The sequence below is a fragment of the Oryctolagus cuniculus genome, chromosome 1, assembly GCF_051225735.1.
Source record: "Oryctolagus cuniculus isolate XC-2025 breed Fujian yellow rabbit chromosome 1, ASM5122573v1, whole genome shotgun sequence".
NCBI classification, from domain to species: Eukaryota; Metazoa; Chordata; class Mammalia; order Lagomorpha; family Leporidae; genus Oryctolagus; species Oryctolagus cuniculus.
Genome location: NC_142867.1, coordinates 21,220,393 through 21,360,324, shown reverse-complemented (window position 1 = coordinate 21,360,324; position 139,932 = coordinate 21,220,393). Strand labels below are relative to the sequence as shown.

Here is a 139,932-nt window from a genome sequence, read left to right as displayed (position 1 = left end):
CTCGTGAATCGGTGGGAGGAACAGCTTTGACAGCCACCGCCAGTGAACAGCGCACTGCGTTCCTATCAGAGATCTGGCCCCACAACCACGGGGCGTGACTTGTTTTTCCTCACGCTATACTGAAAGGCCGCAAGGTTAGATAGTTTGCCTAACATCACAGAGCCCGTAAGGGGAAGAGTTGAGACTTCAATCCAAGTTTCGCTGCCACTGTGCTGTCCTCCCCAAGATCTGACACTGGGTGCAGTAGTCAGTGACCACCGAGCCTCCCGAGTAGCACTTGGAGCCATCCTTGTATTGTGTGCCCGTAACTAAATTCTCTCAGGGCTGCCATTGGTGCTGTACGGTCTTTGTAAAGTTGTTTTTGGCATTACTAGTATCTTTTTTTAAAAAGATTTATTTATTTATTTGAAAGTCTGAGTTACACAGTGAGAGAAAGAGGGGCAGAGAGAGGTCTTCCATCTGCTGCAGCTGCGCCGATCTGAAGCCAAGAGCCAGGAGCTTCTTCCAGGTCTCCCACGTGGGTGCAGGGGCCCAAGGACTTGGGCCATCTTCTACTGCTTTCCCAGGCCACAGCAGAGAGCTGGATAGGAAGTGGAGCGGCTGGGTCTCGAATTGCTGCCCAGATGGGAGGCCGGCACTGCAGGTGGTGGCTTTACCCACTATGCCACAGTGCCGGCCTCACATTCTAGTATCTTAATTATTCCAGTCACAGTTCTGTTATGACATGTGAAAGAGACTGCTGCTTTTGCTAGTTAGGAGGGACTTTTCTCTCCTGCAGAGGGCACTTAGTTTGGCATTAATCCAGAAGAGCAGAAGATGATGGTTCCCTGAATTCCTGCTTTTTTTAAAAAAAAATTTATTTTATTTATTTGAAAGACGGAGTTACAGAGAGAGGTAGAGACAGAGAGAGAGAGATCTTCCTTCTGCTGGTTCACTCCCCAAATGGCCACCATGACCAGAGGTGAGTCTGTCCGATGCCGGGAGCCAGGAGCTTCTTTCGGGTCTCCCACATGGATGCAGGGGCCCAAGAATGTGGACCATCCTCTGCTGTTTTCCCTGGTGCATTAGCAGGGAGCTGGATCAGAAGCGGAGCAACCGGAACTCAAACCACTGCCCATATGGGATGCTGGTGCTGCAGGCCTGGGCTTTAACCCACTGTGCCACAGCGCCAGCCACCTGAAATCCTGTTTCTATGCCAATGCCCAGGTTTACAGGAATTGGGAGCAGACTTAAACTGATTGAATAAGTGAATTAATTAGTTAATAAAAATATACATTTCAGGGGAGTTATGTTGGAACCTAGATCTGCTTTTTTGTGGCTTTTATCATAGTCTGTTGGGATTATATCTATATTGTTCACTCCTGTCGTCCTTTGACACTCAGCTCGGTGTTGCCATATCAGAGAAGTTTCTGAAAGTTCCATCTAGTACAGTCAGAGCATTCGGTACCTTTGTGCAGTCAAATCATTGATTATGAGTTATGTTATTTAGTATCTTCTCTTTCTTATAGAATGTGATCACCATAGGGCAGAAACCCTGGCTGGCTTCTTCGTTGGTATCTGAGCCTCACCCAGTTCATTACATTCAACAGTTACTGAGTAATATTTGATGAGTGAATAATCTCCACCGTGGACATGCACAGGGAAGATGTGAAACAGATCATGGTGGCCTGCATGCCCTTCCACTTTGCTGTGATAAGCAATCTGGGCACAACCATGTTGAAAGGTTTGGAGTTTAAAATGTTAAACATGTATCTACCATTTGAGCCAGCCATTCTTCCTGTGGGCGTTTACCCTAGAGGAATAAAAACGTAACGGCTACACAAACACTTATACGCTGATATTTTTAACAGTTCTTGTTTTAATGGCCAAAAACTGGAGGGAAAACAATGCCTATCAACGCGTCCATGAATGAACAGTTGTGGTACATCCATGCAGCTGTAGAACACAACTCTGCGATGAATGAAAATGAGCTGTTGGTCCATGCAGGACTGCGCATGTTTCTCAGACTCACTATGCTAACTTAATGAAGCAAGATGAAAAGAACACGCTTTGTGATTCCATGTACATAGGACATTTTATCCCCTAGTGATGGAAGGGCCAGTGGTTGCCTGGAGAAGAGGTGCAAAGGGTTGGACTACGAAGGGCAGCCAGGAAGAATAACAGGGGGGCTCGGAAAGGCTTTAGGGGAAATGGGTACATTTATCCTCTTACTTATCCTCTTATTTGAGGTGATGGCTTTACTGATGTACACAGATGTCAAAGTGCATTAAACTTACACACTTTAAATAGGGTCGGTTTTATCGTTTATCAGCTGTATTTCAAAAAAACATAAAAGTAATATTTTTGCAGTAGCATAAAAATGAAATACTTGAAAATTTTAACAAAATGTTAAATTACTTTCGGTGGAACCTACACATTGCTGAGGGAAATTGAAGTACAACATCAAACTTGGAAAGACGTGCTATGCCTATGGACTTACCGTGGTTAACGTGTGAATTCTCTCCTGATCGTTCTGTAGACTCAAAGCAATCGCAGTTGCAATCCCAGAAGACTTTTTTGTTGTTGGGACTGACAAGCTAGTTCTAAATTTGTAATAGGAATACAACAGATCTGAAAAAAATCCAAAGCAATTTTGAAAAAGAACAAAGTTACAGAATTTACACTATCTAAAGTCTTCCTGTAAAGCTACCCTAATCAGGATATGTGGTATTTGGGTAAACTTAAGCACATAGGTCAAGGATAAAGAAAAAAGGGTCCATAAGTAGGCCACACCTGGACGAGGGAGCTTTAAAAAGTTAATAGAAAATGGAATTAAAAGGTAAGGCAGGGGGCTGGCGCTGTGGCATAGCGGGTAAAGCTGCTGCCTGCAATGTCAGCATCCTATATGCCTGCTGGTTCGAGTCCCAGCTGCTCCACTTCCAATCCAGCTCTCTGCTGTGGCCTGAGAAAGCAGTGGAAAATGTCCTATGTCTTGGGCCCCTGCACCCACGTGGGAGACCCAGAAGATGCTCCTGGTTTCAGATCAGCGCAGCTCCAGCCATTGCAGCCATCTGGGGAGTGAACCAGCAGATGGAAGACTTCTCTCTCTCTCTCTCTGCCTCTGCCTTTCTGTAACTCTGACTTTCAGATAAATAAATAAATCTTTTTTAAAAAAGATAAAGCAGGAGCACTGGGGAGTGTCTGCAATGACTGGGTTCCTGGCTCGGCTGGGGCTGCGAGCCAGGAATTCATTCCAGGTCTCCCTTGTGGGTGGCAGAGACCAAAATACTTAAACCATGATCTACGGCCTCCTAGGATCTGCATTTGCAGAAACCTGAAATTGACAGCACAGCTTGGACCTGAACCCAGGCATCTGACAAGGGATGCAAGCATCCCAAGGAGTGCCTTAGGTGCTTCACTGAACATTCCCCCTAACCAGGAACTCTCCAAAACTCTTTTGTAGGGTTAGTTAATTTTCAACCAAGGAGGCAGCCCAGTCAGTTCAATGTAGACAAAACAAACAGCGTTTTCACTGAACAGTGCTGGAACAAACTGATAGCCATATGTTAAATATATATATTATCTATTATCTATTATATGTATGACCCTACCTCATAATGTATAGAAAATTTAACTCAAAATGGATCCTAGTCCTGAATGTAAGAACTAAAAGTATAAAACTTCTTGAAGAAAGCCTTTATGTCCTTGGGCTAGACAGTATTTCTTAATTAGGTCTCAAATTGTATGACTTATAAAAGAAAAAAAAATAGATCAGTTGGTCTTCATCAAAATTAGCAACACTTGGAAAAAAAGACACTTCTAAGAAAATGAAAAAACAAGTCATAGACTGGGAAAAGTATTCTCAAAGCATGTATATGATAAAATCTTATGTATCAGCTCTTTGTTACTACAGCAAAATGCCTGAGATAAGCTACTTATGAGTAATGAGGTTCAAAGCCAAGATGAAGTGTTCCCATTGATTTGGCATCTGATGAAGGTGGCAGATTGCAGTGTGGAGCACATGTGGAGGCAGGGGTCACATAGTGAGTCAGGAAGCAGAGAGGCTAAGCCCAACTTGGCTTTTATAACCAACCCTCTACCTATACCATCTTCTGATCACATGTCCCTGTGACCTGAGGACCTCCCACTAGGCTCACCTGCTAGACACCATATTTCGAGGAAGTTGCCATGCTCTTAGTACTATTGAATTATGACTTGCGTGTGTTCAGGAGCCAAATCATGTTCAAACCCTAGCATCTGGTATACAGAATATATAAAGAGATGTCATAACTCAGTGATGAGAAAATAAGCCAAGAAGAAATCGTCAAAACGTTTTAGCAGCTACTTCATGAAGGAAGATGTAGAACAACAAAAGCAAAAATAGGCCAGTTAGGATTGCATCCAACACAGTCAGTGAAACACCAGAGTGGAAAGACGGCCCACAGATGGAGAGAAAGTATTTGCAAAATCTTACATCGGGAGATGAGCTCATACCCAACTTGTATCTGAACTACTTGCTGTGGTTTGGATGTGGTTTGAATGTGAACCCCAACTATTGGTGTGTTGGGAACTTGATCCTGGGTGTGTCAGTGTGGGAAGAGGTGGGGCCTGGTAGGAGGTCTTCAGACCATTGAGGGAGCTGTCACAGGACCCCTGAGCTCTTGGGAGAGTGGTTACAAGAGTGAGCCAAGTCCTGAATCGTTTTTCGGCTTCCTGTTTCGAGATGTGGCCTTTTCCTTCCACGTGTACTCTTGCCATTGTGGTGATGACCACCGAAGGGTCCTCACCAGAGCAAAGTACCGTCAGTGCCTCACCTTGGTGGCACAAACCTCTTTTCTTTAGGAAGTTACCCCAGTTATAGCAACAGAAAGGGACTAATACTCTACACAATAAAAGAAAATAGCACAATTAAAAATTGTTATTAAAAATTAAAAATAAAATATTTTTTTTTTTTTTTTTTTTTTTTTTTTGTGTGCAAAGGACCTGAGTAGACATCTCTCAAAAGAAGACATACAGGTGGCCAACAGATGCACTGAGGCCAGCATTGTGGCCCAGTGGGTTAAGCCATCACTTTCGACATTGACATCCTTATTGGAGTGATAGTTTGTGTCCCAGCTGCTCTGCTTCTGATCCAGCTCCTTGCTAATGCATCCAGGAAAGCAGCAGAGGATGGCCCAAGTATTTGGGTCCCTGCCACCCACAAAGGAGACCCAGATGGAGTTCCAGGCTCCTGGCTTTGGCCTGGCCCAGCCAGGAATAAATTAGCAGGTAGAAGATCGATCTCTCTCTCTCTCTTTATGTCACCTCCCTCCTTCTCTCTCTCTGTCACTCTGCCATTCAAATAAATAAATAAATCTTAAAATGTTCAACATCACTCATTAGAAAAATGTAAATTAAAGCCAGAATGAGCGATTGCCTCCCACCTGTTAGGATGGTTGGTAACAAAGAGATAAAATATAAGCGGATGAGGATGCGGAGAAAAAGGAACCCTTGTACGCTTGGGAATGTACAAATTAATATAGCCATCTTGGAAAACAGAATTCTAAAAGCAGAATTACCATATGGCCCAGCATTTCTAGGTACATACCCAAGAGAATTGAAATGAGTATTTTGAAGAGGTGACTGCACTCCTGTGTTTATTGTAGCATTAGTCACAATAGCCAAGATATGTAATCAACCTAAGTGTCCACTGGCATGAATGGGTGAAGAAAATGTGCTACATATGCAATGGAATACTGTTGAGCCTTTAAAAAGAAAAATTCTGGGGCCGGCGCTGTGGCACAGTAGGTTAATCCTCTATCTGTGGTGCCATCATCCCATATGGGTGCTGGTTCTAGTCCCAGCTGCTCCTCTTCCAATCCTGCTTTCTGCTGTGGCCCGGGAGGGCAGTGGAAGATGGCCCAAATCCTTGGGCTCCTGCATCCACGCAGGAGACCGGGAGGAAGCACCTGGCTCCTGGCTTCAGATTGGCGCAGCTCCAGCTGTTGTGGCCATTTGGGGAGTGAACCAACGGAAGGAAGACCTCTCTCTGTCTCTCTCTCTCACTATCTGTAACTCTACCTGTCAAATAAATAAATAAAATCTTTAATAAATAAGTAAATAAAAGAACAATTCTGTCACTTGCAACCCATACGTGAATCTTAAGTGAAATAAACCAGGCACAGAAAGACAAATACTGCATGAGCTCTCTCACAGGGACTCCAAACCTTTCAGCCCCGTAGAAACAGGTAGTGAAATGGAGGTTGTCAGAGACTGGGGGCCAGGATGGGGAAAGGAGAGAGGTTGGCCAGAGATAAAAAGTTTTAGTTGGACAAGAGGCATAAGTTCAGGTGATCTGTGACACAGCAAGATGACTGTAGGCAATTATAATGTATATAATTAAATTTAACTGTTCCGACCACAGAAAAGTAAATATGACAGGTAATAGGTATATCAGTTAACCTGATTTGCTCTTCCACAATGTGTATTTGGGTCAAAGCATCACAAATACACAGTTAACTTTTTTTTTAGGATTTATTATTTATTTGAAATGCAGAGTTACAGAGAGAAGGAGGAAGAGAGAGAATCTTTTATCTGCTGCTTCACTCCCCAGATGGCTTCTATAGCCAGTGTTGGGCCAGGTCAAAGCCAGGAGCCAGGAGATTCCTTGGAGTCTCCCATGTGGGTACAGAGGCCAAGGACTTAGGCCGTCTTCCATTACTTTCCCAGGCACAATAGCAGGGAGCTGGATCAGAAGTGGAGCAACTGGGACTCAAACCCATGCCCAAATGGGATGCCGGCACTGCAGGCCATGGCTTCAACCCACTATGCCACAGAATTGGCCCCTACAGTTATTAATTGTCAGTAAAAATAAAACTTTTGAAAGCTGAAAAAAGAAAGGATTGAATAGAGGGAAAAAGAATATACTGAGTAAAAGTCATTGCATGAAACATTTAAAAAATATAGAGATGCAAAAGAACATGAAAAAATTCTGGACATCATGATCGCTGGAACAATCCTAAAATAAAAGCACCGTGGGCTACCACCATATACCCTGCAGAACGACTAACTGAAATGAGCAAGTGTGACCACACTGAGCACTGGTGAAGCCCTGGAGCCTCACTGGTGGAAACGTGGACTGGTGCCACCTATTTGGCAAACAGTTTGGCAAGTGGTTTTAAAGCTAAATATACACCTCTGCTATGAGGCAGCTTCCAAAAGAAATGAATGTGTATGTCTGCACAAAGACTTGCACTCAAGTGTGCAACACCTTACTCATAAGATCCCTGAACTAAGAACTGGTAAATGGGAAACCAGAGTGAACCACTGCCCCAGAGAACCATCGGCAATGAAAGAAACTAGGGGCCGGTGCCGTGGCTAAATAGGCTAATCCTCCGCCTTACGGCGCCAGTACCCCAGGTTCTAGTCCCGGTCCGGGCACCAGATTCTGTCCCGGTTGCTCCTCTTCCAGGTCAGCTCTCTGCTGTGGCCCGGGAGTGCAGTGGAGGATGGCCCAAGTGCTTGGGCCCTGCACCCGCATGGGAGACCAGGAGAAGTACCTGGCTCCTGCCTTCAGATCAGCACGGTGCGCCGGCCCCAGCGGCCATTGGAGGGTGAACCAACGGCAAAAGGAAGACCTTTCTCTCTGTCTCTCTCTCTCACTGACCACTCTGCCTGTCAAAAAAAAAAAAAAAAAAAAATAGGAATGCGCACGGCAGCCTGTGCAAGTTCCAGAAGTGTTGTGCTAAGGGAACAAAGATGCGGAAGACTCCTCACTACAGGGTTCCAAGAATGTGAATTCTAGAGTAGAAGAAGCCACATTGCCAGGGCCAGGGGGATGGCACTGACAGCACAACAGCAAGAAGGAGCCTTTCAGGGGATGGAACCATTCCAGGCGATCGCGGTGCAGCTTGTATGAGAGCTTCAGGCAGTCGTAGACAGATGGAATTAAAAGAACAGTTGACTTTGGTGTAGAAAACTTTTGAGATCTGTGCAGTTTTCCACTAATACTCACTTTTCGTGAGCTTTTTGAAGACCCCTCATATAACTGTCTGCACTTGTCACAGCTCATGCACTCGCACACCTGAGATTAATGATTGTGAATTTAAGTAAACTGTATTCCAACACTGAAAATGTTGGTGGGAGACAACTCCGAGTGGTGCTTCAGGGGGATCTGTAGCATCAGATGTTCCTGTTAGAAAAAGAATGGTCTAAAAACAATGGCCAAAATGTTCATTGCATTTGAGAAAACTAGAAAATGAAGAGCAAATTAAAGCAAGTAAAAGGAAGGAAATACAGAAAGGCAAGTGCTAAAATCAGTGAAGTTGAAAAACAGACAAATAACATATCTAAAAGCTGGCTTTTTGTAAAGATCAACAAACTTGATAATTGCTAGGTATGTGTCTGTGTGTGTGAGAGAGAGAGGTTATCAGGAATGAAAAGAAATTCTGGAAGGGTTGTCTTACAGGCAGGTCTTAAAAACGTGGAAGAGAATATGATGAAAATTTATATGAAATGGAAGAAAATTGTGATTTACACAAATTGTACAAATATGAGGGAAACACTCTATTAAAGAAATTATAATATTATAAAAGTCTTCCCACATAGAAAACTCCAGGCCCAGGTGGTTTTACTGGTGATTTCTTAAAGAAAAACTGATAGTTTCAAGTTGGAAAGAAACTTGGAGATGGTCAGCTTGCTCACACGTGCATAAGGCCCATTCAGGCCTCAGCTGGATGAGGTGGATAAGTGACGTGCCCGGTGGCACCAATGGGCAGTGACCCCTGTTAGTGCTGCTTGCACATGTCATCCCTCCCAGATGGACGTCACTGAGTCAGTCATTCTTGATGTTTGCCTCTATGCCATTCAAACCCATTTGTTAAAATTTCTCTTGGTGAAGAAAAGCAACGAGGCTTTTTTCAAATTCAAGTAAGAATCTGTATCAGGAAAATGGAATCCTCTTCAGTATTTTCAGGAGGATGAATTTTTTTTTTAATCTTTTATTTAATGAATATAAATTTCCAAAGTACGACTCATGGGTTACAATGGCTTCCCCCCCCATACTGTCCCCAGGAGGATGAATTTTAAGATGGGAAATTCTATAATGCACAAGGATCAGAGAGTGGAAAATGAGAAAGGAGAAGGCTTTTTTTTTTTTTTATGCACAAGGAGATAGTAAATAACTCCTGGAACCACCTGCCACCCCTAAGAGGGGAGGAGCAAAGGAAATCAGGGTGGGTAGGGGGTAGGGGTGCTTAGAACCTAGCAGCTTGCAGGAGGGTCCCCCACTGGTGGGCTTAGGAGGGCTGAAGGGGGAGCCACTGATTGGCCATCGCTCTGAGGCTGATCGCCTGCTGCAGCTGGGGTTAGATGCCACCCAGGCTGGCAAAGGGAGTAATACCTCTCCACTTCCTGGTCTCCAGTCTCTTCTTAGGCCCCCTCTTGACAGAGCCCAGCAGGAAGCCACTGGCGGGGTTCAGGCGGGGACACGGAGGGGGATCCTGGCGCCGGCTGCGAAGCTACTGCTATCCTTTATGCACACACAGATCCTTCACTCTCTCCCCAGAAAGGTCTTCATGCTCATAGTATCAACCTCTAGACAACTGGAACTCCGACTTTAATTTAGCCCCAATTCTTCTTGAATATTTCTGTAACTTAAATTCCCATTCTGGGTAAGATTGAGTAAACACATTCCACCCTGTTCGTGCTAACTATAGCTAGAAGTCCTGGAGAAAGTACTGACTGATGGAAGATTCTGGGTGGCTGGTGTTGGGGCACAGTGGGTTAAGCCACTGCTTGGATGCCTGCCTTCCATATCAGAGTGCCTGTTCAGGTCCTGGTTCTGCTTCTGACTCCTGATTCAGCTTTCTGCTCTCACGCCAGGGAAGGCAGCGGATGCTGCTCCTGCCACCCACATGGGAGACCCAGATGAGGCTCCTGGCTTCAGCCTAGCCCGGCCCTGGCTGTTGCAGCCATTTGAAGAGTGAGCCAGTGGATGGAAGATCACTCCCTTCATCTCCTCCTCTCTCTCTGCCACTCTGCCTTTCACATAAATAAATAAATCTTTAGAAAAGAGGAAGGAAAGGAAAGGAAGAAGGAAGGAAAGAACTTAGAAGATGCTGATGATGATTCCGAAAGGTAGAAAAAGAAGACAGACTGGGGATCTCGAACTTGAGGGGACCCAGCGATGAAGTCCCTTTGTGTTATTTTTCTTTTAGTTCTTCATTTTCCTTCCCCCCCACCCCTTGTATATCCCAGCTTCAGTGCTGGAGAAGACTTTAACCTTAATAGGCAAGATTTAGAGAAGAAGAGTGCCGGCGCCGCGGCTCACTAGGCTAATCCTCCAACTTGCGGTGCTGGCACACCGGGTTCTAGTCCCAGTCGGGGCGCTGGATTCTGTCCCGGTTGCCCCTCTTCCAGGCCAGCTCTCTGCTGTGGCCCGGGAGTGCAGTGGAGGATGGCCCAAGTCCTTGGGCCCTGCACCCCATGGGAGACCAGGAGAAGCACCTGGCTCCTGCCATCGGATCAACGCGGTGTGCCGGCCGCGGCGGCCATTGGAGGGTGAACCAACGGCAAAGGAAGACCTTTCTCTCTGTCTCTCTCACTGTCCACTCTGCCTGTCAAATAAATAAATAAATACAATTAAAAAAAAGAGAGAGAGAAGAAGAAAACCCCACTTTCTCCAGCTGGAGGCCTGGGGAGGGACCTTCTTGACTGCAGCTGCTCCACTGCTGGCAGAAGCCATACCCTGCTAAAGAGATGCTGACCGCGCGCGCACTGGTCGGCCCAATCCTGTCAACTGCCCTCGCGATGCGCTACCAGGAGGCAGGTCAGAGACACGCTCCTCCCACTTCCCAGGCTGCCCAGTGACACCGCAGGCTGGAGCCATCCCTGCCCTGCCCAAAGTGGACATCAGCAAGGAGGCTGTGGGTCAGCGTCCCGTCAGCCATCCCCAGCCTGCACCAAGCACAGGCAACAGAGGCAGCTCCTCTTCCTTCCCACCTGGAGAGTGGAGGGAGGGTGGTGGAAAGCAGAGAGCTGGGAAAGGATCCCTGGAATCTGTGGGAGGTCCTGGCCCCCTCCCCCGCCCTCCCAGAGCAGCCCAGGCTTGGAACTGACCCAGATCAGCAGCAGAAGCCTTGAGCAGTAACGGGTGGGGGCAATGCGCAAGTCTCATGTTTGCCTCCATGCAGACCAGAGTAACACTGTAAAGACTTGGAAAACGAAACTGATATTCAGTCCACAGCCAGGCCATGTGTTCTGGGTCTGAGCTGCTTGCTAAAATAGGAACCAGCGTCCCCAGCAGTTCTAAAAATGCTCCAAAATTGCTCACACTGGGAACCAGGAGAGGTGTAACTTTAAATGAGAAAAGATAATTAACAAGTGCCAACACCATGATGACACAGATGCTGGAGTCTGAAACAGCTAGCACCTAAAGATGATCTTAGACGCAATTATGTTGAAATAGTTGAAAAAATGCAAAGTCTCAGCAAAGAAACAGAGTGGAAACTTCAGAACTAAAAATTATTATAATACCCAAAATTGAGAACTCTCTGGGTGGGCTTAGGAGAAGAATGGAGATTGTGGGAAAGAATTGGTGAACTTGAGGATAAATTAGTAGGAATTACTCAATATGAACAACAAAAGAAAATAGATTGAAAAAAATGAAAAGAGCCTCAGGAGCCTGGTGAGACCATCACAAAACATTTAATATTTGTGGTCTTCAAGTTTCAGAAAAAGAATGCTTGGTGATAAAGCATTCAAAGAAACAAGAGCTGAAAATGTCCAGAATTTGACAAAAGACATAATCTAATAGACTCGAGAAGCTGATGAAACCACAGCCAGCCAAGAGTAACTGTAAGAATAGATTACAGCAGCACCCAGCATTTCACATAGGAACTGGAGGCCGGGGTCGTTGCACAGCAGGTTGCACTGCTGCCCTTGTGACACTGGCATCCAATATGAGCTCCAGCTGCTCCCCTTCTAATCCTGCTCCCTGCTGATGGGCCTGGGACAGCAGTGGAGGACGGCTCAAGGGCTTGGGTCCCTGCCACTCACATGGGAGACCCAGAAGAAGCCCCTGGGTCCTGGCTTCTGTAGCAGCCATTTGGGGAGTGAACCAGTGGACAGAATTCTCTGTCCTTGACTGTCTCTCTTTCTCCCTCTGTAACACTGACTTTCAAATAAATAAATCTTTTAAAAACAGTAATTGGGAGGGAAGAGGAAAATAAATTGGTTTGTGTGTGCAAATATATATAAAGAAGAAAACAGGAGCTGCCACATTCCCTGCTACCATGCAGCTTCCCCTCCCACTCCGTCCCTTGTCCCCTCGGTCCTCAGCCAGCTCCCTTGCTTGCCGACTGCCAGCTCTGTTTCTTTAATGCCTCAGCCTTTCCATCTCTTCCTGTGTCAGTTTTGTTAAGTTGTGTTTTTCAAGGAATTGTTCAGTGTTTCCCACTTGTAAGATGTGTTGGTAGAAAGTCGCTCGTGGTACTCTCTTGTTGTTTAAAGACTGTTGGAATTGGGAAGATGTGTGTGGGGAGCAACTGGGAGCAACTCGGACTAGACTAAGTTACTGGAATTAAGACTTATTCTATGCATCTGCTCTCCCACAATATGGCGCTGGGAGAGAAGAAAACAGCTTCTACACAGCTGCCTCCAGTTCAGCTAATAAACTGTAGGACTTGCTCCTGATTGGAGGAGAGCAGCATACTCGGCGTGTGGGCAGCCGAGTTGGGATTGGCAGAGGAGGACTATAAAGGAGGAGAGAGACGGCATGCACCAGGGAACATCTAAGGGGAACATCTGAGGGAACACCTGTGCAGCCCCCGAGAGAGCCGGCCGGCGGTGTGCCGCTCCCCTGCGGAAGTGGGGAATGTGGCAGGGGGAACCACCCTTCCACGGAGGTGGAAGGGACAGTAGCCAACCCGGGAAGAACCAGCAGCAAACCCGGGGAGGGCCGAGCAGACGAAAGAACAGCGCAGGGTCCTGTGTCGTTCCTCCATGAAGAGGGGGAGCGACATAATGGTGCCGTGACTCGGATAGGAAGCCTAGGCAGGGTTTAGTGTCGTTCCTCCACGAAGAGGGGGAGCGACATAATGGTGCCATGACTCAGATAGGAAGCCTAGGCAGGGTTTGGTGTCGTTCCTCCATGAAGAGGGGGAGCAACAGATGTGTTCTTTCTCATCCTCAGATTGGAAAATCTTTTTTCTCATTTTCTCGATCAGTTTTTGTTGCAGTGGATTTGTTTCTGGGAGGAGGAGCGTGGTGGGGGCAAGAGACGCGGAGTCTCCACACAGACCCTGGGAGTTGGGTGAAAGCAGACCTGAGGCAAGCAACCTGCAGACTCGTTTATTTCAGTTGCTATAACAGCTTATACAGCCCAGGCAGCCAATCTGGTCAAGGGGCGATCTATGCCCCAACAGTCACACCTTGTTGCCAGGCAGTTTCTGAAGCCATCCAATCACAGCCTGTTGCCAAGCAGACTCTGCTGTCATGTGGTTTCCGAAACCATCCAATCACAACCTGTTGCCAGGAAGACTCCGCTGTCATGTGGTTTCTGAAACCATCCAATCACAGCCTGTTGCCAGGCAGTTTCTGTTGCCAGCAGCCATCTTGGCATGGCCTTCTCATTCCACCACAAGTTTTATTAAAGGTTTATCAAGGACACAGACTCCTCTAAGAAACAGCTTTCCGTATCCGTGGCTTTCCTCTTGCATATTTGTTTTGTACGTAACTAATACTTCTCTGTCCATAACTAATTTCCTCTTTGACTTTAATGAATTCAGTTGCTACTTTTTTTCCTGGCCTTTTGACTTGATAGCCTAGATCATTGACTCTAGTACCTATTTTTCTAACATGCATTTTAAGCTATAAATTTCACTTTAATTACTGCTCATTCCTGAGCTTAATGTCATATTTCTATTATCCTTACATTCAGAGTACTTTCTAATTTCTGTTGCAAAATCTTCCTTGATCCATAATTATATAAAAGTACATTACTTACTTTTATGAAGTTAATCCATCTTTTTCTTTTTGATTTCTGGTTTTATTCTGCAGTGTTCAGAATATACTCTGTATGAGCTTACTATTTTGAAATGCTTGAGTCTCATGGCCAGTGGAAGGTGTATTTTGGTAAAGTTCTATATATACCTAAAAAGAGCACACATTCTACAGTTGTGGATTTAATGCTGTTACTAGATCAGTTAGGTGAGCTTAGTTTCCTTGGTACTTTGAGTTTTTCCTATTTGAGAAGCAGAGAGAGCGAGGGAGCAAGTGAGCGAGCGCACGAGTGGGCCCTCCACCCGCTGGCTCGTTCACCACATGCCTGCAAAGGCTGGGGTGAAGCGCAGCCCTCAAACTCAGTCCAAGTCTCCCACGTGGGTGGGGAACCCAACTGCTTGAGCTATCGTTGCTGCCTCCCAGGGTCTGCAGGAGGAAGCTGGCGTCAGGGCTGGAGCGGAGACAAACTGAGGCAACCCAGCGTGGGGTGCAGGCTGCTTCTCCATTCGGCTAGAAATCCACTCCGGCGCTTCCAGGTTTTACATAATCCAGACATTGCCCTGCTTGCTTTTCCTCTGAGAAAAGTATCTCCATTTCTTCTTTTATCCCCCATGGCCATCATCATTTCTGCAATGGTTAAAAGCGTTATCCTAGTTTAAATTTTAAAAATGTTTAAACACGTGTTTATTATGTGAGAAATCAAAGGCCAGTGATGAAAGAAACTTTTTTATGATAGCTCCAAAGAATTTTTAGAGAAATCAGGAGAGACAGGGGAGTCTCCCCATTTGGGAATTTTTCATCAAAGGGAAGCCAGCAGTCTGGCATCTAGCATGGTTTTACTAGTCCTGCCTGGAGACAGAATGGACCAGATAACTTCCTGAAACCCCTGCTGGTGTCACGACTCCCAGGGCAAGCCTGTAAGGTGTGAGTCCATGGGCAGAAATCCCATGGAAACTTCTGTGCACAAAAAGCATCAGGTGCCTTCACTCTCCCTTGAAACACGTAACGATTGTGAGTGTGAGCATCTGGCGAAATTCAGATTGAGAGTGGGGGCCTCCCAGGTGTTTGGAGACTGTGAGTGTGGGCGTCCTGGGTATGTAGAGTCCGTGCCAGCTGCATATTAGAAGTTGACGGGAGACTACAGAACTTATGTAAGTGGAGAAAACCAGTGGGGAATACGGTGAACCAGGGCCAGTGCTGTTCATGATTCTGGTGGTGTAGACCCATGCCTCAGCGTTTGCTATGTGACTTCCACACGGGGGGGGGCACTCCAAGGCCATGTTGTGGGAAAGGGTTGGAAGAACAGATTCGCAGACTGATTTAATGACGTCAGATGACAGTGTGTGTAAGAGGCCAGGAGCAGAGTGACGGCCAGCTCACGCACCGCACACTTCCTCGGCTCTGGAAGAGGAGTCTGGGCCTAACGTGAGAGCCACACCATGTCAGGGCAGTGATGCTGAGGCATTGCTTGGAAGTGGACAGTGAGCTGGAGGATCCCTGCCCAGGTGGAAGTCCCCAGAGCCCCCACAGGCCTTATCCAGTGTTTGTGGAAGCATGGCACACTTAGGTGATGCTGGTACCGGACACCGGGGCTCACAGGCAGGGCTGTCGTCTCTCCCTGCGGCCCACCCTCCGCCCACCACTGGGTGGCTGAGACAATCAGATCCCTGCATGCCCTTGACCCTCTCACAGGGCAGGACTGGAACAGGGCGGGCCTTAGAGATGGTCCTGACACCCCACGTTCTATTGCTGAAGAATTGGCAGAGTCAGTGTCCAATGACTATAACCCCGAAGCGCCCACCATAGCAAGTATGAATGCGAGGCCAAAGGGCTTTTCTCCTCCTGGGCCTGTGACTTGAGCACGTGGCCATTTGGCCCCACTACTGTGCATCATTATTTATTTAATTGGAAGAAAACACAGGGGTCACATTCCCTGGGGACGGCCGCACCCTCTCCGCAGCCTTGAATCGGGAGCTCGGAGCGCTCCTCTCCGGCCCTGCACGTTTTTGACTTGCCTGACAAGTGCTAGAGCTACCAGATGTGGCCGTTCTTTTCGGCATGGGATAATTTATTTATCTGTTTATGTTTTCACTGGGGAAGTATCTATTGAGTTCTTGATTCTCATTTGCAAGGGGCTCCTGGGGGAACGGTAGCAGTGTATAATGTTACTGCAATGTTTGATTTTTTTTTTCCCCCAAGTTTGTCTGCTTTATTTAGGACCTAAAGAATTGGGAAATAAAAAGGCCACCTTTTCCCCTCCTCTCCACCACCCTCGAGGGAGGCAGTTTAAAACATATGGCAGAAAATGAGCCGTGGAGACTTGGCTGGATATATGGACCCGTGGATTTATTTTTCCTTTCATACTTTGATCCACATTTCCAACCATAAAAATTATTAGTAGCACTTAAGTGTTGAACACTTTCCACCCGAGAGATGTGAAACGCTCTTGGCCAACAGTACCTGTGATAACGTTGATCGTTCGTGTGGGAGTGGGAATTCGCCCAGAGCAGCTGTGTGCTGTTAGGCACGCAGAGTGCTGGAGCCTTCTTGTACTGCCTGGGTACCCGTAGTGGGAGTGGCTGGGCAGACCTCCTGAGTGCTAATAAATGGTGAGAATTTATTTGTATTATTTCCTTAACTCCCCAAGGTAATGGCAGGTGTATAATCACAAGGAACCATGAGAAGGCAGCCGAATAGCATGAGATGCCCCCTTTTTTTTATTTCATAAGGACCACAGGACAGTATGGGAGTAGGCCTTCTGATATTGGAGGTGCCGAGAAGCAGGGCAGCCAGTGAGGGTGAGCTTCGTGTCTGCAGTAGCAGGGGAACTCGAGCGAGGGCTTTGCTTCAGTTAACAGTGGAAATGTGGTTGGTTAGGCAAGAGGGTGAGCTGGCTCCCAGGCTCAGAGGCTGCCTGCAAGTTTCAACTGATGGGCAGTAAAGATGCCCTGCAGGGGCCGGCGCTGTGGTGTAGCGGGTAAGGCTGCCGCCTGCAGTGCCTGCATCCTGTATCAGTGCCGGTTCGAGTCCCGGCTGCTCCACTTCCGATCCAGCTTCCTGCAAATGCACTTGGGAAAGCGGCGGAGGATGACCCAAGTGCTTGGGCTCCTGCACCCACGTGGGAGACCCAGAAGAAGTTCTTGGTTCCTGGCTTCAGCCTGGCCCAACCCTGGCTATTGTGGCCATTTGGGGAGTGAACCAGCACATGGAAGATTGATATCTCTCTCTGAGTCTCTCTGTCTCTCTCTCTGTAACTCTGCCTTTCAAGTAAATAATATAAATCTTCGGAAGGGAGGAAGGGAGGGAGGAAGATAGATAGATGCCATGCAGATTTGTAGCAAGATGACTGGTAGAAGCTGTCAGATCCCAAGATGAATTAGAGGTAACAGTGGAAAAGAGGGAAAACCCGTTAGACAGTAGTAGCAGAAAATCCACAGACTCAGCATTTGAGTAGATCAAAAAAGCCAGGAGAAGGGAAGACAAGTTCCCACTGTGGCTGAGATTTCACATGTGACGAGGGACTCAGCTAACTGGAGAAGTCCAGAGCTGAGTCACGCTCTAACCAGACACCCGTGACATCGATAGCTGTCTACCTGAGCCGCCAGAGAGACCGGGAGAGAGGCTGTAAGCTGTGGCTCTGGCTAAGCTGGAGTGCTTTTTCTCTTCTCGCTAGAATGGCTGAGAGAGGGAAACGACCTCCAACAGAATCCGCCTTAAACACTAGCAGAGAACTGGAAAGACAGAGTGACTTCTGTCCTCTCTTCGTCCGTCCCAAGCCTCCTGCCAATACAGGAATCCCAGATGCCGCATCAGAGGGAAAAATACAAATGCAAGACAAGCCGTGACTTGTGTGTTCCAGGCTGTGGTGATGGCTAGGACCCCTCAGATGGGAGACTGCCCGCTCCCTTCCTTAGGTGTAAGCCCCCGAGACCTGAGTCTGAAAGTGCGCCCCGGTGTGTTGGGAATGCTGGAGGCCTGTACAGAAAGGTTTTCCCGGCTCGTCCTGCCCTGGGCTCTGGAGCAAGCTTGCTGCTTGCGCTCATCCAGGGTCCCAAGGAAATCAATGCTTACCCAGCCAAGGCTGATAAAAAGGGAGCCCCTCAATGAGGAGGTCAAGTTCAGGCCCACGGCTGCGCTGGCTGGACAGTCCAAGCACTGGAGGTGATGGAGCGCCAGCTTGCATTTCCAGTGCTTGACCGCTAGCCTCACTCAGGGCCTGGAGCCTTCGCAGGGTCTGAGCCGAGAGTGACTGGGAAGATGGGGAACTCCAGTGTTGCCGTCTCTCATCTGGCGTGGGCCGTAGCAGGGGGTCCGGAGCCCGTCCGCGTGGCTGCTGGTGTGCCGCAGGGGCTGGGGCTCTCAGAGGGCCAGCCCGCTTCGTGTCTGCCCTTCGCCCAGGCCGAGCTGCACCGGCTTCTGCACAAAGCGTTCCCATGTAGCCAGATCCATTTGCCGTGCTGACCTGTGTGAAAGCCCTCTTTCTTGGGCGCTCACCAAAGAAGTTGAGTGCTGCAAGCTCCCTTTCAGCCTTGGGAGTGAGTGAGTGGCAGCTCCCCGGGTACTGTTCCTGACCCTGGCCATGATAGTAGCAGTATGGTTTTGAAAAGGACATCTGTCTGTCCGTCTGTCTGTCAAGTGTCTCAAGAGTTACTGTTACGGAGACCATTGTCTTCAGAAGGGAGAATGGGCCGAGCAGCTCATTCCTGCGCATCCCCTGCAGCCCCCCACCCCCAGTAAGGGACAGTCAGAGCTCCCCAAAGGAGACACGGGAGGACCACGGTCAGAGACGAGCTATGCCCCGGAGTGTCTTCTACAGCGTTTGCGGCTCCCTGTTCTCAGCCTGCAGAGCTGGGTAATCTGTCCGGCCAGTCCCATCTCCACCTTGCATTGATTTACACCCCCAAGACTCATGGGACCCGGAGGGGGAGTAGCTCACGTGTGCGCCGCTGCCATCGCCAAGCGCCGCTGAAAGAAGATCCCAGCCGCGGGCCAGAAGCCGCGGAGGTGCTGAGAGACGCTGCAGGGAAGTCTGACCTCTCAGAGCACTTCTGAAGCACCCAGTCCCCACTGGAGGACAAGCCAAGCAAATATTAAGGGAAGGAAATCGAATATGTGCGCTGAACGTTGCACGAACATCTGACCGCTTTGCAAAGCACCCAGTTGGGAATTGGAATGGAGTACCACTTTTTTCTTTCCCGCCGAGCAAGTTAAAACAGCACGTTCAGAATTTGTTTACACAGCCATTAACGAAACACCAAAGGCAGGCCCAAGGAGGACAGCGTTTTGTGCACCCTGCTGGCGCCTCTCCCCACCCCAGCATCCTGCCCCCTTCTCCGCCCCCGCCACGCACACTTCCCGTCCCACGTGAGGCAGGTTGGCTTGGGTAGGCATCCGCGTGTATTCCGTAGGAGCCTACTGTGTGTGCCACTCTGCTGGTGAGGAAAGAGCCATCTGAGCCCTCCCAGAGCAGGCCCCCGGGCCCCTACCCTAGTCTCCCCTTGCCTTGCTTCGGCTCCTGCCCGTCTGTGCACCGGCACGCTGTCCTGGCTTTGTATCTCGGTGCCTCAGGATCAGCGCGCACGACGTGGGGTGGTTGTTTTCCAAAAGGTGTCGGAGCGTTCGACGGGGTAGAGGACATGCGCCCTCCCTCCCTGCTGCTGACAGGCGGTATTTGCAGTGCTCCTCCACCTCTGAAAGGATCCATATGTCCTGGGCTTATTGTGCCAGAAACTGCCTGCTGTCTCCCTGGGACTGGCTGCGGAGAACTCTGGCTGCTTCAGGCATTCAGGCTTTCAGAATTTGGCTTGTGCTTTGGAGAGCTGAGCTGTTTTGTTGTGCTGGGCTGTTTCTCTGCCTTGACTGTGACAGAGATGCCTACGGGAAGTGTGTGGCTGGGCCGGGCAGGGCTCAGGACCAGGGCCTGGGGGCCACAGCAGCGTCCAGGCCCTGTCCCTGCCAGCTCTGTCAGGAGGCGGCGGTGCCTATAGTTCCAAAGGAAGCCTCAGTGTCGCGCCCCCGAGTGTGAAGCCGTGCCATTGTGAAATCGCACAACCCTTGCAAAATCGTAATTTTGAAGCAACAGCGGGGATCGCTGTCGCATCAGATGCATTGATTTCCCCTTTGAGGACACAGAGAAAGGACACTTAAAGGGCGAGAGTCGGCTCTGACCTCAGCCGTGTCACAGCTGGGAAGTGCGCCTCTGGAAAGAGAGATGAGCTAGTCAGCGTGATATTTACAACTTGCCTCTCAGATCATCTTTATTTCTTGGGGCTTGAAAACTGGTGCCGAGGGCTCCCATTAATCATGCTTGCAGTCTATTTGCTACTGTCCGTTGGCTGGTTTAGATCAAGAGTTGGCAGCCTTTAAAAGTAATATTTCTAGGTTTCCAGCCAGCCTTCAGGTTGGGCTGAAGATGGGAGGGGTTGGGCAGGGGTCAGAGTCACATGCTGATACGCTGCTCCTGGAGAGGAGAGGAAGAGGCTACCCGGGCCGCTGACCACAGCCACAGCCACCCACAGCAGAGGCTGGAACACTCCGCTTAGCACGGTCCGTTCCAGCAGGGGTCACGTCGGCCTCGTTCACGTCCATGTGCCCGAGTGCTTGGCACCCAGCAGATGCCCCACACCTCCTGCTGACTAGGCGAGCCGCATGTGTGGGCACTGAGTTGGTTTACAAATACTCTTCCTGTGAGTAGGATTATACGGAATTGTTCTATGTAAAATGGTTCCACAATCTGTATTCGGTGGAAGGACCCTGGACTTCTATTTGCTGGCCTGCTAGCCATTTAGCAAAGAGTAGTTTTATATTAATTGCTGACCTGGTTAGAGACAATGGGGTCTCATTGCTAACGTCGTAATTTAAGTTTCTTTTTCCTTTTCTTCCTTTAAAACGAAATGCTTGAAGCTTTGTTTCTCATTCTCTGCTTCCCCACCCCCAACCCAGAGGTAAGCTTTCCATCCTTTTCACTCCTTTCATACTTTTGCCTGTGTCCTAGCTTTCTGCTCAGTTTTTGAAGCATGTGCCACCTGCTTCTCTGAATTACAAGTGCCTTGGGACGTGTTGTCGACTTTGTCTCCGCACTCACTCCCTGAAGTATGAGACATTCTCTTAAACTTGAAGAAACAAAAGATGCGAACACGATTCCATAGAGGGAGGATAGACTTCAGAAAAAAAAAATGGTGCTGAGAAATTAGACAAAAATTTAACCTTGAACTAAACTTCATACCCTATACAAAAATTCACTGAAAGTGAATCATAGACTTAATGTAAATCGTAAAACCACACAACTTTTAGGAAAAAAGGACCCGGGAGTAGGCATTGTTCCTAAACTTGACACTAAAAGCATGATCCATGAAAGGAGAAATTTCTAAACTTAACCTTATCGAGATTAAAAACTTTTTGCTTCGCAAGAGATTTTAGAATGAAAAGGCAAGCTACAGACTGGAAGAAAATATTTACAAATCAAACATCCAACACAGGACCAGACATCTAGGCTATATTAGGAATCTTCAGAAAGTTTATGGAAAATGTGTATTATGAGAAACTAGCTATGACCTTCAAATTTTTTGAACCAAAATAAGTTTATCTTTTAATTCCATTTCCTTGAACTTTTTTGAAGTGCCCTTATGTAAAGAACTTTGAAAACTCAGCAGTAAAGAGCATATAACCCAATTAGAAATGGGCAAAGAATACACACAGCCTTTTCACTGAAGAGGCTTTATGGATGGCAAACAAGCACACGAAACAGGCAGGCCTTGGGGCACAGCCGTCGACCTGCCACTTGGGGCGCCTGCATCCCATCTCAGAGCGCCCTGGTTCAAGTCCAGTCCAGCTTCCTACTCACGGGCACCTTGAGAGGCAGCAGACAAGTACCTGGGTCCCTGCCACCCACACGGGTGACCTGGATGGAGCTTTGGGCTCCTGGCTTCAGCCCAGCCCGATACTGGCTGTTGTAGATCTCAGTGTCTCACTCTCCTTCTCCCTCTCTGTGTGTCTCTCTGCCTTTCAAATAAATGAAAAACAGAATTTTTTTTAAAAAGTTGATCAGCATCATTAACCACTAGGAAAATACAAAGTAAAACCACAGTAAATTATCACCACATACCCATCACGATGGCTAAAATAAAAAAGAATGGCAGGCCGGCACCGCGGCTCAATAGGCTAATCCTCCGCCTGCGGTGCCGGCTCCCTGGGTTCTAGTCCCGGTCGGGGCGCTGGATTCCGTCCCGGTTGCCCCTCTTCCAGGCCAGCTCTCTGCTGTGGCCCGGGAGTGCGGTGGAGGATGGCCCAAGTGCTTGGGCCCTGCACCCCATGGGAGACCAGGAGAAGCACCTGGCTTCTGGCTTTGGATCAGCATGATGCACTGGCTATAGCGGCCATTGGGGGGTGAACCAACGGCAAAGGAAGACCTTTCTCTCTCTCTTTTACTATCCACTCTGCCTGTCAAAAAAAAAAAAGAACGGCAGCAGCAAGTGCTGGTGGGGATGCAAAGAAACTAGAGCACTCGTACTTTGCGGGTGGGAATAAAAGACGGTGCAGCTGCTCTGGAAGACGCTTTGGTCGTTTCTTATCCACTGAAACATGCGTCTTCCATACAACACAGCAGTTGCACTCTCGGGCTTTCGTCCCAAGGGAATGAAAATTTATGCTCACATGAAAACATGTGCGTGTTTCTAACAGTTTTGTATGTAATTGCCAAGAGCAAGAACCGGCCAGATGGCCTTCCGTGTGTAAGTGATTAAACAAACTGTGGCGTTAGCATACCGTGAAGTACTATTCAGCAATAAAAAGGGGCAGACTTTGGACTTACACAGCAGCTTGGATGAATCTCTAGGGAATTCGGCGGCATGAAAAAAAAGCCAGTCCCGAAAGACTATGCACTGTATGATTCCATTTATGTGAGTACAATCTTCTGGAAATGATAGAGTTATAGAAATAGAGGAGAGATGGGCGATTGCCAGGAGACAGAGATGGGGGTGGCGGTTGTATCCTAGAAGATAACGGGGGAGCTCCTTGTGGCGATGGACATCAATGGGCTGTATCAAGGTCAGGATCGTGTCATGACCGCCATTCCCTAGTTTTGCAAGAAATTGCCATCCTGGGGGTTGGAGGTTGGTGTGTGGGGAGCAGGGACTGAGCAGAGGGTACCCAGGGCCTCTGCAGTATCTCACAACTGCAGTCCTCTCGAAGTGTGTTTAATGTAGACAGTAATGGATGGCACTGAGCTGCTGAGTCAGTCGCATGTGCCAGTGAGTTGAGAAAGTGAGAGCATCCACATCTCTCCAGCCCCAAACTGCACGACCCTCATGTGCAGTTAGATTCCGTGCCTTGAACTTGATATCAGAGTTAATATTTTTAAGATAAATGGGAGATCTATGTTTTGTGGGATTTTTTTGTTGTTGTTGACACTGCTGAGGGCATCATTTGTTATGACAGTTTGGGCTTTATTCTAGTTTTGCCTTCTATGGGACGCTACCCCAAATTATGTTTTGGAAATTGATGGAAAGAACCCCAATGAGATTGTGGGGTGGAAGCCCATATGCAGGGCAATGTGATGCTTCAACTCCTTAAATGATTGTTCTAGAACCACTTGTATGCTATAAAGTCACCCAGGGTTACAGAGTTTGTGGTCAGAGTCCTTGCTCCGCTTTGCCCTGTGAGAGGGACAAAAAAGGGGTGTGGCTGGTTGTGCAGTCACATCGCTGACTGTGAGTGATGCAAGTTGCCAGGGCAGCCAGAGAGAGCTAATATCATTGACCCCCTGTCATTTAAATTGAGCCTGACAAAAATCAACGTGAAGTTGTGCTGGCCCGACAGTGGTTACTGCTAAGGAAGACAGGTCTCTGTTTCATCTCTTCGTGCGGGACGTAAAGAGAACAGTAACCATTCAGCATATGCTCACTGTTCTTTGAACTTCGCTGAGCAATCTCCCGAGACCAGACTTAGAAATAGTACAGTCCACGCTGGGGCTGGGGGTGTAGAAATGGAGCCCAAATTAGAAAACCCACGACCCGATCCTGACCCGTCTCTTCCTGCTCCCATCCTCTCACACGCACCTCTCTCCTTCCCCTCCTTATTGGCCCCCAAGAGGTTCGGTGCCTTGTGAAAGAGTAGTCGGGTTTAGTCTTTCATTCCGCTGCCTTCCGCGTGCATCTCCTTCTCTGCCTCGGAGCCTCACAGGTTCCCAGGTTCCAGTGGAGTCTCCTGAGTGCCGCCCACAGCTAGTGGGGGTCCCTCCTTCCAGTGGTGTGAACGGGGGCCTTTCTCTGCTATGTGGAAATCACATTCAGCGAAGAGCCTGCCACTTCTAGCTGCTGGGTGCTGGTGGGAGCGAAAGGTTTTGCCCTGTTCCCCACTTCTTCTCCTCCCCCCAGTTTTCAGCCTGATCATTATCAGGCGAATGCGGCTCTTACCATATCTGCCCTTGGCACCCCCGAGTGGAAGGACACTGACCCTGAACATGGCTTCAGACGCCATAACCCGACATCTTTGTTTCACAGGTAGGGGACAGAGCTTAGGGAGCTGAGATGCTCTGTAGACTCAGAATAGTGGGCAGTCGTGTCTCTCAAACAGGACCGCATGGGCTGTTAGGACCAGTGTAGGTGACCCAGCAGGTGCGCCCTGGAAGAGCCACTTCCTGCCCAAGTTCTCAGTGTTCTCATCTGGACAGGGAGGGAACTGGGCCAGATGATCTCTGCCTTCCCAGCAACCTCTAGGTTGCAGATCCCAGAGACAACATGGACAGGGTGGGCGCGGTGACCCCGCCAAGTGCGTCTCCTCCTTACCACCCACAGGCAGCATGCATGGATGCCAGGGCTGAGCTGCTACCGACAAGAGGGCAGAGCCGATGGTTCAGAGCCACTTGTGCAACGGTGCCTTCCTAACAGCAGCAGCCAGAGAGAGACAGGACAGCATACGTTGCCACAGCAGCTGCGCCAGCCCCACTCTGCCTCTGCCTTCCCCCTGCCCCCGGCCTGAAGGGAGAACCTGAAAGGAACGAGGAGCACGTGCCGCAGCACCGAGGCCTCACCCCAGCCAGACCGGCCGGGCACATGGGAAGGCTGCCAGGACCCCAGAGGGCGGCCTGTGAGCCTGCGTTCCCACGTGTAAAGATGGACACGCGACACAGCTTGTGCAGGTCTGTGTCAAGGCCGGGCAGCGTCAGGGTTGGACCACTGCTCTGGGTGTCCGGCATCCGCACAGAAGCGTCCCAGGCACAAACCAAGGCTCCTGGACTGTTTGCAGAGCACCCCCTTCACAAAGGCTGCCCACTGCCACTGTAGCCAGAAGCTCAAGCTGAAGCTGAAGCCGGTCACTCTGTTCCACTTTAAGTCAGGGAATCCCGTTTGTGAACCCTATTACTGACTGGCTCTTCTGGGGAAACCGGCTCAGGACTGGAAGCAGCCAGCTGCCCCTTGCTGCCTGGACAGCATGCGGCATACAGCCTGCAGGGCTGTATGGGCCCCTGATTGAATGACATTCACACATTAGGGCCCCTGCAGCTCTGCTTTGGCCAGCCCCGGCATGGGACCACACAGTTTGGTTGTAACCCACTTTGATGGCCAGGGGCCGACCAGACTCACTGCATGCAAGGAAAGAAATGAAACCCTCGCCCAGTGTGATGCACCTTGATTCTTAGCCGCCATCCCCCGTGGCGCTCACTACCTGCTCGTCTATCTTCCAGCCCCCGAGTCCTGAGCCGCGTGACATCCTTCTCGCCCAGTAGCAAAACCCCGTGGAGCTTTGCCTTTGAAAGGGTGACGACTTAGCAGCCGCTTCAGAGAGTGACTTTTCTCCTGGAGTGACCTGTGAGTTCACAGTCGCACATCCCAGATGGGCACCACCTGTTGTTACACCTCCGTTCTCCCACCCCCGTCCCGTCTGTTTCCAGAATCTGACTGTGGTTCACACACACCCTGAGCCTGAGCTGGCTTAGAAGGTAGCGCATTATCCTCTTCTCGGGAACATTTCTCGGGCACCCAGACTTGCAGGACATTTTAAACACAGTTAAACAGCGCTAGCCCTCCCATTTAGAAACTTACAGCTTGAGACACATTGCACTTGATGGGTTTGTCCCTCGAGAGCAGGTCAGCGAAAGACATCAGAGGTCGCTTGGTCCAGCCGTCCGTCTTGCGGATGGCAGAATGAAAGCAGGACTCTGGGAGTAGTCCCATTACACAGCTCTCCACTGGCAGAGCTGGCCTTGGTATACTTGGGCCATGGCCCCCTGGTGCGCCACGTGCAGGATGGAGGACTCCGTCTAGGCTGCCTCCTGTGGGCTGTAAGACGAAAGCAGATCTTAGTGTGATCCCGTAGCCATGGCAGGCCCCAGCAGACCCCAGGGGTTAAAAAACAAAAAAGAAAGAAAGGAAAAAGGACTTGGAAAATGGCCAAGTAAGCACAGCTGGGAGTCCAGTGAGGCGATCCCCGTGATCAAGTAAAAGGTATTTAGGTTATAAACTTCAGAACGGAACCGCTGGAGGATGGTATTGTGTTGTCATACCCTGCACTCGAATCGGCACGTGGCATCGCCCCAAACGCAAGTGCTGGCCGCAGCATGGCTAAGTCGCTAATGAGGGCATAGAGTTCACCCTCACGGAGTTGGGCCTCTGTCCTCAAAGACGTTTGCGGTTAAAAATAGCCAAGGACACTGTGCGCAGGGGCCTGGAGAGCCTCATAAGGGCACTGGAAGCACCTTCACTGGAGTCCCCGGGGTCCCCTGAGGGCTCTCAGATGCCCACACCCCCGTGCAGGCATCCGGTAGTCGTGACAGAAGGCTGACCCCAGAGCGTTCCCCTGAGATGGAAAGAAAAGAGCTGAATGAGAGTGGGGGTGGGGAGCTGGGTGGAGCCCCGGGGGCCGAGCCTGACTCCTGGCTCCGCTGGCTGGGAAAATGCTTTACTGTCTACATAATCGACTTCGTGCTCCACGAGGGCGCGATTAGCGTGGGCCCATCCCATTCGGCTCCGCTGCGTTTTGATCCTGTAGTCAGCTGCAGAGTTATAGATGAAGTGACAAGGATGGTATCTTGATTGCATCCAGCTGCCGGGAATAAGTCAAGGGCAGAGAGGCCCCGCGCAGGAACCACTGTTCCCCGGGCAGGCTCTGAAGGAATCCGAGATGCAGGACGCTTCTGATGCCTGTTGGAGCAGCGGCGCTTAGCGTTCTGTGACCCAGTGTCACCAAATTAAGTCCCTCTGGAGAGAAGTCTGGACTTCAGGAGGCAGTCAGAGGACTGAAACCTCAGCAGCACTTGACCCTCAGCCTGAACCAGTATTACGACTGCTGCTGCAAAGGGAGGGCTTGCAGTGAAGCAGAGCCCCTGGGGACGGTGGTCTGGACTGCTTTGAGCGGAGGGAGCAGCTCCCATCTTGGGCGGAAGCGCCGGTTGAATTGCACGCCTCGCCTCCTCCCCATGCCCTGCCCCTTTCCAAACTCCACTTGGCCCATCCCTTCAGAAAGCCCTGCAGCTCCACGGAGTGAAGTGGGGACGGTGGCAGGTGCTCAGTGCTTGGGCAAGGAAGCCAGCAGTGCGTTCAGTGGAGTCTGCCAGGGCTCCCGACCAACCAGAGTGAAGGCGCACATCACCACGTGGCTGCCCGGGGCGCTGTAAAACTGTAGTGGTATCATATTATTTTAATCGGCTGCAACACAAGCCCCGGAGCAGGCAGCACAAGCAGCAGCCTTGCACGTCGGAGGAAATGCCTGACATGGACTCATTTGTCTGCAGCTATTAGGACAGTGCCTGCAGCTCATTAGCTCTGCTGGCTGTACGGTGGTGTTAATGAGGCCGCGGCTGCGGATCCGAGAGCCCTCTGAGGTGAGCTGACTGCACACGAAGCGAAGCTCTTCTCATAACCCCAGACCACACCCAAGCCAGGTCAGACGTCTCAGAAAGCCGTGCCGGTGATCACAAGGAGGAAGGGAGGAGTCTGCGCAGTGACTCGGCCGCTCAGGGAAAGCGATTCGAAACACGTGCGCTGGCGCTCCTCGCACACAAAGGATGTCGCGTTATTATTAATGGCAATGTTGATCGCGGCTGCTGCCGGCTTCCTTCCTGGATCCGAGTGCAGCGGCGCTGGCTGTGAGCAGAGAGAAGGCTCTGGGTCCCCTTCTTTGGCTCTCAGCCCCTGAGCCGCTGAGAGCCTGGGCAAGTGTGCGTGCGGTAACGTCACTGCTCTTTGTGCTTGGGATACCTCAGTGAGTAAGAGTGTCTTTGTCCTCTTGGAGCTTAATTTTTCTTTTTAAGATTTATTTTATTTATTTGAAAGAGTTACAGAGAGAGGTAGAGACAAAGAGAGCTCTTCCATCCGCTGGTTCACTCCCCAAATAGCCAAAACAACTGGAGCTGAGCTAATCCAAAGCCAGGAGCTTCTTCCGGGTCTCCCACATGGATGCAGGGGCCCAACAACTTGGGCCACCCTGCACTGCTTTCCCAGGTGCATTAGCAGGGAGCTGGACTGGAAGTGGAGCAGCCAGGACCTGAACCAGCGCCCCTGTGGGATGTTGGCACTGCAGGCTGGAGCTTTAACCTGCTGCACCACAGCGCCAGCCCCAGAGTTTAAATTCTGCAGGAGCAAAGGAGAGAATAAATAACTGCAGGAAGTGAAAGTTTCGTAAAGCAAGCATGGAGCTGAGGGGATGTGATAAAGAGTGGCTGTTTAGGGGGTAGTAGTGTTTGCCTTAGAGGACGGCCCAAGGAGGCCCCTCAAAGTAGTTGACATAACCAGAGACTTCGCTGATGAGGAGCCAGCTTTAGAACAGCCATGAGAACCTTCCAGATGGAAGAAGCAGAGCATGCAAAGGCCTTGGGGTGCAGGCCTGGTGAAGGAGAAAGATGTTGGGGTGCACGCAAGCCTGGGGCAAGAAGATGTGAGGATGAGCGGCCCTCAGGCTGTGGGAAGGGGTCCAATATTGTTCCTAGGGAGATAGGAACCTTTTTGTTTGTTTGATTGGGAGGGTGGGGTTTTCTTAAAGACATTCCAGGGGCTCTGTCGTGGGTTCAATTGTGTCCCTACGGTCCGTCCAGCGTTGACCCCCAGCAGGTCAAGAAGTGACTTTGGGTGGAAGTGGAGCCTTAGAGGCGGTCATGGGAATGAGGTCGCAGGGTGGTCCTCGGCCAGCACAACCGGCGCAACAAAGGGGCGACGTGGGCGCAGACACAGACCTGGAAACACAGGGATCCGAGTGATGTTTGTATTCGCCAGGGGCGCCCAAGGAGGACCCCAGGGAGCATGGCCCTAATGACGCTGGGAGTTTGGACAGCCAGTCTCCAGAACCTGAGACAAGCTTCTGTGATTGCAGACCCCTCCTCCCCCTCCCCCCCGGTTTGTGGCTCTTCGCTCTGGTGGCCGGAGCAAACCCAAGAAGGTGTGGGGGACCTGCCGACACAGCACTCTGCCCTGGGGAGTGGCACTGAGGGCCCTCCCTGCACCCAGCAGCACTGTGTGTTGGGGAAGCTGCTGGCTTCTCTGGCGTGACACCATGTCTCTCTCTCACACACACACAAATTTTTAAAATACATAAATGTTTAAAATACACAAAAAGTAGCAAAATCCTGTGCAGAATCTCCTAATTGTCTTTTAGGAGCGGTCTCTCAGGGATGCTGTGCAGGAGTGGTGGGGAAGGGCAGGGACAGCATCAAGCAGACAAGGTAGAAGGCACTCACAGGAACTCTGGTGAGAGGTGGTGTACAGAGAGGGAGAGACGGTAGAGACGATGGCAAAGGCCAGCAGACGGAGAGGCAGCAGGACTTGCTGATGGATTGGACGGGAGGATGAGAAGGAAAGGCTGACTGGAGCTTTGGGGCGTGAGCAATGGGCTGGATGATTTACTGAGGTGGAGAAGATGGAGAGAGTGTCTTGTCTGGAGATACGGAATCAAGAGTTATGGTTTGGACATGCTAGGTGGAGATGCCTGCTGTTTATCCAGGTGGAGATACTGAGTAAGTAGTTGGTTATCTCAGGAACGTTCAGGGCCCAACATAAATTTAGAGGGCAGCAGATTATAGGTGGTTTTTAAAGTGACAGAAAGGACGTGAGGTTACTCACAGAGGAAAAGTCTGAAGACGAGAGGGGGCCCAGGCTGAAGCCACAGGAACTCTGCTTGCAAGTGCGGGAAAGGTTTGGGAACTAGCAGATGGGACTGAGAGGAGGCTCCCGGAACAGGCTGCAGGTCGTCCGCACTCATGGATGGGGCGGACTCTCTCTTTCAAAGGGTGAACCAGACTATACAGAAATACGTGGGAAAGGGCATTGGAAGGGCCTCATGCCAACACGCAAAATTCTGTTCAACAAAACTGGCTAAGGATATGGAGATCAGGGATTTGTTTCCAAAATGTTACAGATCATAGAACCCAACAAACCCTCTGGAAACTTCCAGCAGTCCTAAGAATGGGAGTGTGTTCAGAAGAAATGGATGCACCACCACCACCACCACTACCCCCACCCCACCCCACCCCGCCCCAGGAAGGGCCATTTTGTGAGTTTGTATGATCGCCTGTTTAATACAAATCAAAGCAGTTGGCTTGCAGGGTTCCGTGTGTTCATGTGTGCATGGAGCCTGTTTCATTGGTCACGTGGTCATTGGTCACGTGGTCAGAGATGACCCACCCTGGCCTCCTCAGCCGTTACCGCGCACTACCTGCAGTGACCACACCTGCACGAGAAGTAGCGCCGGAAGTCAGAGCCCACGGCTGCCCTCGAGTACTGGCCACTGGCCGAGAGACCCGCGTCCGTTCGGTGGAACCGGCCACTCTCACCGCGGCGGTCTCTAAAGCTCTCACCTCTGGAGAGCTGAGGCCTGGGAGGGTGGCGCGCTGGGGGCTGACCGCCAGTGTGCTTCCGCCCGTAGGTCTGGCGGGAGTTCCCCGACCGCCTGGTGGGCTACCCGGGCCGCCTGCACCTCTGGGACCATGAGATGAACAAGTGGAAGTACGAGTCCGAGTGGACCAACGAGGTGTCCATGGTGCTCACAGGAGCTGCCTTCTACCACAAGGTGAGGGGCGCGGGCTGGGCCAGGCGGAGCCCAGGGCGCGAGGGGCGCGGGCTGGGCCGGGCGGAGCCCAGGGCGCGAGGGGGCGCGGGCTGGGCCAGGCGGAGCTGGGCGCCCAGAACCCAGGGCACGAGGGCCATGGGCTGGGTCAGGTGGAGCTGGTCGCAGAGAACCAAGTGTTTTTTATGACAATAAAATGAAAATTCACTTGTAATCTTGTCACTTAGTGGTAACCACTGTTAGTCTTTTGATGCCTTCTAGCTTGCCTTTTATTAATTTTCATACGAACACAGGGTCGGAAATGTTCTCATTACCCCGTATTTTGCATGTGTTGTGAGCGTTTTCTCCTGTCATTCACATTTCTTCATTAACCATTGCTTCTTAGCGTAATTTATTTTCGTATTCCATCAATCATAACTTTATCATTAGAAATTTAACTTTCTAATTTTTTGCTATTTTTTTTTAATTTTCCCTTTAAGTTTTTTAGTTTTATAGTTTTTGGTTAACAACCAAAGTTTGTACATTTTGGGGATACACATACATATACAGAGCATAAACTGATCAAATCAGGCGACTAGCCTTCCCACTTTATTATTTCAGTTAACATTTAATGCTCCATGATTAATACCCACTTTTATAACTGTATTCATTACCACTATGAAAGATTACATATTATTACACGGAAGGGAATGAACATTTGGAGATTTTACACACACACACACACACACACACACACACGGGGTACTTAAAAAGAGCACGGACAAATGGAATCAAAAGATAATGTGCATTTTCCACAAGCTTTTTGAAGGCCCCTTGTGTGAGTGTGTATGAATATGTACATGTCTGGCTGTTGGCTTCAGTATTATTTGTGCCAATTTACACTCTCTTTTACTTTTTTTTTTTTTTTTAAAGATTTATTTATTTGAAAAGGCAGAATCATGGCTGGCGCCACGGCTTAATAGGCTAATCCTCCGCCTGCGGCGCTGGCCCTCCAGGTTCTAGTCCCAGTTGGGGCGCCGGATTCTGTCCCAGTTGCCCCTCTTCCAGGCCAGCTCTCTGCTGTGGCCCGGGAGTGCAGTGGAGGATGGCCCAGGTGCTTGGGCCCTGCACCACATGGGAGACCAGGAAAAGCACCTGGCTCCTGGCTTCAGATCAGGGCGGTGCACTGGCCGCAGCACACCGGCCGTGGCGGCCATTGGAGGGTGAACCAACGGCAAAAAGGAAGACCTTTCTCACTGTCTCTCTCTCTCTCACTGTTCACTCTGCCTGCCAAAAATAATAATAATAATAATAAACTCACTAAAAAAAAAAAAAAAGAAAGAAAAAGAAAGAAAGGCAGAATCAGAGAGGCAGAGGCAGAGAGAGGTAGGGAAAGGTCTTCTATTCGCCGGTTCACTCCCCAGATGGCCGCAACAGCCAGAGCTGCACTGATCCAAAGCCAGGAGCCAGGAGCTTCTTCTGGGTCTCCCACTTGGGTGCAGGGGCCCAAGCACTTGGGCCATCCTCCACTGCACTCCCTGGCCACAGCAGAGAGCTGGATTGGAAGTAGAGCAGCCAGGACTCGAACCGGTGCCCTTATGGGATGCCAGCACTGCAGACCTGGGCTTTAACCCGCTGCGCCACAGTGCCGGCCCTGCCAATTTACACTCGCACAAACGGAGTGCAAAATGGTCTCGTTCTCACACGCTGAGTTACGTAAAAAATTTGAAAATTCAACTTAGCTATTTTGAAAGTGAATCCTAGTTTTAATTTTGATCACTAGTGAGAAATTCCTTTTGATTACTGATTAGCCTTTTGCGTTTCTCTCCTGAGACTCACCACTTGATGGTTTCTCTCTTTTACTGGGGAGAGACTGGAGAGAGACGCGTGTGTTTTTAGGACTACTCAGTGTGACGGCAGAGTGCCCTCTGGGAGAGTGTGCTTTAATTAAAAATAACAACCCGTCTCTTTGCACAGCGGTGTAAGGAAGTGATGTCAGGAGGAAGGGCGGCTGAACTCGGCCTGGTGGACTTGCCTGGTGGTATTTGGATCGCTTGCTGGGCTTTAGCTCAGCGCTCTATTTTTCAGGGCTTTGGGTCCAGCAATAGATTCTGTTCTGAGCAAGCCCCTCGGTGTAAAATTCTGGGGACTTGCGGTAGTTGGTAGACTGTGTACGCACTTACTTTTGACCCATGTGCCTCGTCACTATTTGAGATACACACAGGTTATGACAGATCAGAATGGCCTCGTTTTTGTCCTACTTGTAAAGCATCTCCATTTGTAAGGCAATGACTGTGTTAACGGTGCTGGCTTTGGCCCCTTGGCATCCAGCCTCGGGAGTAGCCCTAGGGAGAGAGGCTTGATCCCCACACCATGATGAAGTCGCCCTTTTATGGCAGTCAGCTAAAGGGTACTGTTTGTTTCTTCTTCTTATCTCACCCGACAGTATTTTAATTACCTGTATACCTACAAAATGCCTGGCGATATCAAGAACTGGGTAGATGCCCATATGAACTGTGAAGACATTGCCATGAATTTCCTGGTGGCTAACGTCACAGGGAAGGCCGTCATCAAGGTAAGGCTCTGCCAACACGTGCTCCGTGATCACAGACGAGTCTTCTCTCAGCCCGGCGAGTCCCCGTGGCCGTGAATGAAGCCCTGGGCCGGGGGACTTACAGGCTCCGTGTAGTTGAAAATCCGTGATCAACACTGTCACACTGGAAGTGTGAAGCTAGGCTCTGACCATTTAAACGTTTTTGTTTTTTTTTTAATAAACTCGTTCTTTGCATTTTTAACCTTCAGCATTAGAGATAAGGGCTACAGTGGGCCATCTACAAAAATTAAGACAGAGCTTAATTTTGTTGTCAAATCTGGCTTGGAGTCTAGCTCTGTTTACGCTGTTCTTAAGGTCTCTGATTGTTTTCTCCAGTGTTGAGAAGATTATGTAATTCTGTGACAGTGGTTGTCCTAAGCACATTTTAAATTGTTGATTTCCAGTTTTAAAAGGTAATCTTCCCATAACATATTAAAAGCTGAGGGTACGTAGAAATCCCATAGGAAGGCTTTGCGCCTGAAAAGATGTCCATTAGTCCTTAAGTTGAGCTGATTTTATCCCAGTCTGAGCCCCAGGTAAGTTGAAAAGGTGCACTTCTTTATATGGGCAGACTGGGCTTGGTTTCCTCGTGGATTCAAATTCTGTGTGTGCACATGGGCAGTGCTGGATTCCTCCAGGACAGAAACCTGCCCTAAAAGGACCAGGAGCTGCAGCTCGGTGTGGCATCCTCCAACCCAGCCCTGGAGCCCTGGAGTGATGGGAAAAGTCAGATTAGACCAGAAGGGAAGGGGGAGGTCACCAAACTTGCCTTTATCCCCACCGACCTGCAGCTCCCTAAATAACTCAATGACAAGCCACCATAAGGAACATCAAAAAAAAATGGAAATCCCAAGAGGCGCTTTTAAGAGGCCACTGCCATCCCCAGGTCTGCTTTTCCTCATGCTTCCCAGTGTTCTTGGCTGGGGCTGCTTCCTCTACCAGGGGCGGGGAATGTCCACCCCACCCCACATGCCGTGTAAGACCCACAGGGACATCTGACCTGGCCCTGTGAAGGCAGCCGGAGGTGGGACGCACAATTCAGTGCATCTGTAGCAGGTTCATTTTCACACTGATCATTTTATACGGCCTGCCAGTGACGTTCTAAATATCCAAATGGCCCTTGGCAGGAAAAAAGGGTCCCCACCCCTGCGTCTACGTACCTCCCGCGTCTCCGTGCCCTCAGCCTTGCTGTAGTTCTCCACTTTCTTTCCTTCCTGTCTCCTCACTGGTTTTCCCTCGTTCCCTGAGTCGTCCAGAAAGCTCGCCCGTTGTTGGAAGTTTAGGGCTGGGCATCTTCACGGGCATGGTGCAGCTCATAGCATTTGCATTTAGCTGGGAGAAGGAGAAAGGGCGCCCGTTGGAACTAAGGTTACGGTGAAAGTTATGGGAAGCTGTATTTCATCGCCCTTATGGCTGCAAGAACAAATGGTGTTTATACAAGGACCTTGGCAGTGAGAAAACAGTCATTAAACAGGAATTAAGGAGCTTGTCATCACCACTTCTTTCCAGTTACAGAAGGCAAAAGCCCTCCAAGCCTCTTTTATTGGGCCCTTGTGAGTTCTGCCATAGGCCGAGCCAGCAGGAATTGAATGGAGGAATGGAGGTGTGTGTGTGTGTGTGTGTGCGCGCGCGTGCACATGCGTGCACGTGTGCCACATCTCAGCTTACAGCACAGAGTGTGCAGAATGTGTCGCAACATGATTTTCTGGTCCTTGGCACGCATAGCCAGGTATGTGTCTGTGCTCTTCTTGTAGGTAACCCCACGGAAGAAATTCAAGTGTCCTGAGTGCACAGCCATTGATGGGCTCTCGCTAGACCAGACACACATGGTGGAGAGGTGAGTGAGCCTCCAGTCCAAAGCCCGCCCTTGCCTCCGAGCCCCGTTTCCTGCTTTGGGCCTGTTTATGGGACTGTGTTGAAGATATAAGGACAGCAGCTGGTAGCCATAGTCACCTCCTTTGCACTGTGGGAATTGGGTTAGTTCAAGCCCAGGTCACTCAAAGAATTAATTTGGAATGCTACTCATTCAATTTGTAATGGCTGGAAGGGTCTTAAAAATATAGCTGGCCTTAAGCCCCAGAAGCCAGATTCTGCTTGTAGACTAAGCAGCTAACCATCTACACTCAGTGGAGGGGAAGCTGGTTCATTCCTAGGAAATACTGGGTTGTTTTCAGGGTAATTTCTCCAGGTTACAGTAAAAGCCTGATTAGAAAGAATTCAGTCAAACCCACCAGAGACAAATTACCTTTGCTGACACACCTAAAACACCTGCCAAGAACAGGCTCGAAGGCCAAGCTCTTGACATCGCAGAGGGGTCTGGGTAGTCCTGAAATCCTCCTTTTGTGCCATTCAGTGCATCACTCAACAGGCACACTGCGTGTAGCATGGAGTCCCCGGCTTTGTGAGGTGAGCGTGGAAGGACGGAGCTGTTCTCTTCCCCTAAGACCGTCTGGTCTTACACTAGAGCCAGCAGTTCTCACTCATGCCCCCGGAAGTCCCCAGGCTTTGAGGTGATGGTCAAATCCGATTCTTCCCGGAGGCAGCTCCTTCCGCGGGACAGCCAGTGCTGGCATCCCAGGAGCACTGCTGTCAAGGGCGCAGCACGCACGCAGAGTGCGTGACTGCCCTTTTAGAGACAGATCTCTCTGTCGGGTTTCCACAGATGTCACATACACCAGCCTATAGAACTCACTGTGAAACCTGCGTACCCTACGAAAAGGTCTTCAAGCCTGGAGGGTTTTGTTTTCTTACAGTTTCTTTCACCGGGCCTGGATTCTTCTATAATGCTTTACTCTTTATTACTGTCTAAGTAGTTTCTCATACACAGTCTAAATATCTTTCTCAAATGATGTGACTGCTACCAACTGTTGATATGACATCATATATTGTTGTGGGCTTGGGAAATATCTGTCCCTGGTAATCATATGTGTTACTCAGTTACGGGCAGTGACGTCAACTCTCAGAGCTCATTTGGAAGAGACCCCCCCCCCCCCCAATTCTAATTCTATGGGCCTAAAATGAAACTGTCAGTTAAACTTAGCCTGTTCTGTGTTTGGGAGAATCCATAGTATTAAGCTACATGGTTATTGATTGAGCTGGACTGAAATGATGGGGATACGTGATCCAGGAAAAGAAGTGAGAGGAGAAAAGTTGACTTGATAATGACCTTGAAGTTCATGATGAGGCTAAACAACCTTCTCTGGCACCATTGAGATGATAAAACAAGCAAAGAAGCTTAAAATGCAACAGGAGAGATTTACCAGAGACATTACTATCATTCGATGCTGAACAAAGCAGCTAGGGGAGGAATGGAGGCTTCCTCTCTGAAAGAGAATCCTGAGAGTAAAATGGGCCTTGATGTTGATGGGCTTGGATCAGAGCATATGAAAATTTTATAACTAACACACATGTGCACGTGCGTACATATGTGTCGGTGTATATGTATTTATACATAATACTTATCTGAAGCTGTCTATGATATACGCCCTGAGGGAGGCCCAAAGTGTGGAAACTGATCAAAGAAAAAAGAGGTAGCTTCTTGCTAGAGTGACCATTTGGAATAATATTGTAAGCAGTCACTAGGATCTCAAACCAGGGAAACCGAGCAAGAAGACGAGACCCAGGAAGGGAACCGAGTGGTCAGAAGTGCCGGGCCAGCACACCCAAGGCTTGCTGGGCAGGTGGTGAGGATTCCAGTTGGGCTGGGGCGTTAGAACTCTGGCCTATTAGAACCAGACTGCAAAGGGCTTTGAATCCCCAATTAAGGGGCTTGAAGTCTTTCCAGCAGGCGCTGGTAAACCAGAGTTTTTGAACAGGGAGCTTATTTGATCAAAGTATTGCCTTGAGATTAATTTGGAAGTGGTGCCTAGGGTATAATCAGGGTGAAGAGATTAGAGAAAGAAGACCAATTAGAAGCCTGGAGCTAAACTAAGTGTGAAAAAGAAGAAACAAATTAAATCACAGGAGATTTCTCCCCCCAAAGGAAAATGTACCAGAACTTGGTTTCCCACTGAATCAGTGTGGGGTGGTTATGGGGAAGGGGTTGCCAGAGATAACTTGGATTTGGAGTCTAAAGGAATCCTAGTACCTTCCGTAGTGTTGCAGTTAGGAGGGGATGCTAATTAGGGGAGGGGCTGAGAGGAACAGTTGCCTGTTTAGCAGTGTAATCAATGGGGCTGGGCTGTCTTAACCAGGAGCGACATTGTAGTATAGTAAGGTAGGAAATCTGGGTCTTGCCCTCTGGACGCAGATGTAGGTACCAAGCAGGCAGTTGGAGATGCAGAACTAGGACCAAGCTGAAAACAAAGGGAGGTGTTTGGAAATCAGCTCCCCAGAGATGGTGGGATCTTGTGTAGTTCTGCTGTTGAGGAGACAAAGTAATGAAAGAAGAGCCGACACTGGCGAGGCCGGGAGAGAGACGCCAGGACCCGAGGTGCCCAGAAGCCAGGGAGGAGCAGGGCACTTGCGGCCTGGGAATGGTCTTTGAAGTCAGTTGTTACTGGTGACCTTAAAAAAGGTCATAGGTTGATGAAGCCAGAGGGCTGTGAGTGTGAGGAGGTGGGAAGGAAGTGGAGTTAATGAACATAAACTTCCCTTTGGACAAAGTGGGTAGGCAGTAGAAGGAAATAAATCTTGAAATAAATTAGCAACTGGAAACAGAGCTACTTGGATTAAAGATTGAGTCGCTGAATTATTAAATAAGGCACTTAGGTTGGGAGGGAAGCCATTACCTAAGCCATCTTGGGTAGGCCAAGAGATGGAATTACAACTGGAGACTTGTTCGCTTGCTTTACTGTTGATCGGTTCCCTTTGTAGAATGCACACTTTGCACAACCACTTTACAAGTGTATGCCCTTGGGAGGGGTTTGTGGTTCAGCAGGCTGGTGTGTTCCTGTATCTGGGGCTCTGGAATCAGAAATCTCAGCTGTGTGGGACAGTGGCTTTTGCTCCCCAGCTTCTGTGCCCAGAATTGTCTAGACAGTTGACAGGCAGCACTGATTAAAGAAAAAGAGCGGAGTATTTTGATTCAGGCCAATCTTTGTTCAGATCACGAGTTTGCCACCAAGTAGCTGCCTGCCTAAGAAAATTAACTTACCTTATCTGAACTTCCATCTTTTCATTTCCTGGAATAGGAATGCATTAATATCTGTCAAATGTAATGGCTATTCATAGGTTCAACAAACATTTCCCGGGCGTTTGTACCAAGCCCTCTGTTACATGCTGGGGATGAATGGAGCCCGGAGCACAGTGCCTGGTGGTGTTCATGTCCTTCCCACGCCACTCCTGGTTACCTTGGGTGACAGTTTGTATTTGAAAGGAAAACAGAAAGGCGTTAGTCCCGTCTTCCCCAGATACGTGTGTCCCTTCAGCCATAGATGTTGGCAGGTCGTAGTACATTTGCACTTGATCGCTAAACCAAGGCAGCAGAATAGTTGCTGGCCGGGGAGCTGGACTCCTGGCGGAACCCCTCAGGTGGGCCACCAGCGACCAGCCCGACTCATCATCTGCCCCAGCCTGTCCCAGGCCCCCTGTATGGAAAGGAAGTAGGAAGCACTGGCATTACCTGGAGAGGTGAGCGCCTTTCCCCTCCCGAGCGGGCCAGGGAGTGCTACTCCTGGGCAGGGCTGCGTGGAGGACAAAGAAGGACTCAGCAGACCCAGCTCGGCCAGGGCAGCTGTCCAGCGAGGCGAGCTGGCCTGCCGCCCATGCGCTGCCGGCAGCTCGCGTTACAAGGGACAGATTATCCTCAGTCCTCCCCGCAGGGCCCGCGGGACTGCGAGCGAGCGGGATTCCTCTGTGCAGATATCCACGCCGGGACCTATTCTGGGCAGGGTTGGGCTGAGCTGGCCGCAGCCCGTGTGCATCAGAGCTGGCAGCTGGAAGGCCCTCTCCGTGTGCACAGCAGAACAGCTGTCACCCATCAAGCCTCGGCGAGACCTGGCTCTGTCTGCGCTCTCTGAGCCCATGCTCCAGAAGGGAAGCTCTTGTTCAGCGGTCCGCTTCGCTTTGTAAAAACTCCTCAGCCCCCCACCCCACACACACACCCCCTCATGGTGGCAGCCAGGACTAGCACGCCCCAGGTCTCAGAAGCCCGCCAGCAGGAGAGCACCTCGGCTCCTGGCGACTTGTGGCGGGGTGAGAGGCAAGGAGCGCGCTCCGTGGCCAGCGCACGCCTTGCTGGGAAGCCCAGTTCCTCCACTTTCTAGTTCTGGCTCCTTGGGCAAATTACCTAATCTCTGACTCATAATTTATTTTATTTATTTATTGTATTATTATTTAAGAGAGAGACGGACAGAGAGATACAGATAGAGGGATCTCCCATCTGCTGGTTCACATCCCAAATGCCCACAATAGTTGGAGCTGGGCCAAGCCAAAACCAGGAGCCCAGAACTCAGTCTAGGTCTCTCCCGTGGGTGGCAGTGGCTTAACTCTTTTTTTTTTCCCCATGTATCTGTTGGCCATTTGGATTTCCTCTTTTTTTTTTCTTTTTAAGATTTATTTATTTATTTGAAAGTCAGAGTTACACAGAGAGAGGAGAGGCAGAGAAGGAGAGAGAGGTCTTCCATCTGATGGTTCACTCCCCAATTGGCCCCAACAGCCGGAGCTGCGCTGATCCGGAGCCAGGAGCCAGGAGCTTCTTCCGGGTCTCACACATGGGTGCAGGGGCCCAAGGACTTGGGCCATCTTCTACTGCTTTCCCAGGCCACAACAGAGAGCTGGATCGGAAGTGGAGCAGCCGGGTCTCGAACTGGCGCCCACATGGGATGCCAGTGCTTCAGGCCAGGGCATTAACCCGCTGCACCACGGCGCTGGCCCATCAGTGGCTTAACTCTTTGAGCCACCATTGCTGCCTCTCAAGGTGCAAATTAGCAGGAAGATGGAATCAGTCTTCCCCAAACAAAACGGAAATAGTAGTAGGACCTACTGCATGGGTTGTTGGGAGGACTAAGTGAGTTATTAACACATGGAAAGAACTTCTGACGCAGCTCGGGACACATAATAAATAGCACTTGTTGATGTGTTGTTCGTGACGGTGATGGTAGGGGAAAGCTCACAATGGAATCACAGATTTTTTTAGATACATATTGACCAAGAGAAAAGAATTCACAGTGACAGATGTTCTCTGTTATTTGGTTTCTTCCTAACACCCAAGCACTTGCATACAGACTTGTTGATTACAGTAATTTGAGGGGCGAGCCTTTGGTGCAGTGGTTCCAACACCACTCGTGAGGCCTGCGTCCCGTGTCAGAGTGCTGGAGGCCTGGCTCTGCTTCCGATTCCAGCTCCTGCCAGTGTGCACCCTGGGAGGCAGCGAGTGACGGCTCACAAAGTTGGGTCCCTGGATGGAGCTCCTGGCTCCTGGCTTCAGCCTGGCCCAGCCCTGGTTATTGTGGGCATTTGGGGAGTGAACCAATGGGTGGAAGATCTCTCTCTCTACACGTGTCTCTGTCTCTCTGCCCTTCAAGAAAATGAAAATAAACACATTTTTTAAAATCCCGATTCAGGACAAAGAGACTTGGTTTGTGCCTGGTCTGCGGCCCGGCCTCTGATTAGCCTGTTCTCCTCGGAGCTCTCTGAGGGCCTGGCAGAGGAGCGAGCGTGTTGACCTTTCTGAAATCCATCCTTGCCGGCCCCCGGACTTCAAACGCAGCTCTCTCAGGCTTGTGTTCCCCTCTGGTCTGCTGCCGCCGCGCCCTCATTACCCAGCTGTCACACTCGGTTGGCCTGATTGACCTGAACCATTCCCCCAAAAAACGTGCCTGACCTGCTCACCTCCAGGGGGGCCGACAACCCGGCTTTGGGGGGGCAGGGTGGCAGTGAGGACCCTAGCCGCTCCTCCCAGCCCCTTCCACAGTGCTGTGCTGCTCCCAGGCAGCCCATAAGGTAACTGAAATTGTGACAGCTGAGCCTGGGCAAGCCGGCTGACGCCGCCTATGGGCGCCCCAGAAATGCTGGTGGGCCGAGCAGAGCCTCGGCTGAGGTTCGCATCACCCACCCGCTGTGCTCCTTCGCCCTCCGTGGCTCCCACGGCCCAGGCCCTCCCTCCCGCCTTCGCCTTCGGCTTCAGTGAGCTACAGCTCGGAGCCCAAGGGCTTTTTCCTCTCCATCCTTGGCCTGTCTTCCGCTGGCAGAAATGGGGTTAAGGATTGTTGGCAGCTAATCCACCTTGGTTTGAGGCCTGCCTGCCTGGAGCTGGAAAAATGACTGGAATTCGAGGGGGAGGGGAAAGAGGCTGACCCCTGCAGGCCCATGGCATCCCAGGGCCCACTTTCTCCCCCGCAGCAGGAGCCCCACTGTCACCCCCGCCTCTCCACCTTTTCAGGAGCTGCGGGCCAGGCTGGGGACACTTTGTTGGTGTTGAATGTTATGCACGGGCCAGGCTGGGGACACTATGTTGGTGTTTCAGTGTTGAACGTTATGTTTTGAATACTTTGCTCTTCTGCCTGTCCCATCCCTCTCCCCGCCCGCCCGCCCCCTCCCCCACAGGTCGGAGTGCATCAACAAGTTCGCCTCCGTCTTCGGGACCATGCCGCTGAAGGTGGTGGAGCACCGAGCGGACCCCGTCCTGTACAAAGACGACTTTCCCGAGAAGCTGAAGAGCTTCCCCAACATCGGCAGCTTGTGAACCGTGCCCGGGCGGAGCCTCCTCGGCCAGCACTCTGCTGCCCAGGCCGCTGTCTGGGGCGGAAGGCGGACATCCCGGGTCCTGGCACAGCCCCACCTCGCCCACTTTCTCAGGAATAGGAGCCTCGGGCGGCTGGCGCGGCGCCTGGGCCCGGGCCGCCTCGTGGCTGTGTTTCTGATGGTCGCCAGTGGGTTCTTTCTGAAAGTGCTACGTGGGAGCCCTTGGGGCACGCTCCAGACTTCACAGCTCAGCCGCCGTCCAGTGTTGCAGTCGGAAAGGAAACGCGACTCTAAGACTTCTGGTTATCTCACATCAGCGAGTTCCGTGGAGAAACAGCTAAGCCCGGAACTGGCTGCAGACCCCAAACACGTTGGTGGGATTCGACCCAGGCCTCGGGACCCAGGATGCTGGGCTCACGGGGAGGAAGAGGCCCCACTGCTCAGTCAGGATCCTCGCACTTCCATGAACTCTCTATTTGGCTTTTTTGAATGTGATTAAAGTGATTTTTATTCCTTTTCTGCCGTGTCTTCAACACTGATTCTCCATAGTCCAGACCCTGTCCTCCTTTGGTGTGTTTAACTCCATCTTCCGGTTTACCGACAGTCTGGAGAGGCAGGAGGAGTACTGGGTCTCACGCGCCTCCGTCCTAAGAAGAACAAGCCCTGAGCACTCTAAGAGCAAGTGACTCCCAGAACCGCCTGGGGACCACGGGCTGCCCGAGTAGGTCCCGTCGGTGTTGTATCCGTGTTCCTGGGCCTGCGGGAGCCGTCCACTGGGGCGCCCTCACTGGTACTGTGGAGGGACCTGTGACCCGCCTCCACCCAAGGGGATGCCAGATTGCCCCCTCCCCTTCTGTGCGTATAAACATAACATTAGCCAGGGACCTTCTGGCTAACGTTAAGTGCTGCTGTAACAACTGCTTTGCAACAGTTGCCCATATCCTTTAAATCATTAGATTTCAGCATTTAGTAATAGCACACACGTGTGAATTCTACCTCTGTGAGCCCAGTTGATGAACCAGTCTCCTCTGGTGAATGTTAAATGTTACGGATTCGAAACCAATTTATCTGGCTCTAATATTAAGATTAGCCACAGTTTGGGCTTTAGCCATAACATATGTCCCCAGCACACAAAACGCATAACAATTTGCTTAGAATGTGGATGTAATCATGGAAACCTAGCCCTGTGCCAGGCGGAGCCAGGGGTGTGCAAGTCCCAGGGAGTGACGTGAAGGTGCGCGCTTACTGGGCTGTGCTGTTAGACAAGAGTCGCTTGGGATGTGTTTGCACAGACTGGGAGGGGTCCAAGAGAAAGATCGGAAGTAGCCAAAGAGAAAGGGGGACGCGTCATGAGAGCTTCCTCTGGGTTCCTACCTAGGAGCGGCGGGATGATGGACAGGGTGATGGACAGCGGCTGCAGGGAGGAGGGAGAGCTCGCCTCTGCCAGTCCACTCACCTTGCTGCCGTACACTCCAGGGCTGGGAGTATCACAGCTGCAAACACAGGTGCTCAGGACGCTGTATGAGCCTGGATACCACGCACTGGTCCGCAGGGGACCTGGGAAGTCCTGTGGCTCTTGTGTTCCCTGCACCGGGGATGGCACGCTAAGCAACGAGAGAAGGCAAGTGTGTTGTCGGCGAGACACCGGCAGCAGGCACAAGCAGCAGGTGCCTCTGACCTTGCTAGGGGTTCTCCAGCTTGGCTGCCCAGATTGGGAGGGCGGGGTGCAGGGGAGGGGAAGGGCCTCACCTTGGAATCCCTGTTGAAAGCCGAGACTGGTGCTCACACGGCCCTCAGCCTGCCTCCTGCGTCTGTCTCTCCCCATCTACTCATCACGGGACACTCCTGGTGGCTGATTTCTGACCTAGTTCTGCCTCCCAATGAACGGGTAAATTGCTTTGCTTCGCTTTGCTTTTCCAAAACCCTATTAGCCCTTTGATTTTGGCAGAGAAGCTCTCTGATCTGAGATCGCTGGGAACCCCAGGGAGCTGGGTGTGACTTCATCACCTTCGCGGGAGTGCCTGGGCTTGAAGGACATAAAGGCTTTATTTGAGTACCTCCCCACTTCTGCACATACCCGAGGTCAGACTTTGCAACATATCACACAATGAGTTAGAGAAGAATTACGGCAGCCTCGGCACCTAGCACAAACTTCAAAGGTTCTACCCCGTGAGTGGCAGGTGGTGCACTCATGGTGAGAATCAGAAGACGACCCAGCAAGTGACGTGATTCCCGGATCCACAGGGGGCCGGGCCCCCCGCACTCCTGTCTGGTGTATTCCTGAGCTGCTACCCAGCATGCCTCGCCCATGGGCCTGGGTGCGGCTCATCTGCCCTGGGTATGCCATCGACCCCACTTTCAGAAGCCAAACAATAATGCTAATGAGAATGTCGTGTTCTGGCCTACAGCAGACAGCAGCTGCTGTTAGACGAAGAAATCTTTTTAAGGAAATTGCATCCTCCTGGCCCATAGAGAAGACGAACTTGAACTGGCCCTGGCCCTGGCCCAAGTGTGTGCGCCGAGCCACTGCCTTGGTGTCCCCAAGGACCTCACAGGGCTGGGTCCACTTGGAATGCTGGGGTAAGAAATAGAATTTTCTGCTGATTAACACGAGACAGTATTTTTATCGTGTGTAATTTAGCAAACCTCACACATGCTTGGGCAAAAACCTCCTATTCTGGACAAGTTGGAAACACAGCAACTTTGGTCCTCAATATCACTGGTTCCTTCCTACCCATGATGCCCTGCTGCCTCCTGACCTTGATGTCATCAAGGTCGCAGCTGTGGCCGTCCTGCTGCCCTGTGCTGGGCAGGACTGGGCACTGGAGAAGGCGAGCTCCCTCTCTGTGCTTGTCAGTTGAAGGAGTTGCCCCCTACCCTGGGTCCCCGATGGGCACCCAGCCGGTGAGGAGGCCAGAGGATTCTTGTCCCTGGAGGACCATAGGTTTGTAGCCACGGGTTCCGCCGTCGCGGCTCTAGATTAAATCCGAGACGCTTTGACAGGTTTCAGCCAAGGTGGTGTCAAGAAGCAGACAAAGCGGAGAGCAGGCCTGGGAAGAGCATGGGTTCTGCAGCCCGGGGGCCTGTGGGCACCCAGCGGAGGGGGCACAGAGTCTTCGGGTGTGGAGAGCTTCCCACCGGCCACCCACCCTGAGCCTCCCAAGTGCCTCCTGTGGGGCAGGCGGCCTATTCCATCTCTCCCGGCCCAGGTAACGCCCTGGCCAGAGAAGCTGCATAGAGGGTTGTAGCGGCCCTGGCACAGCGAGGCAGAGACGGAACACTAGGCTGGGATCCAGACCATTCCAGCCCCTTCCCGGGGAACATCCTGGCCCGAGTCAGCACCAAACGGGCAGGCAGCTGCCACCAGGAAGGCTGTAGAAGCAACTTGAACTTTCCACCGCATGTCCCGGAGGCGTTTGAAGCACGAGGGGCCTGTCCCTGCCCCGCCCCTCCCTCCAGGGCTCTCTAATCCCTGGGGCTCCCAGCCTTGGCCAGTGTCCGGTGCTCACCGGTTTTTCTACTGCCAGGTAAAACCAGGGCCAGCCTGGGGCCGCTGTAGTCTAGCACCCGGGGCCTGCGTGTCTGAAGAGGCTCCCCTAAGCAGCTCCCAGCAGAGCAGAGCGGGGCAGGGGCGGGCAGGCGGGCCCACCCCCTGTGTGTTGCGGCTTTCCCCTCTCTTTAGGGCGGTTGCTGTGAGTTCGGCTGAAATCTGGGGCCAGCATTCCCAACTCAGCCCACAAGCTGTCTTCCACCTGTTCAGTGGGTTCTCGGGGGCCCTCGGCTTCCGGGCTGTGTGGCTCCCCGGGTCTGGCCAGGCGGGGAGATGGCTGGGAAGGCCTCGGCCGCCTCTCCCAGCTTCGCAGGCCGCCTCCCTCTTGGGGAAGTAGTTGAGTCCCTAACACCCGGGCCTGTGTCTTGTGTCCTGCGTAGAGCGTCCTGCTTCGCTCTACTCTGCACCGGGGGGGGGGGGGGGGGGGGCCCTGGCTGCCTCTCCTGCCCTCCCCTGGAGGACACAGCTGTCAGCCAGGGGACAAGGTGACTCTCAAGAGGCCCCGGGCAGCTGTGTCTGTGCTGGAAGCTTCCTCGCGCGCCATCTTCTCGGGCACCTCCCCAGCACCTGCACGTAGGCTGGAGATGCCGACAGAGCAGGGGCCTGCGCGGCTCACGCTGAGGCCGAGGCTAGGGCCGTGTCTCCCAGAAGAGCCTCCCTTCAGGAGACAACCTCTGTGGGCTTTTCTGAGTGTGCACCCAATGGGCAACTCCAGGAACATGCTGAGCTCAGCCGGAGAACAAACTACTGTTCACCGATCCGGGTGAGGTGACAGGCGTTTGTTCCGTCATCACCGGGTGCCAGGTGCCAGGTGCCAGGTGCCAGGTGCCGGGTTCAGGAGCTGTCCAGGAGCTGTGTGGGCCATCTCGGGCTCTGTGGGATGGCGTGCGGTGGCTGGGGGCCCAGGCTCTGCGCCTACCTGTTTCCATCCCAGCTCCATCTTCTGGAGCGGATGCAGGGTGCGGTTTGTGGGGTGCAGGGTGTAGCATGGGTCTAAACATCCTTTTGTCACTGAACCTTCCCCTGAGTGGTACCCCGGCCCGCCCCCGACCCATGGCCTAGAGGGATCCGTTCCCACGCCTTGGTTTCCTCTACCGGGGGCTGGAGATGGCAAGCCCACCGAGACCTAGGCTGGCGAGATGCCGTGGCGCCTGCGTCTCCTCCGTATGACCAGGTCTCTGGCCAGACAGTGCCTGGCGATGCTGGCAGCGAGCCGTCTTCCGCCCCTACCTCTGCTGACCCTGGGGCTCTGGATCCTATCCGGGCCGTCAGGCGGGATTACCAAATGAGCAGCTCTTTTCGCTCCAGTCCCTCTCCTGCGCTATAAATAAGCCCCATGTTTATTTTCTTCTGTTATTGAAATGAGCACTTGTGTTGGGGGCCTCTCTGGGCAAGTCCTCCCGGAGAGCGTCCATCCGGTGCCTGGCGAGGGCCCTGCACGGCTGGTGCTGTCTGAAGCTATTTGGAGCCCCTGGCCCTGTGTTTGGGATGTGGCTTAATTTCTACCGAAAGGGCCGCATGCAGCCCCGTATCTGCTGATTTTCAGGTTTCAGCTTTCTGCCAGTGTCGCTGCCTGCTAAGAAGTCAAGTTGTGTTTCTCATTAGAGGGATAACAGCCACAATTGAGGTAATTAACGAAAATTGTGTGTTGGTGGCAGCAGCGGCTCTAGGGTTTCCAGTGGTCTCCTGAGCAGATCCTGAGGGGCTTACCTCCAACTCCTCCCGCTGCCTGCCTATGCCCTGTCCTTGTTTGCTGGCTGCAGTCCCAGTAATTTCTCTCCCAGCAGCCTTGTTCTTGTCACCAGTGGGGTTTGAGATCTTGACAACTTGGCCAAGCGAGGACTCCTTTAACCCCCTCTTCTCCGACGCGTGCAAGATTCCGGGACTTCTTTTTGTTCTCTTGTCATAGCACCTTCTGGATGCCCGTCGTGCCCTGGCCCCTGCTGGGACTCGTACGACCGAGGAGCCATTGGTGGCAGACGGATGCTCCCTGTGGACGCGCGTGTCCCATAGGAGGTCCACGGGGAAGGTGGCCAGCAGTGGTGCCGGGTCCTCTCTGCCCTGCGGACAGCTGGGAAGCGAGGGACTGTTCTGAGTGAGGACTCGCCGAGGGGCGAGTTTCGTCGCCTTCTGGCCTTGACAGCAACACTGAAAGTGGCCCTGGGGGGCAGGAGCAGGACTCGGCGTCACCTGTCAGGACTTGAGCTGCAGTGTAGACATATTAGCTGCATCTATTACACACGGTTTGCTTCTCTTTCCAGGGCCTGCATTGCATTTCTTTCCCAGAGTCGCCCTAGTCACGTTATTTTAAAATTGGTATATTTATAAAATAATCTAATCAAATTAAATGCCCATCACCTACTTCTCAGGACAGGCGTGGGAAGCCACTCAGGGGAGACGCCTCACTGGCTATACCCGTATCTGAAGTCTACTAAGGGGAGTGCATCTAACATAAAGGGTTCGTTCTCTTCTAGAGAAAGGACTAGGAGACACTGAATTTTCACTCGTGTGCTGGTGGGCCAACGAATCCTAAGGATTCTTTCTCTTTAAAAGTTAAAAACCCGCACATGATGGGTTCACCCAATCAACAGATGTCTATGGAACCCTTGGTGCATGCCAGAAACGGTTCTTGGCGTGAGGGTGCTGTGTTGAACAACTTATGCGCTTATTCTAATCAAGCTTACATTCTAAGAAGGAAGGAAGTCGAAACAAGCCAACTAATATAGTTTCAGATGTCAATAAATGCTATGAAGAGACTAAAACAGTACTGTAGATAGATAATGGGTTGGCATGAGGAGGTATTTTCGGTAGCTTGGTCAAAGGTGACATTGTAAACATGCATCCAAATGTTGAGGGAGCCATGAAGATACCAGGCAGCTGGAAGAGTCAGCACAAAGACCTTCAGGCAGGAGGCTGGCATGGTGGTGCAGCAGGTTAAGCTGTCGCCTGCAGCGCCAGCACGCCGTAGCAGAGCGCTGGTTCGAGTCCTAGCTGCTCTGCTTCTGATCCAGCTCCCTACTAATGATCCTGGGAAGGCAGCGGAAGGTGGCCCAAGTGCTTGGGCCCTTGAAACCCTGTAGAAGAGCCAGAAGGAGTTCCGGGCTCCTGGCTTTAGCCTGGCACAGTCCAAATATTTTCAGTCATTTGGAAATGAGAAATTCTCTCTCCTCTCCTCTTCTCTCCTCTTCTCTCCTCTCCTCTCCTCTCCTCCCCTCTCCTCTCCCTCTTTCTCTCTCTCCTCTCCCTCTTTCTCTCTCTCTCTCCTCTCCCTCTTTCTTTCTCTCTCTCTCCTCTCCTCTCTCTCTCTCTGCCTTTCATAAATTAGTCTTAAAAAAGAGAAGGCCTGAGTCTCTTGTTGTGGGGTAGTAGGTAAAGCTGCCACCTGAGATGCCAGCATCCCATGTGAGCACAGGTTCGTGTCCCGGCTGCTCCACTTCCAATCCAGCTCTCTGCTGTGGCCTGGGAAAGCAGTAGATGATGGCCCAAGTGCTTGTGCCCTTACACCCACATGGGAGACCTGGAAGAAGCTCCTGGCTCCTGTCTTCAGCCTGGCCCAGCCATGGCCATTGCGGTCATCTAAGAAGTAAACCGGGGCCAGTGCTGTGGCGAAGCCGGTAAAGCTGCTGCCTGCAGTGCTGGCATCTAATATGGACGCCGGTTCGAGACCTCGGCTGCTCTACTTCTGATCCAGCTCTCTGCTATGGCCTGGGAAAGCAGTAGATGATGGCCCAAGTCCTTGGGCCCCTGCACCCACGTGGGAGACCTGGAAGAAGCTTCTGGCTCCTGACTTTGGATCAGTGCAGCTCCAGCTGTTGCAGCCATTTGGAGAGTGAACCAGTGGATGGAAGACCTCTCTCTCTCTCTCTCTCTCTCTCTTTCTCTTTCTCTCTCTGCCTCACCTCTGTGTAACTCTGACTTTTGAATAAATCTTTATAAAAAATCATATTTAAAAATATGAACTAGAGAAAAGATTCATCCCCCATCCTGCTGTGTGTGTGTGTTTGTGTGTGCGTGCATGTGTGTCTCCCTCTCTCTCTGGCTCTTTCAAATAAATAAAAAATATTTTAGAAAAAAAAGGTCCTCAGGCAGGAACATGCTATTTTTTTTAAAGATTTATCTATTTATTTGAAAGTCAGAGTTACACAGAGAGAGGAGAGGCAGAGAGAGAGGTCCTCCATTCTCTGGTTCACTCCCCAGATGGCTGCAACGGCCGGAGCTGCGCCGATCCAAAGGCAGGAGCCAGGAACTTCTTCTGGGTCTCACACATGGGTGCCGGGGCCCAAGGATGTGGGCCATCCTCCACTGCTTTCCCAGGCCACAGCAGAGAGCTGGATCGGCAGTGGAGCAGCTAGGTCTCGAACTGGTGCCCATATGGGATGCCAGCACTTCAGGCCAGGGCATTAACCCGCTGCGCCACAGCGCCGGCTACAACATGCTATTTTTTTAAATCAAACTCTTTAATCTCCCTTTACACATTATATTAACATCCATATTGCAAGGCGGTCCATTCATAGTGTAGTTTGATAAAAACATAACGCACATACCCCCAAAAGTCTACCAGATCCAGTCTCTTTACTAAATCTTTAAAATAATAAAAGTAATGAAAACATTATCCTCGTTCTGTGAAAGCAATGAGGTCTGAGGCACTCGAGGAAAGGTGTTCTCTTAAAAATATGATGTGTCAGGAGTATCAAATTATATTATAGGACAGTCATCAGAGACGCAGTAATCAAGTACTCTGCAGTGACAATGACTTTATGACCTGGTAGGAGGAGCATGCTATTTTAAGAACAGTAAGAACCCATATATCTGCAGTGCATTGAGTGTGGAAGTCACGGTAGAAGTTGATGTCAGAAACTCAGACCAGCACCACATTGTGTTTAGGTCACTTGGGGCCAAAAGGATTCTAGATGCCTTTTTAAAAAACATTTTTATTTATTTGAAAGAGTTAGCGCATGCACACTTCCATCTGGTGGTTCACTCCCTAAATGGCCACAATGGCCAAGGCTGGGCCAGGCTGAAACCAGGAGCCAGGAGCTTCATCCAGGCTTCCCACGGGGTGCAAGGGCCCAAAGACCTGGGCCATCATCTTCCACAGCTTTTCCCAGGCCATTAACAGGGAGCTGGATTGGAAATGGAGCAGCTGGGTCACAAACCAGCACCCACATGGGATGCCGGGGTCACAGGCAGCAGTTTGACCTACTACGTCACAACACTGGCCCCAGATTATTCTAGATTGTTAACGTAAGCCTGAGAGGAAGACACTATAAAGCTTGAAGCAGAGGAGTGACATATCTGGGAAAGATTGTTGCAGCTGCCAGTTGGAGAACAGGCTGTAGGGAGCAAGAGCCAAAGGAAGGAAATCGGGCGCTCCTTCAGGGAGCCCAAGTGAGAGATGGGTGTGTCTGCTTAGCCCGGTGTGCTAGCAGCAGCAGCAGCAATGTGTAGACTACTGGATTTACTGGTGGACTGGATATGGGGAGGAAGGCAATAGTGGATTCACAGCTAACTCCGAGGTTTTTCTCCTAATTGAGTGTAGAACCATTAACTAGAACATGGCAGACTAAGCAGGGTGAGGCAGCATTGAGAGGGAGAATCAAGAACTCTGCTTCAGATATGTGAAGCTTAAAATGCATATGGGACATCTAAGGGATAAACTGTGATAGATTAGCATTAGTATTAATATTGGTATTTAGAGCAACCACTAAAAGCATTTTAAAAGAAGAATCCCTGATAGGGAGGAGGGGGTGGGAAAATGGGTAGGAGGGGGCAGGTATGGTGGGAAGAATCACTATGTTCCTAAAATTGTAATTGTGAGATGCATGAAGTTTGTATTCCTTAAATAAAAGGTTTCACAAAAAAATAAAAGAATCCATAATAAGGCCATACTGTAATTGGAATACCAAAAATACACTCAGTCAAAACAAAACAAGAAGAGGAAGAGTAAACAAAGAACAAATAGAATAAATAGGCAGGGGCCGGCACCGCAGCTCACTAGGCTAATCCTCCGCCTTGCGGCGCCGGCACACCAGGTTCTAGTCCCGGTTGGGGCACTGGATTCTGTCCCGGTTGCCCCTCTTCCAGGCCAGCTCTCTGCTGTGGCCAGGGAGTGCAGTGGAGGATGGCCCAAGTCCTTGGGCCCTGTACCCCATGGGAGACCAGGATAAGTACCTGGCTCCTGCCATCCCCTACCAGAGTGCCGGTTTGAGTCCTGGTTGCTCCACTTCCCATCCAGCTCCCTGCTAATGCTGCAGGGAATGCAGTGGAAGACGGCCCAGTGCTTGGGCCTGTGCCACCCACGTGGGAGACCGGGTGGAGTTCCTGGCTTCTGGCTTCGGCTTGACCCAACCCTCGCCACGGAGCCCATTAGGAGAGTGAAAGAGTGAATGGAAGAAAGATATTTCTCTTCCTCTCTCTTTCTCTTTCTCTCTGTAACTGCCTTTCAAATGAATAAATAAATCTTTAAAAAAAAAAAACCTTCTAACACAGGGATTAATAAAAACACAACGGAAATTATAAAATATTTTTAATAGTGAAAAATTAAATTGTATCAAAATTCATGAGATAATTTAGAGGGAGAGCTATAGCTTGATGTGCTTAAATTAGAAAAGAAGAAAGGTCTAAAATGATCTAAGCTTCCACCTTAAAACTAGAAAAAAAGAAGAGCAAATTCAATCCAAAATAAATAAAAACAGAACAAAGATAAAAACAGAAATCAATAAAATAGAAAGTGGAAAATGATGGAAAAAATTGATGGAGAACTGGTTCTTTTAAAAAAAATTTAGTGGCTGGCACTGTGACATAGTGAATAAAGCCACCGCCTGCAGTGCCAGGATCCCATATGGACACGGGTTCATGTCCTGGCTGCTCTACTTCTGATCCAGCTCTCTGCTATGGCCTGGGAAAGCAGTAGAAAATGGCCCAAGTCCATGGGCCCCTGCACCAGCATGGGAGACCCAGAAGAAGCTCCTGGCTCCTGGCTCCTGGCTTTGGATCAGTGCAGCTCCAGCTGTTGCAGTCATTTGGGGAGTGAACCAGCAGATGGAAGACCACTCTCTCTCTGCCTCTGTCTCACTGTAACTCTTTCAAATAGATAAATTTTTTTAAAGTTTATTTTTTATATACTTCCATCTACTTGAAAGGCAGAGAGACAGACACAGAGAGATTTTCCATATTTGGTTCACTCCCCCAGATGTTTAAGCAGGCTGGGCTGGGCCAGCCTGAAACCAGGACGAGGAGCTCCATCCAGGCAGGGCCCCAAGGACTTGAACCATCAGCTACCACCTCCCAAGATGCAACAACAGGAAGCTGGACCAGAAGCGCAGTAGCTGGGACTCCAGAACGGGTCCCCGTGTGCTGTGCTGTAACGCCCACCCCAAAAAACTGGTTCTTCAAAAAGATCAGTCAGTCACTATTGGACACTGAAAGAGCTAAATTACCACTATGGGGAGTCAGAGAGGGGATATTGGTACAGATCCTCAATGTATTAAAAGGGTGACAACGTCACTATACTATGACTGGGTCTCCCCAACATTCACATGTGGTAGCTGAGCCCCCAGGGCCGTGATGCTGGCAGGTGGGATGTCTGGGAGGAGATTGGGATTAGTGCCTTACAAAGACACTTGTTTGTTTCCTTGGCCTCGTGAGGGCGCACCTTGCCATTTAGGTGGACTGGACTTTCAGCTGACGCAGGTCTGCGGGGGCCTTGATGTTGGGCTTGGCAGCCTCCAGAACTGTGAGCAGTAAATGTCTAGGGTTTGTGAATTTCTTGGTCTGTCTTGTGTCAGCAGCTCGAGTGGACTGAGACAAGTACACACAGCTTTACCCCAGTTACGTTATTGAGGTGGGGCGGACACACATCCGCAGAAGACACAAATAGGCAAAAGTGCCTGAAGAAGAAACAGAAACTCTGCATATCTGATGTCTGCTTTAAAAAAATAAAATCATAGTTTACAGTGATCAGTCAAGAAATACTCAAGTCCACGTTGTTTTGTTTTCAGTGTTGTTATTTATTTATTTATTTGAAACACAGATAGAAAAGGGCCCTCATCTGCTGTTTCACTCCTCAATGCCCACGTGGCTGAGACCTGAAGCCAGGAGCAAGAAGTCAGCCCAGGTCTCTTGCACGGGTAGAAGGGACCCCCCTACTTGAGCCATCTCTGCTGCCTCCCGTGTCCTCATAAGCAGAAAGCTGGGATGAGGAGCTGCAAATGTGATCGAACCAAGTACTGCAGTGTGGGGCAACCAGCATCTTCACCGTGAGGCCAAATCCCCACCCCCCCACCCCCACCAGGGCACGTAATTTTAATGGTGAATTCTATGGAACATTTAAGAATGCATAATACCAGGGCTGGCGCCGTGGCTCACTTGGTTAATCCTCCGCCTGCGGTGCTGGCATCCCATATGGGCGCCTGGTTCTAGTTCCGGCTGCTCCTCTTCTGATCCAGCTCTCTGCTGTGGCCTGGGAAAGCAGTAGAAGATGGCCCAAGTCCTTGGGCCCCTGCACCCGCATGGGAGACTGGGAAGAAGCACCTGACTCCTGGCTTCAGATTGGGGCAGCTCCAGCTGTTGCAGCCATTTGGGTAGTGAACCAGCGGATGGAAGACCTCTCTCTCTGTCTCTCTCACTGTCTGTAACTCTACCTGTCAAATAAATAAATAAAATCTTTTAAAAAAAAGAATGCATAATACCAATCTTATACAAACTCTTTTCAGAAAATATGTAGGGGGAACAAAATGTGTCCCAGCGCATTTTAAGTGACCACATCCTGTTACCAAAGCCAGGAAAGAAAATAGTACAAGAGACTTGTAGGTCAATCACTCCTGGAACTTAAATACAAGCATTTTTTAAAAGATTTTATTTATTTATTTGAGAGGCAGAGTTGCAGAAAGAGAGAGAGAGAGAGAGAGAGAGGTCTTCCATCTGTTGGTTCACTCCCCAAATGGCCCAAATGGCTGGAGCTGAGCTGATCTGGAGCCAGAAGCCAGGAGCTTCTTCCGGGTCTCCCATGCTGGTGCAGGGGCCCAAGGGCTTGGGCCATCTTCTACTGCTTTCCCAGGCCATAGCAGAGACTGGATCAGAAGTGGAACAGCCAGGACTCAAACCAGCACCCATATGGGATGCCGGCACCACTGGCAGAGGCTTAGTTGGCTATTCCACAGCACTGGTCCCAACAAAAACTTCTTAACAAAATATCAATAGCAGACTGAATCCAGCAGCATATGAAAAGGATAATACATGGGGCCAGCACTGTGGCACAATGGGTGGAAGCCCTGGCCTACAGGGCAGGCATCCCATATGGGCGCCCGTTCAAGTCCCAGCCGCTCCACTTCTGATTCAGCTCCCTGCTGATGCACCTGAGAAAACAGTAGAAGATGGTTCTAGTGCTTGAGACCCTGCACCCACGTGGGAGACCCAGAAGAAGCTCCTGGCTCCTGGTTTTAGATCGGCACAGCTCCGGCCATTGCGTCCATTTGGGAAGTGAACCAACAGATGGAAGACCTCTCTCTCTCTCTTTCTCTCTCTTTCTGTACCTCTTTTTGTAACTCTTTCAAATAAATAAAGTAAATCTTTTTTTTTTTTAATAAAGGATAAGGCCGGCATCGCGGCTCACTAGGCTAATCCTCTGCCTGCGGCGCCGGCACACCGGGTTCTAGTCCTGGTTGGGGCGCTGGTTCTGTCCCGGTTGCTCCTCTTCCAGTCCAGCTCTCTGTTGTGGCCCAGGAAGGCAGTGGAGGATGGCCCAAGTGCTTGGGCCCTGCACCCACATGGGAGACCAGGAGGAAGCACCTGACTCCTGGCTTCAGATTGGCGCAGCACCAGCCATGGCGGCCATTTGAGGAGTGAACCAACGGAAGGAAGACCTTTCACTCTGTCTCTCTCTCTCTCACTGTCTATAACTCTACCTGTCAAAAATAAATAAATAAATAAATAAATAAATAAATAAATAAAATAAAGGATAATACTACATGACTTACGGATGCAGAGTCAATCCAACATTTACAAATCAGCCAGTGGACTCCACAAGAGAGGGAAAGAGAACATATTATGTAATTATCTAATGTATTGAATATAATTATTTCAACAGATGTACAGAAAGCATATGACAGAATGGCACACCCATTCATCCTTAAAAATGTGTGTGTATCTCCACACAAAGAGTTGCACACAAGTGTTCATGGTGACTTTATTCAGAATAGTCAAAAACTAGAAATAAATATTCTGCAGCAGTTGAGTGGCTAGACAAACTGTGGTCTATCCATATAACGGGCTGCAAGTCAGCACTCAACAATAACACACTGCTGAGAGGCACAGCAGGTGCATGGAAGAGGCTGGACACAAAAGAGCACCCAGGGTCATCATGATGTGTGCGTGCCCCACGCACACAAGTGGCAGCCAAGATGGGACCAGGAGGGGGCTCCAGGCAACATCCTGGGATGAGGGACCACACTCACTCTGTATTTGACCGTGGTGACGGCCGCATGCCTTGCTGTGTTGTCCCAGCTCATCCAGTTCTACACAATGACTAGTACATTTCAGGTAAGTTCTACCGCAAGAAAGGCGATCCAGAGAAAACCGAGGGCGGGTGCTCTCACCCTCCGCAGCTCCTCCTCGGGACCTCGGCATCAGGGGCCTGCCTTCCACCGCCTCCACCTAGAGTCTGTGCTGCCCTCAATGTGGGCTGCCGCCTCCAGCTCTCCCGCTAAGCCCCGTGAACTACCACGTGAGCCGTACTGCGCCGCGTGCCTCGGCTACCAGAAGATGCGTTCTGCCTTCTAGGGGCTTCTCTTGGCATCGGTATTCGCAGATCAGTCCCATGCGGCCTTGACTGCTGCGTGGGCAGTGCGTGGCCACCAGGGACCTGCGCCCCTTGCCTGCTGGGGAAGGGGAGGACAGGTCCTTCTGACTCGACATGGGGCTTGAAGTTCATGGTGGAGATGGTATTAGGTGGATGGGGTGGGGAGCGGTGGGGGGACTGGGCCAGACGTTTTGAGAAGGAGACATGAAAGGAAGCAAGCAGACAGGGACACAGAGTGGATGTCCTGGTGTTGCAGGGGCTTGGACTCCAGCCTGGAGTATTAGAGAAGCAGCTGGGTCAGAGACTGGGGCTGGATCAGCGCCTCCAGAGACGGAACCAACAGCACAGGGAGAGAGAGATGACGGGACTTCAAAAGGCTCGTGAAAAATGGAATTTGAAAATGTTGCAATTTTGGCATAAGACGTTTTTGAGCTCCGTGCCTATAGGGGGTCTTCAGAAGGGTCATAAAAATCGCATATTATGAAGAAATGGCATAGATCGCCAACGTTCTTGGCACCAAAATAAACAGACCCTTTAATTCCGTGTTTCCTTGAGCTTTCTGAGATGCCCTTGCGTGTGATGGGCTTGTTATTAAGGGGAACTGGCTTCTGGGGTAACGGAGGCTGGGAAGTCCCGCGACAGTCAGCCTAGTGGGAAAGCGCCTGGCTGGGGAAGCTGACGATACGGTTCTCGCCCCGACGCCAAATGCCTGGCAGCACAAGGGGGCAGCTGGCGTGAGTCCTGGAGTCCCAAGGCCACAGAGTCCAGAAGTCTGGGGTCCAGGGGCAGGGGGAGGAGACGGTTCTCCCCAAGCGCCCTGCTCAGCACCATGAGGGCGGGTCCTCCCCGCCTCCATGCTCTCACCCCACACCTGTCTCCTTGGAAACGCCCCCCCCCCAGGCGCACCCAGAAGTAATACGTTAGCAGGTGACACCTACACGGACCACCACGGGTTGGACTACCGAGCTGATCTCCAGGCCGGAGCAGGGCTTTGCAGGTTGAGGTTCTGGCCACGGCTGAGATCCGAGATGCTTGTGGCCTCGGCGTTGAGGGTAGGGCTGCAAGGAGAGGCTCTCGGTGGGCTGTAACCACCTAGCAGGGGCCTGGGTAGAAAGTGCCAAGGCACTGATGCCGAGTGGTTGCGGGCTCCTCTGGGCGCTTGCTGGGACTGGCTCAAACCCTCCGTGCTGGATGCGTGTCTCTGCCTTCCTCCGTCTGCTTTCGGTGACACAGACCAGCTACACTGCTTGTACTGGACCCTGCACCCAAGTCACCTGCTGGAGCCTAGCCTCTGGTGCTGACCTAGGGCCCACACTGAGTAAGAAGGCCTGAGTGAGGTCACAGGCCTGCATGCTACAGGAGCAGTGTCCTTCTCCAAGAAGGGAGAGACGCCACAGCTGTCTGTGTGTAGACACAGTGGGAAAGCAGTCATTGCAAACCAGCAAGAGAGGCCGCACCAGGAACCAAATTTGCCAACGTGTGCATCCTGGACCTTGGCCACCAGAACTGTGAGAGAGAAGACCCAGTGTGTGGCAGCCTGATCCACCACCCTGGTCCCCACCCCACCTGGCCAATCCATAAAACCACTGCCAGGGGCCCCCAGGGCTTTGTGGTCTGGCGACATGCTGCAGAACATGACCCAGCCTCTGGTACGCCGCCCTTAGCCACTTGGATGGAAGTCAACCCTTCTAGGTGCCTGATCCCTCCTGTCTGTGCAACCGGCCTCCAGCTCTGAGTATTTCACCTCTTCACAGGCACCTGGCGAGGTCAGCAGGAAGCAGCCGGGGGTCCCCGTTTTACAGGTGAACACACTCACAATGACAGCCAGGGTGCCGCAGTGGGCTGCAAAGCCAGTTCCGAGGCCCGGGTCTCCTGTCGCTCAGATCTCCCCGGGAGCTCCTGGCCTGCGCGCTCCTCTGTGCTGTCATCTGGACAGAGCTTTCTGTCCAAAGTGTCTTGGCGAGGCGGTGTGGGCTGCTCCTGCTTTTCCCCCTCGCCGGGCTCCTGCCCCTTCCTTTATCATCCCCACCCCCACTCACACACACACACTCATTCATGGTCATGCCCTGTCTTGGCCCCAGGGAAGCCCTCCCTTTCCCAAAGAGCCTGGGGATGATGGGGGTACCTTGGGGGCCGAGGACAGAGAAGGGAGGAGGAGGGGCTTATGAAGCCCAGGGGATGGGGGCGGCATGGCAACCACACTGTCTCCTGTCTCTAGGAACCACATCCTGCCCGGGGCTCTGGGGGCACAGAGCCCAAGGCGGGTCTGCCCCCCACTAGTCGCAGCAGCTACTCAACACATGGCACGCACATGGCCATGAACTGAAGCCCCTCGTGGAAGTGTGCCCTTCCTCCAGCCTGCTGGTCTGTGTTGAGCTTAAAAAAGAAAAGAAAAAAAATAAAATAAAATGTGCTTGGAACCACACAGGGTTCCTGGGAAGATGTCAACGCTCACACCCCATTGTCCTCCAGCCGCAGCTTGCGTCTCCCGGCTGGTGAGCCCGCAGACAGTTCGCAGTCTGAAGTCGGCCCTATTTTGGGGACCCGGCTATTTGCGGAGGGCCTATTGTTCCCGGCTGCTGAGCAGGCAGGTCTGGGACTGCGGCAGAGCCAAGCCCTCTCCACTCCCTGCCCGAGTTGGATGCTGTTTCCTGCAGCAAGGCCGGGGGCCGTGGGATGGGTGCGGAGCTGAAGCCTCCAGCAGCTTCTGCTGGGCGTGGTCCAAGGCCGGAAAGAGGCTCTATCTTCAGGCTACAGCGGTCGCGAGCCGAGGGCTTCCAGGGGCCGCGGATCATCCAGGGAGGATGGGCGGAAAATGGATGTGAGCCCGAGGCTAAGACACTCCAAGAGGAGCACTGTTGAAGCCAGGCCCACGGGGCCGCCCTGGCCGGGTAGGGGCTGGCCCCGTGCTGGAACACTGAAAAAAGAGGCCCCGCTCTCTGGTCCGGCCATGGCTCAGCGAGAGTGCACCAGGTCCAGGGTCAAGCGAAGGCTCTGACTCCTCTCTGGGCTGATCTCTAGTTACTCAGTTACTCCAAGCGCACTCACAGCCCACCGGTTCTTAGAGTCGCACCGCCGCCTGCACGCACGTGCGCACGTGCGGGGCTGCCGGGCCAATCAAAGCAAAGACGGGCCCGTGGGGGCCGGGCGCAGGGAACGGGCAACACTTGGAGTTGGGACCCAGAGTGAAGAAGGAGCTCCACGGAGGGGGTTGTCACCTGCAGGGCACCTTGCACAACAACGAGGTGTCCTCCAGATGCAGGGGCTGGGGAGGGAACAAAGGCGTCCAGGCAGAGGGAGAGCGGGCTCGTAATGGGACGGGCGAAAGGTCCCAGATGGCTTGAGAACAGGGCGGGCAGAGAGTGGACTGAGCCGTGGTCAGTGGTCAGAGCTCGCCCTGCTGGCTTGCACTCCGCCCAGTCAGGCCTCCCAACTTGCCGGTTCTGCATCCAAGGATTCCAACAGTCACAGACAGAAAATTTTCTGTGCAAGAAAAAATCATGTCTACACTGAATATCTACAGGCTTTGTGTGTGTGTGTGTGGGGGGAGATTATTCCCTCAGTTATTCGGTCAAAAAGCTGTTTCCATAGCACTTACACGGTACTAGGTATTGTTAGTAACGCAGCGTGGATCCGGAGCACACTGGAGACCCGCGGCGAGCTGCAGCGGGTGAAGGCGCCGCGTGGGGGCGCTCACATCCCGGCCGCAGCCCTAACTCGGTCCCTGCTGCTCCGTGCTCTGATCCAGCTGCCTGTGAATGCGCCTGGGAGGCAGCAGGGGCTCAAGTCCTTGAATCCCCGCCATTCACAGGCGTGGGAAGAGCTCCTGGCTCCTGGCTTCATCCCGGCATTGAAGCAGCAGATGGAGGATTCTCTCGATTTCTCACTCTCTCGCGCGCGCCCTCTCTCACTGTGAATTTCATATAAATACAACTTTTTTATAAAGCGTACAGGGGGATGTGTGCAGGTGGTAGGACTCATATACAAATACTCTGCGTTTTTTTTTCTAAAGGACTTGAGCATCGCAGGTTCGCTCTGAGTCCTGGAGCGAATCATCCCAGGGTACCAAGGCGACCCCATGAGGCCAGCCTCCCTCATCCCGAGTAGCCACACCCAGCGGCACTCTGCAGGGTTTGGAGGAACACAGCACTGGGAGGGGAGACAGCCTCCCCTGCCTGTGGCTCGTCCGCGGCTTCTCCCTCCCTCTGCGTCACTTCCTGTCCCGTGACCCGGAAGTGAGTGGTGTGGAGCGTCCAAGCACCACCATCACCCCCGCCCCAAGCCCTTATATGTGACCGATGCCATTTTTCCAGGCCAGCTCGAAACCCTGTTGCGTCTACACTGCACGTACTTACCCCACAGTTAGCAAATCGGAGACACGGCCCCAAGAAATCAATGGAAAGAAGGGAGAGCAGGGAGTTTCCTGAGACCCCCGCGCTGGGCATAACCGGGTCCTCCAGGTCGCTCTGCCCATGTACGGTCCTCCCAGCCTTCCCCAGAGGCAGTCAGCCAGACGGAGAAGAGTGCTTGTTCCCAGCCTGCAGGCGTGACCGTGGCAGGCACCTGGGTGGTCAGAAGGAGGACCCCTTCTCTGGGCAGTGGTCCCCTGGGGACTGCCGGTCGCCTGTTGAGTCACCTTCCGGCTGCAAGGCCAGGGGACACCTCTCCTCTGCAGGCACCGGGCCCTCCCTACTTCACGGTTTGTCTTCAGAGCCTTGCTTTAAAAACAGTCCTGAGAGTAGGGGGCGCTGCTTAGGACAAGGACGCCTCTCAGAGTGCCTGGGTCCCAGCGCTGCTCCAGATTCCAGTCTCCTGCTGGCGTAGCGCCCTGGCAGGCAGCAGTGACGGCGTCACTGGCTGGGTCCCTGGTGCCCACATGAGGTGGGTCCCCGCCATCCGTGTGGGAGACCCGGGTGGAGTCCCAGGCTCCTGACTTCAGCCTGACCCAGCCCTGGCTGTTGCAAGTGTTTGGGGAATGGACCAGTGGATGGAGGATTGATCTCTCCCTCTCTCTCTCTCTCTCTCTCTCTCTCTGTGTGTGTGTGTGTGTGTGTGTGTGTGCGTGTCCTGGCTTCCAACTTCAGCCCAGCCCAACCCTGGCCATTGTGGGCATTTGGAGAGTGAACCAGTCCGTGTGCATGTGCTGTCTTTCAAACAAACAAATAAGCAAAAATTTAAGTCATTCCAGGCCGAGGTGAGCAGCAGAGCTGGGGCGGGATCCTCCCTCTCCCGGGGGCCCGTCTTGTACTCTTGATGTCCAGCAGCCGAAGCCGCCATGTCCTGGCGCCACCCACCCTCTCAGATGAGCACCATTCACTGGCATTGAGGACACCATGTGGGGGCCCAGCACACACGAGACCCAGGGGAGGCAGGGAGCTGCCGCTGTGACCCGTTCTGCTGGCTGGGAGGTGGGCTCTGGCACCCCCAGGCAGCTCCTTTGGGACGATTGGGGGAGCCTGGAGGGCCTGGCGCCCACCCCCCCCACCCCCACCCCTGGCTGCTTTGTGCAGGAGCCCTGGCCGGCCACCTGTTGTTAATCTAGCCCCGGTAATCCGTTCTGCAGTGTGTCAGCAGTTCAAAAGGGCACTGTTAGTATTTTTTGCCGACTTCAATTAACGTGAGATTTCAGGGGCCCCCTCTGATCACATTTCATCTGTCACAAGTCAGGAACAAAACAGACAGATTCCAGTGGAGAGGAGGAAGGAGAAGGAGTTTATTGCAAACAACAACAACCAAACAATGTGGGCTTTGCCCAGCAAAGGGTGTTCTGGGAGCGTCCGGCTGTGTCTGCTCTTCATGCTGCTCCGGGCCTGGGCCCCTCAGTCCACTTCCCCTCGGGTTCCTCCCCTCCCCAGGGAGATGTAAGTGCAATAACTTACTGTAAAAGGCAAGAACATTTCTTTTAATAGTTTTGCTATAATGTAGTTACATGGTGGTATAGGCAGTTAACACTTTATGGAACCGACCTCAATTTTTTTGTACATTTTTTCTGAAATTTTTCATGTATTTTTCATATATATTTTTTAATATTCCACCCCAGGCCATTAAGCTAAAGGAAAAGTTGCATTTACACAGGGTTAAAATATCTTACAATGAGAACAGTAAGTATTGGTTGAGGTTCATGTTCCTTCTATCACTCAGCTCTCTCTGGCCACACTGCACACCCAGAGTATTAAACGCTGCAAACTGTTCTCCAAAATCAGTAGTATCAAGGCCTAGCTCTATGTTTGGGAGTGAACGGGGGAGAGAGAGGAGAGGGTAGGGCTAGCGATCGCCTTGTTCGATGCCATGAGGGTGTCCAATGGAAACGGCTTTCTCCCTACGACATCCTGCAGGAAGTGGGGTGGACGCGTCTGACATGCAGGGTTTTTGTCGAACCGTTCTGGCTTGGCCTGCTGATGGTTCCTATCCTGAGGGCCAGGTTGTCAGCTGTCCTCCCCGAGCTGGGCCTGAGCCTCAGGCCGCCCAACGGACCAGGAAGCCCAGAGTTATCTTCCTTGAATTTGGTCTCACCGCCACGCAGCCCCAAGACGGGGTGACCCCATAAGCAGGGGGAGACGTGGGGACGTGCCTCTCGCCTACCTAGCCAAAATGACAGGAGGGCGGGCACCTGAGCTGGGGCCTGTGTGTGTCACAGCGGTGCACACCGGACAGCCCTGTCACTCTCGCTGCCCCTCCCCCTGCCCCTCCCCCCCACCTCCTTGCAGTGTCTTGGAACCAACCTGGCCCCAAAGCTGGACACACACACGGTCATGAGAGCTGAGAATCAAGTATGGTTACAAGAATTCCAGGAAAGTTACAAAAGCCCATGTCCTCCAGGCGCCATTGGAGACCAGCCCCCCTGTGGCCCCACCCCTGCAGCCCCCTGTGCCCTCATGCCAGGGAGCGGCCAGGGCTCTGGAGGGCGGTAGCAGCACCTTAGTGTTCAGCCCCAACACTGAGGGGCCCACAGCGCTCACCTGCCGGCTACCCACTGCTTCCTCATGGCCCAAGGAAAACCTCACCTCTCTTAGCTTATTCGTTGAGCAGTGAGCCACGTGGCAGGTGGCGTGGCCCTCCAGCGAGCCACACGGCCTTAGCTTAACTTAGCTGGCTTTGCTGATCCAGACCCCAGGGAGGAGCCAAGGTCCTGTGGTTTCTTCCTGAGAGATGGGAGGGAGGTTCTGGGGAGCCGTGCACCTGCTGCTCTGGCCGCCAGGAAAGCCCAGGCCCTCGGAGCATGGGCAGCAGGACCGGCTCCTCTCCTATCTCTCTCTGCTCACCCTCAGTCACTGAGTCACCCTTCTCCGTGGTGAAGGGGCTAAGGGAGACCCTTGGAGTGGTTCCGCGGGCAGATGGGCCTTGGGGGACAGGTGGTCGCCTTGGCGAGAGGAGCAGGGACGTTGTAGGCGCTTCTCAGCTGTGCCGCGACCCCGGCCACGGAGCCTTCTCCTAACAGAAGCCTTTTCCTCTCAAGCTTTTGGGTCGAAATGTGCCTGGTTTGGGTCTAGCCCAGCCACCGGACACAGGCATGGAGGCCAGGGGCCCCTTCCAGAAGAACCCAGCCACAGCCAGTTTGCTTCTGGAGCCGCCCTGGCTCCCTTCTCTCTGGGGGAAACGTGGCCCCTGCCCCTCCCCAGCCACTGAGAGCGGCTGAGGAGAAAATGGGGTACGGTTCCCGCCTCCAGTCCGTCCTTGCCCTCGCTGAGTTTGGGGGGGGGGTTCTGAGCTCTCTCAGAGAACCTCAGAACGGGGAAGGGGCTTCCTCAATGCCACCCCCAGTTCTTCAAACATTTGACACTCCACGCCGAGCCTTCAAGAACACTTCATTCAATGCCCAAGACCCTGCTCACCACGCTAAGATGGGTTCGACAGCTCGGACCGCAAAAGGGTCTCTTGTGAAAAGTAGACACGAGTAAGCGAGGGGGACAGGGGTTCCTGGCACCCACCCCCACCCACCGAGACCCTGGGCAGCTCCAGGGCAGGGCTCTCACTCGTCAATGTCAAGGTTTCTCTCAGCTCAAGCCAGGAACCCACTCTGTGTCCCGGCCCTGAGCCTAGCGGGGCTGGCACTCCTCACGGGCAGCAAGCAAGGCATAAGGTAGAAAGGGAAGTGCTGTTGGCCGGGGACTCCCTGCTGGCAGGTCCTGCTTTGGGGACGGTCACTGTGTGCCATCAGCTTAGCTGATGGGCTGGGGCCAGGTGCCAAACCCCAGCAGCAGGTGTCAAGTTCAGGCAGACAGGGGACCCCTCCCACCCCAACCTCAACCCTTGGACAGGTGGGAAGTCTGGCTTTCAGGGATGCATCCTGCCATGGAGACAGCGACCCACGGGAGCTCACGAGGCCAGAGAGACAGGCTGTATTCTGACGCCCTGGGGATAAGACAGGTAAGGGCAGGGCAGGCTGGAAGGCAACAGGGGGAGGAACGCGGAGTCCCCACGCATCCCCACCTGTGAGAGTGGCCAGTGGGCAGCCACGGAAGGGCCCTGAGCCTGGCCACGCAGCTTCTGCGCTGCTCCTAACCCTCTGCTGCCGTGGCCTGAAGCCAGAGCTTCAGTGTTCGGGGTCCAGGACACGGAGATGCGGCCCACAGGGGCCAGTGCAGGACCAGGAAGGGAGAAGCACCTGCAGGTCTTCCTGGAGGGGCCCTGAGGGGGCTCCAGCCCCGAGCGGACGAGCGGACGGAGAACAAAGCAGCCCAGCTCCTGCCCACCAGCAACAGTAGCCTGGCGGGGCGTGGAGGGGGGTCGGGTGTGTTCTTGGTTCCTCCCCTGCAATGTCCACTCAGAGTTGTCACCGAGGAGTCGCCCCTGGGGCCGCAGTGCTGGGTGGCCGCGGGCTCCTCAGCCTCCCACGCCTCTCCTCTGCCACCCACTCCTCCAGGGGACCCAGCACCCAGACGGCCAGCAGCACTGTGTGTGCTCTCGGGAAGAAAGGACCATGGGGGCTGCAGCTGACCCCGCAGGGCTGACACAGCCACCGGCCTGGTGACCAGGGGTCCCACAGAATGGGAACGTGTGGACAAGACAGGGCTGTCCCGGCTGCTGGTCTGGGCGGGAACCTAACTTTGACTCAAGGTCAAATTCAGCAGGGCGGGAGTGAGGGGGGAGGGGTTGGGCAGAAGGGCCTTACAGTGGATGTAAAGTTGCAAAAAGGGGCCTCCTGGCTTTCTCTACTGCCTTCGCCAGGGAGGGGCCGGCACCTGCTGCCCCCTCCCTCCCAGCGGTCCACGGGGCCTCTGACTTGGGGCGGCCGAAAGTGCTGTGGGTCAGGCCCCTGGGCCAGGCCAGGTTCCTAAAAGGAAAGTTGAGTGGGGGAGGGCTGGGGGCCTGGAAAGCATGGGCGTGGCCACAGCCCCGAGGCCGGGGAGGGCAGGGCATGGGGCAGCGGGGGCCCTGTCATGTGGCCCAGGAGATGGCCGCACTGTGCTCCTTGGCCTTCATGCGCAGAGCCGCGATGCTGGAGGTCTTGCGATCCGGCTCGCCGTTCAGCTCGTAGCCGTTGAGGCCTGGGCTGAGGCCTGCCGCTCCAAACAGGCTGCCCATGTGCGTCTGGGCCACGTGACCGCCAGCCCCAGAAACACTCAGGAAGTCGGTGACGCTGCTGGCCCCAGAGCCAGGCGGATGGGCGTGAGGGGACATGCAGGCAGGCACCGGGTCACAGGGGACCACACAGGCTGGCACTGGGGACGCAGCCCCGTTGTTGCCGATCCAGGACGGGTTCTGAATCTGGGGAGAGTGAAGAGACAGGTGTCAGGCCCGCTGCAGGAGGGCGGGGTGGGAGGGGTCTAGCTCCCTGCCCGAGGCCATGCTCATAATGAAAACATGCTTGTGGCATAGCGGGTAAAGCCACCACCTGCAGTGCTCACAACCCCTATGGGTGCCGGTTTAAGTCCTGGCTGCTCCACTTCTGATCCAGCTCTCTGCTGTGGCCTGGGAAAGCAGTGGAGGATGGCCCAAGTCCTTGGGGCCCTGCACCCACATGGGAGACCCAGAAGAAGCTCCTGGCTTTGGACTGGTGCAGCTCCAACCATTGAGGCCAATTGGAGAGTGAACCAGCAGATGGAAGACTGACCTCTCTCTCTCTCTCTCTTTCTCTCTCTGCCTCTCCTTCTCTCTGTGTGTAACAGACTTTCAAATAAATACATAAAATCTTATTTAAAAAAAAAATGCTTGAGTGTTGAACCTTGACGGACAACACCAAGACGCCCACCCACAGGGGAAGTGGGATCACGCAATGGATCCTGGTCCCAGGGCCAGGCCAGCAGCAGATAGTGAGTTAGTCATAAGCATTGAACTTGACTTCAGCAGGACTGGTTAAAGGGCTGGCTGATGGCCCAGTCCCCTCAGCCCAGCAGGTGTCCCCATTCGGATGCCCTGTAGGCTTGGTCTCTCCACCCGTGGACAGTGGCTGTGTCTCCCTCATCTCCCAAGGGCACCTGAGGAAGGTGAGATGATCTCAACTCACAGAGCTCTGGCGTCCAGAGCAAAGCCCTGGGCTCCAGGTTTGTGGGTGGGAAGCAGGGGGCCTAACTCCTCCCAGAAGCTAAGGTCAATGGCTGAGCTTCTGGGACAACACTGAGGCTGGAGAACTGAGGGTGGAAGGGGCTGCCTCAGAAGGCGACAGAAGGATGGACGGCTACAGGCCCTGGGGAGGCCGAGGGTGGACGGCCACAGGCCCCGGGGAAGCCGAGGGTGGACGGCCACAGGCCCCGGGGAGGCCGAGGGTGGACGGCCACAGGCCCCGGGGAGGCTGAGGGTAGCCAGGCACACATTATCTTCCATCCGGGCAACTGCCATCCCTTCCCTCACCAGCGTCACATTGTGGTGCCGCCCAAGTGTTTCACAGGAGGTGGACACGGGGCATGGAGGACGAGACCCTGCGTGTCTTAGCTATGCACATGGGGGTCTCAGTGGCCTCAAGCAGGCTTCTGCTGGCCTGGCCTGCCCTCTGGCCACCCCAGATCCTGAGGGTCATCTAATGGTTGGCAGACTGGCCATGCCACGTGTACCCCCTGGGCTCAGGCCACTGGGAGCTGGTGGGTGCCTCACTACTGTGGCTTACAAGAGGCCTGGGATTGGCCATCTGTGATAGGAGGGTGAGGGGGGCTCTGGATCTCAGGCAGCAGCGACAAGGCCAAGGAGATAGGATGAGAATTCAGTCCTCTAGGGACCCAGGGAGGCTGGGTTTGTGGGTTGGGGAGGGGGAGGGGGAGGGGCTGGAGCTGCTGCAGACAGCGCTTGTAGAAAGAGCCCACCTTGCTCAGCCGCACCTCCCACCAGCCCTGGCTGTAAATCCTGAGGTCGTGGAGGAAGGTGCAGAGCTGGTCCGGGTGCGAGCCCAGACGCCCATCGCTAGCCGGGCACCGAGAGAGGCAGGAAGGAGAGAGAGGGCTTCCCGTGCGGCTCGCGGGCTGCCTGCGGGGAGGGGCCAGGCTTGGCGCCTCTGCTGCGGGGGTCTGAGGGCCGTCAGGAGTGGGCTTGGCCGAGAACGCAGCTCTGCAGGGGCCTCCTCGTCCCTCGGCACCTCGCCGAGCACTGCAGGACGCTGCTGGCACCTGGGAAGATGCAGCAGGAGGGCGGGTGGTGCACACAGAAGCCGGGGAGAGCCCAGCGCCTGCAAACCACCTCTGCGACCGTGCAGTTCTCGGGCGAGTCCTGGCAGTCTCCTTACCATCAGCAGCTTACAAAAGAGCTGGGGTGGATACCTCCATGGTGCCCAGTTTCCAGGTGGAGAAACTGAGGCTCAGACAGCTGGACACTTGCGTGAGGTGAGAAAGGCCTGGGGCTCGGAGGGACCTCAACCTAGGGACTTGGATTTCCATCTCTCTCTCTCTCTCTCTCCCTCTCAAATAAAAAGAAATAAAATAAAGGGAGCTTCCTGTTAATGCACAGCCTGGAAGAGTGTACCAGGGCCCCTGCCACCCACATAGGAGACCCAGATGGAGTTCTTGGCTCCTGACATCAGCCTGGCCCAGCCTCAGCCATGTGGGCATTTGGGGAGTGAACCAGAAGATGGAAGATCGATCTCTCTCTCTCTCTCTGCCTCTGCCTTTCAAAGAAATAAAAAAAAAAAAAAATACCATTCCATGTTCATCTTCACCTGGCCACGAGCCTTCCAAATTTCACAACTCTTTTTCCCAGGGGCCACTGCGAGTGAGAGCTGGTAGCCTGCAGCCCCGGGCCTTCCACCCGCCCCGGTCCTGATGCCACAGCTTTGGCTTGGGTGTCCCCCAGAGGGCCACAATGAAAGGCGCAGTCCCCAGAGTGGCACAGTGAGGAGGGGTTGGGAGGTCCCTGGGTCATTGGGGGCGTGCCCTTGGAAGGGACTGGGGGACCCCAGTCTCCCTCCAGCTTGCCATTGGGTGCCATAAGCTCTTCCCCATACACGTGTTCCCGCCATGGTGTGTTACTACCAGCTGCCCTCACTGCACCCCAGACCAAGGGGCCAGCCCATCTTGGATGCTGTTCCCCCAAAGCTGTGAGTTCAAGACCTCTTTTTCTCTTTAGAGTTTGCTGCCTCGAGTCTTCTGTTACAGTGATGGAAAGCTGAGCTGGGGCAGGGGCCAAGGAGGCAGGGGAAAAAGGGGCTCTCACTGTCCCCACCGTCCCTTCCCTGAGCCCAGCCAAATCTTGGACAATGATGATGATGTGATGGGCAGAAGGAGCTCTGAGCCACCCACACTGAGCTGGAAACAGGCACACACTTGGAATGTGGCTCAGGGGCAGCCATCTCCATGGACTTGGCTGCTCCCAGGGCCCGTTCTCAGAGTGCCCGGGGCTGGGGAACAAAGGGGCCATGGCAGTGACTTACCTGTGCATAGTTCTCAGCGCGGGTGAGGAGGGGAAGCTCGTAGGCTGTGGAGAAGTGGGTTCGAACCTGTTGCATCTGCCCAAAGCGCTCCCTCTTCCTCCACTTGGCTCGGCGGTTCTGGAACCAGACCTGCAGGACAAGGTGGCCGACACAGGGGTCAGGCCATGCACATCGCCCCCTTTGAGCGCCCACTGGGCCCAGTTGTTGGTGTGTCGGGCTGCAGGGCCACAGGTAAGGTTACCCTCTGCCTGTGTCTCGCAGAGCTTTCTGTCTGGAAGCATCGACACTGGGCTGGAAAAGCAGCCTGGTATTGGGCTAGAAACTGTTTTCCTGCTTCAAAACCTACAGCAGGCAAGCATTACACACACAAGACCCGTCACTAGTCATCTCGCTAGCAACCATCTAACCAAGCTCAGCATTAGGGTGCCGGATCCTCAGAGGGCCACAGGCTCCCTGGGCAACCCAAGGACAGCTGTGACGGTCACACGGGGCTTCCAGGAGGCTCGGTCCAGCACTTGAGGGTCTTGACCTCCCCCCATCCTCTCTGCAGCCTTCTTGTGGGAAACAGAGTCTCCCAGCTCTAAACCTTGACATGTGTAAGCAGGGGGAAGCCCTTGTGGAATAAGAGGGGCTTTTCTGGGGAAGAGGGTCAATCAGGGAAGGCCTCCTGGGGAAGAGGACCAGAGCTGGGCCCTGAGTGGTCAGTGGGAAGGAGCAAAGCCCAGGCCTGGATTTAGAAGCAGCAACGCGGGTCTGGAAGACAGGGGAGGCCAGGGCAGGGGAAGCAGTGGGATATAAGGAAGCCAGGAGGCTGAAGCTGGGTCTTGGAGGCCCTTGAATGACAAGAGAGGGGCTTGCCCTTGGCTGTGTAAGATCTCCTGCAGGGGGGTGGCCTGGTGCCAAGGGATGGCGGAAGCCCACCCACCACTGGGCGTGGGGTGGGCAGGGGACACTGGTTTGCCTGGAGACTTGGCTGGAGAGGGGACAGCTCCTTGGTGGGCAGTGTTGGGTCCTTTTCCTCTGCAGGAACATTTCTAGGGACAAGAGCCCTTGGGGTCTGCTCCCCTTGGCCCGTGACTTGGATGCAGACACAGGTGCCAAATGCTGCCCCCGCTGTCTGGGTGAAAATGCTCCCATGCCTACCGTGAGCAGCAGTAGCAGGAGCCATGCAGCCCGACCCCTCTGCGTGGGAGCAGCCGAGCCTCTCCCAGGAACCACTGTTTGGAGGGAGAAGGCCGATTGGCCTTGGAGGGAAGCTGACCAATAGGCTCCGGGGAGCATGGCTATTGCCAATGGTCTCAGTTTCTGCATCAGTCAAATGGGACTGACATCTTTACAGGCACAGGGATGACGCCTCTCATGCCAGCAGCAGGGGAGATGATGGGAAATTCTGCCACCGGGTCTTTAGAATACTCCGTATTTGTTTACCTTCTGCTCCTGACCTTTCTCGCTGTCTTTTTCTAGAGGGGAGAGGTCAAAAGGTCAAGGGATATGGGTCTCATGTTAGTGCAGGAGCAGAGAAGAGATGCTATCCCCACTCCTCATTCTGCTCCAACTCGATTTCCCCGTCCTAGCTCAGGTACACAAGCGTGCGTGCTCCGGGCACCGTGCGTGCGTGTCCACGCACTCCTCCCGTGCACTGCACCACTTGGTTCTGAGTTCCTCCACTTCTCCATCTGCACCGTGGTGTGGGAGAATGGCTCTTCCTGCGTCCTCCATGGAGACCGGCTTCCTCTGGGCTGGGCGGGGGGATGGGGGGTGGGGGTGGGTCTCAGCCCTGCCCCTGAACCTCCAGGCCCAGGCTTCCCACTGGGAGCTAAGGGCCCAGGGGGTCTCCCCTCTGTACTGCTGAAACGGGATCCCCCTTTATCAGTGGCCTGGGCTGGGGGGCTGGGGGCAGGAAGAGAGAATGAATCAGAGGAGCTTGTTTTCATTTCATGTTTAATTTCCTGCAGGCTTAGCTCAGTCTTTCTGCTCCTGCCTCAGCCTCCCAGGGTTTGCTGTGGGGGGAGCTGAGAAGGGGGAAGGAGAGGGGGAGGAGGGCAGCCCACTGGAGGGAGACATCCTTGGCTCCTCTCTGGCTCTGGGGATGGAGCAAGTCCAGTCTCTTGTTGCTGGGGGCTCCCCAGTGACTGTGGGTTCTAGGTGGCTGTCGCAGTCAAGGGAATGTGGAGGTGGGACAGGGACCCAGGGCCGGGCTGGAGGGACCCAAGGGCAGAAGGAGAGGCCAGTGCCCATCAGGGGGTCTAGAAGTGCAGGGAGGCATGTGGGGCTGAGCGAGAGGGCGACAGGGCGCAGTGTCCGGGGGCAGGGGGCAGGCCGGAAGCTTCAGTGGAGGGCTCTCGGTGGAGATGGTTAGGAGGTGGGCAGTGGCGAGGGCCATGCAGGCCTACTGCTCCCATGGGTCCGTCTCTCTCTGGGCCTTACCCTGTGTGCAAGGCCCCAGTTTCAGCTGTGACTTTTGCAACCCGGTCAAGGCTTGAGCACAGACAGCCTGGCCGGTCGGCAGAATCCTCACCCCTAACCCAGGAGGCGCCAGGGCCACCCTCACAGGTGCTTACTGGCTCGCACCCACAGCTCCCGAGGCATGGCACACCCTTTCCTACCCGACCCAAGCGCTGCCGTGTCTCGGGACCCATCTCTGCGGTGCAACCCCTGGAAGGGGAGCTCACTGCCAGGTCCCAGTCGCGCCCCAGGACCACCCCGCTCCTGGCCACCCTGGCCCGGCCTCACTCAGCACAGGCCTCTCCCGAGGACCCGGCTGTGCAAGGAACCAACTGTCTTGGCGGAGGCCCCCTAACCGCAGCCCATCTGGGGCCGGGGCGGGGTGGCCTAGGGCGGGGAGGCCTCTGTCTTATTGTCTTCAGACACCAGCTGTGGTGATTGGAATCCCAGACAGCAGAGAGAGGCCCCTACAGCCCCCGGAGCAGGGCCAAACCCCAGGCTTCTTCCCAGGAAACGTCCGTCTTGGGACTCCTGTCGCTCCCTCCCTGTCCCCACTGCCACTCCACGCCAGGCACCTAGCTTTGCCACCAGCTGAGTGTGAGCGCTGAACAAAGTCTGCAGAGCCAGGCAGGGGGTTCCATCTCAGCCCCACCCCCTAGGGCACTGCCAGGCTCAGGGCTCAACCCAGAGGTCTGACGCACACGACGATCCCACCCACCCTGCTGCCGTTATACAAAGAAAAAGACTCGAAACAATCTGGCACGAGTCCCGGGCCAGCAAACCGAAGGCAAAGAAGCACCGGACTGGAACCCAGGAGGCCTCGATGCCAGGGTCCCCACTGGTACTGGGTCCCGGCCGACTCTGGGTGACCAGGTCCCACCTCGGGGCCTCTTCCACCTCGGCTGTCAGAGGAGATGGAGCGACCTGTACCCACAGTACCATTCTGTGAGTCTATGGCCTTCCCATTAGACAATAAAACATGCGACCCATCAGGGTTTCCCTTTCTGCCTTGGTTGCCAGGAAGCTCAGGGTTGATGATCCTTAGCCTAGAGTTTTTGACATCATGACCTCTCTATTTCAGCACATAATTCTATTCTTACATTAAAACATTAAAATAAAAGCTTTGGAGCCAGCGTTGTGGTGCAGCAGGTTAAGCTGCCGCTGGCAATGCCAACATCCTACGTCAGAGCGCTGGTGCCAGTCGCAGGTGCTCCGCTTCTGATCCAGCTCCCTGCTAACGCTCCTGGGAAAGCAGCAGGAGGTGGTCGAGGTATTTGGGTCCCTGCCACTCATGTGGGAGATTCAGATAGAGTCCCCGACTCCTGCCTTCAGCCTGGTACAGGCCCAGCCATTGCAGCCATTTGGGGAATGAACCAATGAGTGGAAGATCTCTCTCTCTCTCTCTCTCTCTCTCTCTTTTCCTTTCAAATATATAAAATAGCTCTTAAAAACATGAAATAACAAATGTTTACTTGTAAGTGGTCTCAGCTGTTTTTGAAGTAGGCCTAAGAGTGTGTGTGCCTAAGTAGGCCTAAGTGTGTGTGTGCGCACACATGTGTGTGTGTGCGCGTGCGTGTGTATGTGTGTGCAGAGGCAACACTCCGCCTTTGCTGTGGGGCAGCATCTCAGCATCGTCTCTCTGTTTTTACTGAAGAGGTCATCGTCCTTTTACTGCACAGGGAGTCCTGACGCTGGGTACCATGCGACAGACGCACACGCGACAGAAGAGTGGCTTTTCCCACCTCAACACAGCACCTCCAGGAGCGTCCCAGACTTCATCAGCGGCCCCCTTTCTCCACTGTTGCAAGAGCTCCGCCTCCATTGTGCAGCTGGAGGGCAGGGTCGGAGGCGCTGGCTGTGCTACCTGGAAGGCGGAGCTTGGCGTTTGCCCCGCTAAGCGGCAGCTCCAGCTTCCGTGGGCGGCTTCTGTCACATGTGCTTTAGCTACTCAGTGGCCTCTGCTTTCCTCCTGGCTCTCTGGCCCAAGGAGGTCTGAGGGTCTACGCATACTTATTCTTTGCTTTGATCTCCTCTAATTGGTGGGAATACGGTGACAATCAGCGCGTGCGCTTGGGAAGCTCACCTTCTAGAAGGAGCAGACAAAATAATTTTGCCAGGCACAAATTCTAGCAACAAGACCGAATAGGGTCACGTGATAGCAGGTGGCCTGCTTGTGCTGTGTGGTGCTGGTTGAAGCTATTTTGCGTTGCACTGCATCAAGTTGGGTTGGGTTCCAGGGTGTTGGGTTGGGTTGCGCTGAGTGAGCCGTGTTGGGCTCTGCTGTGTTGTGCTGGGTTAGGTGCTGCTGGTTGAGTGTGGGGATGGGGGCTCCTGCTTTAGCCGCTGTGGTCAGGGAGACTCAGAGGATGCACGCTGAGTTGGGGGCTGACAGATGGCAGAAGGGGCAGCCATCCCAGGCAAAGGGACGACGGGGCCACTTCTGCTTCTGCCAGGGGGTCGCCGCAGACGCCTTTATGTTTGACCCGTGTCCTGCCCCAGACTAGGACTTCCAGTAGCTCATGAGAGGGCCCAGAATCTCATACCCAGTGGGGTCTGGAAGCCCAGGTGGCCGGCGTCCTGCCCCTCAACCCGAGGCACCCTCCCCCGCCCCGGTAGAGAAGCCCGATGGGAAAGTGGATACAGGTAGAGAGGCTATGGCTGGGGGCAGGGGCACAGCGAGCAGGCGGGGCACCTCCCCACCCCGGCTCCGCCCGTCCGGCCCAGGGAGGCCCCAGCCCCAGGCGGCCCTCACTGACCTGCACGCGGGCCTCGGTGAGGTCCGTCCTCATGGCCAGCTGCTCGCGCGCGTACACGTCCGGGTAGTGCGTTTTCTGGAAGACCTTTTCCAGTTCCTCCAGCTGGTAGCTGGTGAAGGTGGTGCGGTTCCGCCGCTTCTTGCCCTTGTTGCTCTCCGAGTCGGCCTTCTCCAGCGGGCTCGGGAGGTCGGCGCTGGCCCGCTCCTGGGGCGCCTTCACGCCAGCCTCCTTCCCGCTGAGGTAGCTGCTGTCCATCCCCACGGGGTCCGAGTCCGGCGGTAACTCTGGCTCGCCCAGGGAGCTCTCCTTGGCTGGGGGGGTGGGGAAGGACAAGGTCAGAAACAACACTGCACCAAGCGAGTGGGGGCAGGGTACTGGGGGACTCCAGTCCACACCCTCTCCTCCTCCCAGAAGCACAGTGGAGGGGAAGTTGGGAGACTTTGCTTCTAGTCCTGCGTGGGCAAGTCCTGCTCGGAGCTTCCCTGCCCACATCCCTGCCGTGGGACTCCTGCTTGGCCAACTTGACTTCCATCACCTTTGACCCCACCCCTGGGTTCCACAGGAGCTGTGGCGCCTCTGCCCCAGGTGTTAGGGGTCACCTCCCCTCGCCCTTCAGCCTCCCCTCCCCCCCACTGCTGTCACCTCCTGAGAACACAAGGGTCGTCCTTTCTTGGGGCGGGACAGCTTTGAGGGTCGCCGTGCCCTTGACAAACAGGCTCCTGCCCACTCTATCCTTGTGACCTGGCTGCTGCCATCCGGGGCCACTGCTGTGTGACGTCATGGGGTGCCCCAGAAGCTCAGGGCTGGAAGGAACTCACCATCCACCCATGCAGGTGGTGGATGAGGAGGTGGAGCCCGCGTGGAGGGGGCAGGAAGTAGCGCGTCTGTGTCCGATAGCTCAGCCAGCATCCTAGGCAGACTAGCCCCCCAGGGCATGGACTTTGCAGCCCGCCCCAAGGCATCCGGTACTGAGGACTCTCTAGCTCTCTGCTTCGGGCAGAGTTCATTTAATCACCCCGGGCCTCAGTGTCCCCCTCCAGAAAATGGGAGTGAAAAGACCTGTGGGATTTTCCCCATCAGGGCAGTAGTGAGCAGCAAAGAGGTTAGCAAAGAAGGCACTCAGCATAGCACTGGCTGTGTAGGTAACTCCCAGTCCCCGTGTGGATTCGCAGGCCTGGGGCCCCGGGAGGACCAGCTACCTCCGACCCGGGGAAGTTCCCCGAATGTGGGGGTCTCTGCATCCCGGAGCCCAGGCCGGGCACCCATGAGCACCACGGGGAGCACACCCACCGCGGTGTCTGGAGTGCAGGCGTGAGGCCCTCTCTCGCCACACTCCCTTGTCTGTGACGTGGGGAAAGGGAACCTTGGGGAGCTAGAGGAAGCAGCTGATGAATGAGGCACCTGGGGAACACGGGACAAGGCCTGTCCCACGCACAGGTTCCCATCATCACAGCAAGCATGGCGGGCAGGTCCCAGGGCAGCTGAGAGGGACAACTGGCTGTGACATTATCATCCCCTCTCCAGGACACCGAGCAGAGAGAGGAGAGGTGTTTCCCGAGGAGGGTGCAGAGGCCACGGGGTCATGTGTGTGTGTGAGAGAGAGAACAGCCGGGACATCACACATGACACCACATGAGTCCAGGCACACGCATGCGCACGTACACCCACACACAGACACACGGACAGGCACACAGGCACACTCGGCCACAGCTTCAGTGACAGCATTATGCAAACTGCAGCTGGTAGCTGTGCCAAGAGCTTTCAGCAAAGATATTTATCTTCCTGGCAGACAAATAAGTTTTATGTTTTGGGTTTTTTTTTTTTTTTTAAGGAAATAAATCCCACCCAGCTTCACCAAAAATAAACAACCCTGTTATGCAACTTCCTGGAGGCCAGACCGCGGTGGGTGCGGGGTGGGCAGCCCCTGCCCCCTCCTGCCCCAGCACTGGCTCCTGGGCCCCCTCTTGTAACCGTGTGCGCGGCGCGGTGCGGCACTGGGCAGGGGGAGCTCCAAGCTGCAGGAACCGCAGGTCGGTGGGGACCCGCTCCGACTCCTGCCTTCAACTAAGGAGAAAAAATCTAGAGACAGGAAGGACCCTGCCCTGACTTCCCGCAGAGCACCAGCCCCTGCGGCCCTGGCCTGCGGGCTTGAGCCCCATTCCCAGGGTCACGGGCACGGGCAGAAGATCCCCAGGGAGCAGGGAAGAGGGCCCTGGCATCACCACAGGAACTGCGCTGCGGCCTCCCACCCCCTCCCCATCCTGAGGCTGGGCCCCATTTAGACAACCAGGGAGAGCTCGGCTGGTCTGAGCGACAGGCCAGGGCCCTCGGGGGCTCAGCTGAGACCCCGGATGTAGTGGTCGGTTCCAGCCTCCCGCCGCCTGGCCGCGTCCCCGCTGGGGGACGGTTCTCCAGCTTCCGGCACAGCGGGACTGTTGTTCCCGAGACCCAGGCCTTCCCCGTCGCCCCCGGGCCTGGGCTACACCCCCAGGGCCCTTCCTCAGGCAGCCCCATGGCCCTGGGAGCCAGGGCCACACCTCTCAGCATCTGCGTGCCTTCTAAGGAGCTGCCGTGGTCCCCACTGCTGTCCTGCCTGTTTGAGACAGATGAGGGCTGGCCCCACACAAACCTAGTACACTGTTCCCCACCTGGACTGCTCCCCCAGGGGCCTGCACAGGGGCTTGTGTCAGGATCCAGCTCGCCCTGCAGAGTCCGTCTCAATATTACGGTCACCATGAGGCTGGGTCACTCCAGAGCAAAGGAACCCACAGACCACCTTGGTTTCCCCAAGCCCCCAGCGCCAGCCATCAGCCTAAAATATCCGTTCTTTGCAGCTGGCTTCCAAGATCGGTCAAGCACCAGCTCCTCCAGGCAGCCCTCCCAGACTGCGACTGTCCTCTGCCCTGTCTCAGCCTCCCCAGTCATCACCTGTGTTTGCCAACCAGCACCTGATCAAGCTGTGGGTGTCCAGTTCTGTCTGCAGGATGTCACCTGCCTAGAACCGGGGCCTCCGGTCATTTGCCCCTTCTCAGCTCACAGCTTAGCGTAAGACGGGGCAGACAGCAGAGCTGCCCTAAGAGGTTGCCCAGGAGTAAATGAGCGAGTCCTAGCAAGCCTCACTGACCGGCTGTGTTTATGGACCTACTGTGTGCCAGTGCTCTGCAGCGTGCGGGCTGAACCGGTTGAATGAACCGATGAACCTGCTTCCTGGGGAGGCTCCTGGTGGGCAGGGCGCAGCAAAGACGGCCATGCAAAACCCAGCGCCGCCTTGCAAGGCCGACAGCTCGCGTGGCGGAGGTGACACCTCCACGCAAGGAAACAGGGAGAGCCCGGGAGCAAGGAGGCAGGAGAGTCGCAGGGGAGGCGCTAAAAGGTAGGCCACCGTCCTGGACGCCCAGGGCAGGGCCCGCCGGGAACCCACCGAGCTGCTGGGAGACAGCAGCGTGGCGGGCTGTCGGGCAGGCTTTCCTCAGGGCTCGGGGCTTCCAGAGCTTGCGGAGGGCGCGTGGGGGCAGGTCACCCTGTGAGACAGCGTCATCGCCATCCCCCATCCTCCGGGGAACAGCTCCCGTGGGGACTGGGGACTAGCTCTGTGCTGCTGCCCCTCCCACAGCGGGTGGCGGGGAACCTGGAGGGGTTTATCCCAGGGCCAAGGCTGAGGGGTCCCAAACTACAGAATTCCCATCTGCAACTTCCCCAGTCTTTTTAAAATTTTTTAAGTATTTTTTTTAAAGATTTATTTTATTTATTTGAAAGACAAAGTTACAGAAAGAGGTAGAGACAGAGAGAGAGGTCTTCCATCTTCTGGTTCACTCCCCAATTGGCCACAATGGCCAGAGCTGCGCCGATCTGAAGCCAGGAGCCAGGAGTTTCTTCTGGGTCTCCCATGTGGGTGCAGGGGCCCAAGGACTTGTGCCATCTTCCACTGCTTTCCCAGGCCATAGCAGGGAGCTGGATCAGAAGGGGAGCAGCTGGGACTAGAACCGGTGCCCATATGGGATGCCGGCGCCTCGGGCCAGGGTGTTAACCTGCTGCACCACAGCGCCAGCCCCTAATAATTTATTATTTTTTTTTAAAGGCAGAGATACAAAGAGAAGGGGTTGCTGGGTAAGCGGAGGAAAACCCTTTCTTACTTCCCTGGACCCTCCCACTCACCCTGGTGCCACCGAGTGGCATGGCGGGCTCGGTTCACTTCCAGGCAGGCAAGCAGGGGAGCTGAGATCGAAGGAGAAAGAACGCCTAGAGCCGTCCAGAGTGAGAGAGCACTGGTGGCCTCCGTGTGTGCCTTCCCGCCGTGCGCATGGACGGGCGCCCCAGGGCACGTGGCCTGAGTCTGCCTCCAGAAATGGGTACAGGGACCATGCGTGCGGTGGCTTGTGGGCAGGTTTGTGGACGAGATGTGCATGCTGGCCTGGTCAAGTGCAGGCTCACGGGTGGGCTGCGGTGCCTGCAGGCGTACATGCAGCTGAGTGTGTGTGTGCGAGTATCCATACCTGCAGAGACAGGTGTGGATCTGGACATGGGTGACGTGTGTGTGTATGTGTGTGCCCAGGCCATGCATAAGGAGTGGGTGGCTAAGGGGGCTGAGTAATTTTATCCCCCATGGTTTTGATTACATCTATTTTCCCTTCAAACATCTGCTTTGCGGGGGACATGCCGCTCGCTCTGTTCTCAGCGAGCCGGCCCCACACACCCCGTGGCGGCGCGCACAGCACCGATATGATCTCCTTAAACTAAACAGGCCAGCATGGGGCCCTTTCATGCCATTTAAAGGGCACTGACTAAACCCACTGCTGTCCAAACAGTCGGGCGGGGGTGGGGCGGAGGTTAAAGGTGAGCCATTGATCATGTCCCCACCCCACCTCATCTGCCTCTTCGATGTCCCTACTTTAGCTCAGGGCTCTGCAGATAATGCTGGAACTAGATGATGTTGCAACAAGTGTGCACGGAGCCCATCTGGGGGCCCTGGGTTGAGCGGAATGGTGTCCGCCCTCCAGGGGTGACAGTCTACAGAGCAGGGTTGGGTGCAAGTGCTGGGGCTCAGGCCAGCCACTCCGAAGCTGGCGTGGGCACACCTGTCCACCAACACCCACCAACCGGACAAGCAAAGCGTGCGACACTGCCCGGCCCCCAGCAGGCGAAGGAGGGAAGGGGGTCTAAGTGGAACCGGGGACAGCTGAGGGGCAGCAGGGAAAACCAAGGACATCCAGAGAGGCGTGGAGCTCAGTTCATAGCAATGTGATTTTTTTTAAAAAAATGGGCAAAATATTTGAACACAGAGAGCAGCAAGCAGATAAGCATGAGATGGTCTCAACCTCATTGCTGTTCTGCACGCTGCGGGGTGACACCGCTGCATGCCTGTTACCATGGCAACCCGGACCCCCCCACACACTGATGCCCAGTGACCACGAGGAGGCGGAGCAACTGGAGCTCCCCTCCGTCTCCGGTGGGGCAATGCTTGGCAGTGAATTTCAGAATGAAACAGACAGGACCCAGCAGTCCCGCCACAAGGCAGTTACTCTAAATAAATGAAGACTTTATTTGCAAATCTGTATACAAATGCTTACAGCAGCTTTGTTCCCCATCACCCCAAACTGGACACACCTCAGGGTCCTTTCACAGCTGTGGAGACCCCCAGGCAGTGCATAGTGTTCAGCAATGAAAGGAGCGGATGACACTGACATCAACAATGTCACAGGGAACCTCAAAGGCATCCTGTGGTCTGCAAACGAGGCTCATCCTGGGGCCGTGTCAGGGCACAACGCCACAAGTGCACCAGCATCCCTTGTGGGAGTCCCGGCTGCTCCACTTCTGATCCAGCTCCCTGCTAGTGCGCCTGGGAGGCCGGGGAAAAGCTCTGGGCTCCTGGCTTTGGCCCCGACCAGCTCCGCCCATTGTAGCCATCTGCGGAGTGAACTAGCAAATGGAAGCGCCCTCTCTCTCTCTCTCTCTCTCTCTCTCATTTTCTGTCACTCTGCCTTTCAAATAAATAATTTTTTCCTTTTAAAGAAGAAGCCCACCTCAGAACTTGCTGGGTGTGTGATTCCAGGTTGTCAAAATGTGACTTTCTGGGAAAGGCAGAGAGCTACAGGGCAAGAGAGCAGATCCTTAGACGCCAGGTGGCTGGGGGAGGGGAGGGCTTGTCTGGAAGGGGCCACCCTCGTGTGGGGGCTGCGCCGTGCTGATGGAGGCGGGAACACACCACTCTGGACCCAAGTGCACTAAATCTCATGAAATGATCATCAAAAAATTAATTTGTCAGCACATTTTTTAAAAATGTGCAACTAAAGAGAAAATGCAAAATCATGGTCAACTACATGAATGAAAAACTAAATAAAAAGTCGAGGGGTGGGTGTTTGGTGCAGCAGTTGAGACACTGCCTGGGATACCGCAGCCCAGATCGGAGCGCCTGAGTATGGGTCCCTGCTCCGCTTCTGATCCAGCCACGTGTCACGTGCACCCTGGGAGGCAGTGGATGGTGGCCAAGGCCCTGGGTGCCTGCCACCCAGGTGAGAGATCGAGACTGGGTGCTGGGCCCCTGGCTTCTGCCTGCCCAGCCACACTTGTTGCAGGCGTCTGGGGTGTGAGCCAGCCATGGAGGCTCTCTCTCCATCGCTTTCTCGCTCTCTCTTTTGCTGTCTCTGCTTTTCAAGTAAACATAAATTTTTTTTATTTGAAAGTGTATATGGCTTCCTCCAAAAATTCTACTTTTGGGATTTTATTCTAAAGGAATTATTAATGATGGGTCCAAAAATGTACCTAGAGAGGAAGTTCCTCACGGCATTGGTTAGTCTGCAGAAAAACTGACAATAACCAAAATATCCAAGCGTAGGGGGTGGGGGATGGGTTAAAGTTCCCGTAAGTGGAAGCCCCTTCCTGGCATTCACTATTGTGTATGTTTTTGTTTTCCCTTTGCTTGGTGCCTGTCCCTCCATCCCATAAAACAAACATGGAGGGGCCAAATATGTTTGCTTTGTTTACCCTTTCTGTCTGATGCCCAGTAGTGTAGCCAGCACATAGTAGGTGCTCCCCAAACAGCTGGTGAACAAATGAATGAAATTGCTATGATAGAACAGCATTTTGGTGCATGGAACAATGTTCATCTTGCGTTATGTAAATTCCGCTTTGACACAAGGGCAGGGAGGCTGTGGAGTATCTGTTCTTAGAAAACAGTAGAACTGGCCAGCGCTGCGGCTCACTAAGCTAATCCTCTGCCTGCAGCGCCGGCACACCGGGTTCTAGTCCCGTTTGGGGCACCAGTTCTGTCCCGGTTGCTCCTCTTCCAGTCCAGCTCTCTGTTGTGGCCCAGGAAGGCAGTGGAGGATGGCCCAAGTGCTTGGGCCCTGCACCCACATGGGAGACCAGGAGGAAGCACCTGGCTCCTGGCTTTGGATCAGCGCAGCGTGCCGGCCATGGTGGCCATTTGGAGGGTGAACCAACGGAAGGAAGACCTCTCTCTCTGTCTCTCTCTCCCTCACTGTCTAACTCTGCCTATCAAAAAACAAACAAACAAACAAACAAACAAAAAACTAGAACTTTCTTTCTGGTTACCTTTTTAACTTTGTTGCTTTTTTTTTTTTCTGGTGTGAGTTAATTTTCTATTTCTTTTCCCATGGACAGGTTAAGACATTACCTGAGAGCTGGGAACTTGGCCCAGCAGTTAAGTAGCTGTTTGGGACGCCCACCTCCCATATCAGAGTTCAAGTTCAAGTCCCAGCTCCTCCACTTCTGATCTGGCTTCCTGCTAATGTGCACCCTGAGAGGCAGTAGGTTGAGTATGGGGTCTCTGCTGCCCACACGGGGACCCCCATTGAGTTCTAAGCTAAGCTTCAGCTTAGCCCAGCCCAGCCCTGACTGTGGCACCTGGGGACTGAGCCAATGCATGCCTCATCTCTCTCTCTGTCTCTATCTCTCCTCTTTCTATACCTTTTAACTAAAATAAATAAATATTTTTAAAAGCTCATGAAAATGAAATAAAACATAAGCTTGCTTTAAAGAAAAAAAACCTCATTATCTGAAGGCAGCACTGGGAAGCATGTGGGACGCAGCTGTGGCTGGGTGCTGGGCTGGGTGCTGAGTGGGCCCTGGGGGTGGCCAGAGGGTGTTTAGGGCAGCTTGCGAGAGAGGCCATGGAGAAAGGCCTCACAAATGGGACCCTGGCTGAGACAGCCTGGGGACTCCGTGACACTGGTGACCCCTGGTGTCCCGGCTCCATCCGGCCCTGACCCTCCCCGAGGGCTCCCGTGGCCCCCAGGTCTTTACTGGACGTTCTGTTACTGGGACTTTCCGGTCAACCTGAACACCTTTCAAACAGATCCCCACCGTGGCATGGGGGCACAGCTAGGAGAGAGGACTGTCCGTTTGAAAGGCGGGGCTCATGGAGGCTTGGGTCTAGTTGTGTGAAACCTCCACCTGACTCGTCAGGCTGACAGCACGCGGGGCCCTGCAGGCAGACCCGCAGCCTCCCCACCTCACCCCCTCCCTGCACGCAGGCCCTGGCCCGGCCTCCCCTCCCGCAGGGCACAGCACAGACAACTTCCCTACCGGGATGTCCTGCCCCGAACCCGTGCCGTTGACCACCGCTGTCCCCGGGCTTCCTTCTCCCTTTCTCTAACTTCTGTGGGTTTTTCCTTCATTCCAGGAGTTCTATGCTTTATATGGTAAACTCAAAAAAAAAAGTATAACAAGTCAGAAGAAGAGACCAGTAGCACACACCCGCAAAACACACACAGGCACAAAACACACTTTTCTAAAAAATAACAGCTCATTTTTTCAACGTCACACTATATCCTCGCATCTGTCTGCATGGTTTGCTCTTCTGTGCCCGTTCTTAAGGGCTGTGTGGTATTCTCCAGTGTAGGCAAACTCTATCAAATCAACCCTCCACCGCTGGGTATCCAGGTTTCCGACAGAGATCATGACGGTTGTTGGATGAAGTCTCTAACGTTAAAGTTCTTGCTGCATTTGTGGTCATGACCTTAGGAACTCTAAGAAGGAATCACACTGAGTTAGAGCCAGTGTTGTGGCGGAGCCGGGAAAGCCACCGCCTGTGACGCCGACATCCCATAGGGGCGCCCGTTCAAGTCCCGGCTGCTCCACTTCTCATCCAGCTCCCTGCTGGTGCACCTGGGAAAGCAGTGGAAGATGACCCAAGTCCTTGGGCCCCTGCACCCACGTGGGAGACCTGGAAGAAGCTCCTGGAGCCTGACTTTTGGCCTGGCCCAGCCTTGGCTGTTGTGGCCATCAGGGGGAAGGAACCAGAGAATGGAAGATTCTCTCTCTCTCTTTCTCTCTCTCTTTCTCTCTCTCTCTGCAACTCTGCTTTTCCAATAAATAAATAAATCTTAAAAAGAGAGAAGTTCTCTTGCTTAAAAAAAATTACTGAGCTGAAGTGTGCACACGTCTTCCTGCCTGTCATATGTACGGCCGCGCTGTCTTCCAGAGACGTGCCCATGGCCTTAGCTACCAGCTGGCTGTCCGCCCACATCAGGACCAAAACTGGTCACAGTCCTGTTTTTGAATCTCCGCCAGCGTGCTGGATGGCAGCGAGACCATGTGGTCATTCACTTTTTTGCTGCAAACAAAGCGGAACCGCCCCTTGTTCTGTATGTCTTCTGTTGTGAGTGGCCTCCACCAGGTTTCTGAGGGTCAGCCAGTGGTCACCCTCCTTCCCCTAGACTGCTGGGCTGGGTCCACCTCTCCAACACCGAATTCTGCTTTAAGACACAGGCCCGCTGCTCACGAGGGCATGAGCCGCCCAAAGTCGGGGCCTGGAGCTGGGGCCCGGGGCCTGATGGGAGCAGGTGCTTTGGCTGTACCCTTGGACTTGATGCAAACCAGTGCATGCGCCTGTCTGGGAGGGAGGCCAGGGACGCTGTGGGAAGGGGGTTAGGTGGCCTTGGCCCCTCAGCACACAGTGCCCGTGTGGGGTGGCTGAGGCGAGGGGTGGCCAAGGAAATAAGCCACAGGGCAGGACATGGACAGCCAGAGACCTTGTGGCTGCACTGGGCCTGGACAAACCTCTTGGCTTCTGTTTCCTTAGCTCAGCAATCTTGCGTGAATCTCTGCCAGGGAGCAGAGTGAGAAGAGGTTTTTGGAGGGACCCAGCCCTGCAGGAAGTCAGGGCAGATGAGGAGTCACCCACGCTGGCTGCTCACCCAAAGGGCTGGTTCTCAGGCCCCTGCATTAGCAGTGCAGGGACCCGACACCCCACAGGTAACATCAAGCCTGCAGTTGCTCACAATGGCCACCAGGAGGCACTGCAGATCTAATAAATCGTCTCTGGCCTGGAGGTGGTGCCCCAAGGCCCCAGACGCAGGTGAGAGTCCTGGAAGTTGAGTGGACGCCTCAGGTCCTGCCTGGGAAGATTTGCCGGTCACGTGATTATGCAGCCCTACTACGTGTGCCACCTAGATGGATGAGCCGGTCCTCGCCCTTCCTCTCCCAGTCCTGAACATTAGTACACAGTAGGCTCGTTCAAAGCCCCTCTGAATTCTCCCACGGGAACCCTTATGAGCATCTCAGCCTTACATGTAGGCAAGCTGAGGCTCTGAGCCGCAGGACCCAGCAATGAGCCCCAGGCCTGAAACCTGAGCCCTCCGTGGAGACCCCTGGACATTCCTCAGCCCTGCAGCTGCTTTGACGCACAGTAGGTGTGCAGGGAGCATCTGTCAGACTCTGCAAGCCAAAGCTCCAGGTGACCCTGTCGCTGGGTGCCTGGCTTTCCTTGTGGCTGGCAGGCTTGCCCAGGGAGTCGTCAGCAAAGGCAGGGGCCAAGGCCCCTCCCCCACGGGCCACTCTACCCCCACATGGAAGTTCTCCCTGCTCTTCCCACGAGGTGGGGGCTCTCTCTCCTTCCCAGGAGAGGGAGTGGGCCTCGCAGAGCCAAGGGATTCACATGGAGCTCTCTCAAAGAACCCCGGGAGTGCTTTGCAAGTTAGAAAGCACTACCGCCTCTCTCTGCTCTGATTCTTGCCTCATTCCAGCCACATGGAAAATGTGCCCATTTTGCAGCCCCAGCAACGGAAGCTGGAGGCAGCAGATGACTTGTCCAAACGACGGGGCAGAGGCCGCGTGGGGGTTTGCACGCCAGCCCGGGGAGCCTCCAGGGACCCTCCTGGATGAGACGGATAGAGGCAGAGGGGCGTGGGGGGCTGGCAAAGGGTGGACGGCTGGGCGCCACTGGAGGAGGGCTCTTCCCACCAGAGTTTACTGCCTCAACTTCCTGAAACACGGAACTCCCACTGTGGGCACGGAAGCACTTGGAGAAAGAGGGGAAGCTTAATCAGTTTGGGAGAACATTATATGCACCTGAGGACGTACGCATTTACCAATGGATGCCTACGTACACATATGGAGAGAGGTCAAGAGAGACGGCACGGATACAGCACCGGGCAGTCTTTGGGGACTCGGCGGAATGGGACCTGGGATGTCTCGGTTCTTGTCATTTTGCTCGAACTCTGAGATTAAATCCAAATAAAACTTTTTTACAAGAAGCATGGGAAGGAACCGCCGTGTCCAGGAACCCCTGTGCGCGGCGGGCCCCGCCTGGAGTCCAGCCAGCAGCCTCCACCCACGCCTTCTCTGCGCTGCCATCCACCGCCTGCCCAAACGGGCACGCACATCGCCGTCAAGATGCCAAGGCAAACGCCGAGCCCGGGGACAGGTCTCACTTCCCCACCCTCTGCAGGCCCTTCCTGGCCCCGGAAGCAGTCAGGGACCCCACTGGGCCTGGCTTCCTGCAAGCAGCTCCTCTAAGACCTGCAGCTTTGTTAGCCAAGGTCAAGTTCCTGCCGGAATGCCAAGGTAAAGCAGTACCTGGACTCGGCGATCCCGGCCGCTTGCCTACCACTCGCGGAGCCCCCACCGACGGGTTCACATCCCGATGAGGTCCCAGGTGGCTGAAACGGCCTGCCCAACCCGCTGCATGCCCTCGTTCAGCCCAGCCCCCTCCCCCGGGGGGGGGCTTGATCCTGACATGAGCCTAACGTTGGGCAACTTCATGTCCCATCAATCCTCTTTGTACCACGGTGCTAACTACTCCTGAGAGCCGCTGAACACGGTGCCGGAAGTGAGGAGCAGAATGGTTATAGGGGGTGGCATCATCAAGTTGGCAAATCCCACATGGAACCACTTGCATTCGGGCCCCATCCGTAGCTCAAATGAGTAAGGAGTCCTTGTATCCCAACGATGTGCTTTCAAAGGAAGCCACGGGAATGGCCAGGGAGGGTTTGTTCTGTGCAGGCATCGCCCTGAGCTTGAGTACTGCCAACCAAAGCGGCCTTGGAGAAGCTTTGCTGCCTTTTCTGGTAAAACCACAGCCCGTGCAGAGACTGTAGCGGTGACAATAGAGCGAAGCCTTGTGTCCGTGTGGCGCTGACCCGCCCGCTATCTCGTGTCTCCCCCAACCCCTGTGCTAACACCCCCATTGTACAGCTGGAACTCTGAGGCCCAGGGGTGTTTCGCAACTTGCTCAAGGTCACACAGCCAGGAGGGCAGAGGCCAGCTCCAGGCCCAGGGCCCCTTGTCCCCAGGTGCGCTCCCAGCGGCTTCGTCCTGCCCTAGGGAGCTACAGCTGCGACTCCCACAAAGGAGGACAAACGTCGCCAAGCTTCAGGGCCTGGGAGAAGAGCCCTTTCTGACCCAGTACCGGAGGACCAGCTCCTCCTGGCCACAGGGGCTGGGTGGGGCGCAGCTTTTGGCCTCAGCTGGGGACGTCTGCACCCTGTTGGCTGTTTTCCTCTAGGAGACCGGAAGTTTCCCAGCTCCGGGCTTCCCAGGCCAAGCCCTCAGCTCTGCCTCATGGTTTGCGTGGCTGGACGAGGTCCTGGCACCTCTCAGGGAAAGAGGAGGGAGCCCTGGCTGAGTCCACCCCAGGAGAAGCAGGAAGAACCTCCCACCTCTCCCTGACAAGCCCCGGAGCCTCATGGGAGCAAGGCGGGGTCTCAAACCAGGTCCTCCCGGCTCCAGCACTGTGGACTGGAGCCTCGCCCTCCAGCAACCCGTGTGAGCCAGACGTGTCCCCGAGCACCCCCCACTTCATCCCCTGCGTCTCAGCCACCTCCACAGAGACTCTGCAGCGTCCCCAGGGGCGCCCGGCGGACAGGAACCAGGAGCGAAATCCAGCAGGTGGTGACGTGGAATGAGCCAGAAGTCTTCGGGGCAGGACGGGCGTGGGTTTGACCCTAGACTCTGCCATCCACTGGCTTCATTCCTTCAGCCTTCATTCATTCACTTGCGTGTCTGGAGCACCAATGGTGTGCTGGGCAAAGAGCCAGGTGGCGAGAAAAAAAAAAACAGTGACCCGCAGCCCCTCCCGTCAAAAGGCCCCTCCTGGGAGGGCGGAAAGGGCTGCACAGAGCAGGGCATGTGGCCCGGCCTTGGCAGCAGGTGCATTGCCAAGGGCAACTCCAGATCTCTGCAGGGAGAGCGTCGGGGCAGCCACCAGCTTGCAGTCTGTGGGAGCTGCGAGAGCCAGCATTTGCCACGAGGCTAGGAGCCGGCCGCTTTCCCCAGCAGAGAAACAGAGGAGGCCCCCAAGCCATGCCGTGGCTCCACCGTGTTAGACCCTCCTCTGGAAAGCGACTTGGCCTCGCGTGCCTCAGTTTCCCTCTCTGTAAAGGGAGACTGAGAACCCCTCCCCCATCCCAGAACAGCTGTGAGGTCTGAGTGCAGCAGAGTGCTGGCCCCCTGACTCACAGCACGCGTCTGTCCATCCGTGGGACTCCTCCCCTCCGTGCCAGGGAAACGCAGCCCTCCCCAGGGGGCAGGGTAGGCGGGGCCGGCCCCACCCTCCCTCCCGCACACCCTTCCCAGGTGTCTTCTCTTAGGTTCAACCTTCCCCAGCAGCAGGTACACAGAACATTTTTAAACCTGGAACTCTGTCCCGCTCCCAGAGTCCCTTCTGATCAGAGTCCAATTCATATTTATGTGTATATATGTGAAATATAGAACAAGGACTGTAAACTACTGTAAAAATCAGACATTAAATGTCTCTGCATTCTACAAACTTCAAAAATCTTTCCCTGGAGCCATCATTTTGGTGCAGGGGGCTAAGCCTCTGCCTGCGGCACTGGCATCCCATATGGCACCAGTTCAAATCCCGGCTGCTCCACTTTCAATCCAGCTTCCTGCTAATGTGCCTGAGAAAGCAGCAGAGGATGGCCCAAGTCCTCGGGCCCCTGCATCCATGTGGGAGACCTGGAAGAAACTCCTGGCTCCTGGCTTCAGCCTGGCCCAGCCCTGGCCATCTCTCTCTTTTGGCCCCTCCTTCTCTTTCCATAACTCTGCCTTTCAAATAAGTCAACCTTTACAAAATCCTTTGCCTTTAATTTTGGAGAGAGACTCTTCCATACGTAAGCGTTCAGAAGTCGGGTTGCGGGTGGAAGGCCTATAGCCAGGAAGAGAGAGCTGTCATCTTCATCACCGTGTCCAGGGCGCCGCATTTCACAGAATCAGCCGGCAAGACTCAGGCCTGCCATGAGCCACGCGTGCACCTCTCTCTCTCTCTCACGACGCTCTTGGTGACACCCGGAAGGCTCAGCAAAGGGGGCCTCCCCGGAAGCACTTGCTAGGTGGGAGCCCCTGGCTGCCCTCCACCTGTCACACCCCCTGGAAGGTGGCAAGAGGGCCTCTTCCAGAAATACACTATAAGAACCCACCCCAGTGGTCCAGGGCCATATGGGGGCCCTTCCTGCCTTGGGGACCCCCGGCCACCATCGTAGGTGTGCGGCCAGCGTCATGGACCCCCTCCATGAATTCCCTGCCACGCCCTCCTGAGCTCTCCTGGTGGCCCCCATCACTGAGCACGTGATGCTTAGAAATGGCTCTTCCAGGGCCGGCACTGTGGCATAGCGGGTAAAGCTGCTGCCTGTGGTGCCAACATCCCATATGGGCGCCGGTTCGAGTCCCTGCTGCTCCACTTCTGATCCAGCTTCCTGGGAGTACAGGGGAAGATGACCCGAGTTCTTGGGCCCCTGCTACCCAGTTAGGAGACCCAGATGGAGCTCCTGGCTCCTGAATTTGGCCTGGCCCAGTCCTAGGCTGTTGTGGGCATTTGGGGAGTGAATTGGCAGGTGGAAGCTCTCTCTCTCCCTTCTCTCCCTCTGCCTTTCAAATAGGTAAACAAGCAAACAAGTCTTTTCAAAAAATAAACAGAGCGCTGTGGCTCACTAGGCTAATCCTCCGCCTTGCGGCGCCGGCACACCAGGTTCTAGTCCCGGTCGGGGCGCCAGATTCTGTCCCGGTTGCCCCTCTTCCAGGCCAGCTCTCTGCTGTGGCCAGGGAGTGCAGTGGAGGATGGCCCAAGTCCTTGGGCGCTGCACCCCATGGGAGACCAGGAGAAGCACCTGGCTCCTGCCTTCGGATAGGCGCGGTGCGGCGGCCATTGGAGGGTGAACCAACGGCAAAGGAAGACCTTTCTCTCTGTCTCTCTCTCACTGTCCACTCTGCCTGTCAAATAAATAAATAAAAACAGAATGCACAGTGGGTACCTTCTACCAAGCAAACTTCTATCCACAGCAGACACAAGAGCAGTTCGTGTCTTTCTGACTGTTGCTACTTCTCAGTGGAGGGAATCCCTGCACGCTGTGTAGCCCGAAATCGGGTTCTCCAGAACCTTCTCCTGGGGGGCTGAATTCTGGGAGATGCACCTGCTACATAAGAGCCAGGCGTGTGTGCTCCCAGCGGAAGCCAGCCCTGGCCATCCACGGGCCTCAGCTCAGGCCAGGCTCCTGGCATTTATTTCAAGTTTCAGGGAAGTTCCTTGCCCACCCACAGGGACTGCCCCCACCCTCAGGCCCTGGTTCTGCGGATGGTTCTGCCAGGAGGAGGGGCTTGCTGGCCTGGATGGTCAGGATTTGTGGCCATCATTTCAGGGGCTAAGGGGAGGATGGGGCAGCCCACGCCCTACGCCACAGTTCATGGAGCTCTCTCTCCCTGGCTGGTGGTGTGCGATGAGCTACGCCCCACGACACTCCCACGAGGCAGATACCGCTCTTAGCTCCCCTTTCACAGAGTAGGAGACTGAGGCAGCGAGGCCAGCGCAATTGTCCCGAGCACTCAGACGTTCAGCAGGAAGTCCGTCTCTAGGTCCTGGGCTACTCTGACCTCCTTGCTCCAAAGGCGGCTGCCGCTCCAGGCAGCTCATGCAGCCTAGTTCTGCAATTTTCCAAGCACACCGGAACTGCTGCCTCTTACTTGCCTAGGGCTCTTGGCTGGGAGACCGGCTCCAGAGGGCCTCTGTCTACTAGCCAGGGTCAGCGGCTTCCAAGGCAAGAGAGCTTGCTGTCTTCTCTGGAACTCCAGCCCGTGGCCTGCCCCTCCCTGGACAGCCGGGGCAGGACACAGGGAGCCCCAGGTGTCTCCTATGGAAATCTTGCCGCAGATCTTCCCGACGTGCACAGAGCCAACAGCACGGATAGCAGGCTCTCCTCCACCAGCCCCACCGGAGGGAGATTCTGGAATCACCTCAAGGAAGGGTGCGGCCCCAGATTCGGGCCTCTTGAGAGTCCCCAAAGCCCATGAGGAGTCCCCAGAGGCTGGTCAGCAGGGGTGACACTGGAGCTCGGGAACCCTGACCCCAGCCTCTGCCTTCCACTCCTCCTCAGCTGTGCTCCCTGGAGATAAAATGTGTTCCCGAGCTGAACTTCGGAGGGGCAGGGGGCAGGCCGGGGACCTAGGAGGTCCCCGAGTGCTCTGGGATTCTGAACTTGACATCAGATGGCCTGCTGGGGACAGACCGATGGACCAACGCGACTGGAGACAGCACCCAGAGGCAACTCCCAAATGCACGGTGACTGATTTCCAACAAGGGTGCCAAGCTAGCCAGGGAGACGGCAGTCGCTCTGCACGTGGTGCTCGGAAAACTGGATAGTACACGTCGAAGAGGAAATTGTACCCTCGACTAACGCCAGAGCTCAAAACGGACCAGAGACCACCTAGGAGCCAACACCACCAAAGCTTTTGGAAGAAAGCGCAGGGAAATCTTCATGACGCTGGAGCTCGCGAGGGCTTCTGGGAGCTGACACCGAAATCACAGCAAGAAAAGAAAGCATCGGTCAGGACTTTGGCACAATTAAAACCGTGCACACCAGAGGACGCTACCAGAGGCGCCCCTCGGGACGCTCGGGTTCACATCACGGGGGCCTGGGGTAGAGTCCCCGCTTCGCCTCCACTCCAGCCTCCTGCGAACGCACACCACGGGGGGCAGCAGGTAACAGCTCAAGTACTTGGGGCACTGACACCCACCTCAAAGACCCAGGTAAGTTCTGTGCTCCTGGTTCAGCCTGGCCCAGCCCTGGCTGTGGTGGGCATTTGAGGAATGAATCAGTGGGTGGAAGACCTCTCTCTCTCTCATTATCCAGAGAAGGAAAATATGACCCATAGAATGAGGGAAAATATTATATATATATATATATATATATGGGATTAATATTCAGAATATATAAAGATTCCTATAGCTCAACAACAAGAAAAAAAAGCCAACTGTGCATCACAAAAGATGCACAAATGGCCAATAAGATATGCGAATGGTCAGACACCCAAAGGAAGCTCCTAGCTCCTGGCTTTAGCCTGACCCAGCCATGGCCATTACAGCCATTGTAGAGTAAACCATTGGATGGAAGATATTGCACATGCGCGCTCACTCTCTCACTCCTCTCTCTCTCTCTCTGTAACTCTGATTTTCAAAGAGAAATGTAAATATTTAAAATCTTTAAAAAGGCCATACTGAGTAGCACTTGCGGGCCTCGCCTCTCGCTGCCCTGCCCAGCCATCCCGTGCCAAAACCTATGGTGCTCTTCTTCCGCTCACACGCCTGGGCCTCCGCGCGGCTGCTCCGCCCTTGCCTGACCCACAGCCTCAGTCCCTGCTGGTTCCCGAGTCTCCCAGAGGCGCCTTCGGCAGTTGAGCTCCCATGCCACCTCCCAGGTCCACTTCCAAGTTCTGTCCTCCGCAGCCCCAGTCCATTTGCACTTCTGGGGATTCCCACTGCCGTCGGCACTTTCCCAGGAGGCTCCCCGAGCGCAGGAAGCAGCTCCTTCCCTACCAAACCCTGGGCACCTGGGCACAAGGGTGCCATCCCCAGGACCTGCTGCATAGGACGGGCCTTTGCCAGGGCCTCTTCCATGCCGCCCAGTTCTCGGCGGGAGGCCCTTCCACATGTCCATCTGCTGGCCCCCTGCCCCCAGCCCTCTGAGCTGTGACTGGAAGAGGGGACCTGATTCCTACTGTGCAGGCCTGCAGAGGGACCCAGAGGGCCGCTGATGACCAAGGCCCCAGTGCAAGAGCTGGGGGCAGGGGGCCAGCAGAGAGCCCAGGCCTCGGGGGACAGGCCCAGCTGGGAGCCCAGATGGGGTAGGGGGCTGTGAGGACGGGAAGGCATCCTGGGCAGAAGACAGGCCTCGTGGGGACCCCCAGCGTCCCAGGCCGGGAAGAGCCCATGAGATGAGGATGGGAAAAGGATCGGTACCTCTCGGGGGCTCGGCACAGGGCTGCAGGTAGCCAGGACCTGGGGCTGACTCCAGGAAACGGGGGAGACGTGAGGGGAAGAGCCGGGGTGAGGAGAGGATGCCCCGGCCATGGGCAGCTGGACCTCGGGCCTGCAGCCTCTCAGAGCAGAGAACCAAGGTCTACATAGAAAAAAGGCTTTGTGAGATGGCCCTGCGCCCACAGCCCCCTAGACATCCCTGGGCACATCAAACATTTTCCTACCAGGGACAGAACAGCAAGTTCTCAGCCCAGGCTTCAGTTCAAAGGCAGGAGGAAGAAAGGCTGGAAGGATGAACAGAGTTCCTGGCACGTTCACATGACATATCATCCGTCCATACGCTCATTCATTCATCAACAACCATTTACTGATCACCTACTATGTATGGAACAACAACAAAAAGAGTGTGGAACAAAATAAGCCAAACCCCAAGGCTGCCTCATCTCCCCAAAGAGAAAGCTGCTGTTTGCCCACTGTTGAGCCTCACAGATGTTTCTCAGCTTCACCCTATCTTGAGCAGAGGTTCTGGCATGTTCCTGGGGCTTCTGGAAACTCACGCAGAAATCCCTCGTACCGGTTATGAGGCTCCCACGCCGCACCTGGCACCCTGATGGCACCTGACACAGGTGGCGACGCTGTCCCCAAGGTCAGAGCTGCAGCCTGCAGGTGCTAGAGCCTGCCCTTGACCCAGCACGCCCACGGCACCCCAGGTGCGATGGGAAGAGTTCTCTGGGGTAAGTGTGTGTACAACTCCAGCAGACCAACCACAGAAAGAATGCCTTTGGGTTTCCTGGAGCCCTTGGCCATCAGGAACCTGCCTTCCTCTTCCCAGCTGTCCCACTCTGGACAGCTGACTGCTCCCCTGGGAGACTCGGTCTTCACCTTTGGAATGTCAATGAGCGGTCTCCGTCTCCAAGGGCTGGGGTGGGGACGAAATGACAGGGTGCTCACCTGGCCTGGTGACCGGCAGGAGAGCTCAGCAAATCTGGGCCATCATGCGATTCTACGATTCTACGGCAACAGAGATGCATCTGCCAACATGAGCACCCCTTGGCTTACACCCCGATAGCATCCCTGGGCTGCAGAGTGAAGCGCTGAGCCGGGGAGCCAGGCAAGGCAGCCAGACTCTCACCACTGGGCAAGCCGAAGTCCAACCTCCTCCCTCTCTCAGTACAAGGAACCCAGCCGAGTGTGGGGGCCCCTGAGGTCTCTCCAGGAGCCCCTCTTGGCTCCTCAGTCCCAGGCCCGGACCATGCCAGACATAACTGAGTGCCAGGCAGAGATTCCTCAGCTGGGGAGATTGGAAGCCAGAAAGGTCACGTGCAAGTCTGTCTTCTCTGTGCTGTCCCACGGTGCAGACAGGGGCCATGGAGTCGGCCTTCTCCCAGCTCAGTGCTGGGATGCGAACCAGATGTGGATTAACCCTCATGGCCAAATGGGATGGGGCCGCATACGGGGGGGGGGCTGGTGGACCCCTGGACACTGGGGAGGCTCCCACATCATGCCCACTCTAAAGCCTGGCCGGAACCCCTACCAGCACCGTCAAGGGACAAGGCGTGATGAGTGAGGCGGAGAACTTGGCTATACGGGGCATGCCTGCACCTGCAATGCTGCCCTTGCCCATCCTCACGACCCCCCAGGGGCAGAGCAGGCCCGAACAGTCCCTTCCCACAAATGAAGAAATTTCACAGCACTGGGAAGGGAAGGGGACCATTGTGCCTAACACACTCGGCTATTTCCACAGGTGTGTGGGGGGGGACCCAAGACTTGAATCCACATCTCTTCTTGAACTACTGAGAAAGTGGGGAGTGGGGGGAAGGAGGAAGTCAGGAAACTGAAGGAGCTCTGACTACCAGGGAAGAATCATCGCTCCGGGCCACTCCCAACTTCCCACTACTCCCCCCTTGCTGGGACAGCTCAGAGGCACCTGGAGGCGAGGGCAAAGGGGCAGCTGGTGGTTGTCGGTGAGCTACAAAACCCTGCCTCCGCCCCCCACCCCCAGGGTGAGACAGCCCCGCCTTCCCTGCCTGGCCTGGCTCAGGGCTTCTCCCACCCCGCGACGGCACCCACTGAACTCCAACTGCACGGTCACTTTGCCTGCCCGCCTCTGGACCTGAAGGCACAGGCCGCATCCAGCGCTTCTCAGAATCCCCCACGAGGCTTGGCACAAGGACAGGCAACGTTTGGTGAGCGATGAGTAAGTGGAATCAGGCGGCTCCGTTCCTGTGTCTGTGAAACAGGCCATCCCAGCCAGCGGTGACTGCCCTCTCCCCCAACCCTGACACCACAACCCACTGTGTGTGTGATGAGGAGGCACCAGCCTCCCTGGATGCAACCAAGCCCCCCCCAGACACGCATCGGAGAGAAGAGGAGGTAGACCGGCGGCCTCAGCTAACCCCCGGCAGGCCTGTGCCCTGGGAGTTCCATGCACTCTGGAAAGCAAATCTGGTCTGCAAAGAGCAGGCGTCCCAGCAGGGAGAGGTCCCCAGAGGTATGCAGCCCTGCAAGCCCACGGGGCGTACCAGACGTGCTCGCTCCGTGTCCCTGGAAGCCCCAAGAGCTCGTGTCGGGGTCCACCTGTCCTGTCTGAGACCACGTACGGCCCAGTGCAGGGTGGCAGGGTGGCAGCGAAGGAGGGCAGGGGTGAGGCTCTGCTGACCCCTTCTGCCTCCCCATGCCCACCTGTGAAAGCAGGCGGATTCAGCAGTGGTCCCTGCCCATGGCTACGCTGACCGTGGGGGCTCTGTTTCTTCCCCGGCCTCAGTTTTCTCACCTACTAAATGGGATCTGCAAGCTGCACCAGGATGATGTCCAGGGCAGCCTCTCCTCCACAGCGGGCCACACAGGACAGAGGTGGCCTGGGGAGCAGGCTGGGGACCCCACATCGGAGGGTCCCAGGCAGATACTAGGAGCTGGCCCTAGGGAAATTCTGCCTGTCATTCATTGGGTCAGCCTCCCCCAGGGAGCCCCAATCAGTGATGGGGAAACCACGGGCCACACTGCAGGGTGCTTAGTCCCTGGCTTCCTGGGTGTGCAACTCTGGAAGTAGAAGCTACGTCACCCATGGGCTGGAGTGGGCCTCCTTGGGCTGCACGCAGGTGCTCCCCCAGGCACTTGTGCACACGGCTCCCATTCTGGGGTGCACCGCCAGGAACACTGGGGGCCATGCACACCAAAGAGTACACTCTGCTCTGAAACAGCAGGGCTGGGACCCAGGGAGTATGGTTGGGGGCAGCACACAGCTGCCCCTGCTCATACTGGGCATGCATGCACACAAAGGCTGTGCACCGGCACAGCCAGATACTGGGATGCCCACACAGAGCACTCGGCATTATTGCAGGTCCTGTTCTCAGTGAGCACCCAGCTTTGCAGCCAGGGAACAGTGAAGCCCAAATGTATACACTAGCAAGGGCGTAGCTATAGCAGCATGGCGGGGGTGGGGGGGAGGAAGGGCAGGGCAGGGCTCCCGCTCCCAGGAGAAGGTCCAGCCTATAGTATTCAAGAATAGGGATGATGAGTGCAGACAGGCGACACGAACCTGGACCCTGGTGGCATGCGAGCATGAAGACACAGGGTGGCTCACACATCTCCATCTTTACCACCCCTCCCCCCGGAGTCCTGAGCCCTGAGCCTGCATTTAGTGGCCCTCCAGGATTGCTAGCCACTTCTTCCTGCCCTGCAGGGCACCATTCTCCCACCCTGGAGCGTTCGTTGGAGAAGCCAGGGAAGGCAGGGAGGAGGAAGGTCGGCTCAGAGGGTCAGCAGCCCCAAGGGCCTTTGGTCAGGGTCCAAAATCCCATTTCACAGCGCTAATATTCCATCCCAGACGGAGAAAGGACTTCTCCCAGAACATGCTGGCAATAAAGAACCCACGGGTGGATCTCCCACCTATGCGGGGGCTGTGCCCCTCGTGCGCACGTGTGCCAAGTGGTGGCCAGGAGACTTTTTCCAACTCAGCCTTCCCAGCTGCCCCCAGAACCAACCGTTCTGCTTGGACCTGCCTCACAGGATCCCGTGGGTCTAGAAAGGGGGCTTGTGGCCAACGCCCATGCTCCTGGCCCCCAGTTCAGGAGAAAGGGAACCCTAAGAGAACCTGCTTTAGGAAGCCGATGAAGCGCGCTCCTGCTCCCTCCCTGGTTTGAATGTACTAAGCCAGGGAGGGGGCCACCGTGCAGTCCCATGTGGCCGGGAGAAACAGGTACTTGGCAGGCAGCGGTGGCTCCCTCTCCGCTGATAAACCTGTGATGTCCCTCCCCAAAAGGGGATTCTGGGTGCCTCGGAGCATGGGGGCGACCTTCCAGCTGCTTCTAGAGCCGGGACCTGAACCGGCTTCCGATCCCCGACCCCCGTGGCCATCCCAACCCCAGCAGCCTTCCGCTCCTCCATGCGCCTCTCCTTTCCTTTGCTGAACCTCAGCTCCCTCCCCACCTCTTCCCTTCTCCTGGGTGCTGGCTGGTGCTGGGTGAGACAGAAAAGGTCTTTGCTAAGGGCAGAGAAAGGACTGGGGGACAGGGGACTGGCCCGGGCGCCCGCAACCACCTTCCAGGGCGCGCTGGAGGCTCTGCCACCCCAGTGGTGGCACCTGGGGGCTCTCTGAACCTCAGAACTGGGTGAGGAAGCGACGCCTCCAGAATTGGTACATTTGTAGGCACCCTTGGAAGGGCGGTTCCTGGAGGTGGCCGGAACCTCCCCTCTCCCATGGCAGCTGCAGCTGGGAGGGTTTGCTGGCTGCCGCCAGGCGGGCGCAGCTTCCTTCTGTCGGAGAACCCTGTTGGCAAGAAATGGCCCTTCTCGCTGCTGCTGCTGCACCAGCCAAAGGCTGGTCCTGTGCGCACGCGGGGGGCCGGCAGCGTGCACTCCCGCTTCGCAGCTCGGTCCTAGAAATCTTGCCTTCTCAGTCTACTGCCACCCTGGTGAAGCCCCGACAACCCGGCTGCTGCGGGCACACGTGGCCGGGTGGTTCCGGGCTGGCGCCGCCAGACGCAGGTCGCCGCTCTCAGCCAACCCAGTCCCGACGGTGCCCGGGCCTAGGTCGCTCTGCTTCCGGAATACAAACTTCCTAAGCTGGGGACGCTGAAGGTGCCGGTGCTCGGAGCTCTCCCACCAAGCGCTCCTTCCGTTCTCGCCGCTGGCGCTCCCCTGCGCACCCTGCTCGCCCTTCCCCGAAGCTAAAGCTTCTCCATGCCACTCCCGCAGCGGAGCCCCCGGGGTTCCTGGCAACTCCTCTCCCTGCCTTCTTCCTCCGGCCCCCGGGGACCAGGAGTCAGCGGAGACGCCGGAATCCCGGAGGAACGCGCGGGGCAGCTGGTAAGACCGGCGCACATCCAGTTCGTATTTCAGTTTACCATCAAAACGAAGCAGGGCGTACATGTCGGAGAAGAGAGAGAGGGGCTGAGGCCGAGATCCAGGTAGCTCCTTCTGGAAAAGAGCACCCCGAAACCAGCGTCTTCGGGGACCTCGGCGAGGTTTTTGTGCGCCAGGTTTTGTTTGCCTACTACGGGGAGCGGCAGCGCGCACGGGTCGGGGCTTCGGCTGCGCACAGCCGGCGAGGAGGTGGCCGGCACAGCGGGTTGCACCACGCCTTAGAAAATGCCCGAGTGTCCCACGTCGCCCACCCTGCCCACGAAACACCACCTGTCAGGAACAAGTCGGGGTTCCCGGCGCTCCTAAGTCTCCTGTGAAATTTTCTTAAAACAACTCACATTTCCTCCGCCAAGCTTCGGTTACCCCTACACGACGCACAAACGGTCTGTCTTGGTCCAGGTGGTGGTTATACCGGCGCCCACCCGCCAGCGCGCTTGGGACTAACGGCGGACCAATTCACTGGATGTAAATTACCGTAAGGAAACATTGCTGCAAGCAGACTGGTTGAAAACCCTAGACTTTTAATCCACGCTTTTTGTTGTCCTATTTCAGCCCGGGTGTCTTGTTTAGGTTGGAGATTGGGAACCCGCGGGCAGCTATGGAAATTAACAAAGTAAAAACAATGAACGCGTCTTCTCTCCTGGTCCCCTGCTCCAAACCCGGCCTGGGGTCGCCGCCTTCGCGACCACCCCTTGGCTCCCAGGTTCCGGTTTGCCCTGGATGGTGTCCCTCAGTTGTGTGCGGGCTCTTGCTGCTTCGGCCCACGTCTCCCCTTCTTGGTCTCTCACATACGAAAATACATCCTGTTCTTTTGATTAAATACCTATACGACCCCGGGAGAAGTTAGTTTCGTGATGTGTGGATCCTGTCTGTTCGGGAATAATAAATACCGCTAGCCTTCGAAGAAGGCGACTAATTCCAAAACTCCGGACGGGCCCCCGCGGCGGCGCCCCTGGGGATGGATGCCGTCCGGCCCGCGTCTGCCCCGACCCGGGAGCGGCGGAGCGCGCTGCTTTGGGGGCAGGTGGGTGGGCAGGCAGCGGTCCGCTCGCAGGGAAAACCTGCGAGCACCGAATCGAAAGCGAAAGAGGAGGGCGCAGGTCAGCTCCCCGCAGCCGCCCCCCGCGCCCGGAACCTATGGGCAAGGCCTGGTTCTGGCTCTGGCTCCCGGAACCGGGCCCAGGGTATCGGCGCGAGGCACCGGAGCCCCGGTCCCGGCGACAAGGAGGCTCTTCGCGCCGCCGCGGAACGTCGGGTCTCCGACTGGGCGCGTCTCGTGGGCCCAGGCAGCCTGCCCTGGGCTCCGGTAGGGGCTTGGAGAAGCCCGAGTGCGGACTCCGAGCTTGGTGGGAGCTTGGCGGGGCCGGGATCGCAGCAGGCGAGGACTCGCGGCTCTTTCGTTAAACCGCGAATGTCTGCGCCCACCGCAGACCCCAGAGTCACCTCGGTCCCTGTGCTGACGGGGACACGGAGGCCCAGGACGGGGTAGGGACGCCTGCAGCCTGGTAGGATTTCTCTCCCCTTCTTGTCTCTGCAACTCCGAGAAGACACTGAGCCAGCGCCTCGAGCCGGCTTCCCGGCCCCGCACTCCCTCGGCAGTGTCCTGGCGCAGCCCCCAGATCCGCACCGCCCTTGTAGAGGGAGCGCAGGGAAGCGCGGGAGGAGGCTCGCCGTAGCGACGCAGGCCATGGAGTTGCTTTCGGCCCCGGAGCCCCGCGCCGCGAAGGTTTGCGAGCCCTAAGCCTCTGGCGGCAGGGACAGCGATCAGCCAGGGCCAGGCCTAGCAGAAGGCGTCTGCCTCCGCCTCTCCCTGCACTTCTGGGAACATCCAAGGCTTTTTCCTGGAGCTCCATTTTCGCCCTTTGGAGTGCAGGTTCCTGCTGCCGCGGGAGGGACCCGTTGTCAAGGTGTGCCTGAGTCTCCCCGCTTTGTGACATTTCACAGAGCTACCTCTGTAAAGGGCAGGCAGCACCTCTCCTGTGAGTGCCTCAGTTTCCCCATTCTGGACCTCATGTGCTGAAGCCCTTCCCTCCAAGGACCAGCGGTCTCCTCCAGGCCAGAGACAGGGCAAAGAATTCAAGAGTGATTTGCTGTCTGCTGCTTGTGGCTGGGCCCTGAGCACAGGACAGCAGGGGAGCGGGTACTGTCCCAGCCGGAGGCCGCCTCTCCCCACCACTTGCTGCTTATGACCCTGGCTGGAGCCGAGGCAGGGGCCTGGCTGGGTGCTCTCGGGTTGCACAGATGGACGACGGAGAGGCACAGGAGGACGGCTCCACCGGGGGACTTTTATAACCCAGCCAGGACTCTCTATGACCACACCGCGATCCAGACGAGGGACAGGGCTTAGAGGAGTTACTGGCTCCGGGGTCACACCATGGGTCAGGGGCAGTCCCAGGTCAAGGGGTCGGGCCCGTCCCTTAGCCCCTATAACTAAATGCAGTAGAGGACTGCAGAGGCTGGCCATGGGGGTCCAGCAGGCTCCATGAAGGAGCAGCCCTCCCCTCCCCCTCGGGGCCGGATGGCGTCTTCTAACTTGGAGGCTGGCAGCTGCTAGGGTTCTCTTCTTGCCCAAGGTCTAGGCCTCCTCAGAAGCCTCACTGGTGAATTCTTTAAAATAGGACAGGCCAGCTCGGGGGGCCAGAAAGCATGCCGGTCCCCCCAGCTCTGCACGTGGAGCCTCCTGGAGTCTCCCTCCCACTCTACGGCCACTCCTGTAGAAGAGACCAGGACAGGGCTCGGGAGAGGCCAGCGTGGTGTCTGTGGCCCAGGCTGAGAGCCCGGAGGAGCTGGGCGTGGAAGGAGCACCTGCGTGGAGCCCGGTGTCTGTGGGAAGGAAGCTGGGGCAGCCACGGGAGCATCCTAAATTTGCCTTCAGCAGGGCACCTCTGGCTAGGGAGTGTGTAACTTGCTCAAGGCCATACATAGAAAGCTGGTAGAAAAGGCGTGTGTTTGTGTGTGTGTGTGTAGAATGCGAGTGTAGACAAGTGTACCATTATATGGATGTTTTGTGCATCAATAACCACCTACAAACTAGTTCTGAGTCTCAGTAGCCGTTCCAGCCACCCTTCTGTCCCCGATGTCCCACCTCCAGCCCCAGGCCCAGTGCCTCTCCATCCCGCTGCCGGCATCAGGGCAGCCCAATTTGGTGCCGGGTCAGGGCCAGCTCACCCCGCCAGATCGCAGAGGGACAAGCTGTACCCAGACAAGGGGGTTTCTCTTCCTTCCCGTTTGGGGTTCCCAACCCTGATGCTGCGGAGGACAGGAACGCCAAGGGCACTTAACGGCTCTGGTCCTCACCGCCCTTGAACAGAGCCTGGTTCCCCAAAGGTCGGGGCGCTTCGGCAGCCCAGGCCTGCTAGCTGCCGCCGCGCTCAAGGGGGCTTGGAGGTCATTCAGGCCAGCTCTCTCGGGCTCCCGGGGCGTCCAACTCAGACCCTAGAGTTTCCCTCTTCCTACAGCCCCGAGCCTTGAGGGGCTCCGCGGCTTCCTGCCTCCCCGCCCAGTCGGTCCTACACCTTTGCTCCGAGGCCGTCCGCCTCCAGCGACGGCCGAGGGAGAAGCGCCCGGGGACTCCGGCCTGCCCGCCTCCCCATTCGCCAGCCGCGCTCCGGGCCCCGGGGTCTCGGGTCCCGCCGCGGTGGCGCTCACTGCTGTGCCGCGGGTTCTCGAGCGCGCTCGGCCGCCGCCTGCGCTCCGGGCTCCCCGCCCGGTTCCGCACCTGCGATGCCCTCACCTGCGGCACAATCGGAGGAGCCGCGGGGCACCAGCGGAGCGAGGCCTCGGCGGCCGCCGGAGCCGCCCCGCGCCGAAGCGCTGCGCGGCGACTCCTTCTTAGCTCACGCCTTGAGCTCCTACCAAGCAGCCGCTTCCAATCCCGCCGCGCGAGCGGCGCAAAGCGAAGAGATTCGGGAAAACCAAACTCCAGGTCGACTCTAATACAAACACAATGCCGCGCACGCCTGGCTGCAGGGGACTTGTAGGAGGCGAACGGACCTCTGGGTCCCCTCGCAACCCTGGATCCTCATTGTCCGAGCCGGAGTCACCCGCCGCTCGGCCCGCGCCTGCCCAGCCCGCCGACTCGACGAAGCCTCGGAGCTCCAGGTCCCCGGTCCCGCACGTGCACTCACCGTAGCAGGGGACCTGCAAGGCCGCGTTGTGGCCGCCGCTGCCTTCCTGCAGTTTGAGGCTGCCGTCCGGGGGCGTCTTGCAGGCGCCTCGCGGCATGTAGAGATGCGGTTGCTGCGCGGGCGGCTGGGGCTGCGGGGTGGGCGGCTGGGGCTGGAACTTGTTGAAGGAGCCCCGCGCCCCGGTGCCGCTTTCCAGGGGTGCCGCCAGGTCCTGCTGCCCCGCGCCGTAGCGGGCCCGGCTCTTGGCGTCCCCGAATGCCTGCCCTTTGGCGGCGGCCGACAGGAAACTTGTGCCGAACTTGTCGCCGCCGGGAAATCCCCTAAAAGGCGACGAACCCTCCCGGCTCTGCGACACCGGGCTGTAGTAGGCGTCCATGGCAGCGGCCGGCGACTCGCAGTAAGAGACGCAAGTCTCAGCGTTCATGCCTGGCTCGCGCGGGAGACGGGCGGGGGCGCGAGCGAGGGCGCGAGGACGCCACCGCGCGCCTTGGCCCGGAGTTTGGAGAGGCGAGGAGGCGGTGGCTGTGCGCTCCGCGCCCGGCCTGCTCGCTCGCTCGCTCGCTCCCTCCTCCCCCTCCGCGCCAGCCTGCTCGCTCGCTCTCTCTCTCTCTCTCTCTCTCTCCCTCTCTTCCCCTCCTCTCTCCCTACAGCTGGCCCAGGGAAAGAACCAAGGGCTGCAAAAAGGATTCAGATGTTTCGGAAAGTTGACCAGATCTCCCAAACCCTCCTAAGGTTTTGAGGCGGAAAAAAGAATGATTTTTTGTTGTTGTTGACTTGCTCTCCTCCTCCTCTCCCCCACCCCCCTCCTTCTCCTCCTTCTCCTCTTCCTCCTCCTCTTCCTCCTCCCTCTCCTCCCCTCTCCCTATTCTCCTTCCCCCCGCCCCTGCCCCTCCTTTCCCCTTCTTAGGAGACTTTTCAAACTCGCCAACGGGACTTTCAACCCGGAGGCGCCCAAGGGCCTTTCCGAGTCCGGGCGGGGATGGGGAGGTGCCAGCCCCCCTCCGGGGGGGGGCTCCCCAGGCTGGCTGCGAATTAGTGGGTTGTCGGAGCTCTGGCCTCGAGGATGAGGGAATGCGAATTTTAATGACAGGTAAAAAGGGGGAGGGGGAGACCCTAACAGGGTTTGACATTCCGAGTCCGCTGCGCTGCGGGCCCCGCGCGTGCAGGCGGCTGGTTGGGAGTCTTGCGCTCAACTTGGCACAGCCTCAGGCCTTGCTGCTGGTACCTTTCCCTCCGTTTCCAAACCCTCCTCCCCAGGCCGGTGCCGCCACGAAATTCACACCGTGGTCGCCACTGGCACGCTCACCTTCCCGTCTTGATAACGATTGCCCCTCCCCCTGTAGGGGCGCTGGCTACGCTGCGGCGGGGTCTACATTCCCTCCGCCCTGGAGAAACCCTCGGCTGGGCCCGACTTTGCGAGCTTTGGGACGCGACCCCCTCCCCTCCCTGCCCGAGGCGCAGCCGCTCACGTCCCAAGTCTGTGCCCAGGCAGCCGGCGAGATGAAGAGAGAGGAGTCCCGAGACCCTCCCCGGCCCGGCCTGAGCCCAATTGTCGCGCCGTCACCTGCTCACTCGTGGCTGGGTGGAGGTGTGTCCCTGACCTCCCCGCGCTGGACTGTGAAAACCAGCGGCTTGGATTCGGTGGATTCTGGTTTCCCCCCGCGACGGTCGCCCTGGGGGTCCGAGACCGGCGCAGAGGGAGAATTTTTACCGAAGTGTTACCCACCTCGAAGTGGCCCTACTGTCCAAGGCGCCTAGCCGGGCCGGGCCTCAGCACCACCGTGAATGGTAGCAACTGGGGCCCCGATTTCCCGACGAGCCGTTAAAGCCCAGGAAGGCGCAGTCCCCTGGTCGAGGTCACCCAGCCGGGAAGGCGCAGCTCCAGCCTCGAACCCATGCTGAGGTTAACCCCTGCAGGACCTGGGCATGAGATGCCCACGGCCAAGCCCCAAAGAGCACACCGGGGAGTTCTGGCTCTCCTTCAACCGCCGTGGAAAGTAATCAAATGGAGGATGTGGGGCAGTGGAGGCTGGGAGTGGGGTGAGAGGTGAAAGGGCTATGTGAAATGAGACCTGGGCCTGAGCTCTCTAAACTGTGAGTGTGGTGCACCCAAGGCACCCTCAAGAAAAAACATCCCCTAATCTCATCCGGGCTGTTCCTGGCCCCAACCTGCCCTTGGTATCTCTGGTCCTTTCTCTACTCCGAAGTGCGCGATCCCACATCTGGTTTCCATCAGGCGTTTACCTTGAAGTGCTCGTTAATAAAGATATTCCTCAACCTGAGCCAGGGGCATGCAAGCCCCAAGCCCTCCCCCTCTGCACGTAGGACCTGGATCTCTGACCAGTCAGTCTCACCAGCCCATGTGAGGGTCTCCTATTTGTTGAGTGGACATTGTACCGGAAGTACCCCCCCAATCTGGCCATGCTCCCCTTACCGTACCTATTTTGCACATGGGTATACTGAGTCTCAAAGAAGCTAAATCATTTTCCTAAACACTCGTGCTGGCCCAAGCTTCCCTTCTAGTTCCTGGATCCTGCTCAGTTCTCTCGCCTGCGCACCGTCGCACAGATGGTTCACTCTACCTCAGTTTCCCGGGTCATCTTTTGCATTTGGTTAATGATTCCAAGTTCAAGCTAGAGCGCCTTCCTCCAGGAAGTCCTCCTATCTTTTTCTATGCAGGTTGACACGTTCACTTACCCATTTCTGTCAGAGACCTCCTGGTTGTCTGCTTGCCAGTTTGTTTGACCTTGTGGGCATCTCAACCCCACAGATCAGTGGCTCCCTTGAGACAGCCTCCTGGGTACTTGTTGCCCCACAAATAAATGTGGAATAAAATATTAAAGCTAAAGCTGCAAGACTCTCACTCCCTTCCAACAGCTCAGTGAAATCCCAAGTTCCAAGATTCTTGGTCTCCCCAGTCAAGGACAACTGGTCGACCACCCACCTCTTTAAGAATCGAGCAACAGGGGTCAGTGCTGTGGCATTGCAGGTAAAGCCGCCACCTGCAGTGCCGGCATCCCAAAAGGGGGGTGCCAGTTTGCATCCTGGCTGTTCACTGATCCGGCTCTCTGCTGTGGCCTGGGAAAGTAGTAGATGACCCAAGTCCTTGGGCCCCTGCACCCGCGTGGGAGACCAGGAAGAGGCTCCAGGCTCCTGGCTCCTGGCTTTGGATTGGTGCAGCTCTGCTTGTCACAGCCATCTGGGGAGTGAACCAGCGGAAGGAAGACCCCCACCCCCACTCTGCCTCTCCTTCTCTGTAACTCTGACTTTCAAATAAATCTTTAAAAAACACAATGAATAGCATGCTAGCCCTTCCTGGGCCTGCGCCCCCAAGAACAGGCTGCTCTCTTGGAGTAGGAGTGGGAGGCGGGCCTGTCTCATTCACCGCAGGGCACGGCATATCACAGGCACTCCTAAAATGTATGTTGAACGAAGGGAGGAAGGAAGACGATGCGGTTCCCAGAAAGACGCATTCTGGTGAAAAAGTTCCAAGCCAGCAGGCGATCCCCGTCCCCAGTGCCAAAGCTGCCTGTGGGCACCCACGTGGTGGCGACAGCCCCTCCACTTCTCCCCATTGCTTGCCTGGAGACAAGGGAAGATGACAGAGGTGAGCTGCCACCTCAGGATGGGACAGTGGCATTTACACAGTATTCCCAGACACCTCTGAGCCAGGTGCACTCCACACAGCCGTCCCCTTTGCAGACAGCTCTCTTCTGCTGCCTTGCCCCCACCTCCCTCCCCATCCTGGGCTTTTATTACCTGCTTAATTAACTGCCTCATTATTCAAAATTTTCCTGGCCACCTGGGGATTCGAACCTCAGGGCACTTGAAGTGGGGCGGGGAGGCATTTTGATGCCTTCAGCCAGAGTCTCTCTGGTCTTGCCAAGGTCCTGCCATCTTGGAGCCAGAGCCTCCTAGCTTCTGCATTGAGCTTTCTAGACAGACCCAGGAAACGTGAGTGTGTGTGCCTGCATCTGCGGGACATCACTGGAGGGTGTGACCTGAGACAAATACAAAAGCCCTCAACCTCTCCCAAGTGGTTGCTTGGCAACGGTGCTGCACACTTCTACCTGCTGGCCACACAGAGGGTGCAGAGCTCAGCCCTACTGCCTGGTCTCTGTTCTCCAGGGGGATACCTCTCCCACAGCTAAGCTCCCCCTGGCTCACCGCCTGCCTTGACACGTCAGGCAGTGTCCGTGCACAGCGTCTTCACTGTGTGGGAGTCAGACACCTCTTCTCCCACATCTATCATGATCTGACATTATGGCCCACATTTGTGAATTTCATTGGTTTATTCTCTGTCTTCCTGCTGGAACACAAGTTCAGAGCTGCTGTCTCTCTGATGCCGACTTCGGGAGTTGGCACACATCTGTCGCATGGATGACTGGAGCAGTGAATGAAGCAATGAATGGCGGGGAACACCACCCTGGGGGATAACCGCCCCTTGACTCGGGGCTGGAACTCTTAGGCAGAGCCCAGGTTGGCGGGTTCCCAGTAGGAGGCACTCCTCTCTTTCCAGGGGAAGGCCAGAGTCAGTGCCATCTGCCCCACATCGGAATGCCTGGTTCCCGACTCCAGCTTCCTGCCAGTGTAGACCGGGGAGGCAGCAGGTGATGGCTCAAGTAATTGAGTTCCTGCCGCCTACGTGGGAGACCCAGATTGTGTTGTCGACCCCTGGCTCCTTGGTGGATATTTGGGGATTGAATCAGCCAATCGGAGCTCTCGCTGTCAAAAGGAAAAAAAAATCGAAATACTGGGAAATGAAGCATGGATTTGCTCAGGTCACAGGGCAAAGCCCAGGACTTGAGATTCCATTTCAAGTGACTGAGGCCAGACCCCAGACTGCTGACCACTGCGCATTTTGAAATGTCCCAAGCCACACCTGGCTAAGGATCGGCGGTTTGAAAAGGTCCCATCCCTTCGTCAGGGCGAGTGGAAAAGCTCTCCCACTTGGCCAGCGCCACTGGGGAGGGCGCAAGAGCAGCGAGTCTGCCCGCCCCGGGGCTCCACGCGCGACACCCGGCCCCCGTGAGCTCCAGCGCCTAGGCTCGCCATCCCACCCCAGCCGACCAAATGCTGCTCTCTCTCCCCAGAACGCGGGTGCCACCGCACCCTCCGGGCAGGGGCGGGCAGCGCGCTCTTTCGGAGGGAGGAGGTCCCAGGCGCCCCGTGGGAAGCGCTCGGAGCCCGCGGGCTGACTTCGCGGCAGGAGGTGCAGGAGGCGCGGGACCGGATCCCCGCCTCCTTAGCAGCGCCTCGGGCGCACTGCGTGGCTCGCCCTCCCTCCTCGGCCGCCCCACGCAGGGAACCCGCGCCCCAAGTTTGGGCGTTTAACCTCCCCTAGAACTCGGCGCCCACAGACAAGGAGGCCTTGGGATCCGCCCTCCCTTCGCTCACGTCGTAGCTGAATTGGGCAGAGGAGCGAGGGGTCGCCAAGAAGCCTGCATCTGGGGGCCGCGTTCCTCATTCTGGGAACTGCGCGCGAACTGCCCGGGTGCCGGGTAAACGAGAAGTTCCAGAGAGTTCCGGGCGCTCACAAGCTCTCAGTCTATAGCGTCTATTCAGTGCGAAGCGGGAGCGATGGAGGTTTATAAAAAGTGACCACCCGAGGTCGCTTCCAGGATCTGCCTGTGTGCCCCCTGGGCACGGGGGCTGGGGCTGCTGCCTGGACACGCGCGCGGGCCGGGGGTGCGTGGAGCCGCCGTGCGCGCCCTGCCTGGAGCAGCTAGGAGCTGGCGGCGCCGGCGTCCCAGGGGGAGCCTGTCCGGGAAGCCTGCGGGATGAACTGCTAGCCCTTGCCCGCTTGGGCTGGTGGTGCAAACCGGAAGTCCACCTCCGGGGTGCGAGCCTGTCCTGGCGTATCTGGGAGCACAGATCACGGAAATGCACAACTAATTCTCCAGAGTCCCTAGCCAGCCTCCCAGCCAGGTGTGTGCACCGAAGCCTTCGGTCTCCTCGCCTGTCCCTTCTCTCTTGGAAGCCTCCAAGGAAGGTTTCTAAGACCGGCGGGGGCGGTGAGTCGCGCACAGCTCAGTCAGCAAGCGCGGGAGGCACCGGGAGGGCAGAAGTGGGGCTGGGGCTCCGAGGCATGGACCCGCCTTTGCTGCGGTAGCTAAGGGGGTGCCCACGGCAGGAGCTCTGGATAGGCTCCCTCCTCCCGTGTGTCCCTTGTGCCTGTCTCTCGGGAGAGGGTGGGAACCTTGTGAATGAAGTCTCCGCGGAGCCCCTGACCCCCTCAGGTTAAAGTCGCTGGTCTGCAAGAGCTGGCCCCTTGGGACAAAGCCCTGGGCTCCCCAAAGCTCTCTGTTTCGTCAGCTCTGGACCTCCCCCATCCCCCGCTCCTCCTTTTCTCTTCTGGCCACTGGTGCCCACGTTGCAACCCCGGAGTGAGTGCTGACCTCACCATCATCCCCTCTTCCCCTCCCCCCACCATCGCGATCAGCCAACGTCCTCTAAGTTTCCCTTTATGTGTTATTGGCCCCCTCCACTGCTCCCAGGGCTGCTGGGCAGCCAGTGGCAACTGTGTTGGCTGCAATTCCAAGCTGCTTCTGCTCCCAGTGTTGCCCTCCTGGGAGGTGGGAAGGAGCCTGTGGAGTCTCTAGGACGCAGCTGGGCTGGGAGGTCTGTGCCGGTGGGGGGAGGCCCCTGGGTCTGAGCGAGGGAGGCAGGAAGAAGCCAGCCAAAAGGCCTGGGAGCAATTCCATTCCTGGCCAGTTCAGGTTTGAATCCCAGTTCTGCTGCATGAGGGCTGTGTACTGTCTGCTAAGTGAAGCTCTTCGTGGGCCTCAGTTTCCTGTCCTGTGAAATGGGGACAATAATAACACCTACTTGATAAGGCCACTGCAAGGAGTCAATGAGATTGTGCCCACGTAAGAAGTCCTACTGACAGCAGCATGCACGTGGTTTACCCAGCGGGGAATGCATTTGGGATGCCACAGCCCAGCCTGAAGCACCTAAAGTGATCCCTTGGGGTTTCCTGCCCTCCAGCACCCTCTTCCTCAGCTGCCAGCTCTGTCCTGGGTCAAGGACGTTTGAGAACGAAGGCATTTGTAGCTCCTAGGAGCTGCCCTCCTTGCCGGGGGCATCTCAGAGAGGAGGGGGCTGCCTCCTCCTCCAGCCGTCCCCCCCCCCCACCCCACCTCACCCTATACTTTAGCCCATCCTGCCCCTTCTGCAGCCTGGGAAATGGAAGTCCAGAGGAGAATCAGGAAGAGGCCTGAATCTTTGTCCCAGCAGCCTCAGCTCCAAGGCTCCACTGTGGGGGCGGGCATCTGGCCCTTGCAGCCCCAGCCTGTGGCCTCTCACGGCCCTCCCGCTGCCTGCTGCTGGGAGGGAGGGGTCGGGCCCGCACCTGTCACAGGAGGCAGCCAGCTCACATTCTGACCGCCTAATCCCGGGGCCTGTGATTGGCAGGCTGCACGGAAGGGAGAGGTCAGGCAGAAGGGAAAGCCCGGGAGGGTAACCTTGGCCGTGGGGACAGGGGAGACGCAGGGCAAACAGCGCTCGGCAGGTAGGAGGGCTTAGTAAGTGACGGTGCTCTCACTAGCTGTCCCTCCCTCCCTCCGGCCGGGGCAGGCTGGAGACTCCAGCGGCCGGCCCGCTTCTCCTTCTCCCTCTCCGCCAGAGGCCCTCCCCTCCCCAGGACCCGAGGGCGCACAGCTGGCCTCTCGGCACTGCCCGATTCTCCCCGGAGCGCGCCCAGAGCGCGCAGCTGAGGGTGGACTGAGGACGCCTCTCCTGGCCTCGACCTCTCAGTCCAGAGCCGGAGAGCCCAAGGGCCCCGAGTGCCGATCGAAGGCAGCCGCGCGCTTCCGCCGCCAGCAGCCCCTGCGGGAGCCTCCGGCGCGCCCGCCCTAGCCGCCCAGGGCCAGAGGGAAGCGACTTGCAAAATCAAAAAGGCAACCGAGGAGATTTAAAACAAACAAACAAACAAAAAACCCAGTCAACTCTACAGCCTCAGGTTCCGCCACAGAGGCGAGGCCCGGGAGAGGACCCTGGGCAGCCGCGCCTTCGCTGTTCCAGCAGTGCCGCATGGCGGCCCCGCGTACCCTGGCGGATCCGAGCAGCGCGCTCCCGCTGGGTCCTCACCCCAGGCTCTGAGCCCGAAGGCGGCAGGGCTGGGCAAGGAGCAGGAGCCGCTCTCCCGCACCACCCAGGAAAACGCACGCCCGGAGCAGGTGGCGGCGAATGAGCTTTGGCGGGAAAGCCGGGCGCGGTGCTCTGGGGCATCAGCGGTGGCCCGCGGGTTCTGGGCCAAACGGCCTCCTCCCTCCCAGCCTGTTTTCCGCGCTGCCCCGCTAGCCTGGAGAGCGCTGCTGCTCTAAGCTGAATTCGTTTCCAGGACCAGATGGGGTTTTTTCACCGGGTAGTTGCCAGAGCGCGGCTCCAGAGCCAGGCGCCGCTACTCCCTCAACCCGATCTGCGCTCGGTGCCTCAGTTTCCCCAACTGGGAATTGGAAGTGGCTTTGTACGCCTGTTTCCTAGGATTAGAGACCACATGGTAGGTGCTTCCTGAACTCCATTCTTGTTCTTCCTTGCAGGTTTTTCCGGGCTTGGAGCAGGGCGCAGCTCTAAGCCACCTGCCTTTGTGTCCAGCTGTGTTGAAATCACGTGGTCTCCGCAATTCCTCTTCCTACTGGGGACGGTGGGGGGCGGTGGTGGTGATGTGGCACTCGGTAGCCCCTCAGCCCCCAAGTGTGGAAACAGAATCCTTTTAGGATTTGTCCCTTTTACAATAATTCACTGGCACTGCCCGTTCCCCTGCCAAGCTAACCTATAGGTTGCAATTTTGGGGGGTTGAAGGCAGGTGGTGGGGATGAGGGTGGGGGTGCTTTACAAAATTAGCTTACTGATTATGACCCTGGGAGAAGCAGTTGCTGCCTCCCCACTCCCCTGTTTGTTTGTTCTTTTTTTGGGGGGGGGTGAAATTCACATGACATAGAATTACCCATGTTGAAAGGAACAACTGGGTGGCGTTTAGTATGCTCACAGTGTGGCACAACCGCCAGCTCTGATTCCCAAACATTTTCATTCTCCCCAAAGGACCTCGTTTCCTTTATAGGGGCTGCTGGGCAGGCAGTGGGGGGGGGTGCAGACTGGGGCGCCAGGCCTCTTAGCTGGCTCTTTTGTGCCCTGAGAAAGTGGAGGGGGGACTGAGGAGGGAAGGGAGCCGAGGGAATCCAGAACACAGGGAGAGCCTCTCTGGTGATTCCTCTCCGAATGGTAGCTGCCGATCCATCGGATCCTTCGATTGGTGGGTCGGTTGGTCGGTCGGTCGGTCACGGTCACGTCCTGCAGGCGTGATGATCCTACAGAGACAGAATCTCATGCAGACCTCTTACAATGGTGTCTTCAACCTTCTGGGGAATCCACTTGTTGGATTATCCGCTGAGAGCCAAGGACCCTCTTCTTGGCAGGATGCACACAGAATGCTGTCTTAACAGATTTCCCTGATCTTGGTGGCTTGAGAGAGCCGAGGCTTGCTCTCTGCAGCTCCAAAGGTGGGGAACCTGAAATCGAGGTACCAGCAGGGCTGCACTCCCTCTAACGGCTTGGGAGGGGGATGCTTCCCCAGTCCTGGCGCCAGCCTCCCCTGGTGGCTCCATCACCCCAGGCCCTGCCTGTGTCTCCACATGCCTTCTGCGGGTCCTCCCTCTTAGTGGCTTACAGACTCTTGCCATTGGGTTTAGGGCTATCCTACCTGGAGCGTCCAAAATCATCTCAAAACCCTCTCACCTGAGATGCCTAATGGAACTAAATTGTGAAGACGCTTATTTTTTCCAAATAAGGTCACATTTGCAGGCAGAGAGAGTTAGGATTTGGGTGTCCCTTTTTTTGGGGGGGGGTGGTAAACCAACCTTCAGCCCACTACAGGTGCACAGCCCCCACTTAACGGGCTATCAACCCGCCGTCCACGCCACGATCTCTGTTTTCACGCCACTAAGGAATCCTTTGATGTCATGGAAAGGTAGATTTCCAATCATGGAAATCCAAACCTGTACAGTTGTCTTCCTTCAAGGAAAGATGTCCTCTACCACGTAGGTATCGCAGACGGACGTTCCCGAACAGAAGGTTAGAGACAGACCGTGGGTGCTTTTTGTACAAAGAAACGCTTGAAAATTGCAGCATCAGCCGAAATCCAAATGGGCAAAAATGGAGCGACAGGAAATTTCGCCCCACTTCAGACAAGCTTCATAAGGGCGCTGTGGGGGCTCCCGGGGCTCAGCGAGGCCTTTTAAGAAAATTGCAACTTTTAGCCAGCCCCTGAGGGTGTCGGGAAGTTGCACAAAGATCACCGCAGCCCTTCCTGGCATCTCCTCCTGGGGTGAGGAGGGAAGAGCAAGGTTTTGCTCAGGGAAATGGAGAAGGAGGTGGTGGAGGAGGAGAGGGACTGGGCTGGGGCCAGGAGGGGTCCCTTCCAGGGTGCCGGAGCAGGACGGCTCCCAAGATAGAAGTGACAGCTTCCTCGCGGAGTCCCCGGGTCTCCACCTGTGTCTTTCCTGCAGATCGGATTTATAGAGTGCAACATTTTAATAAAAAACACACACCCCTTCCCATTTGGGCGCATTAGGAGATTTTTAACAAAACACGGCAATGTTGCTATAAATTTTTCTCCCAGCACCCTCGCAAGTAATAACTCAGCTCTGGCATTTTGCATTTAATGTTTATTTTGATGGCTACATTCCAGCTGGAGTAGGGGCTCAGGGTGGGGAGGGGTGGGAAGAGAGGAGGCCAAAAATGTCTCCTCTTTCCTAGCCATTAGCTGTGTGTTTTTAATAAAGACCCCACAAATTGCCAAGCCAACACCGGGAAAGGAAGGAGGGAAATCATGTCACCTTATCAGGAAGATGGAGTAGCTTCAGCTCCAGGAAGTAGCTGGGGGCAGGGTGGGGGTCCCCCGAGGGCTTCTGGGATGTCCCTCATGCCCAGGCTGGGGGTCCTCTCTGAAATGCCCTCGCCTCTCCTCCCGGCAGCTTCGGAGACACAGCCCCAGCCTCCTCTTCTGGAAGGGCTGGCTCCTCCCCCTTCTCAGCTGTGTGCCCCTCCCCCACTCTACCTGCTCCTCACCTGCCGCCTGTTTTTTTGGCAGGAGCAGGCTCTGGCAAATGTTGGATGATTGGCAGAAGGAACCATGAGGCAGGGCTGGCTGGAGCATTGCTTTTCCGTCTCTGACTGCCTGCCCCCAAAGCAGCCACTTCGGAAAGGTTCCTTGTTTTCCTGTTTCAAAAGAGTTCAATCGCACCTGGCTGGCAGCCCCCTCCTTCCAGGCAGGTGCCTGATTCCTGTCACCTGACACCACAGGCCGGCCAGTCCATCCTTAAGCCGCACTCTCCAGGATGTTGGGCTGCGCTGGACTCTTGGAGCTGCAGGCTGGCATGGCACAACCTCCCCAGGACCCTCCTGGAAACTCACAGCCCCCTGCTTGTCCTCCCATGGGGCTCCTGGGTGCTGGAGGCCGTCCTGCTCCTGAGGCTTTCTCCAGTCCCAAGTGGAAGAGGGAGGGGGGACAAGGCCTGGGGCGAGGAGGGCGGCGCCATGAGCCCCGTGGTGGGTGTCGAGCCAGAGCGACTGACTGGGGCTCTGCCTCTTACTGGCCCAAAGCCTCGGTTTTCTCATCTGGACGCTGGGCATGCCTTTTGTCCTTGGGTTGGGGGTGTTTGTTGCGAAAGGTCACGGGCACGTTGGGCAGGAGTGGGTTTCACTCTCACTCACAGGATGGGAGGAGTCGGGGCTGCACAGCTGACACTGCCTGGGCCCCGGACGTGGTCAGTGGCGGGACAGAGGTCCCCGTGCTCCCCTTGCCTGCACCCCATGCCCCTCCCCAGGAGGGCGGGACAGCTCCCTTCCAGCTGCTTCTTTGCGTAGAAAACCAAGATTCCAGTTCTGCATCTGCTACGTATTAGCTGTGCGGTCTCAGGTGAGTTACTTAACCTCTCTGGGCCCGGCTTCTTATTTGACAAATGAGCCTCCTAAGGCTGCCCCTAAGGTGATGGACCGCCCGACACATAGCAGACACCTCCAGATGTTTTTGCCTTCTCTTCCTGTTGCCAAGTGTCTGTCTAGTAGATGCTATAGATGATGTTCCAGTGCCTCTCCTAGGGCCTGCACACAGATGGCGTCTAATGGCTGCACGGCCCACACTGGGAGCTCTCAGGGCCACCGCGTCACTCGCCCTAGCTTTTTCCCTTTTACAAGCGCTCAGCCTCGCCCGCGGCATTTTACAGCCGGGATAAACACTTCCAGGGCAAAGCCAGGGATGGCAGCCGGGCTCGGCTCTTGCTGAAGTGTTTCGGGCCTTTTCGGCAGGATCCCAGCTGCCACCCTGCAGCCCCTGCTCGCTTTACTGGGTGCTGAGCACTTTGCACCCTGTGAAACCCGCGGCAAATGGTCCTGGGCTCTGATGTGCAGCCCAGGCCTGCAGCAGGGCATTGGCACTCAGCCTCCGGCTAGAAAATGAGAACCTGATGGGGGTGGGGGAGCAGGGGTGAGGGGAGGGGGGAGCGCCTCTCCCTTTGCAGACAGAGGGCTGCGAGAGCTGCGCCTACACTCAGTGTTGAGTACCGTTTACTGAACACCTATTATGAGCCCGAAACAATTCCTGGCTTCATCCATCGGCTCCCTCCTCTGGGCCACCCAAGTCAAGTCAGCTCCCTCCCAAGGTTGTCACTGGCTGCAAGGGCCTGGTTTGCTTATTTGTTTACTGCCTGTCTCCCCCATTGTAATGTAACTTTTATAGGAGGTTATTTCAACTGTCCCCATTTTACAGACAAGGCAAGTGAGGCCGAAAAAAGCAGTCGGGAAGGGCAGAGCTGGGATTGTGACAGGAGCCTCTTCAAAAAGAGAAATCGCAGCCCTCCTTGTGTTTGAAGAAGCACGTCCCAAGTATCTGTATGTACACTCCCACAATCTCCTCTTTTCTGTCATGTTCACAGTAACCGCTCGGGTTGTTATCATCGTGGGCCATTTGATAATGAAGAGTGCACAGCTTAGAGAGGGTAAGCCATTGCCTAAAGACACACAGCGAGGAAGTGGCAGAGCTGGCTTTCAGGGCTGGGTCTGCCTGGAAAGACAGCGCACACGTGGCCTCCCAGGTGCTGAACCCTTCCAGGGAACCTGAGTGACCACTCTGGGCTCCCACAGATGGCGAGTGGCCAGGTCCTGGGATTCCACATCTGGCTTCCCACCTGGAAGTCAGCATGGCCGCCTGGAAACTTGGTGGTCAGAAGGGAGGTGGGAGGGTGCTGGTGGAGCCCAGGGTGTGCTTGGTGTGAGGGAACTGCTCTTAGGGCCGGTGACAAGCCCTGTGTGCGCATGCGTGTGTGTGTGTGTGTGTGTGTGTGTGCATGCGTGTTTAGTATGCACCGTGGGTCAGAGTCGTTGCGGAGGTGGGCGAGGGGCAGCATCTCCATGGGAAAAGCTGCAGAACTCAGGCAAGCAGGGAAAGGTACCCAGAGGGCGAAGGCGCAGGCTGGGGTTGGGAGAGCAAAGCTTTGAGGCGCTGCAGTCCTGGGCCCAGGGCTCGGGTGCAGAGGGGAGCCGCTAGCGCAGCGCGCAGTGCCGCATGGGATCAGCATAATCTCCCTCTTTTCTTACTCAGTGCGCATCCTCGGGGGATTTCCCACCACTTCTGAAAGCAGGGGCCACGCTTCTTCAGACTGCGGCTCTGTGTTTCCAGGGGCCATCCACCGGCTCCGCTTTCCAGGGGCAACCTGTGTGCGCATGTGTGTGTTCACGTGCACACAGGAGCACGCTCTAACGAAAGGGGTGTGTGTGTGTGTGCATGGTCTTGTGTTCCACCTTGTGGTCCCAAGGCAGGTCCAGACCAGTTTCACAGCGCCACTACTTGTCACCCTTTTTGGTGTCACCTTTCCAAGGCCGCCCTTGGTGTCCCCTTGCATCTCACTGTCCTGCGCCTTGCTGTCTCCAAGCCACGTGCCAGGGCAAGTGTCCTCGCTGGGGCCATCTCATGGAGTGCACATCGGTGCTCTTGGTGGTGGCCATCACACCTTCCATTGGCACAGCATTCGGCTACTGAGTGGCACAGCCAGGAGCCTGGCCTCCAGGTGCTCTCTCCTGGGATGATGGCGTTACCTGCGGCTTCTCTTACTGTTTGCAGGCAGGAATCTTGCCCCGGTTGGCATCCCAGAATGCACCTGGCGACTTGTACTGGCCAGGTGATGATGTGAGACTCGCTGTGCATGGGGCCCTTAGAAGGCGGACCTGCAGGGCCTCCCCGAGGTCTCTGTCCTGCCTCCTTCCCTCCTCCACCTCCTCAGGACCCTGCCTCTCCCCTGCCTCCCCTCCTGTCCCGTTCACCCTGGCCGTCACCCCCGCCTCCGTCCCCCAGGCAGCCTGCACTGGAGCCAGAGCTTGGCCAGGATGAAAGAGCGGGCCAGCCAGGCCCATAAATCACGGGGCCTGTGCTCCTTAACCTGCCCTATTAACCTCTGGCACGGGCAAGCATTAGGTGTTACACTTGGCGGCCGTGAATTTATGAGGGCCCGGCCCCCAGAGCACCGCTTCCGCCCCGCCCCCGCTCGCCAGCGGCCCCTGGCTTCTGGCAATGGCAGCCGCAGGGCGAGGTCCTCCTGGCCCTAGGCACTCATTTGGTGCCCTACGCCGATCGCCTGGTGCAGACGTGCACTGGAAGGCAGAAAGGACTGCCGGGAGGAGAGAGGCTCACGCAGCCCTTCCTGGCTTTGGCTGGCCAGCTCCACTTCCCCAGAGGCCGCCGCCTGGGGCCTTACAGGTGAACTGCGTCTGCCTGGCGACATGCTCCACCTCACTTACTGAGTGCCTGCTGTATGCGCGCATTCTCCCATGGGACTGACAACCCTGGGATCACCCACCAGGCACAGAGGAGGGAAGTGGAGAGGCCTCTGGTGTGGGGTAGAGCCTCTGGTGTGGGGCGGGGCCTCAGGTACGGGACGGAGCCTCTTATGCAGGGCGGGGCCTCTGGTGCAGGGTGGGGCTGAGCATGAGCTGTGGCCGCAGCAGCTCCATGCTGGTTTCCTCCAAGCTGGGATCAGTAAGTGGAGGAAGCCACTCTACCGACGAGGCCATGGAGGCCCCGAGATGCCAGCAGACTCGCCCAAGCCCTGCAGCTCAGAAGGAGGCCCTGGTGTTGAGAGTCAGTGGGTTACATTGTGTCCTAACTCTATACACAAACTCTTCTCTAGGGCCGGCGCTGTGGCACAATAGGCTAAGTCTCCATCTGCGGCGCCAGCATCCCCCATGGGCACCGGTTCAAGTCCTGGCAGCTCCTCTTCCAATCCAGAGCTCTGCTATGGCCTAGGAAAGCAGCAGAAGGTGGCGCAAGCTGTTGGGTCCCCGGGTCCACGTGGGAGACCCGGAAGAAGCTCCTGGCTTCAGATCGGCCCAGCTCTGGCTGTTGCAGCCATCTGGAGAGTGAACCAGCAGATGGAAGACCTTTCTCTCTGTCTCGCCCTCTCTCTGTAACTCTGCTTCTCAAATGAGTAAATAAATCTTTAAAAAATAGTAATCCTGAGAAAACAGCTGCTCATATGGACACCAGGCCAACTCTCAAGGCAGGTGCCTCGTTCCTGAGCCAGGCTGCAGTCAGTTCACAGATATAAGCAGCACTGTGTGATAGGAGCAAGGAGGAGGAGGAGGAGGGAGCGGAGGAAGATGATGGCTCACACCCAAGGGACGTTAGCATGCACCTGTTACTGTGACAGGCCTAACCTTCACCATTGCATCACTATACCCATTTTACAGAAGAGAAAATTGAGGCTGAGAGAAGTCTAAGTTCACCCAGTGAGTCAGGGCCAGGCCCAGCGCCAGACCCCAGCAGTCAGCCTCCAGCACAGCCACTCTTCTGGGCTAGAGCAGTGACACTGGAAGCAAACGTGAGGGGGCCACACACCACCAGGCGACAGCAACAGAAGGGATGTCCCCCATGGCCGATGCTGTCGGTGTACTGGGGCCTGGCAGAGCCCCCAGAAGGGTCCTCTGTGGGCTCCCTGGGGAGCAAGCCCTGCCTGCTTTTTGCTCTCCTGCTTTTCCTTGGGGGCAGCAGTGGCCGGGGCTCTGGAGCTGTCCTAGGAGGAGGCCAGGTGCACGTGGGGGAGTGGGGTCTGTCGCCAGCTGTTGCCGCAGCTCTCACTCCCTAACTTCTGAAGCTGGGAGGGGGCTCCACTGCAGCCTCCCGAGAGTGGTCCTGGGGACAAGGGAGCAAACGTCCAGGATGGCAGGGAGCAGCTGGAAGAAGAGGGAGGAGGTGTGAGGCAGGTGCTGGCTTCACAGGACCTGCAGAGACAGCAGCCGGAGGCTGGGCACAGCAGCGGAAGTCTCAGAGGTGACTCCGGGTCGGCTGCCACCAAGACTCCTCTGGTCCCTCCCTCTCCTGCCAGCCCACTAGCACTCTGGCCTGTCTAAATGCCCCCTGTGCGAGTTGGACACAACTCCAAGGGCGGGCAGCCTGTGGCTGCTTTCTCCATCGTGTCTAACCCGGAAGAGAGGGCAGGACAGCTAGAGGGCGCTGTTGCTCCCCCCACCCTGCAATTGAGGGCTGGGCTGAGCATCCCAGGAAACAGCAGTTGAGTGGGAGTCACCCGGACCTGGTTGAAATCCAGCAGCACCTGGTTGCAGAGGGCGTCCCCCCCTCCCCCAAGTTCATGTCCACCTGCAGCTTGTGTGACCTTAATTAGACACTGTTTATGAACTCCGTTGGTCAGGATGGGCTCCCACGGGATCATGGTCTAACCAGTCTAACTCAGGGCCTGGCAGCCTTGTAGGCAGGGAAGGCACGGGGGAGAAGGCCACGTGACAAGGGACCACGGTGGTGAATCTACCAGCCAAGGAAGGCTGAGGCTCTCTGGCGAGCCCCAGAAGCGAGCAGGGGTGAAGCAGGAGAGAAAAGGATGACACCTTGACTGTAGCTCCCTGGACGTCCAGTTGGTGGCGCTCTGCCAGCCGGGGACAGGGCTCCCTCGCTGTCCCGCTGAGTTAGCCTGGGTCGCCCCCCAGCTTTTCTGAGCCTGGGCTTTGCTTGCATTCCAGGGAGGAGAAAACACCTCATCCTAGGGTCTCAAAGGAGATGACGTGCGCCCACACAAAGCAGGTGCGTTCAAGGCGGTAGGATGGGACGCCAGCAGGGCAAACCCTGCAGGTCTTCAGAGCTGGGGAGCTGGTGGCCCCAGTTATTTTTTTTATGGTGGAGCTTAGAAATTCTAGGTTAACAATGAAGTTACAAGTTGGCCAGATTCATGCCATCCTTCTCACAAGTTGTGTAAGTTGCGCGTTGGACATTTTGAAGCAAAGGGCAGAAACCCTCTCTTTTTCCCTCCGCACCCATATGACATGCTTGCAGCAACTAAATGAACAGCTAGTTTATACCAGATGCCATCTGGCTGCCTAGTGCCAACTGGAAATAAAGTTATGTGTGTATAAACACTTATATAAACTTATCTCCAGCCTTGTGTATAAAACCATATGTCTATCTCTCTCTGCACACTGGGTGCCTATCTATTCATAACAGATGTATACACACATACATATTTCTTCAGCAATTCCATACAGCAAATATTTATCCCATGTTCATTCTATCCGGGGCGTGCGTGCGTGTGTGTGTGTGTGTGTGTGTGCAAATACAGAGGATCATGTGTTTGCCCATAAATAACATACACACAGAGCTGATTGTACCAGCTGCCAACCGAATTCTAGTTGCAGGAGGATGAGGCTTGCTGTTGGAGAGCAGAGCGGGGCTCCAGATCGCCTGGCTGGGAGGCAGAGCAGAGCCGGGAAGCGGACTGCAGCACCCGGATGAAACGGGGGTGAGGGTAGGGGTGGAGGGCAGCGCTGGGTAGGCGTCAGGGTGTGGGAGGAAGGCTTTGGGTGCCCTCCAGGGGGAGCAGGCTCAGGCCCAGGGCTACCAACCCCTTGAGGTCTGCCTTAGCCTGACACTGTGTACGTCGTCTGCGTGAGTTTTCCGTTGCTGGGAGTATCACAGCGCGGGACACTGCTAAACAGCAGAGGTTCATTTGGCCCAGGGATCTCGCCCCTGGGCAGTCCAAGAGCATGGTGCTGTCACCTGCTACATGAGAGCATGGCACGGGGTGTCACATGGCGAGGCCGGGCGAGCACGCTGGCTCGGGGCTGTCCTCCTCGTCTTACAAAGCCACTAGGGCCACCACCACAGGGCCCCAGCCTCACAGCCTTATCTCATCCCTGGTGACTTCCTAAAGGCCCTGCCTCCAAGAAGCAGGGACCTGTGACCTTAGGGAGTGTCTAATCCATGAACTTGGGGGGGGGCGCATTCACACGGGAACGCCCAGCTTGGTGGGGAACCCCCTGCCACCTGTTCCTCCTCCCCACACCCCGCACCTCTTTCTGGTGGACAGAGTACAGGCGGGCTCCCGTGCACCCGGTAAGTTCCCACCTCCACCTTGATGGTGCTTCTGTGCAGGGTGGGGCCAGGCCAGGGACGGCTGAGCCCTGCCCCCCTCTCCTGCTGTGCTCGGTTCCAAAATGCACTGTCGCTGTGGGCTGGGCCTGTGCTGGCTGCTCTAGCCCCAAGGCCTGGCACAGCACTTGGCCCAGGGGGAAGTGCACAGTGACTCTGGGAAGTAGGGGGACCTGGCCTGGTTGAGGCAGGCCGTGGAGTGGGGTTGGCGCCCACATGCGCTCTCTGCACTGTAGATTCACCCCAGTGGAGATCCAGCACCGTGTGTGTGTGTGTGTGTGTGTGCGTGTGCGCGCGCGCGCGCGCATATGGGGGTCTCAGCTCCTGGGGGCAGGTCCTTGTCTCCTGGGTTCCCAGCTGCAGCCACAGTCATCCGCATTAAGGGCTCACAAGCGTTTCCCAGCACAGAGCCCTGGGCAGTAGGGGCTGTGAAGACACAAGGTTCAGAGAGGTAAAGGGATGTGCAAACCTCACACAGCCAGGGCGGGGCCACACAGGTCTGACTGAGCCGCTCCCTGGGGCTTTGGGGAAAATGACCTCTGGTCTCTACCGATTCTAGTGTAAAAGTCACTGCCTGCCCGGCCCCTTGCTGTTTTCTGGGGGGGTTTAGTTTTTTCCCTGAGAAGGAAGGATGCTTTCGGTGGCATTTACAATTCGGGGTTTTTCCCTCTGCGCTGTCTTAGGGAGGGTGGAGTTGATCTTGGCCATCAGAGATGGGCTGTGGGCAGGGCACGCCCTGGAGCCTGCTAACTGGCCCGAAGGGGAATCATCTGCAAACTGGGTGCTGGGTAAATGCCTAAGTGAACTTGAAGGGGCTCCCTGGTCGCTCATAGCCTACTGGACACACATCTCAGGGCTGAGTTCACACTGGTGCACCCCCGCCCGCCCCAGACTCCACGGCAGGAGCCTCAGCAGAAAGTCCAGAGCCTACTAGCTCAGCGGTCTCCTGCCGCTGACCTTGGCTTTCTCTGCCTCAGTTTCCTCTGCTGTTAAGCGGGAGAGGTGGCAGTGCTACCTGGCACAGAGAAGGCACTGTCTTCCAGGGCAGAAAGGCTGTGTCCCCCGTGAGCCTGTGCAGGGGAGCGCGTATGTGACCCCTACTGCCCGCAGAGGGCAGATTCAAGGTCCAGACCCGCTGGCCGGCAGGGCTGAGCCCTCAAGTGGGCGGCGTGTCCTCCCCCACAGGCCTCCGCCTCCTCCAATCGCTGTCCTCTCCGGCTGGCCTCCTGTCTCTACCCTGGCTCGGGCAAAGAGGAGGCCCAGCCAGAGGGGGGCCCTGGCCCCAGGCTGGCGTGAAACAGGCCAAGGACTCACTGTCCTGAGAGGGGCCAGCCCTGTGCCGCAGCTGCTCCTCCTGGGAGGGGCGGGAGGAGCTCCTCGCCGTCTCTTGCGCCCCCCCCCCTTCCCCAGGGGTCGGCACCCCGGAGCGGCCACAGCCCCAGGACCTTGGCGCTGCCCTAGGAGCTGCCGCCCTCTTTCTCCCGGAAACCCGAGAAAATGAGCCAAGTCCTGGGGTGACCGGGTCGGGGGTGGCTGCCCTGGGCCCCTTCCTCGCGGCTGGGGGAGGGGCGGGTCCTCTTGAAGATGCTCCCCCACCACCACAACCCCCAGCCCTCCCACTCAGGCCACGGCCCCTTTTTCCAGATTGTCCCTTTTCCCACACTCTGTCCCGCGTGCCCCCCACCCCCAACCCCACCCCCACCCGCGGTTCTTAAAGGGGCTCTGAGAAGAACGCATTTTCTCCGAACAGAACAATGCCCTATTAAGCTAACGAGGGATTGGAACTTGGCTGGATGTCAGTCTTTGATTTTAAATATCATTTTGGGAACGGAGGGAGCGAAGAAGCGGGGCTGACGGCCGGGCGAGGACCTCGGCACACCGGCTCCCGCCCCCCCGCCCAGCGCTCTCACAAAAGCCGGCTTCCCACATACTTCATGGGGCTATTTCAAGTTAAAGTTTTGTTTACCTTCTAGAAAAGTTAATTAGTTCCTTTTGATCTCACGGGGGAAACCGCACAGGAAATTTTCCCCCAGAAACTGTACACAGGCAGGCACGCTTTGCCCTCGGAGCCAGAGATATTCATTAAAACAATTCGTTTCGATTTTTAATTTAAAGAAAACATTTTACGTTTTCCCCGTTTATTATGAAGAAAGTAGCTGTCCCCAGGGCAGGGCGTGAGGCGGGTCGGCGGCCGTGCGCGCTGGCAGCCAGCGCTGGGCAGTTTATGGTCTGTCGCTGGTTTGTTTTTCTACTTTGGATAACGAGAGACTTCTGCAAAGACGCAAACCTCCCAACCGTGCCAGGTTTCAGTTGCCAAAATATTAAAAATCCAGGGTTTTTGGAGATTGAGGCGGTATGGTTTAAATAAAGATATTTAAGTTCTGAAATATAAATATTCGCGATCCTGAACAACATATCATTGCTTTAAAATCCGAAACAGGCAGTGGGTGAATCGAGGGGAGAAAATGTTTACTTTTTTGAGGGTTTCCTAATGAAATATAATAAATAGTACATCATGCTCTTTCTTAAAAAAAAAAAAAACCCAGAATTTTATTTTTACCCCTAGAGATATTTAAGCAATACCTGGATTTTGTACCATAAGCTGCTTAGGGAAAGTCTCAACAGAGGAACGTTTGCATTTTCAAAATGCGATTTTCGGTCTTCAGCACATTTCCCACATCTTGTGTTTCGATGGGGTGGGGACGCGGGGGTCGCGATGGTGGAATTCAGTTTCTAGCGCAGATGAAGGGAAAAAGAAAGAGGCTGGCTTCGGTGAGGCTGAAAGAACAAATTAAAAGATACTGCTGATGGAGCAGGCAGGCGCTGTGGTCCCCATTACCGCGAGGGGTGGGGGGAACAAAAGAGGCGTATTGATACGGTTCGGACAAAAAGCCCGTGGAAAAGATGTTTTTACCAAAGAAAAAACCACAGAAACATAACAGCTCTATAGCGTGGTGTCGACATCAGTATATCATCATGAGGGTATTTTAGGGTGAGTATCCTTTGCCTGCCCCTGACACAAATATTTGGAGATTAGAACTGTCATTATCAATAAAAATTAAATGGATGCCTCCCCAAAAGATATACAAAAAGCGAGTTAACATATGAACCCCTCGGATGGAGCTCTGCATGGCACACACATCAGGAACCGGTGACTTTTCATTGTCACTCATCTGTGTTGGAATCTGCCCCAACGATTGCCTTTGAAACAGAACTCTCCATACAGAGTTCTTGACCGAGACTTTACACCTGAGGATAATACGCTTTCTGCTTTTAAATACACCCCCATGGCCCCCTTTCATTATTGTGAATATTATGTGGGCGATGGGGGAGGGACGTGACAACTGGAGAAAGCAGGGGTTGAAAAATGCTGACTGCGAGGGCAGCCTCGGGGAAGCTGTTTATTAAGACAGTTTCCCAAAGTCTTCCTGTTCAAATGGAGTCCCCACCCTCTTTAAAACTGTCCTTCTGTAATGCAATTATTTTCATTTGCTCTCTAAGAATACCTTTGATATTTTTCTTTAAAGAAGTAATCACACTTCTTTTACAGTTGGCAATATTCTCTCTCTCTCTCTCTCTCTCTCTCTCTCTCTCTCTCTCTCTCTTTCTTTTCCTTGTGGGAAATGAAACAGTTTAATGTAGCGTTTATAGGGAAGAGAGACTCATTGAACAAAATGGATAGAAATCAAAAGTTTCAAATGGATACACTGTTCCCTCTTTGGATTTTTCCAAGTTACAACTATCAAATACTTCCCCTCAGACGGCTGATGGGATTCCTCCAAAATAAATATGCATCTATGTCCATTTTCATCAGAACAAATCCTTTTCTCTGTAGCTAAAAGTACTGGGGACTCCACTGGCAACCTTGAGATCTCATTGGATACATCTGTGCGAAAATTGTCCTTTCTGTGAAGGGAGCAACTAGGAGGATTTCCACTCTGTTGGCATTCTTTCTCAGGGGGTGCAAGGGGCTGGGCCAGAATTGGGGGACTGTGGTCAACACTTCCTGGGCCTGAGGCACGAAGGAAATGGAGGAAGACAGCTTTGAGAGATGCAGTCTAAAAGGAGAAAATGCTGGCAAAGTGATAAAAAAAAAAAGCACAAGACAAGTAAATATTTTCCTAGCAAGCTTCCAAGTACAAATCCACGGAGCTTCCCAGCTAGCGAAAGGAAAAACAAAATCTTCCCTACCTTGGTCAGTTGCAAAGTAATGGGGGACGTGTTTCCCAAGTGGTTATGACCCGCCCAGCCTACAGCAGGCTTCTTACCTTAAATCTATACATTTTGAACAAAAACAGCTTGGAGCAATTCTCTGTGAACAACCCCAAATGTTAACCATTCCTTTTCAAGATCAGGTTTCTCCGTTAGCCTAGTCCGGTGATACCAGTTGGGTTTTCTTTGCATTTCTCCACCCCTGTCTCTCTCTCTCTCTCTCTCTCTCTCTCTCTCTCTCTCTTTCTCTCTCTTTCTCTCTCTTTCTCTCTCTTTCTCTCTCTTTCTCTCCCTTTCTCTCCCTTTCTCTCCCTTTCTCTCTCTCTTTTTTAAAATATGTTTTCTTATGTTTCCAATCCTCAAACATGCTTTTTTCATCTGGGTTAATGCTCCCTCTGGCTTGTGGATGGCTGGGAGTCCTCAGGAGCCGTTCTCCTCGGGACAATTAGCATCTCACTTGATCATTTTAAGACGGAATGATTTGTTAGGATCAGCGAATGGAGGCTTTCGCCCGCTGCCCGTTAATATTCGTGCAGATACGTAAAGTTTACTGCGTGCTGTAAATATGTCAGCTTTTGCCGGGGAGTTTGCTAATAAAGAACTTAGAGGTATTATTGATGGAAAAGATAATGTTTTCAATAAGCCTCTCGCAGGGGCTCAAGACCGAGACATTCCAGAGCCGGCAAAGCGCAGGCGTTTGAGACGCCGAGCCCCTGGCCGAGGTGCAGGGCCGGTCACCGGGACTCTGTATTTCAGCACTTGCCTCCACGCCCAGAAGTTTGGAAGAGCAGCGTCCTGTTAAAAAATGGCTTTCCTGGCCATGCGTAAGGGCTGAGCTGATCACAGAGCCCCAGTGGTGTTTTCCCAGGATGATCCCTTTTGGGGAATCCGGAGCGACCCCGCTGCTGGGAGAGACAGTACAATCCACCTTCTCTCTCCGCTGCACCAGGCTTCATTGTTTCCCTTGAAGTCCCCCTGGGGTTTTACTCTTCTGCCTTCTTCTCCCCTACAAAGAAAAACAGAAATGGCAGAAAATTGGGGCTCCCTCTCCCAGGCAGCCGAGTCCCACCATCACGCCCTCGCTCTGTTGTCCTTTCTTTTTCTTTCTTTCTATCTTTCTTTCTTTTTGGTCACAACACCCACATGTGACAGACAGTTCATCTGGTGTTAATGTGGCTGTCACGTGGGCTGGCCCTCCGAATTCCATGCTCTTTTAGCATTAATCAAATGCATCATTATGCATTGTGTATGCATTTTAGAGCAGACCCCAGCCCCGCCGGCTCCACCTTCAAGCGTGGTTTCCCTTCCTGTGTAGCAACGCCACTTGCAGCGGCCGCCACGATGAGCCGGCGGGCAGGGCCGGAGCCACGTTTTTTGGGGTTTGCCCAGCCCAGAGATCAACGGCTCTGAATTACAGGTGGTTCAGCAGCGTCTGGATTTTTTTGGATAATTTTCAGGATAATTATTAGTCCTCACGGGCCACCACCACCATCACCCCCAGCGCACGAGCTGGTGCGAGAGGCCAAATGGAGTGAGCACAGAGCTCCGGTTCCCAGAGGCCCGGGGTGGGGGATGGGTGCCTCCTTTGGCCTGGGGGATTTTAGGCTTAAATTGCATTTGAGCGAAATAGGGACCGGGCCTTTCTAATTTGGAAGAATGTGAGGTATTTGCAGACTGGGCTTGGGTGGGTGGGGGTGGGGGCTGCGACGCTGTTGCTGCCTTTGGGAGAGTGGCCTGTGCTTCCCCAGGCCTCATCGGTCAGTGGGGGGCGGGGGTCTGTGGGGGCATTCGGAGTTCCGGAACCTTCCCTGGAGGGCCTGGCTCCTGGCAGCTGAAGGGGAAGTGGCGTTTCTTGGGCGTATAAAGAAGATTTGCTTGGGGGCTGCCAGTGAGGACCGAGTTTCAGGTAAAGTCGCTTTCCTGAGCTGTCACACTGGTTCTGGGAGGTGGGGCCTGCTGCCTGGCCCTGGATCGAGGGAGGCAGATCTGGCTCAGGCTCTGCCCGTGTTTTGGTGTCTGATGGTCAGAAGGTGGTGCTGAGGAAGGGCAAGAGACTGGTTTCTTTCGTGGCACTGTTTTCCCCCCTGCAATGACACAGTGGGACTGGATCAGGACTTGGGGGTCCCTCCCAAGGGTGACCCGCAACCTTAGTGAAGCCTGATTTTAAAATAAAAGAATCACCGCCCTTTTAGAAGGTGTTCTGCCTTAAGCCATGCCTGGGGAGACCCAGCAGAGACCAGGGGACAGGAGATGCTGGGTGGGCTCTGGGCCGGGGTGGGGCCTCCTACATGGGTGCATGCTGGGAACTCCCCTCTCCCCAGATTCGGTGGCCTTTGGATTTTTCAGCTGCCTTTTCTGACCTGGCTCTGCGAAGCCCTTTCTCTCCTGGCCAGGCAGGAGGGACGGTGCAAACAGTTGGTGCAGAAGCAGTGCTCAGCAGGTTGTACAGGGCTGAAGCGGGAGGAGGCAGGGCCAGTGTGTGCGGGTGCTGATGTGAGCGTGGGGCCGCCAGCCACCCCGGCCACGCTGCAGGCCCTGCTTTCGGATGCTGGGTTCCCGATTCCAGGGAGCTGTGGGCCTGTGCTGCTCTCCGCTGGGCGGAGCCTGGAATCGAGAATGGGCTGTGGAGGCAGGTGTGGCCCCGGAGGGCAGCTCAGCTGGAGCAGTGCCAGCACCCCCAGGACCTTCAGGGTCAAGGCCAAGGTGGCAGCCTGCAGGGAAAGGCCTGGAGGCAGGGCTTGGCTTTAGCTGAGGGCCGGTGGCTGCCGCAGCGGGTGTGTGACTGAGCCTCAGAATGACCTGCAGCTCCCCAAGGCTCTGGAGTCCACTCAGTGACCAGAGCGTCCTCAGGACTCGCCCTCTACGGCTGTTCAATCTCTCAGGAGCCCCGCGAGAATCCTGAGACTCAGAGCTGTGTGAACCCGGTCAAGTTCACCGCACAGCCCAGCCTTTCACGTTCCGGATGCTGAGCCCTGCCTCAGTGAAGGAAGCCCCAGGATGTCGCAAAGCTGAGGAAAACGCGGGCCCTGGACACGCCGGGACCCATCTGCTCGCTCCGCGAGCTGCTGACAGACAGACGGAAGGCTGGTCCTGGCGTGAGCGGGCTCGTGGGGGCCGCCGGGAAGCAGTTCTGGTTCTGCTGACATGTTGCTGTTTCTAAAAGGAAAAAAAAAAAAAAAAGAAAAATTAGGTCATTTTGGTCTGAGGTTTAGCAAGTCCATGCGGCCTGTCTGGCTCAGTGTCTGCCACCTGGTTCAGCCCAAGGACACAGAAAGCTGTCTGTTTATAGAAACACGGGCGCGGCGGCGGCCTCGCTCGCTCTCCACTCCTGCTTCCTGCGAAGGGCTGGGCGGAGGCCGGTCTTGGGCGTCCTGGGCGGGGCCTCTGTGTGAGCCTGGCCCAGAGAACTCGGGCGGCCAGGAAGGGTGGTGCACAGGTGGACACTGTTGGACATGGAGAGACGGCCACCTGCACGCACCTGAAAACCTTCGTGGAAAGTGGAACCGAAAGGCAGGTTCATGGCGTGGGTGTCTGTAGTGGTGAAGAGGCAGCCTGGGAGACCTGCTTCCCACAGGCGAGCGCCTGGGGCAGGGCTCAGCCCCATCCATGAGTCTATTTCTGCTCAGTGCAGACGCGGGAGGCGGCGACAACGGCTCAGGAAGTTGGGTCCCTGCCTCCCACGTGGGAGACCTGGGTGGAGTTTCCAACTCCTGGCTTTGGCCTGGTTCAGCCCTAGTGGTTGCTAGCGTTTGGGCAGTGAACCAGCAGGTGGGTGATCTCTATCTGTTTGTCTCTGCCTTTTAATTAAAGCAAACAAATAAATAAAAATCTAAGTTTTTATTTTGGTGCAGAAAGAAGTCCATGCATATAAGGGGTCTTCAAAAAGTTCAGTGGAATGTGTATTATGAAGAGACTATACATGAAGTTCAAAAATTAGTTGCACCAAAATAAACATCTATTTGAAAGGTAGAGTTACAGCAAAGAAAGAGAGAGAGAGAGATCTTCTATAAACTGGCTCAATCCAGTTTGCAACAGCCGCTGCTGGGCCAGGCCAAAGCCGTGAGCCTGGAACTCCATCTGGGTCTCCCACGTGGGTGCAGGAGCCCAAGCACTTGGGCCATCTTCTGCTGCTTTTCCCGGTGCATTAGCAGGGAGCTGCCTCTTAAGTGGAGCAGCTGGGACTCGAACCGGCACTCATATGGGAAGCCAGCGTCTCAGGCAGCAGCTTAACCCACTACACCACCAACACTGGCCGCTAACTCATCTTTTAATCCTGTTTTCCATGATCTTTCTGAAGTACCCTAATATGCAAATTTGAACTCATTTTAATTATGAAAGTAACAACCAACCAGTACGCAGCTGAACTCCATGGAAGCATTTTTTAAAAATAAATGAGTGGGCTAATATTTGTGCAGTGCTTAAGGGAACAGTGCCTGGCTCATAACGAACACTCCAAGTGCTGGTTAAGTTACGATAGATGGAACTAGAAGTCAGTTTTCTCTCTCACGCTTACCATCTTTCTCTTCAAAGCCGCCAAGTTATTAATTCCTTGCCCCTTATTCCACAAGTGTCATGAGCTGTTGTAATCGTGTGCGGCACACACGGTGACTTTAGGTTGCAAAATGAAAACGGCAGGTGACGAAATGGCTTTGCGCGATTTGACTCATTCGAAGGACGGAAACCATCCATCTGGAAGATAACCTGGAGCCTCGGGTCTCCATAGTAACAACGGTTCTGCCTCAAAGGTGGCGGAGAAATTTCATGGGCCCCAATGCTCTCCCACACACGTGTCCCAGAGGGCTCCGGTCCCCGCTGGAGATCCCAGAGGCGGCTCTACGCAGCATCTCCAGGACTCTCCTTGGGCCCCCCAGAGTGCTGACCCAACAGGACAAGTGCTCCAGCGCTGTCAGTCCTGCATGCGTTTCTCTTGCTGCCACCTCCACGTTCCTCCTTAGGAACTTAGGAAGGGAAGTTTGTGTTGATGCAAAAAAAAAAAAAAAAATCCTGAAACCCCTGTGTACCAGAGGTCTTCCAGAAGTTTGTGGAAATGGAAATGAGTATTATGAAAAACAAGCATGAAGTTCAAAACTCTTTTGCGCATTTTTCTGGGGACCTCCTGTGTGCTAAAACCTTTACAGGATTTCCAGACGTATAAACCACTCTGTAGGAGATCTGGTGAGAAATTAGAAGTGCTTGCCAGTGGTAAAAGCGTGGGGGAAATCAGGAAAGACTCCCTGGAGGAGGTGGCCTCATACCCCCATTCTGCAAGGATAGATCCGGTCTGGTAGGGCTTACCACTAGGTGGGGGAGCACTGGTGGGCTTCATGGAGCCGGTGAGGACAAGATCTGCTGCCAGAGCAGCCTCCAGCCCTCATTCTGCCACGTGCCTGCTGGTGATCTCCGGCGGACCTCAGTTTCCTTGTCCGCAAAATGGGTGTCATGGCAATGGCCACCTTGGCGAGCTACTGGGAGGCTTCCAGATGGCGCACATGCCAGGGCGGCTGAGGCAGGGCGGGGCCTGGCATCTGGACGCCACGCATCGTTCTCCATATGAGAAGCCACACGTCGGGTCCCAGGTCATCTGGGGCCCACGTGTGCCCTGCAGTTGGCGGAAGTTTCGTCTCTGGACTTTTTCTCTCATTTGCCCAGCACCTGCCGCCCCGGCAGCTCCCATCAGGAGGAAGAATTGGCGAGCCGGCAGAGCGGAGGGAGAGGCAGGCTGTGGGGGAGCCAGGGAGGAGAGACCAGCAGGTAGATGGGTCCCCGGGGCAGAGGTGGGGACCCCGGAGCCTGTGGGGCTTGGGGCCCTCCGGTGACAGGCCAGCCTGGTCGCCAGCTCCGGTGCCAGCCCTCCTTCTGCTTTTCCCAAGGCACAGAAGGCAAAGGAGGGCTTCCCTCCCGCCTCTCATGTGTCGAATTGAGACATTACAGTTCCAAAATGGGCTTTGAGCCTGTAGAAATTAACCCAGTTTGGCAGGAGCTCTGAAAATAAACATATTGTTTCGATTGGTGTTGACATTTGGACTGTGAGAAGGTTTGAAAATGTAACTGGAGTTGGGATTTTCCGGCCCATCCGAGTGTTTCTGTGCAGGGGCTCCCTGAGCGGAGACTGGGGACTGGGTGAGGATGGGCTGGGGCAGTGTGGGGCCCTGGCTCCGGGCTGCCCTGCCCCCACCGGGGGCGCTGTGGCCTCCTGGGAGCTGTGTGTTTCAGGATGTCAGGGTCCCCGGGGCAGTGCGGGGCAGTGCGGGGCAGTGTAGGGGAACCAAACACTCGCGGCTTGACCACAACTATTTAAAGCGTCTACTATGTGCCTGGTGCCTGACAGGCTGCTTGCTCCCATGGTCCTCACTCCAGTGCTGCAAAGCACATGTGTGTATTTTTTTCTTTTATTTATTATTTTTTTAAAGATTTATTTATTTGAAAGTCAGAGTTACACACAGAGAGAAGGAGAGGCAGAGAGAGAGAGAGAGAGAGAGAGAGAGAGAGAGAGGTCTTCCATTTGCTGGTTCACTCCCCAGTTGGCTGCAATGGCCGGAGCTGCGCCGATCCACAGCCAGGAGCCAGGAGCTTCTTCCGGGTCTCCCACGTGGGTGCAGGGACCCAAGGACTGGGGCCATCCTCCACTGCTTTTCCAGGCCACAGCAGAGAGCTGGATCGGAAGTGGAGCAGCCGGGACGGGAACTGGCGCCCATGTAGGATGCTGGCACCGCAGTCGGCAGCTTCACCTGCTACGCCACAGCACCGGCCCCATGGTTGGGGGCCGTGAGGTTGGGCCTCAGTGAAGGCTCCCAGCCCCTGGACCTCTGCATTTGCTCCCAGGGAGAGCCCTTTGCTGCCTAGAAATGGGGGTTGCCGGGTGGGGGTCCCGCTTCAGCCTCCCAGCTTGCTGGGGAGGTGGCCCCAGGCCTGGCCAGGGGGACAGCTCATCAGGCCCAGCTCCTCACTGCTTTAACTCTGCCCCCCCCCGGGGGGTCCTGAAGGTAACTGGAGCCCCCTTCTCGCATTGCCTGAGCCGGTGACCAGAGGTATGGGGGCGTCGGGCTGGCCCAGCACCATCTGGGGGCCAAGATCTGGGCCGGGATGCATCCGGGAGTTTCTCATTGGCTGCCTTCGCCCGAGGGAGGTGTGGCCTGGCTCCGAGGCTCTGTTGCGCATTCCAAGGATCGGGTGGTTCGGGGGCACGGCTGGGTTCGTTGGCTTCTGCTCAGAGCCCATTAATTCTGAGCGACAGACACCCAGGTGTGTGCCTCCCGGGGGAGGCTGGGCCTGAGCCAAGCCCCTGGGCCTGGGGCCGGGGCCCCCCATGGTGGTGGTGGGGACCCTGGAGCTGGTTTGGGGCCGTGCAAATGGGGAATCTGGTCTCTCTTCAAACTTCTGATCACAGAGCAGGCCTGGATGTCATTTTCACAGGCAGCCAAAGAGAGGATGGGGGGCGGGGAGAGCCGATGGCCCCAGACTCTGGGCGCATCTGCCTAAGGCAGCGCTGGGGATGACTGGGGGTCGGTGGGTGTAGCAGTGCACGGAGCTCTGTTGAGACAGGGCTGTGGCTCCCAAGCTGGCGCACGCTGGGCCCTGCGGCTCGGTCCCCGGCCCTGGTGCAGAGCCACGTGGGAACCAGCTTCCTGGGTACTGCTGTCAGGTTCCACTCCATTTGCCCCGACGGCAGCTCTGTGTGTCAGCCTGCACCGCCAACCCCACCCCCTGCCCTGGCAGGAGTACTTCCTCTCAACACACAGGGGTCCACTTGCCAAGGGCACCTCCCAGGGGTGTTCCCCAGCCTGCCTTGCCCTCGCCTCCACCCCCGAGCCGACTGGCGCTGTTTCCATCTTCCCAGGGCTGTCCCATTTAGGAGTGCCTACCATCGTGGGGTCTCCCAGGAGACAGCCCCTGTGCCCTAGATCGCCCTGTGCCAGCCGCCATCACATCGCTCAGAGCCGTGGTCCCTGGGGGTGCCAGCCTGGCCATGTGGAATTTGGGTCTGTGAATCATGACGTTGGCCTTGACCTTCTGTGTGCTCTTCTGTTCTGGATGCTTCCTTCGCATAGCCATCCTGGGAGGAGGCCTTGTTCCCGCAATGCCCATTTTGCAGATGAGGGAACTGAGGATGAGAGAGGCGGCATGACACACCCACGCTCACACAGCGCATCGGGGCAGAGCTGGGAGGCGACGCCAGGTGTCTGGCCCCATGGGGATCCTCCTGCTCTGCCTCCCAACATGGGGCACAGACTGGATGGGAGAAGAGCTACTGTCCAAAAAACCCCTCGGTCTCTGATTTGCTCAGGGGCCCTGCATCTCTGGGGAGCCACTCCCCATCCGGAATAAGGAGGGTGAGCCACCCTCCATCTCAGCCTCGGAAGACATGAACGCCCGGCAGCCTCCCTGGTGGCAGCGTCACAGCCAGTGTGAACTGTTGTGAGCAGCACTGCCTGGGGCCGGGGCCAGGCTGCCCACCTGCACGGGACACGTGGACCTGCCTCGCTCCCCATAGCCCGGGCCTGTGCGGAGCCGCAGGAGCACAGCCACCCCCTCTCTCTCTCCCTCTCTCTGAGCCTGGCCGGCCAGTGCCCCCGTGCTGGGGCAGGGTGACTGTGCTGTCTCCTCCCCATGAGGGCGGCACAGGCCTGTGGGTCCACTGCGGAGGGGGCACATCAGGGCCCTGCTGTCCCCGAGGCCGATAAGCACCGTGGGGGCGGGGTGGGTGGAGCAGGCAGGCTTCTGTCCCCTCTCACCGCGGGTTCGGAGATCTCTGCTTCCACTTCCTCTTTCCGGGCTTCTGGCTGGTGTCCCCTTAGCTGCACCGAGCCCCACAGAACCTCCCTGCGTCGGATCTCAGCGGGCCTTGGTCTCTGTCTGTTTCCGCCCCTCTCAGGCCCTTGCGGTGGTCAGGAGGACCTTGGCAGCACTCCAGTGCTTCCCATTGGTCCAGGCTTCCTCCTGGACCACCTTCTCTTCCCTCACCCCCGATACCCTGCTCCTCCTACTCTGGTCTCTTCCAGGCAGACTTTCTGCCTCAGGACCTTTGCATATGCTAGCCCCGCTGCCTGGGATGCCCTTCCCCCCAGTACCCACATGACTTTCTCACCCCTCTGGGTTTTCTTGAGGTCCCTTCTCAATGCACCCTTGTCTGTCCACCCCGTTTCAAATCGCAGACCCTCCCCCCAACACTCCTGACACCCTATGACCCATGTGCTAGATTTTTCTCCAGCACGGGTTGACCAGAGGTAAATTCTCCAGGAAGCTAATGATTCCTAAATGTCAGGGACCTTCGCTGGCCGGGCAGGTTTGAGGCTGTGCACTTACACTGGTATTTAAATGCTTGAATTCTTTTTGTTCCGTACAGAGTCCTCCCTTGCCACCTTGCCGGGCTCTGCAGGTTGTACGAGTAAGCTCCACGCCCCCCTTTCCCCAAAGCCTGGATCTGCCTGCCCTGACACCTGACTTTTTTATTTGCTTTACCATTACTTTTACTCATGCTACCATTAAAATATCAACACCAGGGCAGAAGCCTTTGACCTTTCACCCCCTTGTCCAGAACTGTGGCTGCGCGCACACATACACACACAGCACACACAGCAGGCACACAATAACTGCTCCTCAATGCATGAAGGGGGTCTTCCCGAAGCTCATGGAAAACACAGATTATGGGGAAGATGTGTGGAATTCCCACTTTTTATTTTGCAGCACAATAAACGTATCTTTGGATTCCATGTTTCCATGAACTATTTGAACCGCCCTCCTGTGGGTGCCAACCCAGGATTTTTCTTCTTTCAGGGCTCCCTGTTTCTCTTAGATAAAAACCAGCTCCCGGGGTCTGGCGCTGTGGTGTAGTGGGCTAAGCCTCCACCTGCTAAACCGGCATCCTGTACGGGCGCTGGTTCGTGTCCCGGCTGCTCCTCTTCCCATCCAGCTCCCTGCTAATGCACCTGGGAAAGCAGCTGAAGATGGAGCAAGTGCTTGGGGCCCTGCCCCCATGTGGGAAACCCGGATGGAGTTCCTGGGTCCTGGCATTTGTGGGCGTGAACCAGCAGATGGAAGATCTGTGTCTCCGTCTCTCTCTGTCACTCTGCCTTCCAAATAAATAAAAATAAAATTTTTAAACACTCTTGCAGAATCTATGGCATGTCAGAGCTGGCGTGGGGTTCAGAGATGGCCAGAACAGAGTCCCAAGCTGCCGCGTGTGTGCACATGTGTATGTGTGCGTATGTGTCTGAGCACCTGTGCCCACGCACAGAGGTGCTGGGGGCGGGGGTCAGGCAGGCAGAGGAGGCGCAGACACGCAGCCCTCAGCCCATCCCCATGTCAACCGGAGCAGTTCTGCACTCGTCTGGTTATGTCTTGGACTTCTGGCTCCGATTTGGTTTGGAAGAAAAATTAGACTTGCAGCCAAGATCAAATCTGGGAACTGCTGCCCCATTTTACGGATGGGAACACTGAGGCCCAGAGACACAGAGATGCATACCCAAGATCACATTGTGAGAGAACGACAGGGCTGAGGCCCACGGGTTGGCCTCTGGATGCAAAGCCGGGCAAAGCATGGAGAGATGTCAGGTGTGACCGGGTGGCCGAGGCCTTGGAAGTCCTGGAGCTCATAGCGAAATGCCAGGGCTCACTCAGCTTTAATCCCATTGCAGGAGCCAGGAATCCTTTCATCAGAAGACACGACTTCCTGGATGCACGCTGCGGGGACCACAAGGTCAAGTACACATGCCAAACGGGAAAACCCCAGCCCAGGACCGACGTTCGCGTCAGTCTTTCTGTTCGTCTGGTCTGTTTGCACTGTTGTCTGGAGGTGCTGTTCCCTGGACAAAAGCTTTCTAGCCAACCCCAACCCCGGAGGTAACCACCCCTCTGACGTCTATCACAAGGAGCTCTATGGGGAAAGAACTAGTATTATTCATTCTTTAAAAATATTTAGAGGCTGGCACTGCGGCGTAGCAGGTTGAGCTGTGTCACCTGGGGCCCCAGCATCCCGTATGGGCTCCCGTTCAAGTCCCAGCTGCTCCACTTCCAATCCAACTCCCTGCCAGTGCACCTGGGAAAAGCAGTGAAAGATGGCCCAAGGGTTGGGGCCCCTGCCACTCACGTGGGAGACCCAGATGAGGCTGATGGCTCCGTTGTGGCCCTCTGGGGAGTGAACCAGCAGGTGGAAGACCTCTCTCTCTCTCTCTCTCTCTCTCCCTCTCCCTCTCTTTCTCTCTCTCTCTCTCTGTAACCTGCCTTTCAAATAAATAAGCATTACAAATTAGTTTTTACTTATTTGAGCGAGAGAGGAAAGTTTGAGGGAGCCATCCCATTAGCTGGTTCCCTCTCCAAATGGCCTCAACAGGAATTGAGAATCCAACCCAAGCCTCTCACATGGGTGGCGGGATCTAATCGCTTGGATTTTCACCTGCTGTTCCCCAGAGTTCGTATCAGCAGGAGGCTGGAATTGAATGAGCGGAGCGGGGACTGGAGCCCAGGCAGTCAGACGCAGGAGGCAGGCATCCCTGGTGGTGTCTTAATGAGGGCTTGGTTCATGGTGCGGATTCAGGAAGCTTCTGGGGGGGGGGGTGCAACTGAATTCTCGTTTTCTATGTATTTTTCTAATCTGCGTGTTTCCATTAATTCTTTAGCAACATGACAGAAGAAACGCTTTATTGGCTCGAGTGACTGCAGCTGGACCTGGGGCCCCGCACTGTCTCCAGGACCCGGTCTCTCTCTCTCAGCCTTGTCGTCTGGCCTGCTGACGATTTCCAGGCTCACGCAAGGCCTCCTAAGCTCTGGGTGTTCATCCCTCATCTTTCCCGCGGCACCACAGTTAAAAGGAGCACCTGTCATGGCCGGCTCTGCCAGATTCAGCTCTGATTGGGCCACAGACAAACGCCTCAGCCAATCACGGTGCTTTTGGGGGGGGATATGCTCTGATTGGTCAAACCTGAGTCACTTGCTCTTGTTAACCAGGAGCATGGTTTGACCAAAAGCAAATCCTTGTGATAGACGTCAGAGGGGTGGTTACCTCTGGGGTCGGGGTTAGCTAAAAAGCACAGCATGTGTATGTAAAAATCTATGACCTTGACACTAGAGCTGTACCCATTGGCCCTCTTGCATGGATTCCACCAACCTCAGATCCTGTGCTACGTAGCTAGGCCCAGGCTGGCTGTGTCTACTCTGAACACACTCAGACTTTCTTCCTGTCATCATTCCCTAAACAGCAGGGGAACAATGATTGGCCTGCATACACATTGTATCGCATCTCATAAGTGCCCAGAGATGATTTAAAGTGTAGCAGTGGGCTCGTAGGCCACATGTAAGCCCTGTGACATATTGCCCAAGGCATCCGAGCATCTGCGGAGTTTGCTATCTGGGGGAGGGGGTGGGGAGTAGCTGTTAGAACCAATCCTCGCAGCTACAGAAGAACAGCAGTGTTTTTTCTTTTAGGATATATTTATTTATTTTTTTCAGGCAGAGTAGCAGAGAGAGAGAGGGAGAGGGAGAGAGAGAGGGAGAGAGAGAGAAAGAGAGAGAGAGAGAGAGAGAGGAGAGAGATCTTCCAACTGCTGGCTCACTCCCCAGATGACCAAAATGGCTGAGTCTGGGTCAGGGGCCCAAGCACTTGGGTCATCTTCCGCTGCTTTTCCCAGTTGCATTAGCAAGGAGCCGGATCGCAAGTGGAGCACCCGGGACTCGAACCGGTGCTCCTATGGGATGCTGGCATTGCAGGTGGTGGCTTTACCCACTACGCCACAACACAGGCCCCCGGAGGAACAACTTCATGGATGAACGTTTACCAAACATCTGGCCAAGAGGGGGAAAGCAAGTGTTCCCGGAGGAGAAAAGCTGTGGTTTTGTTACTGAGAGGAGGGTGAATGGATACTTATTAAGGTATGAGGGGTCTTCAAAAAGTTCATGGAGAAAGCATTTGATGAAAAGCCGTTCATGGATTCCAGCATTTCTGGCCCCCAAATAAACTTATCTTCTAAATCCATTTTCCACCAGCATCTTAAAGCCCGCATGTATAACCGTGTAAGTGTGTACAAATAACACACATACAAGGCTAACAGTGTGGACGTGAGCGAGTACCCCCTCCTGTGTGCTCTCCCCTCTAATACATCTTGGGTGTTTTCCCGCGATAACCACAGCTTTGTGGCACAGGTTACCCTGGGAAGTGGGCTTTGATGAGGCAAATGAGCCGTATCTCCTCAGCGCTCCCGGCAGGACGGGCGGCCCAGAGGCATGCCGGGAAGTGACCACTGGTCTGCCGAGGGCGGACACTGGCACGGTCCAGGGCCTCGGGCCTCGCTGTGCAATCGCCGGTGGCCTCCTGGCTTCCGGCCTGTTTGTGCCCTCGGAGAGGCATGGCCACCCAGGGCTCTTTGTGGGTTCTTCCGGGAACGGGAGCCCTGTCCCTGTCGGTGGCAGTGGCCACAAGGACCCGGGCTGTGAAATCAGAGACCTGAATGCCAAGCACAGCTCAGAGGAGCTTCGTCCCTCAGGGGCCCTGGGCCTCCTCAGCTGGGACACGTGGCTCGTGCTGCACCAGCGATGGCAGGAGGATTAGATGGGGGAGGATTTGTGTAGCCCGCACACAGTAGGCCTCCTACGCAGGCGGCTGGCTTTCTCTTCTACCTAAGCAGTGAGACGCCCCTGGCCGCTGTGGCACAAGTTCCTCGCAGACAGCCAGGGTGGCGCCCACAACAGAAGCTCACAGCTTCGGCAGGCTCCAAGGCCAAGGCCAAGGCAGCGATGACTTCTTCTAAGCCCCCTCTCCCTGTGCATGGCCATCCCCTCCCTGTCTCTTCCCATGGTCTCTCTGTGTGTGCCTTGGTCCTGATCTCCCTTTCTTATAAAGACCCCGGTCAGACAGAGCCCACCCATGTCAAATCATTACAAATTTGTGTCAAATCAGTACAACCTGACTTTATTTTTTGGACAGTCCTTATGCTGTGCCCAGGGCAACGTGGTTCACAAACATTAATTTTGCTAATTTCTGTGACAACTCTAGGAGGTGTGTGCCATCACTACCCCCATTTAGCAGATGGAGAAACTGAGGCCGGTAGAAAATCAGTCATTCTGCCAGTCCCATGGCTAGAAAGCAGCAACGCATGCATGCCGTCTGTTTCCAGAGTCCACACTAGACAGGCACTGTGCTGTCTGAGGCTGGAGGCCCCTCCACGTTTGGCCTCTGATTGTTTGAGACACAGCCGCAGGGATACAGAATCGGAAATCCGAATTCATCCGTGGCCAGTGGCTGCTCCGCTGGACGGCACGGCTCTGCGCCAGCAGCTCGACTGCCATCTCGTTCCCGCGATTGGTGGGAAGGCGCTGGTGGAGGCGGCGTGGGCTTCTTGACTACAGTTTTTGCAACAAATGTCAAGAGCCTTAAGAAATCCTTCCTGCTCCTCTGCGTGCTGTCTTTGGCCTTCTTCATCCCCATGGCTAATTTCTCCCGAGCGCTTAGCGCGCGCACGGAGTTCTCTCCCCGAGCCTCGGCCGTCCACGTGTAAGGGGAGAGGAAGCTGCTGGTCAGAGCTGTGACTCGCCCACGGCCGCACAGCCAGGAAGTGGAATTTGACCCAGGGTGTCACGGGCTCTGAAGGCAAATCATCACCAGTTCTTTCTTCTTGAAAAGATGTATCTGGGCCGGCGCCGCGGCTCACTAGGTTAATCCTCCACCTTGTGGCTCTGGCACACCGGGTTCTAGTCCCGGTCAGGGCACCGGATTCTGTTCCGGTTGCCCCTCTTCCAGGCCAGCTCTCTGCTGTGGCCAGGGAGTGCAGTGGAGGATGGCCCAAGTGCTTGGGCACTGCACCCCATGGGAGACCAGGATAAGTACCTGGCTCCTGCCA

General features: G+C 55.3%; 2 protein-coding genes and 1 long non-coding RNA gene across 8 annotated transcripts in view; 1 reads left to right on the top strand and 2 right to left on the bottom strand.

The window, feature by feature from the left end:
- Positions 1-42,665, top strand: part of EXT2 (exostosin glycosyltransferase 2) — a 159,366-nt gene extending 116,701 nt beyond the window's left edge. For 2 of the 6 annotated variants that reach the window (XM_008270099.5, XM_070071335.1), the window contains exons 11-14: positions 30,811-30,954; positions 33,377-33,505; positions 35,278-35,360; positions 42,011-42,665. In XM_008270099.5, the coding sequence (XP_008268321.1) occupies positions 30,811-30,954; positions 33,377-33,505; positions 35,278-35,360; positions 42,011-42,149 (495 nt within the window). In that variant the 3' untranslated portion in view covers positions 42,150-42,665. Of the gene's footprint in view, positions 1-1,508; positions 2,287-9,840; positions 12,167-30,810; positions 30,955-33,376; positions 33,506-35,277; positions 35,361-42,010 lie in introns of those variants that run through there. The other 4 variants (XM_089309425.1, XM_089309418.1, XM_070071337.2 and 1 more) reach the window with 2 other exon arrangements.
- Positions 33,676-39,383, bottom strand: LOC138849076 (uncharacterized). The gene is made up of 3 exons (XR_011387487.1): positions 39,087-39,383; positions 34,684-34,855; positions 33,676-34,232 (listed from the first exon to the last, which is right to left on the bottom strand). It is a non-coding gene; the product is annotated as an uncharacterized LOC138849076 (long non-coding RNA).
- Positions 42,666-62,189: 19,524 nt separating the features above from the next.
- On the bottom strand, positions 62,190-103,181 carry ALX4 (ALX homeobox 4). The gene is made up of 4 exons (XM_002709067.6): positions 102,469-103,181; positions 74,491-74,801; positions 69,290-69,418; positions 62,190-66,204 (listed from the first exon to the last, which is right to left on the bottom strand). The coding sequence occupies exons 1-4, from the start codon at positions 102,890-102,892 to the stop codon at positions 65,875-65,877; spliced, it is 1,194 nt and encodes a 397-aa protein (XP_002709113.1). The 5' UTR covers positions 102,893-103,181; the 3' UTR covers positions 62,190-65,874.
- Between the last annotated feature and the right edge of the window lie 36,751 nt (positions 103,182-139,932).

Coding starts and splice junctions, on each gene's coding strand:
- ALX4 (XM_002709067.6), bottom strand. CDS start 102,892: ATGAACGCTGAGACTTGCGTCTCTTACTGCGAGTCGCCGGCCGCTGCC. Junction 74,802..102,468: donor CTTGCAGGTCCCCTGCTACG/GTGAGTGCACGT, acceptor CCACCCCCCCAG/CCAAGGAGAGCTCCCTGGGC. Junction 66,205..69,289: donor GCGCTGAGAACTATGCACAG/GTAAGTCACTGC, acceptor CACTCTCCCCAG/ATTCAGAACCCGTCCTGGAT.